General features: G+C 41.6%; 3 protein-coding genes across 4 annotated transcripts; 1 reads left to right on the top strand and 2 right to left on the bottom strand.

Moving 5' to 3' along the window:
• Positions 1 to 8063: 8063 nt before the first annotated feature.
• On the bottom strand, positions 8064 to 57495 carry LOC147313621 (arf-GAP with coiled-coil, ANK repeat and PH domain-containing protein 2-like). Of its 2 annotated transcripts, XM_086263299.1 has the most exons (24): positions 57067 to 57495; positions 42241 to 42298; positions 38842 to 38961; positions 38118 to 38171; positions 36365 to 36423; positions 35128 to 35311; positions 32700 to 32744; positions 31672 to 31767; positions 28233 to 28307; positions 22442 to 22554; positions 21915 to 21966; positions 20850 to 20950; positions 20584 to 20689; positions 20129 to 20337; positions 19261 to 19330; positions 18992 to 19086; positions 18632 to 18834; positions 17887 to 17988; positions 17245 to 17337; positions 16833 to 17065; positions 16064 to 16173; positions 15861 to 15971; positions 15711 to 15772; positions 8064 to 11236 (listed from the first exon to the last, which is right to left on the bottom strand). In XM_086263299.1, the coding sequence occupies exons 1-24, from the start codon at positions 57117 to 57119 to the stop codon at positions 11157 to 11159; spliced, it is 2484 nt and encodes an 827-aa protein (XP_086119425.1). In that variant the 5' UTR covers positions 57120 to 57495; the 3' UTR covers positions 8064 to 11156. The 2 variants fall into 2 exon arrangements, with proteins under 2 accessions (XP_086119425.1, XP_086119424.1); XM_086263298.1 differs by lacking the exon at positions 8064 to 11236 and having other exon boundaries at positions 13187 to 15772.
• Positions 57496 to 63925: 6430 nt separating this feature from the next.
• On the bottom strand, positions 63926 to 80896 carry ppp1r2 (protein phosphatase 1, regulatory (inhibitor) subunit 2). Its single transcript, XM_086263300.1, has 6 exons — positions 80518 to 80896; positions 69358 to 69465; positions 69130 to 69213; positions 67008 to 67102; positions 64930 to 65097; positions 63926 to 64589 (listed from the first exon to the last, which is right to left on the bottom strand). Exons 1-6 carry the CDS (start codon positions 80643 to 80645, stop codon positions 64570 to 64572), a joined length of 603 nt encoding a protein of 200 aa, XP_086119426.1. The 5' UTR covers positions 80646 to 80896; the 3' UTR covers positions 63926 to 64569.
• A 7653-nt stretch (positions 80897 to 88549) lies between these two features.
• rnf13 (ring finger protein 13) lies at positions 88550 to 128435 on the top strand. Its single transcript, XM_086263297.1, has 10 exons — positions 88550 to 88763; positions 93999 to 94238; positions 94381 to 94461; positions 100828 to 100950; positions 116655 to 116742; positions 118469 to 118559; positions 119283 to 119388; positions 120193 to 120286; positions 126890 to 126970; positions 127162 to 128435. The coding sequence occupies exons 2-10, from the start codon at positions 94125 to 94127 to the stop codon at positions 127527 to 127529; spliced, it is 1146 nt and encodes a 381-aa protein (XP_086119423.1). The 5' UTR covers positions 88550 to 88763; positions 93999 to 94124; the 3' UTR covers positions 127530 to 128435.
• Positions 128436 to 129346: the final 911 nt, after the last annotated feature.

Genomic DNA, 129346 nt, shown 5'->3' with positions numbered 1-129346 from the left:
AGAATCAACAGGCCTCGACCCTTTTTCATGGATTGGTCTTTAATCTAATGGATTAAACAATAAATGTACTGTGATGTTGCTCTCCAATGGCTCGGGATTTACTGCAAAGACAGTACAAGAAGCATGGATTCATTAAGGTCCTGATTTTGGATTTTTCTTGCAGTGAATCTTGTTTAAATATCCGCACCAGTACCTGTTTACTGGGAAGAGCTTGGTTACTTTGCTCCCAGCTGCTTTTGGGAATTCAATGAGTATCTGGCCTCTTTCCTCCCACTGCCTAAACACTCACAGGCTGAGCACCCTTGCACCCCTGAGTTCCCTGCAGCTGTCCTCTGGGTGTCAGAACAGCTGGATACCAGACCTGACGGTGATGGTGGTGCTGCGCTAGCAGCAGCAGGCGGCTCGTATTCCCCAGCTGCTGGAAAGCCCGACTGCTCACTGTGCCGTCTCTGGGGAAGCTTCACTCAGGATAAAAAAGAAAACTGAACTGAACATAATAGGAAGGAAAAAAATCGAGCGGAGGCAGCCGGGTCAGCTCACTCTGGGAACGCAGGCTGTGGAGACATAACCTAAACAAGCACAAGCTCTGGAGAGTGGAGCGCAGACCTGCAGGCCGGTGAGGGTGGTGCATGGTACAGCACATCACTGCACACACCTCAGACACCACCACCTCCTCCTCACCCATCCACCCCCTGCCCCCCTTTGGTCATTCAGAAGCGGTGGAGGATTTCGCGGTATGACCATGTGCTTATAACACTGAGCCTATTCATGCCATCTGCCCATTCATCATCAGCATTTAGGGAATACAGGCAGGACTGTTTGGATTCTCAGCACAAGGCCGCTCCAAAATATGAAACCTGAACCCCCCGTCTGTTCAGTGTGAGCACGGGTGGAGTAAACATTTAGTGCTCATGCCTGAGGATTTGGAGACCATAATTGTTCTGTGCAGCACTGAAGTATTTCTGGCGGAACGATGGCTTTCCTTCATCCTACTTCAGTTTGAGAAGCTTTCTTTTCTCAGAGGCTGCCAAGACGCATCTCTCAAACATTTTATCCTTCCAGGCAGCTTCACTGTTCAGAAACACAAAAGAATAAATGCGATCTACGTGACTTTTCCAGCCTCATGCTTCTTATTTTTCTGGTCTGTTTCCCAGAGATTTTATAAACCAGAGGTGGAGCCGAAGTGTTGCAACAGTCACCGCAGACTGAAATCAAGTCACTAGAAAAACTTAAGTAGAACAATTTCTTTGTGTGCATTGTTTCCACTGGGACGTCCCAGTGGAAACAATGCACACAAAGAAATTGTTATAATTTAAGAGCGCAACAAGACATTAAACATCTGAAGACTTGATCCCAGTGTCCACACTCACAGATCTGTCTGTTGCACATTGGATACTTTATCAGGTACACCTTGATGCTGTGTATTTGTAGCATAGATTCAACAAGGTGCTGCAGACATTTCTCAGAGATTTTGCTCCAAAGCATCACACAGTCGCTGCAGATTTCAGATCATGCACCAGAAGCCTTTGATACAAGGCAAGATAGATCCATACTGTACTTTAAAGTTGTTTGCACCACGTTCTGAAACTACCATCTAAATATCACAGCAGAAATCTTCTAACATTCTACTTTAGTTAGTCTGTGTAAATTTTAGCCACAGATTCCCATCCTTAGCTAACAGGAGTACCACCAGGCGTGGTCTTCTGCTGCTGTAGACCATTTCTGTGCATTTGGAGATGCTCTTCTGCAGATCTCAGCTGATTTGAGTGGATACGTTACAGTTGCCTTCCTGTCAGCTTGAAGCAATCTGGTCATTCTCCTCAGACCTCTGGTATCAACAAGGCATTCTCACTCAGAGAACAGGATGTTTTCTCTTTTTCAGACTGTGCTCTGTAAACCCTGGAGATGGTTGTGTGTAAAAATCCCATCAGACGAGCAAGCCTTTCCCATTCGGATGCTCAGTTTAAACTTCAGGAGCTCATCTTAACCATGCCTAAATGCACCGTGTTGCTACCATGTGACTGAGCGATCAGATATTTGAGCACCCTGATGATGCTGCTGCTTCTTTCCTGTTCATCGTCCTCTTGTTCCACAGCAAAAGCTCAAAAGTGATGTGATGGAAAGGAAAAACAGCTCAAAGAAGCAGCCTCAATAGTCAGTTGTTATTTTCATTAAAGTGTCAGATAGAAGAGAAGCAATCACAGCCTATTGCTTAATTCAACACTTTGGGGGATTTTTTGCATTGGAACTGAATGACTCACTCTACAGGCGTTTTCCACTTGTTTCAACAAAACAAGTCTTCAGTCACCACTGGTCCTGGTGACTTGTTAACATGAATATCTTCACAGGTTCAGTCCCTGGCAGCGTTGATGGCTCTTGGCCTTCTTAGCGTTTGTTCACATGGTGTTTTTATAGAGGGTAACGTCTCCAGCGGCGGCTCTTCATTTCCCCACAGGCGAGCAGACCGCAGACTTCCTGGAAAAGGCTCAGTGGCACGTTTGCAGATCAGTGAGCCTTGCACATAGGCAGGCATTAGGTGACCTTTAAAATCAAGTCATGTTTGTTAACTGCAACAAGTAGATGGATTAAGCATCTCTTGACGGCTTAATGGGAAAACACACAATGCTAAAATCTCCATCCACATAGCTGTGAGCTAGTATATTAGAGGTAAGGCCCTATGATCCCCTATGACAGACCTTCCCAAAGTGGGGGGCGCAGAGCCATTGAAGGGGGGGGCATGAAAAGGAGAAAAGGAAAAGGAGTAGCCAGCACGGGGCTCCCACACAAATGCAAAGCAGGAGATGAAGCATCGCTGAATATGTTTCCAAACCAACTTCATTCTAAGCCAAAGACTAGAAAATCTGGTGAAGCAAATCTGCCCTTTGGCTTCACCTTCACAAGTGCTGAGGTAGGTCTCCCTGCAGGATTGGTTTTCCCTGTGTAGGGAGCAGCGCTGGGCTGTTTAAATCACGGGCAAACAGTATCCCACATTCTTGATTTTCTACTCCTGACATTTTGGAGATGTTAGCGCTTTATACAGTAAAGTTACAGCGGGATAATATCAGGCTGATCCTGCCAGGATTTGTTCCCTCGGTTCAAATCACGGACAAACAGGATCCCACAGCTGTTTATGTTTTTAAACCCATTTTGGACAGAGAGATATTTTTGAAAAATGTATTGACAGCAATGTTGAATATTATTACACAGGAACAAAACAACTACACGTAAAATAATCACACGTGACGCCTCTGCCTTTCTAAATGAAGGGACAGTAACTGCATGTGTGTGTAAGCATGTAAACACTGCAGACAGAGACAAAATACTGTTAATCTGACTATCTGCCATTCTGCAATTCATCTCATGTAAACAATAACGTGGCGCACAGCGTGACGTGAAAAAGGGCACATACCTTTGACGTTGCATGACGAACTCTGTATTCCTCGTCCACACATAAACCCAAAAAAGGGGTTTTTAAAAATCTCCGTTTTCGGTGATTCGAAACGCCGTTTACGTGTGAACGAAACAGCTGCGTTTTCAAAATCACCCGTGTAGGTGCGGACGCAGCGTAAAAGAGTTAGTAGTTTATTTTCTTACTACCTGTAATTTATCGCAGGTTACTTGTATTTGCTTAATTGTTTACTAAATGTTTGAGGTGTGAAAAAAACGCAATGGAGCAAAATATGGGCGTGTGTGGTTGGAGGATGTGTTTGTGCGTGTGCATGCGCGGGGGGGATATTTTTCTTGTAAAACAAAGGGGGGCCCAGCAAAAAAAAGTTTGGGAACCACTGCCCTATGAGCACTCTCAGCTGGAAAGAAAAACTCCCTTTCCAGAGGAAAAAACCTCCAGCACAACCAGGCTCGCGGAGGAGCAGCCGCTGGGGGTTGAAGGGAAAGAGAAGAGGGTGAAAAAAGATAAGATAGAGACAAAACCCACAGTATGAGAGAGAGGATAGAGTTTAATGACATGCAGCAGGGATTTATAAATATACAGGAAGCTATCAACTGGGATTTTCCCACACTACCATCTCTGGGGTTTATCATCTAACCAAGCAGCAGTTCTCTGGGTGAAAATGCATCGCTGGCGCCAGAGGCCAAAGGAGGGTGGCCGGACTGCTTTGAGCTGACTCAAATAAGTCCTATTTTCCTTTAGTTTGCTGTGGTGGTGTGTTTATACCAGGACATTGTGGGTTTACAGAGACAGAGAGTGGGTGTGGGTAGGTAAACCAATTCAGAGCCACCTAAAAGAATGTTGTCTATACAAGAGATGAGTGGGAGGGGTGCTAATAAGAGGTGAGATGCAAAAGGGTCTGGTCAGTGATTATGGGGTACCAGGCTACAAGCTGACTATCTCCATCCCTTTATGTCCCAACTTCCCGCCCTCATCCCAAACCGGTCACAGCAGATGGCCCCGCCCCTCCCTGAGCCTGGTTCTTCCAGAGGTTTCTTCCTGTTAAAAGGGAGTTTTTCCTTTCCCCTGCCACCAAGAGCTTTCTCCCAGGGGCTCGTCTGATTGTTGGGTTTTCTCTGTATTATTGTAGGGTCTCTACTTTACAATATAAAGCGCTTTGAGATGACTGTTGTTGTGATTTGGCTTTATATCAGTTGAATCAATTGCAATTGAATCAAATCTATTGATGGCTGCTTCCAGCAGGATAACGTGCCATGTCACCAATCTCATTAATCACAAACTGCTTTCTTGAACAACACAGTGAGTTTGTACTCAAATGGCCTCCACAGTCACCAGATCTCAGACCAGTAGAGCCCCTTTAAAATGTGGCAGAACAGGAGATTCACATCATGGATGTGGAGCCAAGAAATCTGCAGCCACTGTGTGATGCCATCATGTTAATGCACCCTACTGAATCTTTACTGTAAATACTTGTCTTTACTGAGTGCACCTGTGCTATAGCTGTGCAGTGGTAGATTTTAATCCTGAAGAAGCTGCATAAAAAAAAAAAATTACAGCTTGGAAACAACAGAAATGTCACCTGTAGCACAGAGTTACAGCCACTATCCACATCCACCTAGTCTAGCATGACTTCCAGGTAGGAATAAGAGTTTTCTGAGGCTTCTACTCCTTTCTGAAAATTAACAGCAAAGTTCACAATGCCCACTTTGGGAATATGATTCACAAATAAAGCCTGCTGCAGTCTCCTCCTACTCCGCAGCGACAGCCGAACAGCATATTTCTATCATTCACCACCGTTTCACCCTGCGTTATAAAAGGTGTAGGAGTTTCTCTGCACAGCAGGCTGATGATTTAGAAGAGGCAGGACAGCTGAAGCGAGGTGAACCTGGGTCAGCGGCAATATTGAAAGGGACTCGTGCACTTTGTTCCTCAGAGATGTTTAACCGAAGAGTGTCTGGTACAGTGGAGTTAAATGATGGTGGTGGAGACATTACTGAAGAAGCAGGAACATTAGTTTGCAGCAGACTAAACACATAGGTTTCCCTATCTCTCTCACACACACACACACACGGGTACGCCTATAAATCATCTGAAGTGTTGGGCATGACTGGCCTGCACGCCTTTCATTTAAAGCAGCTGCAGAAATAAACGTGCCGTAATTATTAAAGGTGGACCGAGACGCATGGTAATGGACTTGTGTTGAGATTGGCACCCGGATGGATTTATGACTTCACTGAAAAGGCAACTGACAGCATGAAGTCTTTATGCGCTCTGAATTTAGGTGATAAAGTAACCAAACACACAGACTCGTGTGAGGATTAAAGCCTTCAAATCTGGTGCAAATTAATAAAGTTAATAAACTAAGAAACTCAGACCTGCACAAAGACCATCTGAGCTGCTTTTTCAGGTCAAGTGTTTAACCTCTGAGTAAACACCCAGAGCAGCCCTCCCTCTGCTGGACAGACAGATTAGACCCTTTATTTTGATTTTCCAGGGAAAACCAAATCAACTCGGTTTTTCAGTTAAGAGACTGAAGAGAGAAGAGAAATCACGATAGCTGCGTCTCTTACCATCAAAGGAACATCGACAGATGTTTATTAACAAGCTGTGTCATAAACAGAGAAAATTATTTTAGGATTTTTGCCGTTTTCAACATATTCGTCGTCTTTTGAAATTCTTGTTTCTTTGACACTTGTTTTTTGTAAAAAAATAAATAAATAAGCGAAATCCAGCATTTGAAAATCAGAAAATTAGCATGTGTGATTATTTTTGTCATTGACTGGCACCCGCATTCAGCGTGAAGTACAAAGCAGCTGCAAATAAGCTGAAATTATACATCAGAAGACAAACAAGTCAAAGCCTCAGGGCCTCAGCTCTCCAAAATCAGTTTTAGACCCCCTTCATTATCTTGTAATCAAGCTGTCTCAAATCACAGATTATCCTCTTTACAGGAAGCAAAGTATAATAGGCCAAAGCAAAGACAGCGTCACGATAACGAGCGTACAACAGCCGAGAGGAGCGTCTCTGTCGTGCTCTTTAAGAGTCCCTGAGAAAGAAGAAAAGTCCTTTGGGCTTGAAGTATTGTTGTTATTTATTACATTTGTCTGTTTAAACTTTTTAAGGACATCTTCAATCACTTTATAGGTCCCTTACTAGTACTGGTTTGGACCTGCTTCTGTTTCTGAGCTGCTGCAATTCGTCATGGCAGAGATTTGACAAGGTGCTGGAAACATCCCTCTCAGGTTTTGATCGATGTTGACATGATAGCTTCACACAGTTGCTGTAAAGGAGAATCTCCGGTTCATTTGAAATCACCGTAATGTTATGGGGTGGTGTGTTATCCAGCCAGAAGGAGCCATGGGACACGCGGTCTTAACAGCTGGACGTGTTTAGCAACAACACTGAGGAAGGATGTAGGATTTAAACGATTCTCAGCTGGTACTCAGAAGCCCAGTGTGCTAAAACTACTTGTTGTTCCTAGAGTATTTAAAAGTAGAATGGGAGGGAGAGCCTTCAGTTTTCAGGCCCCTCTTCTGTGGAACCAGCTTCCAGTTTGGATTCAGGAGACAGACACTATCTCTACTTTCAAGATTAGGCTTCAAACTTTCCTTTTTGCTAAAGCATATAGTTAGGGCTGGATCAGGTGACCCTGAATCCTCCCTTAGTTATGCTGCAATAGACATAGGCTGCCGGGGATTCCCATGATGCATTGAGTGTTTCCTTTCCAGTCACCTTTCTCACTCACTATGTGTTAACAGACCTCTCTGCATTGAATCATATCTTTTATTAACCTCTGTCTCTCTTCCACAGCATGTCTTTATCCTGTCTTCCTTCTCTCACCCCAACCGGTCGCAGCAGTTGGCCCCGCCCCTCCCTAAGCCTGGTTCTGCCGGAGGTTTCTTCCTGTTAAAAGGGAGTTTTTCCTTCCCACTGTCGCCAAAGTGCTGCTCATAGGGGGTCATATGATTGTTGGGTTTTTCTCTGTATCTATGAAGCGCCTTGAGGCGACTTTTGTTGTGATTTGGCGCTATATAAATAAAATTGAATTGAATTAAAAAAAAAAAAAATACCCCACAGTACTAACACCACGAGCAGGGGCCTGAACTGACGACACGAGTAGGATGGATCAGTGCTTTTCATGACCCTACCATATGAATATTGTGTAAATGGTAGCCTCACTCTCCTCTTGTTAGCCGACAGGAGCGGCATCTGGTGTGGTCTTCTGCTGCTTAAGCCCATCGGCTTCACAGTTTAACCATATTGCGTTCAGAGATGCTCTTCTGCATATCTTAAATGTAAGAAGTGGCTATTGAGATTGCTGTTGCCTTTCTAGAGCCATCTACTACCACTGACTGGATACTTTTTCAGACCGTCCCCTGTAAAACCCCAGAGATGGTTGTGCAGAAAAATCCCAGCAGATCAGCAGTTTCTGACACACTTGGACCAGCCCCCCCGTCACCAACAACCGTGAGTGGAATTTAGGATTGTTGTCTAGTTTGATTTTAAAAGGAAAGTTTTTTCTTTCTTCATGAGCAGGCTGTGAGTTAAGAAAACCTCTCTGTCGTACAATAACCTGTTAACAGTGTCAAACGGCTGTTTGATGATTTTAATGAAGTCAAATGAAGAACTCAAAGTAAAAGAACCAACACTGAGCTGAATCCTCAAGTCTGTATGTATTGAAATCCTTCCATATTACAGGTATAACGTACAGTACATGTATATTGGTGTACAGACAGGCAATTTAAAAAAGGGGGCTAAAATTATTGAACGATACAAAGAACAGCATATACAAAAGCTTATTTAATGATTCAAGTACCTTTAACTTTATACTTCAGTCCTCTGGAGAATTCAAAAGCATCTGTACAAAATGTACAAGAATTGTATCCCAAGTTTCATCAGCCCCAGGTTTCCTCTGCGATTAACATCTGACTGTATGTCGTGTAACTTTCAAAGTGAAGTGCAGGAGAAGCGAGGAACACAGAAACTCACAGTACAAAACTTCCATCAGTGAAGTTGCAGAAGTCGAATTTGAAGATTTCACTGAACTCACCCGGAGGCGTCTAAACTGGATCCATCGGGTTAATGTCTCAGCTCAACACACGAGAGGACGGAAACAACAAATGTCTCACAGCAGGTGCATTACTCACTAACACATCCGGTTACTCTGCATCGCTCTGAGTTTACAGGTCTGTCATTTTCAAAACATTCCCAAAAACCTGCTAACAAATTTCATTGAAGGGTCGGTGTAGTTTGCTCCTAATTAGCTATGAGAGACTGTGTGCACCATTTACATGTCTGAGTAAACCTCGGCCTCTGTGCTTCAGCGACAGCCGTTCAGTGGATCTATATTTAATCTCGTCTTCTGTATAGTTAGAGGCAGGAAACAGCACAGTGCTGAATTCAGCTGGTCTGAACACGCACACAGCAGATTAATTGGACAGAAAAGCACTGATATTGCTTATAGATTCATCCATGAAATAAGATGATGCTCATTTTCAGAATTTTTAGTTTTCTGCTGCTTTTTAGTTACGCTGTCAGGGGCAAATGTGTACTTCCCAATGAGTTGCCGAGCGGTTTCTGGCAGTTGTGAGTTGAAATTGACCACAAATGCGTATTATATAAAGTTGCTTTGGTTGCTAGCGGATTGCCACAGTTGTGGAAGTCTGCACAGCAGATGCTAAGTACTTTTGAAGTGGTAGTAAATCTTGAAAAAAGTCTGACCAAAATAATGAAACGATGATAAGTCAGTGGTAAGGCACAACTTCCATATCTAGTTTGTGTCGCACTTTTTCGAGCTTCACTAAAACTCAGCGGTGTTTGCGGATGACTGTACATCGCCCATGCAAACTATAGGCGACAACTGCAATCTACTAGCAACCAAAGCAACTGCAAGGAGCTATCTGATGCCTTTGCGACCGCCAACAGCGACTCATCAGCCGGTCAGAGAACTCACATTTTTCAGTAACGACCAAACCGAACAGCAACCTTGCACAGAGGAAAAAACAAAGCCAACAGTTGTGCGTTGATTGCACTGAATTTTTTGGTGTCAAAGACCAAGCGTGCAATACCCTCAACCTTTAGGTGACCACGTGGGAGGGAGCGTGTCTCCAAAGAAAGCCGGGACACGGACTGACTGCATTCGCTCTCAGACAGATTGCTGAGAGTTTGCAGATAACTGTTGATACAGTCAGTCTGCAGCGGTGAGGGCGACTCATCTGTGATGCACATCTTTACAATAGGAAACTTGACTCACCTGGTCTAAACCGGTTGTACCGTGGTTATATTCCTACATCAAAGCAAGGCTGATGAGCACCTGCGTCATTTTGCAGTTAAATTGCCGTCCTGCAGCAACTACATCGTTATTTATGGAAGAATTACTGCTTCAAATTTAAGCGATTTCATGCAACTGCCAACGTGACCTCATTCAATCACAAACTGATATCAGACTGACTCCAGCATCTTCTTCCCGTCCTCAAAGCTACACCTATTTCAAAGGCAACAAGTTTATTGCACAGTCGCAGCAACGTTTTTGGTACAGCCACTGTATTTTGTGTGACTGCAGCATTAGATACGTTACAGACAACTGCTAAGCTATAAAACACATTTTACCGCGCGCTGCTGTCGTCTTATTAAAGGGCTTGTATAACGATCGATAGCCGACTGGTTTACAACAGCAGGAGGATGTTTTGTTTTTCTGACGAGCTGCTGTGAATGTCGAGCCACTCGACTATGGCAGGATTGACCAGCATTAACTGTTTTCTTTTAGTTTTTCATGGATCTACTCTGGGAAAATGCCATTATGATAAAAACAGCGTTACACTGTCACACCGACAAACACCTGGAAAATTATTGACCCATAAAATAAAGCGTTGCCTGTATCTACACAGTGAAATCATCCCAATAATGACCGATGGTTTTTCAAACCACTGCAGGTACTTGTGAGAAATTACATTTCTAAAAAAGAAAAGCATTTAAAAATCAAGTCAAATCAACTATTTAACCTTACATGTGAATTCATTCTGGGTTTGCTGCTGTCAGAGATCACTGTACACTTCAAAGCCACCATCCAAACTGGTAGACGTCTGTGGTGATTTAACATAAAAGCATACGGACACTTATACACTTACTGATGATTCTCTAAAGAAAAACTTACATTAAAAAAAATGCTGCAGCTCATTAAAAGAGTCCCAATGAAAAGCAGAAGCAGTTAACAAAAAGCATGAAACAGAGCCTTTAAAAGTCTGCCGTGGGCTTACTTCTCTGTGCAGCTCTGATGCACCACAACTTTAACTTTATTAAAAAAAAACAATAAGTGTCCTTCACCGTCACAAAGTGTGACAGCAAACATTTAACTCAGTCAAAGTAAGCGACAGCCTTGACGGCATCTTTACATTCAGTCTGAGTGTAATTATCATTGGATTTAAGACTATGTGAATCCTTCCAAAGGCGTTAACACTGTACCATTTACTTACTGTTATACATCCTATTAACATGCACAGTTTAAAAATAAAAAAAATCCACTGTTGAAGCTCCCCTTCAATTGAACGAAGCACTCGCCTTGGTGAAAACGAACTGATGAAAGGGAGCTTTGGCTACATTAGATACGGTCGCTGGCTTTGATGGGCCGTTTCTGAATGAGTGTGAATGCGAAGTGGACATCATTCCAACTTTTGTTTTTGTGAAAACAGCCCTTCTGACCGCGGGTGGACGGCGCTCTGCAGCGTCACGGCCGCTGCGAGTCGTACTGCTAGTAGCGGTTCAGCTTGTCTGGGTCATTGGAGGCCATGTGGGTGAAATCCTGGAAAATGTCCTGGTACGTTTCATCTCCTGTAAAAACACGGGGGAGAAAAGATGTGAGTAACAAAACTTTTTTTATTTTCTTAGGAAACAGTGTAAGACCATAGACTGTATATCAAAGATGGACATTTTGACCTTTAAAAAAACAAAAACAAAAACTAGATAAACAAACAAAAGGATTATAATTTACAAAAATACATCATTTTGTAATTAATAAGATTTAAAACTAGCGACTGGTCACTTCTGTACAGTAGTATTTTTTGCAACCAGAAGGGTCGCCCCCTGCTGGTCATTAGAAAGAATGTCGGTTTAAGGTACTTCCACAAAGCAGTGAATTTATGCTTCAGAGTTAAATCTGCACCGCCTTAAGATACGGCTGTGAAGTAATGAATCCTTCTTTGAAGACCACTTTAAGTCCACTCCCTGGGGGGGCGCACGTGCAGCTGGTGCACTGTAAAGTCCCCGTTGGTGAGTCTGTGTGGTCACAAAAAACAGAAACGTGGCATCCCCACAGACCCTTGCGGTCCAATCTATATCGCTCAACGTCTGTGTTAAATCTAGCCGTCAGTAACCTGAAGAAATGCATCTGTACATCGTGTTAAAGCAGCTGCAACGATATTTATTGGCCTGTTCAGTACAGTAAATTCCTTCTGTGCATTTGCTTCCACTTTTTCCACCAGAGTTTCTTTTTTTTTTTTTTTTATTCATCAGTGAGAGAAAAACAATTATTGCCTCAATATAACTCGCAGATTTCAGTAAATCCCTGGAGGGAGACTCAGAAACTATTGCAATGTGAATGAGGAACAAAAAGTCAAAAACGTAAGGAACAAATATGTTTGCCTCTGAATGGTGCCAGGATTTTATTTGTTTCTATTGTAGCTGGCACCGTATCTAAAAACACAGAGTTACTGTAAAGTAATCACAACATAATCCCCGAGCACAGGTCTGAATACTGGCAATCATGCCGGCCACTTGGTAGGCTTTACAACGATTCACCAAAGTCGTCTAAATCAACCACGAAACCCTACACTGTAACCTGACGTGCCTCTCCCTAGAAATGCACTGTGATTGGCCCGTTTAGTACCATCCTTCCCTCCTATTCACATCCAGCTATTTCTTCTGTCGTTGTATCGCAAATCAAATGAAAGAGAAACGATCAATTCAGCAAGAGAATCTTAATTGCCAACGTAGTGGCAACAATGTTACCCCGAACACAGGTGCCACTTAAGTGGTTTTTGTAATTTGCAGTTCCACTTTCAGCCTCATCATCGGACAGTTATCGCAAAGGTACAGCCAGACGTCTGCGAGCCTGCCTGTTTTTGTGACTCCAGCTGCACAGACTCTACATAGGACTCAGACAGAATTATGGGAATTATGTACATCTTTTATATACAGTCTATGACAAAAACACTTCATTGTAGATACGTTTAAGAAGGAAAAAAAACTGTTTACTGGACTGCTCATAACTTATGTTCACTACAAACTAAAGTATTGACGGAGCTGCATGAAATAATAAATCCTCCATCTCGTATCTTCTGCTGTAGCACAAATGTTTTGTTTCCTGCGTAGAGGCAGGTGTTTAAACAATGTTCACAAATAGCTGAACCTTTCCCCATATTCCCCTTCATATTCTGCCAAAGTCTTCAAGTTGTCAAGACTACAGTGATCATAAACCCCAATGCCCTCATTGTGCAGATGTAAAGCAGGTAAAACATGCACAGAGTTTCATGCAAAGTGGGGAGGGGGCTCATGCAGCGACAGTGTCATCAGTGTCAACAAGAGTGAAAAAGAAAAAATAATTAGCCATACCTGTTAAGAGTGCTGGCGTGGTTGCGAAATATGAAACAGAACAATGTAGAGGGGAGAAAAGAGGCGAAGGACAGAAGAAGCAAAAGGCAAATGTTTGAGGAAACAGTCAGCGAGGCCCTCGTTAGCAACGGGACACGGACTCGGAGAGAAAAGACAGCCCACAGACAGCAAGTTTGTTTCATCAACAACTGTATTGTGTTTAAAGTGCAGGAGTTTATGTACAAAAATACAGTTGTGTTGGCCTCAGCACCCCAAAGAAAGAGAGAAAAGAAGAAAGGCACAAACTCTGGGGAGGAGAGTGAGAAAAGCAAAATACAAAAAGTGACAGAACAGATTTACATAAAAGAGAACGTGAGAGTGTGTTAGGAGGAAGAGAAGAAAATTCCACCTTAATCAGATCAGTGGTTCTCAGTCGGTTTTAAGGGTAAATTTCTTGTTTTGGGGGGTTTTAAGAACACGACATGATGTTGTAAAAGAATAGTATTTAAAAACATCGTAAAATTATTTTAAAAAATCATTTAAATGCCAAGAAATATTAAACCGAGAACCACGGCTCTGCACTTCAAACACTCGAGTCAAGAGAACTTCTTTTAAAGAGAAAAGAAAAGGAACAGAGGACTGATGAGGTCACCTCTCCCTCACATTCATTAACCCTGAATATCCCTCATCACTCTCAGCACTCATCAGCTGATTGGAGGGTGCTGATGAAGAGGCGCTGGAGTACCAAACATGTTTTTAAATCTCCTTTTCTGCTCAACACAAACATCCTCTTACAATCACTGCTAACAAACCTGCTGCTGACCTGTTCGGCATCAGCAGCAGTTTCTAAATCAGTCTCTATCAATAACCATTAAATAAACAACAACAAGACAAAAGAACTTCTAGTTATTTGTTGTAAGGTCCAAACAGCTACTAACAGTGCATCTTCCTCCAGCTGTGCATTTCGCCCTTAGTGTAAACGCTCCGTTCTTCGAGAAGAAATGAGCTCAGCCCTCCTCTTCCTGTGTGTCAGCACACACAAATGAATAAATCCTTTTGCTCCACAATCGCACACAAACATTTCATAGAGAACTACTAAACACCAGATCTCTAACATCCAGGGACATCCACACAAATCAGCGATTAGAAACGTTGCATTGACGCTCTGCCTGCAGCAGGGGGCGCTGCTCTTTCAGTGACCGTTTCATCAAAGTGCTTTGGCGCCCTCCGAGCAGTCGGGGCAACATGAGAGAGACGATGTGGGATGAAACTGGGGTACAGTTCAATCATTCATTGCCTGTCAGCAAACCTCACCCTCCTCTCCGTCTACATTCATTTTGAAAACCTAGATTGTTTTACAGTTTCTTTGCTTGTTTTTTTTTTTAAATAATAAAGCTCCCATAATGATTAACGTGAATATAAGCCAGGACAAGCAGGCGATCAAAACCTATACATGGTTACATGTGGATACGTTTCTAGACTATTGCACTATTGCTGCTTGAAATGTACCACCTTCAAATCCACTAACATTCAGGACGATTAGTGCAAGGGCTCTAAAAGTCCTTTTGTCTTACAATTCTGGATTTCCCATGATTATGGGCAATGAGCAAGCACACTACAACCAAGACACTCAAAAGAAAAGTATGCGAACACAAGAGTCCTCATGGCACTTACTGCTGTGCAACCAGAGTCACTCTAAAAACATCATTTACAGCATGTACAGTAAGAATACCTAGACTTACTAGAGTCATCTCTATAAAAGAAAACTGCTCTAAAAACATCTGTCATGTAACACCAGAAAGATGCGTCATTAAATAAGTAAACAGGACTTGACAAGCAGTTAAGACTTCAAATAAGAACCATACAGTCATGGGAAAAGGTACAGCAGTTGCATAACCATTAACAGGAAGGTGCATAAATGACTTCTGAAAGGTCAGTTGGAAAGGAAAAAAGATTACAGACACGCCTCTCACGACCATTTTAAAAAGCATCATTCAAAAAGTCTTGATTATTGCCAGATACTGTAGTAGAAACTGCCCTCCCTCTGAGGTCTGAGTGTCACTGGATACTGGTGGCAGTTACTGGGCAGATTTATTTATTTTTTTATTTATATATATATATATACTTTTTTTTTTTTTGCAAAGATACTGTGACTGCTGGCAGAAACACAACAGGAATTTAAAAATAACAATTACTTTAATCAAAACAAAACAAAAACCTACCTTCTAATCACCTCTAAAACCGAGGAAAAATATTTTTGTGCTATCAGTAACTTGACATGAGTAACAGTCACTTAAATGGAAAAGGTGGATGTTCCAGTTTGGAACAAAAACTAATACTGCCCAGAGTCGATGGCTTTAACCCTGCCGCTGAGGGACAAGGTGCAGAGCTGGTGGAGCACCTGGCAGGAAGTTGTAACAGCAGGACACACGAGCACAGCTGGCAGAGTTAGGCTCAGCTCACTTAAAGGCCAGTGGATTAAATTCCTCTCAATAAAGAAATCGCCCAAATTTTTAACAATACCCCTGAGAATGGATGATTGGGGGTGGTGCTCTTTTAAGTCAGCTGACCCCAACTCCGACACTTTATGTTTCCTAGGCGTCGTTGGCTCAACACGCAGCGGCTGGTTATTCAGATTCATCCAGCTGCAAACTAATAAACTCCTGCATGCACTTCCTGTACTGCATCTCGGTGGGGCTGTTGGAGTTATATTGACCTGACTGGCTGTAGGGCCCCTCCGCCTCCCGCATCTCCTCGTTCATCTTGGCTAGTCGCAACCTGGGGAGCGAATAAAGAAACAGGGAATTAAAGGTAACAGCACATCTCAATCCACTCTGTAATCTAAGATTAGTACCACGACACTCACAGGGTGACAATGTCTGCGTTGGCCGCCTCCACCGCTATGGACAGCGGTGTTTTCTCCTCAATGTCTGTAGCGTTTTGATTCGCTCCTCGTTTCAAGAATAAACACACTTGCCTGCAACGGAAATGCAAGTTGTTTTTTTTGAGTGTAAAACATAATCCGCGTTGCATTTGTAGTAATAAAGGTGGGGAGAAGTGGAAACAAACCCCGTGTGTCCCAGCATGGTGGCATGATGGAGGGGTCCTCGGCCCTGAGCGTCCTGTTGGTTCACATTCGCTGCATTTTGGAGCAGAAACTCACAGGTGACCAGAGACCCCTGAAATTTACAGGTGTTTATAATGACACATGCCTTTCTTTCAAGAAGCACAACACATTAGGTCTAGATTTGTTTTAATTCACACACTATGCTTTTAACAGGTAAACATGGAGGAGTATAGATATTAGTATCTGCAAATGTCTCAAACCCAAACTAAAGGAAAGCTGGATTAAACTAAACAGGTGTGATATCGTTTCCATGAAGTCAAATGCTCGAGTAAATAAGAACGTCTCTGTAATTTTTAGATAATACTGGCGTTCATCACTGCTACCCTGCAGGCTCCTAGTCGATGCATGTATGGCATTAATATCCAATTTCTAGGTGACTTCCTTCTTGAGTTATCGTACAAGATATTCATAAAGCTTGACCTTAAGATCGATGTTCAGTGAGATTCTAACTCCTCACAGATTATTAAGTAGATATTTAGTAAATCGCAACCCCCAATCCCGCCCACTCTGCAGGCAGAGGAGCCTTTTACGACCGAGAGGAAAAAGCTACGAGTTTATTATTTGGCTGAAACTTGACGCAGACATCGAAGACAGGCAACACTTTATTTCATCCACCTGTGTGACATAAAACTGGTGAAAAGGTTTTAAATCTGCCGACCACTGAGTTTAGCGATGTATCGTACCAAGCTGAATTACTGTAGCCATACTGACCCCCTGCACTGCCATGATCAGCGGGGTCCTCTTTTCCTCCTCCGTATTGACCCAGTTGACCTCGGCTCCGTGGGCTAGCGCCTCTGCCATGTCCGGCAGGCTGCGGGCGCAGGACGCCCAGTAGAGCTGAAGACCCGGGCTGTACTCCTTGGGTTCATAGAAAACCATCTCCTTACAGGGTGACGGAGGAGGCAGTGTGGCGGGCATGGGCATGGGTGGAGTCTCAGCGGGTTCTGAAAATGAGAAGATGGGTGTGAGCGAAGTCAAAGAAATTTTCCTTCTAACTGAAAAATACTATACCTTCTACAACACGCCTTACAACACAAAGCATGTATGATTGCATAATGCCCTATTTCTCTCTCAGAATCTCAGCGTCTCAGCACAGAAGAAAGCAGAGGTGAGTGCGTCTTACCTGCATCTGCCAGGCTGTCATTGGAGGGGGTGGTGGCCAGCATCTCCCTGCTCCCATCAGCACTGTTCTGGATGCCGCTGTCTGCACTTTTTACTGTAAAACAGAGTCTGAGTCACTGCTTGTAGAAGAACGTGAAGATATTTGCTGAGCGTATGAAATAAAAGGAGCACTCTGCTACTGCTGCTTGTTTCTGGCAGTGGAAAGTAACTCTTATCAGAGCTTGTTTGTAGCCAATCAATGTGTTCGGCCTCTCAAACTTATTTCAGCCTGATTAACAGAAACAGCAGGTGTTCCTAATATTTTTTACTCAAGGTGCCGACAGTGTGGGAAGAGAAAGAGAACCGGATGACAGATCCCCGCCTTCACCTTAAATTCCAGGTCCCTAAAAACCAAAAATATGACACAGATATATGCGAAAATACCAACACACTAAACAAAACCATGTGTGAGAAACACTCCCCACCCCTCAGTCCAAAAGAAAAAATGCAATACGGAAAACGTGACTGGATGGCTCATTAGCACGGTCCGTATGAAGAAGGAAATGAGGAGGATGAAGAGTTGTTAGTCCTCAGCCCAACGCCGTGACTTCAAATGGACACAGGGGATGGAAAGCAAGCGAAACACTAAGCATTCAGTACTTACTGCTCCTGAGCTTGGAGGAGGTGTCAAAGTAGGAGAAGAGCGAGTCAAGCTCGTCAGGACAGAAGAGAGAGTCCCGGCGGGCCTCGGCACCACTGGCAGCAGCTACGCAAGGGATGATGGGAGTTTGGAGAGCGAAGGGTGTAAATTGAGTGGCAGGGTGGGGTTATAGGGAGAGGCAGTCAGGGCAGGGGTTAGTTCGGAAGCACAGAACAGCCAGAGGGGGAGGAAAGGACAGAGAGATTTAGGGAAAGGGGAAAAGCAGGGTGGAAGCACAGACAGTTAGACTACTGGCTCGGCTGACGCTGGAAGAGACAGACTCTACGGAAAGCAATGGGAGGCAAAGAGAGCCGAGACATACGCTATTCACAAAGAACATGCAGTATGCCGATGGGTGGACACTTCTTCATGGTAGGAAGCGTCGCACGAGCAAATCCTTCTTCGTGTGATGTATTTATTTAGTTTGTTTTTACTGGAGAAAGTTCTGATTCTGAGGGAGAAACAACCAAACTCTGAAATCAGATTAATTAATTTTGTTTGGGTGCTATAAAAAGAAACAAATTAAAAGATAAAGATACATTTAAATGAAAAAGAAAACAACAACATGTTAAAAAAAAAAAAAAAAGTATAAAAAAATATTACAAAATATGTTTTGGAGGCAATGATCCACTAACAGTTCGAATCCCGAGGCTTGCAGCGAAGCTAACTGTCGGTTTAAAGCTGTGTTTCTCATTTACTTTGAACTGACCTGACTGCCCTGAAGCATTCGAACCAGGTCGAAGTTTTGGTGTGGGTGGAGGCGCTTTTGGTGGCATGTGCTCAGAGTTGCCGCTCAGCCTCTTCTCCTGTTTGCTCAGAGAGACCACTTTGCTGCGAAGCTCCTCGTCTGACGGCCGGCGTACAAATCGACGATCCACATACTTGGCTTTGATGTAGGCCTCGACCTCGTGCCTGTGAGCGAACCAGAAAAACATTTCATTTATGAATGAAGTGAAAATGAAAGTTGGCCGTCAGTGAGTCATAAGTACAATTTACTAGGAAACAAAATAGGTTACAAAAGCAATTTTTTGGTCTGAAATTACAAGCATGCTCTCTTGTAACTCGGTACCTCGGATCTCCCGGCTGTGGTTTTCTTGCTCCAAGCTCCTCTCGCCGAGCTTCATAGATCTGGTTGATTACTTTGTTGCCCAGTTCACACATTAACTGGAAAACATGTAGATTAACATCAGTGGACTAATGTTACTCCAGCCATATGTTACTCTTCCTGATCCTTAATGGATTTTATTAAAAGGCAGAGTGATAACAAAATAAAAACTGTGTGTGTAACCAAGGCAGACCATTCATGTGCATTTGTTTGTAAACCTTCTTCTTACTCACCTTTAGCAGTTCTGGTTCCCAAGTGTCCAAAGTCAAAGAACGAACCTTGGAGAAATGCACTCCCAGACTCCTGTAGGTGGCAGAAGCAGGAAAAAAAGCAAGACAGTGTCAGCTCTGTGTACTTTAAATTGTGAAAGCGATAAAATGTTTTTGTTTTAGCTTTGTGGTGAAAACTGTGGTCTCACATGTTCACTCACAAAAACCCATGCACAGTATGGAGAGAACAGATTTACAGACAACACAGTCCCACTGTCTGTGAAATATACAAATGCACGTAGTGGGAAAGGAAAAAATTGTTTTTGATGTGTCCTCTAACAATCTTACTAAATTCACACAAATCAGGAAAATTGCAAAAAGGCCCAGTGTATTTTTGGGTTGGTATCCTTGATGATCAATGCTGTACCGTGAAAGCGTGGGAAGCGACCTGACGCTTTTTATCTATATTAAACTTTAATTACATTTACCCAGGAAAATAATTAAAGGTTATCACAACATCTCAGTTCACGCACCAGTGAGTTTACAGTTCAGAAACCCCTGAAGACATCTGTGATCCCGACGGAGGATTTTATATACTGGAGCCAACATACTTTGCATAACTTCTAGTTTTCACAGACCTAACATGAACTCTTAATGAACTGCATTCCTGCAGTGTGGTAGACAAATAAATAAAATGTTCCAGAAATGTCCAGGTTTTCTTCTTTTTTAACTTCTTTAAATTTTCTAAGCAATTAAAAGTTGGTTACTTAAGAATTTGATATTTTCCTTTAATCCTTTGTTATGTTTTGCTTCATCTTTATGTAAGAAGTTGCTCACAGCAATAATCAAAGAGCTGTTATAAGGATTTGCTTATGAAAATATAGCATTGTACCTGTGGATGCCAGAGCACTGTATACACAGGGTGATGCCCAGGTTGATGCTGGCCCAGCGGGGCTCCGGCTGCCCACAGTCGCAGCAGCAAACATTGCCTGGGATGGCCAGGACTTTCTGCAGGGCACTCTCTCCTTTCAGTGATCTCTCCTTTGGCTCCCCTCCAGAGTCCAGGCTCCCTGTTGATGTGGACGACTTCCTATCCAGCTTCTGACAGGAAAGAAACGGGGAAGGCGCACAGACAAAAATAAAGGACAAAGCAGACGTATTAAAATGAGTAAATAAAAATTGATCTTCAGGGGAAAAAATGCAAGAAGCAAACAGTCAATGAAAAACTCTGTTATTTGCATAAATCTACACAAATAAGTGTTGCAAAATTAATAGAAATCCTGCCACATTAGTTTTGAGTCAAAAGACTTTGTATCTTGGCTTTCTGGTGTATGTGTGGGTTTTTACCTCACTGTCATCTCCCTTGTCGCGGAAGGCGGTGGCGATGCTGTTCTGGACAGCTTTGATCCAAGCCTGTCGCAGCTTCTCGGAGTCTGCCTGCATCATACAGCTCCTGTGGGGGCAGACAAGCGTCACACAGCTGCTGTCGGCTCAGAGCAGGAGTGTCGGCACCAGAAGGCGGGTAGGCTGGTGCTCCACCTTGCCACCTTTTTAAAAATACTCATGTGCTCATTAAGCTGACAGAGGGCGTAACGTCACTGACTCAAACCTACTTGGTGGGTGACACGACTTCAAAACAGAAGCGACGCTCTATGTCCTCGCAGTGCTTGACTGTGCATAGCCTCAGGTCTTCTACCACCACTGTAGGGTTGTCCTGCAGGCACAGCAGAGGGACTTACATCCAGCAACAGGCGCCCACTTCTTTTACCACAAAGGTTATTGTTCGCAGAACTATATTGTCCAGTTTCCTTAACATTTTTATTAAGTTGGTAGTGACAAGTTCTGTCGCACTAATAATAATTACAGTTGGGGTTATTTTGTTGTAGCATGATGCAAAGCGCAGAGTATGTAACAAAGCCCCAACTGCTCTTGCTCTTTTGACTTTGGTACTATAATCTGGGACAAAACTAAATGTTAGGCCTCTGTGACACAAGCCTCGAGGCCGGTCGGCAAACACCTGGCAACCACAGGCTGCTAAGGACAAATTTGCTGATTGGAGAGTGGTTGCTGGCAGTCACCAGGTGAAAACAGCTGCATGGAGGTATATGGTGCTGCGCTGAAACCTTCCTTGCAATTGCCTTGGTAGCTAGCACACTGACCTGTCTGCACACATGCACCAACTCTTCACTGAGCAGCAGTGAAACTTTGAGACTGTAAGCCTTCAAAATAAAAGTTGTGTCTCACAGCTGCACCCAGCATGTTTACAGAAGCACGACTCTTCCTCGGTTTGCTAAAGCTCAGTGACTAGTTTTTGGTGCAGCACCCTCTTTCTGATCAATTTCATTAGCAACATCCAGCAACCGCTCTCCAACTGGTCATTGAAAAGATTTTTTTCCCTAGCAACCTGTGGTTGCAGACTTGTCTCTAAACCTGTGTGGTTGGAGAGTTTTCATATTCTGACAAGGATAAATGTACATAAAGTAGAGATTCATTTAAAAAAAACAACTAAACTTTTCCAGTATATAAGAGGACTTTATTGTGAGCTCTTTCTATCAAACACACAGAAACCAGGCGCACAGCTGTGCCGTCCAGTTAAAAATACACAGAGAGATGTTTGTGCTGGAAGTCAAACGCGTGCATGACTGTCATGGTGACAGGATGAAAGTCACTTGACATACCTTAAATTTCTTCTGGTAAACCAGCTGATTGTTTTGGATGGTGAACCAGCGCCTGAAAGAAGATCACAAGTTTATTAGAAGATAAAGTCACATGCAAGTGATGCTCCTAAAATAAGACGCTTTGATATCTTCTGATGTGGATGAGAGAGAGTAATCCTAAGGCATGTGAACACAACACACACAAAGACAAACTATGGTATTCTGCAAAAGTATATGTTGGTTTGATTCATAACATGTTTATATCCACTTGGGGAAAAAATGGTCAAGAGGAAGCAAAAACTTGAGTCTGTATGTTCTCGATTTCATTTGTGTTGATTTACAGGAATTAAAACACAAAGATGACAAGATGAATGGAAATTCTTCCAAATTATTAACACTTCCTGTGAATCTTAGCTAGCTTTACTCTGCGTCTGTGATTAATAATCATTCTTAAAATGCACTTGAAGCTTTTCCTAGGATATCAAAGTATATAAAACTCTGCAATCAGTCCAAAGGAACCACTTCAAAATAAACTCTATACATTATACCTATTCCATGTCTTGAAGGCATTGCTGGCCCTCTTAAACAGATAACCCTCCATGGCGATGCCGTTGTCTGTATCCACATTGTACTCCAGCTTTGTGTCGTCATTCGAGAAATCCTGAAAAATAATAAGGAAGGAAGAGAGGAAAGCAAACAACTGAATTAAAACAGGAAAAAACACATTAAATCTTCTGATGCTGGTGAGTTCCTCTTGTTTATCTATATCAGGGTTTATCTGTATAAGCTAAGTGAGTGTCACGGCCCCGCTGACCTGACTGACGATTCGCGAACCAGGAAAGACAAACAGCAGCCACAGCGTCTATAATCTATAGCTACCAATGCAATGTAATGTAATGCTTGAGAAAGAAACCTAAGTGAAAAAAAAGTGTGTCGAGATACACCGTATTTGTTAACAATTAACAAAAATCCAGCAACAAGGCAAACCAACATTTGTTATTTAAAATACTGGAGACACGCAGAAGTATACAAAGCAATAAACGTGGTGTTATGAAGCTTTTATTGCATAGCTTCTTACAGCAGTAGTGACGCACTGCTCTTCAACGTGTAACGCAGGAAAAAAAAAACAACCTGTCATGCATCCCATCTCTGATTGACTCTCAGTCGTACGTGTTGTCATGTGACTGCCCTCTCAGTCTGGCTTTAACTACCAGAGCAGCTGCCACACTCCTAACACCCTCCCAGCTTTCTCAGCTTCAGGTGACACCGGACACCAGAAGCATGCGCGTGCGTGTGTGTGTGTGTGTGTGTGGACTCATTTTACATCAGGTGTCACCGTCTCCAAAATCAATTACAGCTCGATACATCAAGATCTGTTACTGTGGCGAGCTGGGGACTCATCCTCTCTGTTGTCCTTCTAGAAAGATCCACAGTCTTTTTTGTAACTCAGACTTAACTCATTCAACCTGCATTAGAAAAGCAGTCATCGGCTCTCAAGCTAGTTGAAGCTTAGTTGAAGTCTTTCTTATCTGTTTTGAAAGTAAGTGTGTGTGTGTGTGTGTGTGTGTGTGTGTGTGTGTGTGTGTGTGTGTGTGTGTGTGTGTGTGTGTGTGTGTGTGTATATATATATATATATATTTCTGTACGAGTTGTTAAGCAACTTTAAAATGTTTTTTTTTTCCCCTTACATACCTAAATCTGGGTTTGGGGTTGTGACAAAACATTACATTACAAAAATACAGCACAAAGCTACAGCACCATGATAATGCTGGAAAGTGTTGACACAGTGGGTCATTTCAGCAGTTATCAAATGTCACCTGACCATCGCAGATGTGTCAGATGCATTTCCAGAGAAACACTTCTTTATAGGAATTATTTAACATTTCAGTTTCCTAATATCATTAGTTAATTAGTCTCATTAAAAAAACAAAAACAAACAACAAAGGGATGAACGTCGGGGTGCCAAACATACACAAGTAAATTTATACTGGAGAAAATAAAAGTAAAGACCATGAAAACTTGTGAGTGTAGTAATCTGTTTTTTTTCTAAAAAATACCCATTTTTGCTTCCATATTCCAGCTTTAATAAAATAAAAATAATATAATATAACCCTTTAGTTCACACAGGGTACAATCAGGTGTTTTCTGTTATTTTGTTTTGCTTTGTTTTATTATATTTCCTCTTTTCATTGTCTTAAGCCATTCTAAGCATACACAGGTTCACCTCATTTAGTTGTCATGTAATTAAATAAGTAAAATTGCTATAGCCATTAATATCTGTGAAACCATTTACCTGATTTGGAATGTTTAAAGAATATTATGAATATTATAAAATTATGTAAAGCTATCAACAAAATATCTATGCCTGACCTGCAAGATTGTGGTTTCTACAGGGCTTCAAATCTGCTGTCAGAGACTTCATTCTACATTAACTTTTGGTAAACTCCTGAGAGTCCATATTCATAGATTCACAGTATCAGATATTACTCTAAAATATCTGAAGCACCTAGCTCAAGCAGTTTTCTAAATAAGGGAATTTTGGCTCCTCAAAAAATTGCTGCAGGAAAAACATCTAAAATCTGCCGTTATTCCTTCCTCTGAAACATTTATATGATTAAACTAATGACAGCAGGGACCAGAAAATTAAAAAAAAAAAAAATCCTACTAAATCTGATTCATTCCTCTGGATTTTTTTCAAGGAACATCTGGGATTTTCAGGAGCAAACACTGAATGATCCACGAGTCTCTCATGGTAACTTCCTGAATGTACAACCCCTGTTACAGCCCAGAGATGTAGATGTAACCCATGAAAAATATGTCCTATTCCATGTTGTACCGAAAGGATATGCACACATGCACACACACAAACACACTGGCAAGCACAATTTTCCAGCACGACATACACTGGAATGAGTCGAGTTATTTTTGTGCACAAGGGGAACAAAACGTGTCTGCGTTTAGTTTCTGATTAGGGACACAATGGAAAGTCCAGGCATTAATAAATCCCCGTCTTCCTGAAGGTGGGACAAAATTTAAGTCCCATAACTTTTAACAATTATTCTTTAAACTTCAAACACTAGAAACAGCGGCCCCTAATTTCAGCTTGATGTGTGGTGGCCGTCACCCACACATCAAACAAATGCTACAAATGTTACTATTAAAGAATGACAGAGTTTCAGCTGCTGCTGTCACGTGAAAAACTTTCCAGTTCTTGGTTTCAACTACTGGTTGAGAAACCTGACGTGACCACTTCAGCTTGGGAAAGTATCGTCAAACCCATGACATAAACCTAAAAACAGGTAGTGGCTGAAACAAAGCTCATAGGCGCTTGTTCTTAGTTCCTGATTTTAAATATATTATCTAAGAAGTAAAGAAAAAAAAGTTATGAAAAACCGCAAAACAAAACAAATATGTAGAAAAGAAAAAACCCCGGCATTAAACCAGAAGACTTCAGTGACGCAGACACTGACAATAACGATGACACATCAGAATGAAACGAGCTGCATTAGCAACACTAATGCATGTGCTGCACTTCAGAGTAAGAAAACAGACAGAGATGCAGATAAACACTGTAATGAGGTCCTGCAACGCATGCAGGGGAGGAGATGAAAGGCCGAGAATCGATGCATTGACTCTACGTACAGAGGTCGACCTCCAAGCGCAAAAGTTGCTGTAGTCTGGTAAAAAGTGGAGCTCTGTCACCTCCTAAAACACCACACACAAACACACAGCGAGAGAACGACACACAGAGAGAAGAACATTGCTTTTGCTAATGCTAACACAGAAGAATCGGTCACGGATGTAAGTGTAAGAAGCCACAGACACAAACACATGCTTTACAAGTTCTTATCGGATGCACTCACCAGATACCAAACGTAGTGAAAGCGACTGAAAATCCTCATTTTCCCCAGATTATTGCACACAAATCAATTTGAATGTGTGTTTGCTTACGCGCGTCTCTGTGCAGCATCCCAACAACAGAAGCTACCTGAAGCAGTGTGGCCTGTCTCGTCAACAAACCCTCGCCACCTCCTCTCCTGTGGCTGTGCGTCTATCAAAACCTCCGTCACAGCCTCTGCTGCTCCTCCTTTAAGTGAAGGTCACCTGTGTGTCTGTGTGTGTGGCTCTTGTGACTGCTGGGTTAGAATAATCAAGTGGACCACGCAGAGGAGTTCGAGCATCAAACATTTATAGTGACTACAGTTTAACACTCAGTGCGCTCAGCTTTTCCCCTCGCTCTTTCATCTCCCTTGGGTGTGTGTAAATAAAGTAGCCAGTCTTTCAGGCAAACTGAATATCTGTAGCATTTGACCCTTTAACATGAACTGCAACCAATAAATAAATAAACGTCTTCTGTAAATGCCGGCTGCAGTCACTTGTTATTTGCTCACTCTATGAGATAAAACAGACATCTTCAGCCCATCTCAAGCTTTCATGTAGCTACTGAAACATGCACTGAGGTGTCAGTGCTTCGAGTTATGCACACATTAGCAGAAAGGAAGTATCATAAGCACAACCTCAGGACCCCCCTGAGGACTGAAGCCTCCTTCCACACATAATGATGGGAAAGGATTTCAACTGAGATAAAAGGCAGTTACCAGTAGCAACGACTCATTTTCTTTGGCAGACATCAAACACATAATTCAATTCACCAAAAAAAAACTATTTTAACTCCTGAGTAAATGTCTGGTTTTAACAAAGTTGGGGAGCAAAAAGTGAAGCGCGGGTGTGAAAGTCAGAACTACTACTCAACTTCTTAATCCCATAGATGTGACTCCTGCAACAGCAGATCAACAAGCGTCAAGTCAGGCCTATATTTGATTTAAGTACAGTGGCCTATCTTATCAGACTAATGTCATGTTAGGGATATTTAATAAAGAAATACCAGCTCTAGAGGTTCTCTAAAGATATAGTGGCTTTTATCAGTGCGCTTTACTTCATACAAGTGTACTACACTCTGCAAATAACAGAACCTTATTCAGGATGACAAAATCATGTGCATGTTGTCAAAAAAAGCTATTTTCACTAAAACGATGTGAGCTGAAGATTACAAAAACGCACAGTGCAGGAAAAATGAAGAGAAACACTGCTTACCTGCAGTGCAGCCTGGAGGGAGTAGAAGAAGAGAAGAGGAGGAAAAAAGAGCAGAAGCACAAGAAAAGAAGAGACAGTTGGTTAGGAGTGTCCACGTACAGCCAGACAAGAGAGCAGGGTGGGAGCCAGACCGCATAAAAATAGCATCTAGATAAATTGAGGGAGGTGAAGTGGGGGATAGGTGCTCAAGGACAGGCAGGAGCTGGCACACGTACCATCAGTGACTGGGTAAAACAGGAAACAAGGATAAATAATGAGACTGAGGGGACAAAAGGAAAGATGGAAAAAAAAGGATGTCAAATGAAAGACGGGGCAGAAGAAGCTTCGCACATGCAGAGACTGAAACGAAGGTCACTGACAGGCAGACAAATGAACAGAAGCCCAGCAAACAACAGCTGGGTAAGGACACAGGCAGTCTGGAGTTAATGATGCTGTGGGATGTTCAATTAAAGTTAAGAGCAAATTTACTGCCACCACATAATGTAATATAACAACCCACATCCTGTCGAGGTTTTTGTCTGCTGTGGGTTTGTACTCTGCTATCGGAAATGCTTTCAAATAACAAGAAAAATACTAGGATTAAAAGCTAAAGAGTTTAAAAATAAAAAAAGATCTCATTTGAGAAGCTTATCTTTACTTTTGCCAAATTAACAAATTATAGGAGAAATATGAAAAGCATGACTCTGGACAGAGACGCCGAAACCAAACCTTGTTTGTTTGGAAATGGGTTTCCGTAAGCTATCAATATTGCACGGGTGTGTGGCTTAGATGCTCCACAGGGATCACCTTACACCTGAGGGTGGAGTCCTACCTCCATTCATTCAAATGATAAACATGTTTCTATAAATAAACCAGCATATTAAAGTTGTTTTGGGAAGAATTCACTTTTTTTAAATTGACTCCAACTCCAATTATAAATCCAATCTAACCATTTTACTGACCAAGATTCGCAGCAGGCCTGTTAGAGCTGTAAAGGGCAAGAGGTAAGTGTAACCGCTCGATCACAGGGCTCTACCTCAAAGTGTTTTGATACATTTCCCCCAAATGTTCATATTTGTACATAAGTTACCCTGAGAATAAGCCTGGACGCCTTCACTTGTCATTCGTGCTTTTCATTCACATTAGTGCAGCTAATTATGGTGTTCTGTGGATTGAAGGTTATTTTCGTGAGCAAGTGCTGCAAACATTTTTGCACAAAATTGAGGGAACAAAATAAATAACACCAGATTTTGAGTGTGTTCGCACCTTTTGTTGGATGGTGGAGTGCTTCTGCTCCATGTCCCTCTTCTCTTTGGCAGCATCCACCACCAGCTGGTCCAACTGCAAGAGACAGAACAACCAGTAAGCCAAGCACACCGAGCCGACCGGTGACAAGCGTTTCATTCAAAATGACAAAACTAAACACTAATTAAGAAAAATATCTATTTATTTCGAGTTAAGGAATGAATGATCCAGTGCCACCACATCTTTAAACTGCACCTAAAAGGTCGCGTGAGCATGCGTGCGTTGATGATGCTAACGCCACTTTCCACGGGCCAGACCGAGAGAAACATGCTTTTTCTCCTCTAACCAAAATGTACTCCTCTGAGGAGAAATTAGACGGGAGATGATTAATTCTCTTTGTCCCTGTGAGCAACCGACACATGTGGAGAGGAAAACAAAAAATCTTTTGAGCTGTGAAGGAAGAAACATTTTTTTCTTTTTCTTAAAGGCTTCAGTGAAGCTCTGGAGGTCACTGGGTGATGCCGAAAATATGCCAGTTTGCCTTGCAGCACTGAAATTCTGCTCTGTGCGTCTTTATAGTCTGTCGCCGCAACGTGACCTAAATTGGCATCACCAGCCTCAAAAACAAAAGATTCAGTATGTGATTGCAGGGCACCGATTTAAGGGCGAGCGGGGTTCAAAGTTTCATCAAGCAAATTTTGCAGCAATTTTCTGCTTTGTATCAATAAACTAGATGGAAATTCATACATTTGTTTCCTTTCTTAAAGCAGAGTATAATAAACGTGTGGTTTCTTTTACAAAATACACACAAACGTGTTACTATCACACAGTTTCAGAGACGCTTTGAGGGAGCTGCGTGTTTTGTTGTGCTCAGAGAGGAAATGGGTGGATGGCTGAGCAGCAGGCTGATAACACAGATGGGAAATGTTTTCCCTGTTGCCTCTGCAACAACTAGTCCGGTCCGCCTGGAGCTCATGCCATCTATCGAGGCCTGTCTTTATTTTCAAAGATGCTTCTGTGCGTAGCTCTCCTCACATTTTGTGACAGTGACTCATATTGCCTTTAACATCTTATCTTCTCAGGCCGAGACAAACGTTTGTCTCTACTAACATCAGTTCGTCATTTACGGACCACAGCCGTCAGATTAAATCACTCCTGACATGTAGCTGCAATGACAACGTCTGTGATTCATGGAAAAGATATGAAACATCTTTCTGAATGAGCATTAAGCTCACGTGTGTTTGATCCTGAGGCTCTGTGTCACGGAAACATGAAGTCAGCAGTACATTTATGTCTAGAAGCAGCATTACGGTTTCAACTAGCGGTGGAAAAGCGGCATGTTTGACACGAATCACTGTGAGCTGTCAACCGAAGCCAACAAAAAGAGAACATCAGCAATATCAATTCAAACTCTAAGTCATGTGATCTTGATTTCACCTCCCTGTGAAGCTACTGTCTACACACCAGCTCACATTTTCAATAAGTATTTAAGTCTTTGGTTTTCATCCTCCTCTGTTGTTCCATTTTTCATTTTTTTAAGTTTCTAAACGTTTCCAGGTATCAACGCCCCCCCGCAGCTGCTTTTACTCCAGCTCAGGGTTTATTCATCTTTCTAATAATTTACTCGCACTCTTGATGACTTTCTCATAGTTTAGAAGCATCGCGTCATATTATCAGACCTGTTGGCAGCTCCTCCACACCTCCCTGCACAGCCTCTCCACCTTCTTCAGCTTCATGATGGAGGTATAATGCACCGTCCACGGCCGCTGCTTTCTTTAGCACGGCCTTTGATCTTCCTCTCCTTCTGGTTTGTGCTGCCCCAAATTCAGCACGACAGGCTTGTAATCCACAGCACAGTTAAGCTCTTACTTGTTCATCCACTTGAAAACAAACCCTCTGTCTCTTTCCCCCCTCCCTCTTCAGGGTCTTTTTCAGTTCTGTCCTTTTTTCCCCTTTTCCTCACACAACACTCTCTTCTCTCTCCGTCGGTCTTTCGAGTCCATGCCTTTCTGTGCTTCTTCAGTCACATTTAGCTTCAAGAAGATTACACTCTGCCTCTTATCCTTTCCTAAAATCTGCTTTTCAAAGAGGTCCAGCCTTCCTTCGCTTCTCTCTCTTCTTTTTTTCTGTCAATGAGAATTTTCCAACTTCAGAACACAAGGGTAAGAAACCACACGCTTCTCTCCAACCCAATTAAGAGCTGCTGAATGGGCTCCTCAGATCTGGCTGTCAAAAAAGTCCCCCAAAAAATCCACACTGCATTTCCTTCTTTCACAGTTTGGCTATACGTTCAACAAGCTCCTCTTTTCTCTACTGCTCTGCCTCTTGTAACTGCACTCCTTTCTCCTTGGTCCTGGTCCTGGTCTGCTGCTTCAGCCTCTGAGCAAACAGCCTATATATTCCACAGCCCTGCTTCTTTCACTCAGCTGACTGTCAACCCTCCGAGTCCAACTGTGGGAAAACCCATTCCAGCTCACAACCTTCTTCCTCATTCCCGCTAAATGTAAAAGCTTCACTGTGATTACAATCTTCAAGTAACATTCAGGCTCAGAGGAAGGGCTTTGTTTATGAGAGGATGCACACAGACACACACGAGGGTGGAAACTGAGTTGACGAAAGTACTGCAGTACACACAAACCCACACATATACACGGACGAGATAGAAACACAAACACAGAGGGAGAAGAGTGGCGACCTCAATTTGCAGCTGAACTTATGGTTGGGCAGATGCCAGCATTTTCGCATTGTCATTACCAGAAATACTAGTTTAAAAATACACACACACACAAGTTAAAATGAGAGGTGACAACAAAGCAGATGAGCATGACAACAATGTGAAGAGATGAGTTTCAGAGTAAAGTGTTGCAACATCTCCAGAGGCTTGGTAATGAACTAATCATTTGATTCAGGTGTGTTGATCTAAAACCTGGAAGACACCGGCCCTCGAGGCCTGGAGTTCCCCACACCTGCTCTAATGGAAAAAGAAAGACAAGCAAACCTGTTTCTTTAGAAAAAAAAATAATGTAAATATTAGTCTTTCCCTCATAATATAAAGCGTTTACTCTTTACAGTGCACTGTTATGTAAACTTGGAAAGCAATTATTCTGCTGCTCTTCTAAAAATAACATCACGAGTTTACGATATCTTCCAATTAATCAACAGGCGTGGCTGAGCGACGAGCACTGCAGTGGATTCGTTTTATGCAGAGCATCAAACTAGAAAGAATAAAACCAAAATAGCAGCGAGCTGTACGTACGCTGCGCAAGCCGAAGGAACAAAAGGGAACAACGGCAGATAGATATATTTATGTACAAATATGAGCGCCTTTTTAACTGTGGCTGTGTGTTTGGATCCATCAGTGTCTGAAAGTCCTGGAAGATTTTTATATTTGGATACAGGTAACGTAGGAACACACCAACCCTAATTATGGGTGCATGTGTGTGCAGAGTGTAGCCTGTACCTGCCCTCCCAGCTGTTTCATAAGAGGCTGCAGTTCACTGAAGAGGTCATAACCTTGGTGGAAAAACGTCAGATGGGCGTACATGAAGGACAGCATCTATAAAAAAAACAACAACAACGTGTTTATTAAAACACTTAAGAGGAAGAAGGGTCTTTCCATCTCCATTCATCAAATTTAAACAGAAAAAAACCCCAAGTGACCATCACAGGTTTGTCTTTCTACTGGAAAAAGCTCATTCTTAATAGGAAGCATGCAAAATTTCCCTACTGTAAAAGGTCCCTTAAAATCCTTTGTCTAAAAACACCCGTGTCACATCCTACAGCTTTCCAGCATCATTTTTTAACTCTCCCTTGAACACCAAGTAGGAGTAATCATGGTTTCTCTTTTCTGAACTGAGCAGTTTCTGTTTCAAGCCTGCTTCAAAACACAACGACTGGCTGTGATTTCTCTCTACAGCTTACCAGGGCTACCCTTGGAAAAACCCGGACTCTATACTAATAGTCATCAAACACCAGCTTTATTGATATATCTCGAGGCGTTAAATCTCATCGTTAAGAGTGCAGGAGAGGTCCTCAAATAATGGAGGGAAAGAGCTAAAGGAGGCATTTTAAATTTTCATTATCTAGAAAACTATCTGAGCTCAGTCCTTCGAAATCATTTAGGCCGAATATCTCATCTTATGGCTCTAAGAACTAAGGACTATAATGAGTTAACACAGGAATATTTGGATGTATTTGTCTGATCTCTGACAGCAGATTAGGAGGCCTGAAAAAACCAAAAGTGTACAGTCAGGGGACTGAGAGTTTATTTAATGATAATGAAGCTTACACATGAAAACACATTTTCATCTGTCTTGCTCCTTTCACTCAGAGCAGGTTTTGGGATTTTGATGAGTCATTTTCCCAACATGAATCTTCCTATTTGAATTTTTCCAGGCAAATCTGGTCATGTGGGAGGCAGTTGATGAACTGAGAGTGAACGACCCAGAACAGAAAGCTCATTTCATTTGAGAGAACGAGTAAACTTACTGATTTTAGGATCTCCGACCTTCTCTTGGACTGTAGCACGTTTATCTGAAAGTTCATAAAAACCAAAACAGTGAGAAGTAGGGATTATTATGAGAAAATATCTGGGACAATGCGGTATCTGACAGAAAAATGCAGAGAGAGAGTAAAAAGTGGAGTGGAGATGGGGGGGAAAGACTTAAAGAGCGTGAGACAGAACAGAAAATGAGACGAGCTGGTGGAGATGAAACAAAAAGAAGTGCCTGAGAAAAATCAAAGAAAGCTGACAGGCGTGAAATGACTACTACTGAGGCTGGATAAAATCGCACCATCTCCCTCAGCATTAATAGGCAGCGTTTCATTATGCCAGCACCAGGGGGAGCCCTCTGCCTCATGTTTAGGGATGTGGGTTGAAGCCTGTCTCACTTTTCATCTTTGCCTCATCGCCTCCTGTCTCTCCGTCTCCTTCTGTGTGTGAATGTTTGTGAAGAAGGCTCTGCCATTCGTCCAGACTAATTACCGCCGTCCTCCTCTGGCCTTGGATTTTCTCATAGCTTAATGCTGCAGAGCAGGGATGTGTTGTGGTGGAAGGCCAGCTTCAGAAGTAATCCCACACTTCGCTTCATACTTCTGAATTAACCTAAGTCCAGCGGCCCCTTTTTGTTTGTGTAGTGAAAACAGGGTCACCATGCTTCAATACCCCGGAGAATAAAAGTAAAGGAAATGTCTTTTATGGTCAGCAGTAATTTCATGGCTGCAGGTTTTAAGGCAATTTTCTCAAGCGACTCTAACCACACTTGTGTTTATACACAGATGTTAACTCCCATCCTGGGGAGGAAGCTTATTTTTTTCCATCCCCAAACCACAACAGTTGACGCATCGCGACTTTTACAAGCCCCCCTCCTTCTCGATTACAGTCAATTAGTAGCTTTGACCAAAGCAGCACCTCTAAACGATGGTTATTTAACTCTCAGTGTGCAATATAGTGTCAACACTACAGCCGCAAGCAAACTATCAGAGCAGTTATTTGGAAATTGGTTTGTAAAGCTGCAGCAATTGCAAACTTGTGGGAATGTAACATTTCAATTTGTCACGTTTGGTTTGTCAAGTTTTTACGCACAAACAACTTTCACTTATCTCTAATAGTGGTGAAAACAATAGAAGTGGTAACATTCACGGGTTACTGAGAGAGATGCTTTTCCATTTTTCCAGACTAGCAGCACACTTCACCATCAGTGAGCCAGGAAATCCCTGAAGTTTAATATTTTATGCTGCAGCTCTACGTGGCACAGCATAGTAAAAGAGACATGCTTCACTCTTAAAACGCCGTGAATGCGAGTCTGGCTTACAACCTCACTCATATATTTTCCTCTCCCGCTACCATCTTGCATGTCACTATAAACTGCGTACTGTATAATCAAGCACAAATGCCACAAAGATGAAAAAAATAAACTAAAAAGCACAAAAAATAAAATAAAGTTAAAGTCTGTCTCAAATGTTTCCTGCAAGCACCGCTGCAGAAGTTAGTTTTTAAAGTGCTGACAGCACTGTCCAAATGTGAAACTTTAATGGAGACCCATTTAAAAATCAGCTGAGCTAGCTGCTAGCTTATAGATTTCCTATAAGCACACTAAAAAGCGAGATAAAAACCAGACTCGTTTCTCACAGCCAGGACTCTTTTTTTTATGAGATGGTGATTATAGAGTGGGCCACTGGAGCAGACTGCCAAACCTATATTAAAACCTCCAGTTTGGTTTCAATTCACCATCTCATTTGCTCAAGGAGTGAAGGGTGCCCATACAGCATTGTCTGTTCTTTTGGGAGGGAGATTCAATAACAGGGCCGCCAGCTGCCTTATCAGAAACCACAAAGCATTCATCAGCACTGCTGTGGCTGAGAGCAGAGCTGATGCATTCAATGGCACAAAAGCACTGAGTAAGGTTACAGCAGAAAATATCTAAGTGGCTTTGACAGAGAAAATGAGAAAGAAAACGAGCAAAAGGAGACGAACAACATTAATTCAAAAACTGATTTTGGAAACTGAAGAAACTTTTCCGACTAACCAGGTTATTAAACCTCTTTCTGAGTACTTTTTTTGTTCACTTTGGATAAAACAGAATCAAACGCAGCATTCCTGTGCAAAAATAGCATTTTTTAATTAAATGCTGAATAATAAGTTCTCATCCAAATTCTGAACATGACAGCGTGCACCTCAGCTTTTTTGAGATCCATACTTAAAAGCTGAATGTCAGCAATCTGTTGCTATATATAAATATAGTCTGACTGAAAACTGCCTCAGTTTCAAGTCAAAATCTCCCTGAAATAGCACCGCATTTCTTTTTTTAGATCATCCTACGTGTAAGCATAAAACCCTGTTACTGCTATTTAAAATGCACAGTAGGCCACATGTCAGTGCATCCCTTGCTGTCATTCAACATCCAGCGGGCTGTACCTGTAAGACGTAGTCGAGGACAATGTGCCGGAAGCACTTGCGCGTGGCAGTGAGGATGTTGGTGGCCTCCTCCACCTCGTGCTGCTTGTTACGGGGAGCTTGGGCATTCTTGATCAGCGCCGTCTCCTTTTCCTCGCTCACTTTGTCAAATTGCTTCTTGGCTTCTTTGAACTTACGCAGGTCACTTCAAAGGAAGAGAGGTTTATTAGTATAAACATGACAGCAGATCCTGGGTTTTTGTGCGTCTCTCAGGGTACTCCGGCTTCCTCCCACAGTCCAAAGTGATGCAAAGCTTTGGGTAAACTGGTGAATCTAAAGTGACCATAGAAGTGAATGTGAGGTTATAGCCTGCACGGACGGACAATAACTTATAGCCTTATGACAAAGCCACTTTCAATTGTGTCCAATTAATCTTATAAAAAGGATGTGGGCTTTTCAGCAGTTTGAGCAATCATATATGATCGTTTATACTAATCGTGATGCGTTTTACAACAACCACAAACTTTGGTGGCCGAGTAGGGCTGAACTGTACGAGCATAAAGCCAAAGGAGCTCAACATTTAGTGTCAGAACTCAAGAGACACGACAGCTAATGTCACATTTTAGACTATAAACATGTGAAAGACGAAAGCTTGCACTGAAAGACTGAATTCTTACCCTAATTTAGGACAAACTTTAATGAGTTTCCACGAAGAGTGGGACTTCAATAATCTAAGACGTTAAAGTTTAAAGGGAAAGGTCCATAGTTACAGGAATCTCTGAATATGAATGAGCACGAGAATGGTCAGGCAACAGGAACATGTCAATTTAAAACAAAGGCAAACTCCTTGACCTGCTTCTTGTTAACCACATGCCCCACACTTATCATTTGCAGCCATTTTCCTGAGTGAGATTAAGTCACATTTGAGCACCACAAGATACTGAGTAAAGTATAAGTGCTGCTGATGTGGGTGTTTAGTCCTGATGTGCCAGAGGCAAAAACTGCTAATCCTTATAATGAAATAAACCAGAGAAGCAACTCCTTCCTGTAATTATACAAGCTGCCCAAATCTCTGAGCTAAATTAGGAGAACTGAGGAGGATGTTATGAAGCCTACATAGAAATAAAAATATTCTCTTATGCAATTTAATGACAATGCTGTCCGCATCATCCTGTAGTGTATTTACTCCTGAATATTTTGTGTTTGAAGCTGTGAAAGGTAAGTTAACCAGTTTTTACTGTGGTTAATTAATACTCACTCTTTGACAAAGGTTTGAAGCTGCGTCTTGATTGATCTCTGGGCCTGATCGAATAATATCTGTGAAACAAAAACAGACAGAAAGACTGAGTGACTGCTCCTTCCCATTTGAAGAAAAGGTTTCTCTCTAAACATGTCGAGGAACTTAAGAAACAAAAACCTGACAATTTTATTCTCTTTCTAAGCCCCCGTGTGATTTCTAAGTTAGTTGTCAGCATCTGCTTAGGAGGACGTTTGTTAACATCACAGGGTGCAATTAAGCAGCTAAATTTACTCAAACGCGCTGACTTTGTAAACTCCCCTCATAAAGACACAAACACGAGAAATGACGTGATTCGTTTATTCTCGCTCATGAGTCATACCCTCATTAACCTGCATCCTTCCTTAAAAATGAGCTGAACCAAGCAAAAGGAAAAAAAAGCCAGACGAATGCATTAAATAAGGCTTCGGCGCATATCTGTAGTCAAAAACAGACAATATGAGCAGTGTGGTGCGGAGAGGCCTTCACTGACAAACAGATTGAGCACTGTGAGGAGATCACGTGCTGAAAGATCGCTGAGCAGCAAAATCCTATCTGACAATCAGCTGATGTGACCGCAGTCTCCACCAATGAGTAACAGTCTCAGGCTGTTAGGGAACAAGGCAGCTAAGTTAATATCTCTACTAACTAGTACTAAATATCCTGGAATTGCAGTCTGACCTAAACATAGAACTAAAACTGTGCAGAAGCCAGTTTAACCAAACCTGAAAGGCAACAAACATCTCACTGAGGTGACAACATCTACATTATGTTGCCTCACCTAAAATTTAAAGCCTTTAGAAACTACAGTATGTAACCATGTTACTTCTATTCAACTGTAAATTTTGTATTTCAACTAGCAGTAACGATCACAGTGCAACGCTAACGCCTGGAGGCTCAATCAGGACATGTTAGGCAGAGGTAGTGGAGATAATTCCTGACAAGGGGAATCTCTAAATTCACTGTAGAGAAAGAGGCTCTAGCTCAAGTCCTAATGAGAAGCCCAACAGAGGAAAGTTTCAAGCGCCACCTTAATGCCGACCAGAGACTGACAAGTAGGGAGTTTAAGAAGGAAAGGAATAATCACATAATTAGATCTCTCCTACTGGGCTCCTTGAAGAGTGGGGAAAAGGCATCATGTTGGCTTATTTTAAATGATCTAGCATGCAACACATCTGTTATGGTCAACATTATACTAAAGCTCTTCACCTGTCTGCGGGATGAACTAAACACACAAACACTTTACACCAGTTATGGATGATTTATTCCAACAGATGGATTTCAACCCACACCCACAACCAGATCTGCTTATGACATCATGGACCGTTTTACTCCAGGAATTATTTTTATTTTGTAACAAAAGACAAGAAATCCCAAAGCGTTTGTGACTAATGATGGCTGACAATGAATAAAAAAGGAATTTATTGCAGCTGACCCAAGGAGCTTTTTTTAAAACCACTGTTTACAATAGGCATTGTTTCCTGTGTGTTTTTAGCAACACCCTGCTTCACATATTTTACAGCAATATGAAATCTTCCCCCAGGAAGATGCTTATTATAGCCACTTTCTTCACATTCAGCCACCATAGTTCAGTTCTGTGCTAAGCTTTTAAAACATGTTCACTGGACATTTTCTGCTTCTCTTTCTCAGCACAAGGATTTTTTTTTTAAAAACGATCTGGATTTTATAGTCACTTGGGGGGGAAAAAACATGCATCCGGTTTTGGTCAGCGTACCGTGTGATAGTTGATCATCTCCTGCAGACTCTCGGCAAACTTTGTGAGACTGGACTGTGAAGAGAAGGAAGAGGACAGCCATGAAGGCAGGCAAAGAGACAAAGCAAGAATAAAACACAAAACAGCACAAGGTCAAATATAATTAAAACCAGTGGTTCAAAATGCCTGCTAAGCCACAGCTGCAGGGACAAATGCTCCTCAGGTATGAGAGAAAGGAAACCCTGGTGTTTTTGAAGCAACAATAGCACTTTGGGAAAGAATTCTTTTGGCTAAGTTACACTTTTCAGATACACGCAGTGGCTCAGCTTCAAACCTAAAGGGAGAGGCGGTGAACAAAATACACAAAGGCAGCCAGGAAGTGCTTGCCTCGGCATGCAAAATTTATAAGAGAGAACAAAACAAAACATCTGACCTCTGCGAGACCCAGCGGACAGTGCGAGGTTCTGCTAGCCCTCAGTTTTCAAACTTGGATAAATCTCACCATGGATGCAGAGTGAAACCCATTTAGAGTGATCAAACAAAGAGCTAAAGGCTTCTTCACATCTCATGAAGTCAGTAATGCTTTTACACCATCTGTGATGTTTATTTTACTGAGATGTAGAGTTTTCAAAGTTTTACTGGATATTACAGGAGGACTGTCACAACACAAGCTGGAGAAGAAGCAAAAAAATACTTCAAAGCATTTTGTGCAGATAAGATGGAGCAAAATTATATTTTTGTTTACCTCAATGACCTCATCTTTGGTGGACTGCTGTGCAAGCTCCCGGATCCCATTAACAAACTGTTTGTTAGCTGCGTTGTAGGCTTTTCCAGCATCAATCATCCCGATACACAATTTCACCAACTAGAAAGGAAAGAGGCAGACGTCAGTGTTCGAGGGGGTAACGGAGAAATGAAGAAATGCATTAACAATAGAAACACTTCAGTGAACATAAACTAGAAACAGTGCTAGAGATTTCTTCAGGGCATTGTCTCTTATTAATAACAGTGGAGTTCTGCTGCTGAAAATAGATTTGGGATTTTTTGTGGAAACTGGAAACGCAGAGAAAAGGACTAAAATATAAGATACTCAGTGCTTACTCAGTTTATTGGTAATTAACAACAGCCACTTCTTTCCCTTCTGACTCATTGAGGGCAAAGATAATTCCAGGTTATGTAAACTGCCAACAAATTCTGGCCACTCTCCATCTACTCCCACACAGCTGATGACACAGAGGCTGAATGTGCATCTACAGCCAAAGCAGCTAAATGACACGCTAAGAAAATGCCAATTTTAAGCAGCTTCCTTCAACAATTACTAAATGTTAATGAACACCTAAAAGCTGATCAAACGCAGACTGACCCTGCTTCACGACTAATTATGAGTGAAGTTTGAGTCGGAAAGAGAATAAGCAATGCTGTCACTCAAAATGAAGCATTTTGCTCAATATTTAACCTCCTAAGACCCGAACTCTTTCACAGCAGCATTTTTAATTTCTCTTTGATATTTGGGCTGATTGGGACACGATGAATGTAAAAACAAAGAATTACCAGATTTTTTTTTTACCTGATTTTTGTTTCTAAGAAAAATGAGAGCCACAAATGAGGATATTCGTTTAAAATTTTGATAGAACAGTAGCAGTATAATGTCCTCGTAAGTGGATATCAGGCTCTTGTAGAGCAAAATTGAGTATTTTGGCCTAAATAACCCAAAATGTGACGTCCACATATGTGGACGCCAGGTCCTAGGAGGTTAAAAAATGCTCTTTTCCCCCAATCATATAACCGTCTCAGCAGTGAGGATACAAAAGAAAAAGACAGGCTCAAAGTGGAAAAAAGTGAAAGTGCTACAAAACATTAGAAGCACAAGACAAGTGGGTCAACACCTTACTCTCACACACATTTACACACATTTCCAGCATGCACACGTGTCATTTCCTTTCCATTTGAACAAAACACTTATCTTTAAATATGATTACACTACAGCTGCCTCAGCCCTGCTGCATGTTGTTAGGGTGTTTTCACACTTGTGGTGTTTAGTCTGTTTAAATCCATTGTGCAGATGTTCATTTGCGCAGATGTAAACGAGGTAACCGCACACCGAGACCCTTTGGAGGAGGTGGTCTCACTCTGGTTTAAAAAACACCCATAGATCTAGAGATGTATTCGCTTTCTGTTGTTGCTCTGTAAATAATTTCTTGTAGCACTTCAGGAATGCTTCAGGTAGACATGCTTTTTCATTGTTCTCTTGGTTCATTTCCAGAACATAAAAAGAGACTTAACACTGATGAGGGAAGCAACAGTTTCACAGAAACAGAACCACAGTGACACCATTCAGAAGACACCAGTATGTGAAAGGTTTCTACTCCATTGTTTGGAAACAGGATGTATGAGAGCAGATGTAATGTGTACACTGTCTCTGTTGATTTACTTCTGATCCAACATGGCTGTGCACGTTATGGTCACACAGGTAAGCAAGCTTGAAGGAAAAGCTGAACTCTGGTATCTGAAGACAACTTCACTTCACCCAAGTCAACACATACACACTCAGACACACACACACACTATCACAGCCATACTCACGCAAACACACCCACTCTCTGGCAGATCCTTCCTCTCCACAGCAAGAGGGGAAGTGAGGCTGAGTCACGGAGGTGGAGTGAGGAGGAGGGTGTAAGAGTAACGCTGTAAGACTAAGTCGAGGAATAAAGAACTGGATTCTTCTACGGTCTCACTCTAAGCAAGAGAACAATTCTGTGGGCTCTGTGGCATCAAGACGGTACAACCGTTGATAAACATGACTCTGTTTGGTTGGATTAATGTCAGTTACACAGGAAAAAACCCAAAAGGCATGAATTGATTGTTGGGGGGGGGAAAAGAAATCTGCATGAAAGCTGGGAAAAGTACCAAAGGCACTCTTCAGGACTCAGGACTATAAATAACACTCCCGAAATATCTCTGCACACAGAAAGTTATTGAGCCAATTATTTTTTAATTTTAATAAGTAATCAAGTGTGAAACAATTCTGTAGCTTTAATATGGATTTCATCAAGTGCTTAACAGTCTGTACTAGGGTTGGGCGGCATGTAAAAATTTTATGTTAACGTGTTAACACTGACAGCACATAAATATATATATAAAGTCGCCAATTTGGGATGAAAGAGGTCAATTCAAGGATGTAACCAAAGCAGTGTCCCGCCTGTGCAGACCTATAGTGCGAGCAAACTACTCAAACACAGCTAACTTGCATGAGCATGCACGTGGCCACCATCCGGCTGAGTATGCTAGGCTATCACCAGCTTCTGCAGCTCCATCAACAAGCATTTGATGGAGCTTTTTTTTTTTCCCCCCTTTCTGTTGACTGGTTCTATTAGCTCCATCTTTATTAGCAAACTTACTCATGGACGAATAATTAAATTGCCCCTTGTAAAAATGATGGCCGATGGGCTCAGCCTATCATTGATAGTCGATATATTCGTCCAGTCGTCCAACCCAAGTCTGTACCACTAAATACGATTGTAAATACCATCCTACGCATGAGTATTTCCTATTAAAAATAAGCAAAACAATAAAAAGCTTTGATAAAAGAATAAATATGCTGAATGGTGAGTAAATGCTGAGCCAGGCAGTAGAGTGGGTCGTCTACCAATCAACAGGCGATGCATGCATCAGTGTGAGTGTGTGAATAACCCTGATTTTGTTTGTATACTACTTTGCATTACTTCATCCAGACCTATTACAAAAACTGGAAACTCTTCTTAAAACATTAACCTCGTCTTTTATCATGAATTCATTTGGCCCCTCCATGAAATCCATTTTTCAAATCCCTAATAATAGGCACACATCCCTTTTCGTGATTTTACAAACGTATGATTTTGATCAACAAAATGCCACAGTTACAATAAAAGACTTGGCATATAGATAGATATTTAATCTGGTCCAAGTAAACCATCACATTGCTGGAAGGGTAACGAGTGCGTTTACTCGTCTGCTTTCATTCAGTCTTGCTCGAAATGCCAAGGAATACAGCGAGGACAAGTCCGAGGACAAACCTGACCTGTTACAGGATGGCTTATGTTGCTGCTGGCTCACACGGTGGAGAAAACGAACAATTAAACAATGTTTTTTCATGGGCGGTACTCACTTTGTCAAGCTTGGATTCCAACTCGCACACATCCCCCTCCACTTCCTCTATGGTGGCTCTGTGAGGACAGAAAATGCAAAGGTTTGAAGTGAAGCGCAACCATGACTCAATACTTCATTGACATTCGGATGCATGAACTGTGAAACAGAGAAAGAAGGTGTACTCAGAGGCATTCTGCTGGAAAGCATGCATACCCTTCATCTTCATCCCATTATCACAGTTCTCCTTATAACCCTCCTGTGTCTACAGAGCAGTTAGGTTAATCTCTGTTCCGCATTATGGCACTTATGTTGATCATAAGTAAAAAGGAAGCAATATACTGCATGCCAATATAAGCAACATAATTTATAGCCACACAGCTTCATCTTTGTCACGTATGCAACTGAAACTGGGTCAAATATTTGTCTTTTATTCAACATCTTGATCATTTTCAGACAGAGAAGAAGAACTTAATTTAATTATAGCAGTTCGGTTCCCCCAACATTCCCGTATTCCACAATTATAGTTTCTGAAAGCGGCAGCTGCAGTAAATGACAATATCCTCCCGTTCGAGCACGTGAGACACACAGACAGACGTCTAGAAGCAGACAAACTGAGAGCTGCCATTTTGGGCCTGAAGTCAGGTCTGGCGTCCTGCCCTCTAAAATGTGACAGAGACACAGCTCGCCTCTCCACAAGATCGACAGCCTACGAGCTTCAGGATACCACAACAGAGGGAGAAGAATAACAAATACATCATCCCAGCAAAGGATCTGTGGATTAATCTCCCCTTGATGTTAATTATCGCATTACTAAGGCTTTTTTAATGCAGGATAGACAAAGAGTATTTTTTCTAAAACTGCATTTATTTATGCTTAATCTGGAGTAAAGAAATAATAAGAAATAACATGGCAAATGCCAACACTTGATAATGATATATGGATTTATTAGACACAGATGTATCTGCAGAAAAGCAACAAGGTCTTTAAGGTGCATCTAAAACATACAACACAACAGCGCCTTTAGCATTAAAACACCAATTTAAGGAGTGCACTGCAACGATATAAGCCCACATATCCTAGAAAAACACATTTAAAATAGGAGAAAAGCTCTGAAATGATGGTGCTAGTGGTGGCACATTATGAAAACTTAATGAATGCGCTGCTGTTAAGTCATGTATCATTAGTTATGCAGTGCAGCTCAGATGTGGCCTTTAGATAATGCATGCTTCACATTTATAACCATTTAGCAGCAGTAATCAACACTGAGGCAAGTTTATTCTTAAGACAATAGCAGCATTAAAACTGTTTACATCTACTAATACAACAGTATCTGTTTCTTATCACGGCGATTCTCTCCATTTCAGGCCTATCAGCCAATCGCCCTTAGCATAAACTCACTGAAGATAAGAACAACAGTTTTACATTTCAAATACAATTTATTCTACTGCAGGAAAAAATGTGTCCAACATCATGCAGTGCAGTGCATGAGTGCCATGTGTCAGTGTAAAGCAGAGGGATTAAGAACGTCACCCTGCAGTAGCAGCGGACGGCTTTCTCCAAACCCCCTGTAGCTGTTTGTTCTCCCATATGGCATCAAACTAAGTCGTGGACATCTGGTCAGTGCCGGGGATCCCTCAACAGGAGAGGCTTGGATGTATGCGCATAGTGAACAGCAGATACTGTGAAGTGCAACTGTATGACTTAATTTTATTGTTATTTACATGTCCTCGTCTTTCTTCTGTATGTGAAAGGGATTTTGTTGTTGTTGTTGTTTTTTAATGCAGGATGCACAGATGCAGCAGTCACAATCGTTAAAACTATAAACTAGAATTAGCTTGAGTTGCTGGCTATGCTACAAGGCGCATAGGATAAACCTGGTGGTAAGGCTAATCTGAATATCATGCATGAACAGCAAATCCATCACTCAGTAAGTTCAACTGTGGGAATGCCAAAATCAAACTGCTGAGCTTTCAGAAACTGATATATGCCTTATTCAGCTAAATGCTTGAAGAACCTGCCACATAGAGAAGTCCTTTGCTTTGCAACATGTACTTTATTGCACAAGTAATCTCATGTACTTTGATTAATACATGTTAACATAAAATTACATTAGCTGAATAGATCTTTTTTTGTCTTCTGTGCTTCATAATAAGTATAGGAGGAAGACAGCAAAGTGCTTCTTTTTATGAGTCTTAAATAGCAGTCCAAGTAAAGTCTGTGAACTGAGGTCTTAAGTAGTCCAACAGGGCAGAAACAGGGTCAAAGGCAATAGATGACTGTGCCTCTCTCACACAGATATTAACCGTGGTCAAAAGAACATGCTACAAGCCCCGTTTGTCTTTCTCTGCTGCCACGGGCAAAGGACATTTCTCCAGTGATTCACACAGAATCACCACTGCTCTGCCGACCGTGTCGAGCGTCCGACTTCAGGAGGATTTGACTTTTGCTTGGTGATGTAGTTAGTACAAACGTAAGGAGTACAAACATTTGCCAACACTAAAAACAGAGGGAAGGAAGAGTTAGTTAAAACATGTTTAAGGAAAGCTTTAGTTGTACACTTTACAAAAAAGTGAATTGAATTATTACAATAAAATTACCCAATAACAGACTGTGTTTGTCAAGTCAGTCAAATTACTATCTGATTATGTGTTATCTAACATCTTGTCAGGCCAGTTCTTGCTTGATAAAAGTCACTTGATTTCTCTGCCCAGGGGCAAACAACAACATTTAGTATCCAGGTCACAAGTATGAACTATAATAAACATCACTGAAATGAAAGAAGACTGGAAAACTCAGATACAATCTCAGGAACAGACCTAGAAACAATTGTTTTAATTGTCAGTCAGTCAGTCACTGTCATGCTTTCCAAGTAACCGCAAGAAGAAGACCATTTCCTTCTAATCTGAAAAGCTGAGCCTGCAAGCTAAACTTGCAAAAGTGCTGACAGGATAAGAAAAGGAGGGGCTTTGGCAAAACGAACATTTGGGCTATTGCCTCATAGCTCTGAACTTGGAGCATATCCAGGCTGAAACTGGATAATGAGCAAAAGAGGAGAAAGCAGAGGAAAGAAGAGCCACAAAGCTTTGGAAACACCAAGATCGACACTGAAGAGTCATAAAATGTGGTCCCTACTAGACTAAAGTCACCAAAATAGACAAAGAAAACTCTCTCTAAAAGATACCTGAATGCAGGCATTTAAATTAATGAGCAAACTCTAAGTGTGGGTTGTACAAGTGCTGCTCTACATAAACAAAGTGATACAAAATCCACTAAGTGACAAAGCCCTCTTTTCTGTACAAAGTCAGGACAGTGTGAACCACGGTTTTATCACAGCCTCATAAGACTCCTTTCAATAGAGTTGTCACCAGGTTAGTTTCATGAATTGTGATGAGTGGTATGACAGTCAAATTTCACACTGCTTTACATCATAAATCAGCAGGAAACAGGGAAAAAAATGTCAAAACAGGTCATCTGGGGGGAAAAGGCCAACAACAAAAACAAAACATCATCCTAATTATGAAGCACAGTGGTGGGATCATCATCATGGGGCTACTTTGAAATCTCTCAGAGAACCAACTGGTTTTAAAGTGTATCAAAAACAATGTTTATAGGTGAACGTCAGAACAGAAGTTCATGGCCCGAAGCTGGGGAGAGGTTAGATGGCTCAATAAGATTATGTGCTTATCAAACAAATCAACAACAGAAATATTGAAAAATCAAGTAAAATTCAGAACCAGCCCTTAAACCAAGAAATATTGGAGCATGACTTCAAAAGGGCAACACTAATGAACTGAAGCAGCAGAAGTTGAAAAGCAGTAACATGAAAGGCAGCATTTTCAGCTGGTTTGGATATACTGACTGCTGACAACTCTGTTTCCACTCCTGGAGTGAGCCAAGCTGAACAGCTGGTTCTAGCAAATGAGACTGAAAGTATACTTGTTGCAGGGGAGTCTGAATACATTTACAGGAGAAAGAAATCCATTTGAAATGTGCTTTGTAGATAGTTGTTTTCTTCTTTTTCTTAAAAACAATATACATTCATATACATATCCACACATGGTATATGCTGTCCTATCAATCATCTGGAACCTGATAAACTAAAGGTGGCAGTGTACGGCCTTCACTCTGGATTAAGTGTACAAAGAGCAAGTAGATATGACAGTCATGAGAAATGCCACATATGCACAAAGTTAACTACACTGGATTTATTATTCTGATCCATTTGATCAGACAAAGTTAAGATATCTATATGGCTTACTTTTATCTGTCATTCTTCTTAAATCCTGTTTATTATAGCTCTTTCTATATTGACTTGTTTCTCTCTTACGTATTTTGGTAAAATGCTTTGTTGCTTGAGACCATGTCTGCTCAGTCTGGTTTCAAGCATTTTACGTTTTATCCTGATTGTTGACTTAAAACTGTTAAATTAGCATCTGAGCAGGTGACACACTGACATTCTTCTTCAGCACTTGATATGGATAATACAAAAAAGCAAAAGCAAAAAGAAAACAAAAATCTCACGCTGTCTTTCACAAGTATGAAAACATGGCAAGTAAGAAGTATATACAAGTTGTTTAAGTGTTTGTATTTATTTTTCCTGGTATTCTGATACAGAAGATACTGCACAAATATGACGACCAGCTGACTTTTGGGTGTAAAAGACTATCCGAGAAGAGAGATTTAAATCATCGTACATCAAACAACTACAAGGATAATTACATAATAATAATAACAACATATCTTGTGTTTATTCACAGCCCTCATTTTTAAATGTCATAGGGATGATATTTGAACAATTTGTCCCATTTAGGATGCATTACCATGGACTGGTGAGAAAAAAAGGGGGTTGGTGTTTATGAGCTTTATACCAACTCTTTGCTGATGTTTTTTTCCATATCTACTCAGGAAGTTGGAACACCTTGAAAAGTAAAATGTACAGTTTGTAATTGGGCAGACCAATAGTACAATTTCAAATTTGGGAACTGCAGCCCTCCTCTGTCATAGGGTAGATATCTGAGTCTTTTTCTGGGCTTTGTATTGTTCCAAATACTGAATGAATCATGTTAAAAAATGATTTCAATAACGGCAAAGGGATCAACTGAAATAAGAAATTTTGCCAATAGAATTAAATAGTCATTTTTATCATATTGACACATCCATTAAAGAGATGGGTATCGTCATCCCCCTATCCAAAGTTCTTCTTATATACAAGTTAACATTTACAATTGCTTTTATATCTGTAGTAATTTTGACTCCTAAATACATGAATCCTTCTTTTGCATTTATAAACAGTGATTTGATTATTGGAGATTCTCTTTCTCTTGATTTAAATAAAGCACTGATGGTATCGTATAACTTATTTAATAACCTGAAAACTGTCTGAATTTATCAATTTGTTTAATGAGATTTACCTGCCAAATTTGACAAAAAGAGGAGAATATCATTAGTAAAGAGATATAAAATGTTCTTGCCCACCAATTTGGATCACTAAGAATCTACATTCTTAGTCTAAAAGGATTCTGGTCTCCAAAAACAGAACAAGAGAGGTAGTTTGTGCAAAAACAGCATTCACAGAGTGTAACCAGTAGATAAAACAAAATGCAAACTCTCTGAACTATGGTATCATTCAACAACAGAAAACTGTGCAAACTATTTGGAAGGGTCACGATGCATAGAGATACCAAATCCCTGCTGGTCCATAGCTGGTGCTGCTCATTCAAGATCTAAAGAAAACATATCCATATTCCAAACCATTAAAGCTTTAAAAAAAGCACTCTCTTCCTCCCTCTGTGACAAGGCATCCAAGAATAAATTCCAGGAAATATCCATATGACTACTAGCTTTTTTATTACATGAAACAATAAAAATTAGGGAACTAAGCCTGGTTTAAGTGCGGAGTGGGTGTGAGGATCAAGCCAGAGCTAAATAGGGAGAGACGTGTGGTATAAGACAGACTACAGGCCATGAAGAAGTAAAACGGGGAGAGAAAAAAAGTCTGCTTTGTAAACCACATCAGAGGCAATTTCAGCTTCAGCGAGGCCATGTTTATGTCCTGCTTCCCTTTATGTTGACCCAAAAAGGCACTGATCCAAAAGCTTATGTCAGATAGGACTCCACACCACTGTACATCAAAACAGAAGCCTCCTGCTTGGAATATAAATGCCAATATTACAATATTCTTATATTACTCTACATATCTTATAACACGATCCATCTTCCATTTTGTAAGCCAGCAATCTAACAACAGTAGACAGTAAACAATAGCTTGCTTCCATACTTTAGGAAATTAATTCAAGTCATTTGAATCAGTTCTAGTTAGTCGCCTGACATTCTGCCTCTTAAAGCTTTTGAGTAAACATCCACATAAAAAGGTTATTTTAGCAGGGGGTGACTAAGATTCTAACACTGCCAACAACACTAACAGCAGCTCCGGACTTTTACTGTGCTAGTCTACAAGCACTAGAGTCAATGATTTGTCTGGATAGTAAAATACTGTATAAAAAGAAAAGGAGACACCTAATTCTTTAGCAGCGATTCAGTGACCACACTCCAAAAAGCAAATAATTCCACCCCTGGAGCTCTGTGAGGCAGCTGGCATCTGCCCAGCTGCTTGTGTCTACTCTACATAAAGAAGTCAGGCGGCCGAACAGGTTTGTCATTCATGTTGCTACCGAGTCTTCTTCAGGCCTGCGGTACGGACCTCAACACTTCAAAGACAAAAGGAGACATCAAAGAATATACTTTACACGTATTCCTGTCTCACTGGAGAATATTGTGTAATGCAGAAGCACCGGTTTGGTTGAAAATCTGTTCCCCCGTTGCACAATATCGGAAAAACTATTTATCATGTAATGGTCATACAGAAGTAAAACGACTTCTCGGTTCACCAATTATCTGATTTCAGGAAGTTAATATGCACTGTTGACACAGAAATACCGAGCTCCTCTACCTCCAGTGACAATAACCCGTTTAAAGCCATATTCAAGAGAATACAGGGAAGTTTCCCTAGTTGTTAACAATACTATTTTCCAAATAAAATAGCTCAAACTTCATAGTTAGCCCCAAGCAGGCTTACTTCTAAATTACTATTACTAATCCAATTTAGATGTGTCAGCCTGGCATTACATCTTTACTTTGATGTCTTCCAAATATATCTAGCGTACTGTCAGCCTCCCTCGTCTTGTCTTACTTCTGCCAAGAACTTCTTAAAATACAGGAGGAAGATTATTTTACACAGTCTGCTTTTTTTTTTTTTTTACTTCATTACTTCTCGCAGAAAAGCTGACCACTTTGCATGAAAACGGTTTATTCCACTGGACTGAAATAACAGTGGTGGTAGAGGCAAACAGTTGGAAACATGAAGAATAGGGTGAGATTCAGTCCCGTGACGTAGATCCTGTAATTGTTAGAGAGTGGAGCAGTGCTGTCACAGAAGGGGGTCCTCCAGTGGTAAAAACCCACCATTAGACACATACACACAAACACGTGTCGGCATCGTCAACAAGATGAAGTCATTATTTAAAGATAAACGCTTACTAGCTTTTGGAAATTCTGGTGTGGGATTGACTAAACATCAAGGCCAGCTTCACATTTGGTCTTCCTATGTCACAAGGAAGTAGCAGGAAGGAAACGCACTGATGAGAAAGAGTGGAAACTCCAGCATTTTCACTAGACGGTGGCGTTAATGTGATCCACAGATTAATGTGCTCACACACAGTTAGGTCAGTAGGTTTTTTGGATAATGACTAGTGGTGCAACGGATCACGGTTGATCCGAAATCCGAACCCACTCCACGGTTCGGTACGCATGTGATCCGAAGAGTCGAGAAAAAAAAAAAAAAAGTATGTGTATGGTGCGCGTGTTGGGTCTGTCAAGCGATAGTTATGGCCAGCGCTAGCGATCCAAGTGGCGGAGCAGAGGAGTTTGCTGCATTTAAGCAGCCCTTTGCTGCCCAATCCGACCGGGCTAAAGCTATTACAAAAGCTATCGGGGTGTTTAGCTGCAGACGGGAGGCCGTATTCCGTTGTGCAAAACAAGGGGTTTAAACTGTGATGAACGTGCTTGAGCCACGCTATGATATCCCGTTGCTTGTCCACTTCAGTGTGACAAGATCGTTCCAAGCATGTATGAGCAGGAGAAGTTTAAAGCTATGGCTGAACTGTCCCAGCCATCTTCTGTTGATCAAACTACAAATGGGTCTAGCTCCAGGGCAACGGAAAGCCACGTGACTGGGACCGCTCGTTGTATCACAGCGGAGTGGTAGATACAAAGCCCTGTACTGCCCTATAGATTACATTAGATTAAATGAAACTTTATTTATCCCTCGGGTGGGTTCCTCCGAGAAATTCAGTTTCCAGTAGCACAGCACCGACAGAAGTTGCAGAATGTGAGCAGAAATACACACATATATAAATACAGAGTATACAAAAGGGATAAATAGAATAAATAGGAATAAGAATACAAGGGAACGGCACATTTCAAGTATTGTGAGTCTATTACACCGTTGGATATTAACAGAAACTATTGCACAGTGAAAAGGCACTACAGCTTACTTGTTCCCCCCTCCTTTGTCCCCGTTTCCCCTCCCTCTCCCCTCCAGCAAGGAGTTAAACAGATTAATGGCGTGTGGGACAAAGGACTTTTTAAGTCTGCAGGTCCTTGACTTTGGGAGAAGCAACCTGTCACTGAACAGACTTCCTCTGGTTGTTTATGGCCGTGTGCAGAGGATGCAGAGGATGCCCAGCATGGTCCATAATGTCCATATTGCACCTTAATTTGTTTTTATATAAGTGCGTGGAATGAGTCTTCAGTTGAATGTTTTTTAATAGGCAAAAAATACTTAAATAAGTAAATGGTGAGTCGAATTTGTCTTTTTTTTTTCTTCTATTTTTGCTGATCCAAAAATTGATCCGATCCGTGACTTGAAACCGTGATCTGATCCGAACCGTGAGATTTTTGATCCGTTGCACCACTAATAATGACACATGTTCAGGAATTAAAGTCAATCCCCATTTACATTTTCAGTAACTAACATAATTGTTGATCTAATGATTATTTTTTAATACTTAGATAAAAAAAACAAAACGTTGCAGTCAGCAACTGCCGGAGGTGTAGAAACCATGGACATTATCCCTATGACTGTGAAGTGATGTACAATCAGCTTTTACAGCATTTGGCTGAATCTGAGTAGAGAGTATAAACCTGTACACTTCAAAGTTAATCCTGCTAATTCTATCAGCAGTCACATCTCCAATAAACACTAGTGACCTGGTTCCACTAGCAGCCGTACATGCCCATGCCACAGCATTACTCTCATGATGTTTGACAGACCACTACTTTGGCTCCTTCTCCATACTTTTTTCTTTCCATCATTCTGGTGCAAGTTAACCTTCATTTTTTTCAGGCTCTTTTAGATGTTTTCTGCCAATGTCTAAACTGGTCTTGTTGATCTCGAGTGTACCCAGAGGTTTGCACCTTAATGTAAACTCTGAAAGTCACAGATCACCCACAATAGTTGTCTCACAGCTGGCCAGTGCATTCATTCTTTTAAAGAATGAAATAGATTGTTAATGTGGCCACTCCTTAATTATTTACTTTATTTTTAGTTTGGATTTCAGCCTAAAGAATACTAAAAGCCTCCTGTGAAGATCCCCTTTACTTGCATTAACAGCTCACTGAGCCGTGAATTAATTATCCAATCAGTTTTGAGCCACTGAAAATAGGTGACTGTGTATAAAACTAGCTGTGAACCCCTAAACAATTATTACAATACTAACTCTCTAATATTAACTGACTATTTTGCATAATCATATGTTGATTGTTTGAATTAAAATCTACTTTAATGATGTAAAGATGGCAACACTACAAAAATTGTGCCCATGTCCACAAAGTTACAGGTTTAACTGTATTTGCTGTAGACGAGGGGAAAACGATATCATCAACAATCATTGTTCAACAATATTATGTATTTGGAGAGCTATAAATAATAATTATAACAAAAGTATTTTCTTAAGGACTTACAGAATATTCTCTCATTTAACAGATCAATCACTTATAGACAGTGAAAAGCCTGCCTCATAAAAAAATCCAGAGTTAATAATTATATACCGAAGGCAACGTGTAAAATCCACAAAATCTGAGGTTTTGAAAAAGCATTTTTAGAGAGATAAATTAACAACAGCTTCTCTCTGCTTCATCCTCTCTGATAAAATAATTGTATACTTGAAAGTTAAAGTATTTACACGGATATTTATGTGATATAAAGAGCAGCCTCAGTCCTCACATTTCATTCATTTTAATTGGCTTTTAATAACCATTAAAAGGAAATGGACCAGAGCTTAATTAAATCAAACTGCAAATAGCCCAGCATGATAACAAGCCCACAGGTGGACTCCCATGGGAAGCTAATCAGGATGTATTGCACTGCATGGTCACACACCCAATCAGAAGCACGTACTCGCGTAATAATGATTAAAAGGGACGCAACAACAAGGAGAACTTTTCTGCCACTTACAGAAATTACCTCACCGACAACTAGTCTGAAAACATTTCCATCATACTATAATTTTCTTGATGGGATAATTTCTTGTGTGTCCTATGTAAAAAAACTGGAAACATTTCAGTTTTACAGATGTTATGATCAGTTTAATAAATGGAGCCTATAGTATCCATAACTTTCGAGGTCCTTAAGCTACCCCCACATTGCTTATTTCATATAAAAAGACACTACAGATAATTGCTTTTGTTGGGGACATTGCAGAGTGGAACAGCATATAAAATATGTAAAACATCTGTTCCTATACTTGTGGAGAGAAAAGCTGCTGCACTCTGGAGGGAATTTTTAACTATCATACTTGAAGAGGAGCCAGGAAGCTCTCGAGTCCAACATCTATTCTCAAGTGGAAAACTAGGCTACTAGGGTTTACTGCCAAAAATACATAACTTTTTTGCACTAGTGAACCTCTCATGCAGCCCGAACACATGGTTTACAACCAAAGACAGTTTCTCCAACAAAAATGAGGATGAAAAAAAAAAACAAACAAAAAAAAGTAAGTGGGGTGTGCCAAAATACCACTTAAAAACAACCCTCTCTACATTTGGGGGCTCCATATTCTCCAGCACCAAGTTGAAAGCAAACACCAAACTGGAAACAGATGTTGAGCAAGTGAGAGCTAATTCACGCTGGTGCGTATTACATGTTTTTATCCATACTCTGTGTCTCCTGCGTCGTCGTCGTCTTCCCTGGCCAAACACAACGAGAGGGGGGTTGGATAAACGGCAGCAGAGCTGCGGTGGTCGAAGTGGAAAACTATGGTGCAGTAATCTCTAATAACTATGGAGCAATGATGAACCTACAGCAGTGTTTAAGTCAGGAAATGCTAACTGATGACTCATCCAAAAGGGGGGCAAAGGTCACAAAAAAGCACAAACAGAGACAGGGCTATATTGTTACCTTGCTCAGACAATCATGGGAAGTGGATGTGAATTAGATTAACAGAATAAAACACAAACTGGAGTTTTTAGACAAAAAGTAACGACAACATTTGTCGAGTTCTATGTGTTGTATCACATCTGCCCATACAGTGGTGTTTCCTACTCATAGATTTTACCTCATCACATACATTTGGTGACACATTTAAAAACAGTCCTCTTGCTCTCATTCTGAAAGTTCAGTTGCTGCTAGCCAACTAACACCGACCATTCCTGTCTCATGTTACCAGCTGACTCACGGGCCAGGTTGCCGTGGCGGCCCTCAATATGATTCAGCTTTTTCTACTGCAAGTCTCTCATCCCACAGCCTCCAGCCCCGCCAGTCTGAGCTGCAGCTCAGCTCTGGAGATCCACTGTCAGCTGGATGCATGGGCGTTTCCATAAGTTTATAAACCAGGGTGGGACAGAGCGGGCTAAGAACAAAATAGAGGTGCCAAAAGGAAATCAGAATATTTGATGAGAAATACAATCAGTGTAAAAAAATTGGGATAGAAATTGTCCAACTGAAAGTGGTGCTGCACGAAAGTTTAAACATAACTTTATATTTGATAACTGTTTGTTTGTTTGTTTGTTTGTTTTGCAAAGTGGAAAAAAAGTATGCTGGCTTTTTACTTAAGTAAAAGTTAGAATCCTGCTTAAGCAGCTTAACAGTGCACAGGCTGTAATATCAAAACACACTGCCCTGACCAAAAACAACCCCCCACAATCTCTAATATTTCATTGGATCACCTTCAGCATTTGGTGTGCTTATGTCAAATGCCTGAGTGTGTCAATGTACCATTTCCACCAGGGAAGAAAAAAACTGGTCACTCAATATATTCAGCTATTCAACTGACCTCAATTTTTGGGTGGTACATGATGATGCTGATCCCACACCTAGACCAAAAGTAACAGTATCCTAGACCAATGTAAAGCTCTTACACTTTGCTAAGTAAAATCCAGGTGTTGACCCAAACTAAATGTGTTTACCATTTAGAATGGCACTTGTCCAAATCATTATGACTTTAATGTTGCAGCTGTTGACTTATTATATTTCATAGTTTGATCCATAGTAATGCAATGCTTTGGTTTTAGTGTGGATTATAAAGCTGGCATCCAAAATGTAGAACAGTAGAAGCACCAAGCAGCATAACATAGAAATAACTGGAGAAAAAAAACCTGCTAGAAAACTACTACGAGAAAAAGTACTATAGTGAAATCATTGAGTTAAGCACTAAGTTACGTTCCTACAGGTTCTATCCATGATGTCCTTCAGTGGTGCAAGATTACATGTACTCTGGTCAAACAGCACCGACATCGGTGGCACCGGCAAGTTCAGTGCAACCGATGGCAAGTTCAGAAGTCCTGGAGGAGAAACTCACTGCTTGTTGTTTATTTGTCACAAACTAGGCCAAGTACTTTGCCTGCTGCATCCAAACCCCTCCAAGAATTCCCTCAATAAAAGTGATAACTTTTATACTTTTGATAGGGACAGGCAGAGAAGCAGAGTTATTTACATTTAAACAGACAGAACGAGAACTACTGTAAAGTCTAATGATTAATTTTGACTTTAGGTTAATGTTTTACAGGATTAATCAACAGATTCTTTGGTCTCCAGAAGTCAGAAAAAGAGCACCTTTTTAAAGCCCAAGGTGACCCCAAACGAGTATATATTCATCAAACATCATCTAACTGATCAACAGATTACCACTTTCCACATCTTTTGTGCATTTGTTTTTGGAATAAAGCAAGGACAAGGTAATGGTGTCATTTAGGTGCTGTAACAGGTGCCGCAGCAAAGTTACAGGTCAGAGAAAGGTCAATCACACACCGCCTCAGTGCCGGGAAAAGCAAAGCTCTAATTAAGAAAAATAAGTGCCAAGCCTTTTTATACTGCTGCAGCCTTGCAATGAATTACCTTAAAAGATGCTCGGACCTGGCTCATGATGATGACTGTTCTTATTTACTAACATAAATAAAAAAAAGTCAGGCAAGTCTTGTATACAAATGAGTGACTTTCAGTATTTCAGATTCTGCTGGATATACATCGCAAACAAAGCCTCTGCACTCCCACTGAACAGTTTCCTTTCTTTGTTTGAAAAACTGCCTCGCTGACATAGAAAACTTCAAACTGTATGCAGTGACTCAGCGCTCTGTTATCCACAATCAATGAAAGCAAACGTAAGTGTGATGACGCAAAGAGGTGAGGGCTTCAAAGCCTGTGGCAGCATGCAGCACCTCGAACACCTCAAATACCAATGAGCTGACACACTAAGCAGCACACCAGTTAGAGCGCTTTAATAGTAATAATGTGTCCAATTTAAAACAGTGAGTAAAAGGGAGCAATCGTGGTCACACAGCCTTAAACCAGGCAACAACGACCGACTGGGACATTTCCCCTTTGTTCAGCCCTATGAATACAATCCTAAAGGAAATGCTCAGTCTCAGAAAAACAACAACTGCAACAACAACTTTCGAACATCTGTTCCTCGTTTTTGTGAGAGAGGATGTTGCAGCAGCAGCAAGGGAGCGCGAGGGGCTGTGCAGGGAGGAAGAGGGAGGAAGAGGGGAAGATGCTTTTTGTCTCAAAACACTGGACAGTTCAAGGCCACTGTTAGAGGAGGGAGGTGAGAGCCATTTTTACACAAATTTCAGAAGAAGTGTGTGTGTGTGTGGGGGGGGGGGGTGATTTCAGAAATGACCACACAGAGAACACGTCACATGGACGGTAACACTATTTTTAAAGTCACCAGTGATTTGTCTTTTTTTCACTGATCAGCTCGTAACTGAAGGAGGAAAGAAGCTTACTGCTTACGCTACTAATATGTCTTTATATGGAAACGATCATGAATGTGTCAGGTTACTTTAAAAGCAAGATAATGAGCGGACAGTGAAAATAGACATTGGGTCTAATTAGAAATATAAGTGTGATCAAACAGAAAAGTGAATTACAGATGCAGTGCTGCGCACAGTAAACACAAAGCTGGCTGTCATGAAAAAATACACTATTAAGCAGGGTCATGCCAGTCAAGGATCCTGGGACAGACTCTAATCTCTGCGTTCATATTTAATGTATTTTACTATGTTTACATAATTTATATTGGGGGTAAAAACAGGCGCTGGAGCAGCTTTCCACTGCACCACGACTCTCAGCGAGTCTCTGTTTGGTTTCCTCGTCCCAGCAGCAGCCTCCCAGACTGGCCCCAGCTCTCTTAGGGACAAAAATAGAAAAGTAGCAGGCGACGAACAGCTAGCTACTTACTGCTGATTGGCGTGAGGGTTTAGCAGGCGGCTAGCCGTATACTTTTACCCCTGAGATAAATAAATAAAAAAGCAGCGGACGGGACAATAAAAAAGCCTGGCTGTCATCACTCACCTGAACCTTGGGGAGTCCTTCAAACACTCCTCGAAATCCACAGTTATCTTCATTTTTGCTGCAGTGGGTGAAGCCGCAGACCTATGCTCTCTTTTGATTAAAGGCAATAATCCAGGCTGAGTCTTTCTCGCTAATTAGCTTGTTTGCTAACGCTGCCGATTCTCAGTCCGACCAGCTGGCTCCACTCCGTCACCCCCTCTCTGCTAGCCAGCTAGCCCCGGAGGCCAGCAGCTACGATGAAAAAGTGGCGGTAATGCGACCATAAACGACCGTAACGTTGAGTGTGGGGACTGCAGTTTGAGGCGGAAGGGTCAGCGTGGAAAAACGGAAAGTGTCGTCCGGTAGCTAGGTCATAGCAGCCAGCGGGAGTGGAGCGCACACACTACACACACACAACTCCGAAGATCGTCTGTCGTGGTCAGAGAGGGATCCACCGGCCAGTGCGCATGTGCCCCATTGCTGAGGACGTATTGAAATGTAATTCACAAAATAACGCGCAAGGCAGGAATATGACAACTATATAACAACTAATAACTACTCATGAAAGTTCATTACTGACTTTTTTAATAAGGTTTGACCCAACAATCCTTGCTATTTCTACATAAGCGGTAAATGAATAAACTAATTCACAAATAGATCCAGTAATAACTAAGAATATAGGATATTATTGCATCCTTCAAAGTATCTATAATATTCACTGCTGTGGAAAAAGTATTTATCTCCTTTTTACTTTCTTATGTTAATTTATTTAATTTATTTATTATTATTTATTTTGCATATTTGTCAGACTTTCGTGTTTCAGATCGTCAAACACGTTTTAATATTAGACAAAGATAACCCAGGAAAACAAAAAAAATGCAGTTTTCAAATGATTATGTCATTTGTTAAGGGGGTTAAAAAAACTACCTGGCCTTGTCTGACAAAGTAAAACAAAATAAAAGATCTCAAAAAGCAGCACATCGTGCCAAAATCCAAAGAAACTCCAGAACAAATGAGAAACTGGCATTTATCAGTCTGGAAATGGTTATAAAGTCGTTCCTAAGGCTTTGGGGCTTTAGCAAACCATGGTGAGAGTCATTATCCACAAATTAAGAAAACTCTGTCAGTTTTCTTAACCGCAGTCAGGACTTAAATGCAATTGAGATGCTTTAGCATGACCTTAAAGTGTGGACTAAAAAATCCTCATCGTGAGTTGTTGTAAATGCTTGTTTGCAGTTCTTGCTGCCCGGGGTGGCACAAATAGTTATTAGGTAACAGGGAGAGGTAGGTTTGGATAACTTTATTCCTCTTGATAAATAAAATGATTATTTAAAGACAATTACTCAGGTTTGTTTAATATAAAATCAGATTATCTGAAACATGAGAAAAAAGTGGGAAATATGCAAAATAAGAAGAAGAGGGAAAATACTTTTCACTGCATTATATATACATTACTCTATAAAACATATAAAGACACAGTTCGAGAGAAACAATGTGGGACACATTAGTGATGCTGGGAGGTGGTCTGACATTTTCAAATAAACAGTAACTTATAAATAAAAAAAAACAATAAACTGTGCAGATGGCAGGCTTGGTATTTAGGATGTGAATAGCAAATATATTTTAATTTAAATACAACATTTCCAAGGATAAAAGCTTAAATATATTTCAAAATTTATTATTAATCTTTTTAACACATACATGTGCTTTATATTTCATCCTGTGAGAAAGTGAAAATAAATCTTTCTCACTTTCCTTTCCTTCAGTTTTCTTGTACTCTGCACTCAAAACATTCTGTGCAGGACATTTGGAAATGAAGAGATATTTTCCCCTGATTATTACCAAAGTCCTTCTCATTTAAAGTCTCTGATATTGCCCTGCTTCATACTGTCACGTGCAATGGTCCCAAAGAGCTTTTCCTTTTGATTTTCTTTTAGGAAACCACCACAAGACGTAGCCATCAGCCCACAAATGATAAGCTGACTTTAGTATCTTTAGTAACTTTTAATTTAACTGCTTTTATGTCAGCAAAATTAAACATAATTGAAGGTTTTTTCAATATGTTTAGACCCATTTATCAGTGCACCCCTAATGAAGAGGTAATGTAATGACACAAATCAGTGATGTGGATTTAAAACACACTTTAACTGGAATATAACAGAAGTACAAACTGTTCTGATAACACGTGGAAATCACTGTGACTTATAAAGCATCTGCATGTTTTTATTTGACAAAATAACATAAACAAATTTGGCTAATGTAGCATAAATCATTATGATTCTCTAGTCTGCTCACATATACTTTATTTTTTTTGTTTGTAAAACAGAAAAAAAAAATCCTTTTATGGGCAAACTGGGCTTCAGTGGTTGTTTACAGTACAGCTCCAGATCAATGTCCAGCTGCAGGCTTTACTCACTTTGAATTATGCTATGAACTGATATGGATCCGTTTATATCTTTTATTCACTGTAACATTTAACTTTTGGGTGACGGCATAAAGACAGAGAAAGAGCAAAATAAACCGGAAGTGTGGACATGTAGTCAAATTCACCAAAAATTATAAAGCTGTAGCTTTTGTTTTACCCAGATTCATTGACGATGATTTCACTAAGCACTGGGCTGTACTGTAATCGGTTTTGGCTTTGCAACCTGCTCTTCTAGGGTTAGCCTCGGGTTTGATATCTAAACCTAAGCTAAAAAAAAAAAAAAAAAAAGCTCAAACCCAAAATAGGTTAAACCAGGTGGATTAGGTCTGATTATTCACTCTGAATTATTCTCAGACATTACAATAGGTCATCCAACTGCTTAGATTGCTTTTGAAGGTGACACTGTAATGTGTATCCAACTGAACTGAGTTGTGCAAATGCAAAAAGGGCTGATTATATTTGCAAACAGCATATTCCATTAATTTTATTTACAAGGCACTGCTGGCATCATGAATGAGAGCTGAGCTCCCCTAAACGTTTAAACTTAGAATCGCCACTGGTTCACATTTCCCGCACCTGCAATGTGCACAGAAGGTGTTGCATTAAATGTGTCCATGATTTCCCTACAGCTGTGACTGATACAGCTGACTAACTCTTGCCAGTATCGTGTTTTATGTTGGAAACCAGGCGTGTGAATGATAAAGTTATATTAAAATTGACGTTGAAGCTTTCAGACTGTTTTAATAGAAAATATTTTTATATAAATGAATTTATATGTAAAGAAAATATGCTCTGCTCAAAACAGACTCCCTGTTTTTTCTAGTTTGGCATAAAATATGAATCTTTATTATTATAATTATAAAGCAATTATAATCTTGCTGGTCCATAACCTCGAAAACAGGCAGGAGTGATGGCTCTTTCATCGCCGACACGATCTCTGAGGTGGACGGGATGTTCCCCACTGTGCTTTACACTTCAAGTACACGAGCACTCCTCCACGAGAAACAGTGAGTGGAATAATGAGCACTTTTCCCCGGGAATGAAAACAAGTTCGCCTGCCTCGATTACAGTACAGCGACACTTTGAGGCTGAATAGGACCTCAGATGATGCATTTCTTTTCTTTTTTCCTTGCCGGAAACACACACACCAGACGAAACACGCAGAATAATCCTTTGCACGGAGAATGTCAAGCTTTATCCTCTGAGAATGACTAGAAATCCTCCGGGAAGATGAGATGTTTTGTGCGACAGCGCCATCTGGTGGCAGCCTACTGTTAAGAGGGTTTGTTTTTTGTTGGTTTTTGTTGGTTTTTTTTGCTTATTTAAAGAAAATCTGTATGGCACTAACTTTAAATATGCTTGAAATAATTTCATTGTTGATATATTTTATGTGCTTTTTTACTTTTAATTTGTTTACGCACCATTAGCTCAGTCATTATATAGTGAAAGTCAACTGTGATGGGACTGTAACATGGTTAATGTAAAGTAGATCACCTGGAATCAGGCAGAATATCTGCTTCAGCTTAATGGAAAAACAGATTTTTATCTGTGCTATAATGCAGTGCAGACTTCTGAAATAAATCTGGGGTTGTTGGGCAGCAATAAAGTACCTTAACGTTAAAAAGCAGACCTGAAGATTTTTTGAATATTGCATATACGCACTAGTGTTAGGTACACCTGTTTGGCTGCTTGTTTTCTAATGTCTAATGTGCTAATCGCTTAGTAGCAGCTTAGTCCATTTATCCATGCACGCCTGAGCATCACATTTGGGGAAAAAGGCAATGTTAAGTGCAACGTCGTTGTTGGTACTCCAGAAGCTGGTCTGAATGCTTAAGAAACTGGGAATTTCCCCATACAACCATCTCTATGGTTAACAGAGATGAATTGCTCAATAAAAGACTGGAAAAAACTTTGCCTGGTCTGATGAGTCTGGTCATTGCTGACACATTCAAATGGTGGTGCCAAAATTTCATGAAAGCATGGATTCATTCTGCCGCGTATCACTACAGGTAGTAGTGGCATCATAAATGGCTTCTTCCAGCAGGATAATGCAGCAGGTCAAAATAGCTCAAATCATCCCAAACAGGTGCGTTAAACTAATAACAATAAGTTCCCTCCACTCAAACAGCTTCCACAGTCACCAGATTTCAATCCAATCTAGCATCTTGGTGATGTGGTGAAAAGGATTCACACCACAGATGTGCAGCCAACAAATCTTCAGTATCTGTGTGACGTGATCGTGTCCATGTGGACCAAAATCTCCAATGTTTCCAGCACCTGATTGAATGTACGAGGGGGAAAAAGCAACTGTGTATTGCTAATAAAAAGTCCAGTTAGGTTAGAAGCTTCAAATATCTGCGAAGTCATTGTTAAGTATTATAACTGAGTTCAAGAGACTTTTTTTTTTTTTTTTAAATGGGTACTTTTATTTCTGCCAACTTATATGAGGACTACTTGGGGGAAAGTATGTTAATGGAATGGACACATTTATTTCTTAAAATATGGATTTTTCTACAGCTTTTTCTTTTAAAAAAAACAAAAAAAAACTAGAAAAAAATCTTAAAAAAAAATTGAATGATGACCTAAAATGGCTTCTCTCTCTCTCTTCACACTCATGTCAAGAGAAAAAGTTTAAACACCCAAAAACTAGAGGACCAAACAGTTGTGTGAGCTGCAGTTAAGAAAAGCTGTGTAATTTGTGGCTTTAATCAGACAGACACACGTTTAGTTCAGATTTTCTTGCTCCAAAACAAACCACACGACAGGAATTCCTAACAACGTGTGTTTAATGGTCAGAGACAAAAAAAAGAAAGGAAAAAAATATATAGACAATCTGATGATGCAAAGAACATGCAGTCTGGTAGTTTAAAAAAAACAAAACAAAGTACAAACACAGATTCAACATCCATGTCACTCTGAGACAGTGCAAAGTCGTGGGGCTGCTTAACAGTCTATCATCCTTAGAAAGCAAACCGGGGGGGAAACAAGCAACGGGGCATATCATGTTCATTTTACACACATGTACAAAGATACATGAGAGGCACGTTTTCTTTTGATGGGTAATAACCACCTACGGGGTCATCGTGTCAGATTTTAATCTTGTCCTTTTTATCTAAGTGAGAAGATGAAGTCCTCTGAACTCTTCTATCAGTCTATGGATTCAGTCATCGAAGAAGAAGAGCTTCTAGAGAACATCGACTTCCTGTTTCCTGATGAGAACCCTTTGATAATTAGCTGCTCACTTTACAGAGTTTCTCTTAGAAGGTGTTTTTATATAAGACTTTAAAATAAATCCAGAAGTCCAAATGTTTCAATGATTTTCCGCATTCCCACAATATAAAGCTCAATACTTTCAATCACAGTGAGGAATTAAAGGGTCAGAGGGAAATGAAAGCTCCAAACACGAGACGGTCAAGGCTCCTGCACGCTTTTCATTTCAAACACCTCCTCTTTGTTTACTAGACTCAAGTCGTACAGTGTGTAGTCGGGATCGGGACCTTTGCTTTCTTTCCTCTGTTACTCGAGTCAGACTACGTTGCAACTTCCTCGGCGCTTGCAGGAACACCAAACATTACAAAAAACCATCGAAAGCCACTTCCGACGTCTCCATTAAGGTCAGTAGCATCAGCATCTCCTTCTACAGAGATCCCAAACTGCATCACACCAAGATACTCGACAAGTCCGACAACTGGTGTGTGATGAAGCTTAAAACACAAACTAAATAACATAATCACAGATTCTGTCAAAGCTCTAATGCAGTAGGCAAATTACGCAAGAGCAGAGCCAGCGCTCCAGTGGATGTTTTACCTCAGCAGCAAGACTTCAATACAGCCCCCAAAACACTGTTTAAATTACCGTCACTGCTCTGCCGAGGAAAATAAGAGAACACTCATACCGTTGATCTTCCCTCATATCCCAACATGCACCAGCAAAACAAACCGATTTTAGTTTAGTCTGATTTAAAAAAAGAAAAAGAAAAAAAGTGCCTCAGTAGACGTCACACAGGCCGAATTTCTCAGTGGATTCGATCAGGTGCTGATGAGGCACGCACGTTTGTAAAACCGAAATGATGAAACTGAGAAATACCAGGGGAAAAACAAATCAATGTGCTGATGTAAATACAGTTAATGTGTAGCCATATGGGAGAGTATCGAGGTGAGGCACTGCAAGTAGTGGCTTATAAACCAAAAAGCCCAACAGCCCCACGGTCAAGACGCCGTCTCAGCACAGCCCTCAATCTGAGATGCACTGCTCTACATATTACAAATGTCAGGAGTTTAATCAATGTAAGGCATCAAATTTTGATTATTATTATTATTTTGGTGGCAAAATTTAAACTTTGTGGGCTACATACAGAATCCCCAACTTACTTTAATACCATTACACTAATGAGAAGTCTTCAGCATAACTGTTAAGAAACGTGAGTGTGGATGAAAGCAAACAAACAAACTGGTCATCATTTGGACCAACTTTTATCACAGACAGTACTGAAGGGGGAAGGACAACACAACAGAGCAGCGGGTTATAAAGCAAAACAAAAACATACCCAAAAAAAATAAAATATTCACAGCCATCGGTGAAGGAGCCGTCGTCATGTCTCGGATACGCCTTTGAAGAGGTCGTGGGGTTTCCCCAGGCTTCCTCCAGGGCTGATGTGCTGGCTCTGTGGCCGACAGAGGAGCCGTGTGGAGCGCCCAGAAGGGAGTCCTGGTACTTTTTTTTTTTTTAAAGGCCTTGATCCTCCATTCAGGGTCAGAATCACACCCTTCACTGCGACGCCAGTTCAGAAGAGGCGGGAGGAAGAAATTCTTGGCAACAGGAGAGGGAAGAGGAGGGAGCAACAGTCTTCTTTTGTGTGTTGTACAGACTGTGGAGGCTGAAAAAACCAGTGTGTCATATTGCACAGTTGGAAGGAAAAGTAGAGCCAGACGTGTGACCGGGAGTTTAATGGCTGCTGAGAGTTGTTATATGGGTGTTGAAGCGGTGTTTTGCTGTGTTGCTCAGTGTTAAAAACATCAGCAGCGTTGTCTTTCTGATTCTTGAGTCGACAAATACACGCACACACAAACACACGCAGGGCTGAAGGTCGGAGACGGCATCTATGAGTCCAGAGAATCAGCTGGAGAAAGAAAGAAACAAAGACATGAGAAAAGACTTGATTTTATTCAGCTTTTTCATCCTCTAATCAAGTAATGTATTCCCTTGAAAACTTTATTCAAAAAACATAAACACAGGCTGTTGGCTATAAATTGCTACCTGGGCATATGCAAAGAGTTGAGGCATAAACAATAAGAATAATGAATAATATCACAAACTAACCACTTCCTACTACCAATTTGAATTCACTTTTTATACAAATAAAAAGTGAATTCAAAGTGCCCACCAGGGGGCCCCAGCTCACACTTTGGGAATCACTGCTCTAACAAATACCCAACAGGCCGCAGTCTCCCTCCCCTCACCTTCCTGTGGCGGGTCAACACTGATCTCCTCCGTCTCCTCCGTGTCATCTCTCATCTCCTCGTCTTCGTCAGCTTCTAGCTCGCTGGCGATGAGCTGGCGGGCTAGCTTGATGTTTAGGCCCTCATTGTAGTGCATCTTCCTCATCATCTGAAACTGTTTCTTTTTGGCTACAGGGGACAGAGACATTTGAAATCACTTTAATTTGCCAAAAGCAGCGAGTTCAATGCTGGCATGTTATAACTATAATGATAAAACAGAGCTTTACTTGTGACTCATGGAAAGGTTGATGCACTGTAAAAGCATGCAACAATACATCTGCATCTGGCATCAGTAAACAATCTGCAATAGACAATATAGTAACTATAGACAACAATTTAAGTGTCTGCAGTTTTTTATTTGGTCTAAAATAATGAATAAGAGGGAAACACATGTGCCTGTTTAAAAAAAAAAAAAAAATCTCAAGCATGGCATGACCTGCAGTCTGGACATTGCAGCGAGGGTCGCTATAGCAACTAAAAGAAGAAAGCCAACATCTTCACACAAAAACCTCAGCAATCATATGGATCGGTTTCACTGACATCCAAGAGAAATGTTCCAGTTACACTTCCAGACTCAAACACTATCCTTCCTCCATCAACAACTAAACACAGAAATTTTCATTCCTTCCCTAATGCCATGTACTCCTGTGGTCATGGAAACGCTCCGATTGACTTTGATTAGCCCACACCGCATCCTCGAGGACACTGATAACCTTCACCGGTGAGTCAGAGTGGATGTTGTGAATGTTTACGCGACTCCTGCATTTCTGCTGTTTGATCCAGCTGGCCTTTGTGTAATGTAAGCAGTTTTGTGTGGAGCCTGTTTGAGACCTAACAGAGGCGCTGCTGGCCTGTGTTTACGCCTCACAGTGTCAGTGATGCGGCACTGGCCAACTCAGCATTTAATGCACACATCTGAGACAGTAAAGGTTACAACGAGGTTTGGCCAAGCAGAAGCAGAGTTTCTAATGTGTGAAACAGTGGGCTAATTAAACCATTTCAGACACTGCATGTACGCAGAAATACAGAGCAAATAAAAACATTTAGTGTCAGTACTTGTTGATGTAAGACTATTTAATAATTTAAAAAAATAAATAACTTTGTGGCTGCATAATAAAACTGTATGAATATTGTCGAGGATGAACGCTGCTACTTTTGCACGCTGGCATGTCCCACTGAGATGAAACCCCGGGATAGTTTACTTCTAATTTAATTAGATTTTCAGATTATTATACTGCAAAAAAACCCATCCAATCCCATCTTTGGGCTTGTCCATTACATAAATAAATTAACTTAATTAACAACAGATAATCTGTGGTAGAAAATTCAGTGTTAGAGTACTTTAATGACAATCCTATTAACATGCACTAACACACATCTGTTGTTATTGCTTTTAACAAATCTTATCATCCTGTTGTGTCACATGATTAAACTGCACGTCCAAAAACTGCTGATGATGCTCTTGCAGTTGGGAGGATATTGACCGGATTTGTGACTTTCCAGACTGTTCTCCCGCTGTTGCCTGCACGGGCCAGATATAAATATAAAAGCCAGCAACAGTAATACATTCTGTGTGTGTGTGTGTGTGTGTGTGTGTGTGTGTGTCTGTCTCCTAATACAGCTCTGCATCTGAGAGCGGAGTGTGCCGAGAGTGTGCACAGAAGGGCAAGGTGGGAGAACAGTTAAACGCATGCTGACAGAGAGAGTCACTCTGTGTGTGTGTGTGTGTGTGTGTGTGTGTGTGTGTGTGTGTGTGTGTGTGTGTGTGTGTGTGTGTGTAGGAAGTCAGCAGAAGGTCAAGAGCACACCGAACACTTGAGCTCTTTCTCAGTCTGTCCCCTCTCTGCCAGCACTTGGCTGTGGAGTGTCACTCTGCATTTAGTCACCCTCACAGCTGTGTAGGACACTTTGTGTTGAGGTGGAAGGAATACATAAACAGGTGAACTGCAGGACGCACACGCCAAAATAGGCTGCAAGCCCATGACCGCTTCAGAGAAAAAAAATTGCAGTGTTCCACTGAAATCTGAGTGGATGTCTACCTTGTTCTTCGGGAGTGAGCTCCTCTTCCTCCTCCTCGCTGCTCTCCTCCTCTTCTTTCATGAAGCGAGGCTCTGAGCCCTCTGCTGCCACCAGCCTTAAGAGAGAAACAGAAAGGGCATACATTAGGAGATTCACAATCCAATTTTACTTGTCTTAATTTCGGTTTCACTCCATTACACAAGTGTGAAACCAAACGCAAACAGGCAATGACTGATAGAGCCTCAAAGTCACTGTGAGTGGTTAAAACAAACAAATAAACTGAAGAGAAACAAAGCAGGAGAGGCATTAGGGGAGGTGGAAAAACGAGTAGGCAGAGTGAAAAGTGCAGGGATGAGAGTGTGCGAGTACTCAAGCATGAGATAAAAATAACAAAGAGCTTTAACAGAGGTGGACAAAATGAATAACGAGTCATGGCTGAGTGGATGGTAGTGAAAATGTGAAAGTGCCCACGGGGAAGCTCCCATTTACTGTGCAACTGCTCTCCAACCAACCAGCTCGAGAGCTGTTTCTATGTGCTGAAACAATGCTGGCGAAGCATTGTGAAGACAAGAGGAAGAGAGATGGCACGTGAGATACAGTTAAGAAGCAAAGGTAGCACAGGAAAAGCACAGTTGGATAACTGATGGATGACGGGAGCGAGAGAGAGAGTGGATGCTGAGGATCTAAACGAGGAAGAGCGCAGAGGAAGAGAGCAGCTGCTGCACTATCTGGAGGGTTTAGTGTAAAACAATGGCTGGCACTCATTGCACAAGCAAACAAAGGAGGCTAATTGACTTCCAAGCCTGAAGCTAATCGCTACACTCTGGAGCACACACACTCGAACGAGCTCATCCCCAACTGCGCCGATACGCTTATGTAAGCACAGTAACTCGCAGCGGACACGCTTCTCGAGCTTCCCGTTAGCGTCCGCATCACGGCTCGGAGTGGCTTCTGAACACAGACCTTTTGGATCGCAATAGCAGGAGACAATAAGATGTTATCCGCCCTCCTGCTTTCCATTTGTGTCCATGAATTATGACACAAATCACTTGTTTTGTAAAAGCACCTATCTTCAGTATGCCCTCAAGCTTCAGCTCCTAATTCAGTATTTTCACTCCAAGAGATTACATGTGGAGTGCATTCAAACTGGATTTGATAACACACATACTGTAAAATTCTCAGATTTCAAATACAGACCCATAGTGGCTTTAGCAAGCGTGTTACAGTATAGAAGAAATTTGTTGGCAGACCAAAAACAGGGTTTAGCCCCAGCCTGAGGACAGCAGAAGAACCTGCAATGTTAGCTGGGGGTTTGTTAGCATAAGCAGTAATAAGATGTCCATGAAAGAAAGCACCTCAAACTCATTGATAAGCAAATCGTGTTTACATCTGTTGTCATCACCAAATACTTATAAGCCCAATACAACCCTGAAAAAAAGAAGCTTATTTCCGTTCCTACTCTTATTTGACTTCATCATCCGTGATAACCTCACAAATCTGAAGCTAATTCCTTTACAAATAGTGACACTGTTGCTGCAGCATGGCAGATAACTACAAGGTGACACAGGCACTCAATAGCCTTGCTTTTATACATGAATATACCCAGGTGGCAACAAGTTGAGTCAACTCTCATTGCAAAGCATCGTAGACAAGTTGCACTCGGTGGCTCTGATTGACGATCAGATGGCAATTATTTGCCAACCTTGGTTGGAGACAGGTTGCTTCCCACCTGATGTGCGATTGATTCCCTTGCAATTCAAAGTGGTCACCGAAACTACTTGCAATAGGTCACATATTTAAAAACGAATCAGCAGGATGTGACTATATGCTGGCATTATAGTCCTTCCAACTTCCAGCAAAAACACTTATTCATCGGAGTATATTTGAAGTCATACTTTAACTGAATGGAACAGCTGTTAAGAAAAACACACAGACTGCTTCATATGTTTGTGGATCAGAATATTACTACAAGTTCTGTCATTGGGACTAATTGTGCAGTAACATGGCGCTCAGTGTCTGAAAGCCATCGGAGTCATTTTTATGCACATTCCCGTTGAAGGACAACAATGATAGCGTCTACAATCAGCTGCACCCTCGCTTTTCATTTGCATTTGTCTCCCAGCGCTCAAGTTCAATTCTTACTTTGATGCCAGGTCATCGACTGCAAGTCCACTTTGGCCGTCTGAGTCACTCAGTGCCCCTTCATCTTCGTCATCCCCAATCATCCTGAAAGAGAAGTTTATAAAGTGGATAATGAAAGCAGGGCAAGAAAAAGTCCTGAACAGTCAGGCACCTCTATAGAAAAAGAAACGAATGATAAACTGCCCTGTAGAGTGCTGTTTTAGTAATATTTAAAATGATATTTTGAACCTGTTGTAAGGTGTGCTGGGTTCATCGATCTTCATCAGGCCGTAATCTTTGTCAGGTGGATGGTATGTGGCCAGGATGTTCATCTCATCCCATTTCTGGGACTTCTTCCTGTAAAATGGATGGAAGAAGAAGGGTTAAACAGATAGTCACTCAATGTGGACCACTGCGCACCCAGCTACCATCCCATCCCAGTTTCCTCCAGGGAGACGAGTGAACAGATTTAATCTAGGACTGAATGTGCCCCAGTTTTCACTCAGACCGCATTATTTTGGGAACACACACACACAAACACACACACACGGCCCAGAAATGTCCTCCGCACCAGTTTGTCCCAGCAACTACCAGGAAGTTCCACGGCCTTTGCTTTTGTGTCAAGGTAACACATTGCAGATGAGGGTGTGGGTTTAAGTGGGTGGTGAGGCTTATCAGCTGTGAGTGAATGAGGCCAAAAGTCCAACAACTGACTCATTTGAAACAATCGCATCAAGAGTTGATTCTGGTTCCATCTCTCTTTAGCACGTCTGCTTCTAATCCCTCAAATGGTTTTATTCTCATCTGGGGAATAAGGTTTTCACCTCGGCTTTGTTTTGTTCAAAAATTACACTAATCCGTGCTACCCTTTCAAATCCTTAGAGGAAATGAACTGAGACAAAGACAGCAAATCAGTGCTGAATTTGAATTTTTGCTCAGGAGGATAAAGAGAACACCTGCCACCTGCCAAGAGGAGTGATGCTGGAACTGTTTCTTTTAACTCACAGAAGAAGATGTTTTTGCACTGCCAAGAGTTTGGCAGATTTCTGTAGACTTACTTGTAATAATTTCCATTTTATATTCACATTTCTTTCTCCTTTCAGTTTATTCCAAGCCAAGGAAACTTTCTACTTTTCACACATTTAAAACTTCTAATTCCAGACATGTTCAGCCAAACAGCCTCAATTCAAGGTTATCAGGGTCTGGTTAACCCAGCTCTGCTTTCTTCTGCTAAGGTACCACATCTTGACTTTGTTCATGGAACAAAAGGTCAAGTATCACGGGAGACAGGAAGGAGTGGGAGGCAGGAGATGCTTAATCCACCGCCTCCTGCGACAAGCCAAAAAAGCTCCACAGACTTGAGCGCTACAACTGCTTGATGTGAATGAACTGGTTCATTAAACTGTTTACATGAAAGCTTCAAACACAAGAGCTGCGTTTATGTCAATTTCTAAACAGTTGGACTCATGCTGAACTCAGACTACACGAGATGTTTGCCTGTCATGATGGGGACTGCCTCAGATTAAGTGATTATAGGATGACAAACTCTCTCCTTTTCATGCGTGAGAGGCATGACAGACAGCACGCATCTCCCTGGTCAATCCGGCGCGCTGCCTTTCCTGACGACATTAGGAAAGAGGGCATAGTCAGTGTTTTTTTAATGTAAACAGATCAGATACATGTGCAACATTGTCCCTATTATGTCACCATGCTAACAGTGGTACACAGCTGGGCGGTGGAGAAAAGATTCTCATCAGCTGCCAAAATGCTTGGTGCTCACCAACCTCACAGAAGTGCCACCGCCCAACCCTCCAACGTAACAGCTTATTTTTACTGTCAGGATGTTGCGATGCATTCCAAGGCAACTTTAATTTTTGTGCATTATGACAAAAGAATCAACTGTTGGAGGACTTCACCCACTGCTGTTCCCAAACCAAAGCAAAGGCCCTGTGATGTCCGGGCTGGGCCAGGCTGATGTAGCTTTCCCATACATGGATTACGGCTAATCTCAGACTTACAAGACAAATTCAAAAAGGAACTCCACTGGAAGAACAGGTAGATCTCCTGGCTTGTCACAATGACACATCAAAACAGAGGATTGGAACAGAGGATTAGTAGATCTCAATACTGATATAAACCTTCCAATCGCCAAGTTTGGCTAAAACTTGAGCACCAAATGGGACAATGCTGCTGGCCTGAACTGTGGCTCACAAAGTGGCCTAGCAGTGGAAGAAAATACTCTAAATAAGCTGCTTTTGGAATGAATGCACAGAATCAATGTGCACTTTTTACAAATATATCAACCACAAAGCTTTCATCTGCATCAAAGTATTCATGACCTGAGATTGCTGTGGCTCCTTTCTTCCTACTTGACAAGTTGGGGAAAATTTCAGCTGCAAGAGTCAAATCAGACAAGACTAAAGACAAGCAGAGCTTCAGCAACATAACAGCAGACTAGGGTCTTGGAAATAAACAGGATTTTGCACATTAGTGTTTTGTTTACTTCACTCTAGTGTTTCATTTATATTTATAAAAAAAAGAAAAGAAAACAGAAGCAGACCCCTCTGTTTCATTCCCACCAAACATCTTCACTAAGTCATTAAGAGCATCGTGAAAATTGTAGTGCAAAGATGAAGCACCTGCCTCTGCACGCGAAGAAAAAACAGGACACAACCAACTACTAGTACACACTAAATATAGAGCTCTATCTCTTATGTGATGATGACTTCCTCTCGAAGGTGGTCAACAGCTGGCGACATAACGCTTCAGGAAAACTCATTAAATAGAGTGAGTCATCACTGCGAGCTGAGCCGTGCTATCAGGTGGCATAGGCAGAGGGCGGTGAGGAAAGGTCCAGCCCCTGTGCCCTCTACCGCAGCATCAGCCCGCCAGCAGTAACAGCAGCGGGCACAGTTTATAAACAGAGGTCAGTATAAATTCACAAAATATACTGCTTCCTGAGTACTCTAAGCGAGTGCCATGACCTGGCTCACGGGGAAACAACATAAAAAGGAAGCGTGCCAAAGGGAACGCTTAATTAAACCAAATGAAAGTGCCAAATTAAATATTTACAACAGGGAGCGTGGAAAATTAGCATTAAAGCAGTAGCAGCCAGGGAAGGAAATGAATACCAGCCACAGGGAAGAGCTAATCAGTTTTTACAGGTGTCCCAGTTTAACTTTGAATTTCACCAAATATCAGCTCTGATCAAGACCACACAACAGGCAGACGGCCTGAAAAGAAGGCCATGAGCCACCTCCTCAGTTACTGCTGTGCAGACTGTGGTGGTGTGAGAGGAGAAAAAACAAAGCAAGCCAATACCAGGTTTGTGTGAGCAAATAAGGATAACTCATGGTTAAGATAACCTCCTATTAAATCCATCTGCTGACTGCAAACTGTTGAGCAAGCAATAGAAAAGATAACGTAGACAACCATTTGAACATTTATGTAGTCGTTATCATTTTCCCTTTGTCCCCTCCAACTGATCTACTGTAAACCACACTGGTAAAAGTGGCCTATATCTGCTTGCATTTACAGATGGTCACAGCCAAATAGTCTCACAATTATTAGACAACACAGCAACTTTTTGATTACTCATTTGGCAGGTCAGTGATAATACAGTGAGAATTATTAAGATATATACTTAACAAGTGTGCGCACCCTTGGGTACAGCACAGAAAAAGATTACACAAAGTTTGAGAGACGGCCAGCTAGAATTAGGACGAAAACTATTCCTTAAGCTCCTCTGATCTGCTCAGACTGTAGAGGAAAATGTTCAGGGGAGAAGCGGAGCAGGGTGGAACACAAATTAAATGCACTGGCAATCACAATGACGTCACGAATCCTAAACTTCAAAGGTCAAATGTTTCATTTTATCTGAACAAAACTACACCCGCAGGTGGTATAACACTAAATTACGACCCACTCCTGGGCCATGTGCCACAAAAGAGTAAGATATCTGCACATTTTACTGCTTCTTAAAAAAGCTGTGGTCACACTTTAACCTGGTAGACAAGAGGCTGTTAGACACCTGTTGATCTTTCCTCGATAAAAAAGCTGGCTGGTCAACTGTGTTTCCAGTTTCAACTGGAAACACAGTTGACCCCATCTGACCTGTACAGAGGAGTGTAAAATGACAGCCAGAGGTTAACAAAGTTTTGTCTACTATCCATGTTATGGAAAATCAGAGATTCACTGCCTACCAGTCTGACACTACATCATACAGCCATGATGAGGCCTGCGAGACAGTTAGGGAAAGGTTGGATTTCATGGAGGCATCAATGAATTATATATGACTGGGTGTGAGACTCAGACATTACTGTTAACTAAATAGCAGTGGGTGATTAAAGGGACAAGGAACAGTGCTTGTTTTTTAGCCTTGAATGCAGAAGGAATATAATCCCCGCTTCTAATGAACCCTATTACTTTATTTTCTTCTAAGATTTATCTTTGCTTTTTCAAATCCAAAGCAATCTCGTGGCAGTTTGTAAAGCTGTCACACCTGCTGCTCTGCAAACTCATGTCTGTGGACATGTGTTTTGTTTTCTTGAATTGAATCTGCTCTGTCGTGTTTGTAATGATCTTGGTCCACGTACAACACAAGATCAACATTTTCTGCTTTAAAAAAAAGCAAAACAAAAAAAAGACAACTTCACCCACATTTAGGGGTGGCTGGTAGGGCTGCTCAATTAATCGAATTTTAATCACGATTACGATCTGGGCTTTCAACGATCATTAAAAATGACTGAGCCGATTATTAGCCCCTCCCTCATTTATCCGCGACACCTTAAAGGCCGGTCCGTGAAAATATTGTCGGGCATAAACTTTCCGTGGCGCAAAAAAGGGTGGAGACCGCTGATTAAGAGGACCCGAGGGAAGCTCAGAAAGCTAAGCAGAAGTTATTTGGACTGCCGTTGGTTGAAAAGAGTTAAAAAAAACAAAAAAAAACTTCAGTGGTGTTGCACACCATTTTATATTATTTTTTTAAAGTTATTGTTAACCCTTTAAAGCCGGTCAGAGCAGCACCCTCCGTTTTGTGTAACTATTTTTAAATCCCTGTAGAACCTGAACCGTGTAAGCTAGCGCAATAATTTGTTTTGCATATGAAACCGGAGGAGTTGTACTTACATCTTATGCCATCAGCTTGTCCTCGGTCACGGTTTCGTTCCACATATAGCTTTGCAAAAACTGCATAAAAAGCGCTTGCAGGAACAAAAACATAATATTCCAGAAACACGCTTTGCCGTTCCTATCAGCTGTTCGTAACACTTCCCACAGTGAAATGATGCACATGCTGTTTTCTTTGCAAATTTGCAGCATAGGATTGTTTTTTGTTTTTCCTGCAGTATATAAAAATTGCTGTATCTCCAAAATAAAACTATGAAGACACTCAAAATAAATTTCCTGTGGTGGGAAACTATTTTTTGCAACTTTATTGTATTTAAAGTTTTGAGGGATAAACCTCTTAAATTTCTCCAAGTAGAAATATATGTAAACAAAACAAAAGCGATTTTCAATTTTTTTTGTAGTTTATTGCACTTTTTTGCAATTTATGTAATTACTATGGACTTAATGCATACATATTATTAAAATATGGGCTATAACAGTTGTATTGATGTATAGCAACTTGAAATGCTCCCACAAATGGCACTACAGCATGTAAAAAAAATAAATAAAAATAATATAAGCTCTGGTGGACTTGGTTCTATAGTAGGTCTTAAAGGGTTAAATAAATATCGTCAAATAATCGTGATCTCAATTTCAGTGAAAATAATCGTGATTATCATTTTTGCCATAATCGAGCAGCCCTAGTGGCTGGGGGTTGTTGACGGAGCGACTCCTTTTTCCGCTCACATCAGAGCCATATAGGAGTCACATACCATTCACACTTTTGCATTATTTATTAACACATAATATGTGATTAATTCAAAATACATAACTTGGTTAGGTTTGGAAAAAGAAAATCACAGCTTGGGCTAAAAATGCAATGGCTGCTAGTTATTTTAGAACTGTTTTCATGGTCACCATGGTAACGTGTCCAAGATTCTTGTGAACAACAGCTCATTCAGACATGCCAATCTTTCTACTGAAACACAAAACTTTGTATTTGTGCCAAAGGTCATGATAAAAAGGCCCCAATTCATGTCCATGAACACAAATTGCTGGAATAGCGGATCTTGTTTGTTTCATCTAAGAGATGATAAAGAAAAAAAATTCTAAAAGGTGCATCGCACTGACTGTAAACCACAGAGTCAGACTGAGAGTGCATGAAGCGCGTAAACACGGACAGGTGGTCACATAAATGAATGGTGGGTTTTTGTAAAGCTACTTCAGGATATCCTGCTGGCAGAGCGAGCTGGTGGAGGGAATGGGATGTTTTATACAATTGAAGATGATAAGAAGGAGAACATGTTTGTGCTGTTGCTCTTTGTTAGTGCTGCCAACTTAAAATCATGGCAGAAATTAGCCTTACCAACTCTTTTGTGAATGACACTCAACAGGGCAAATCATTCGGTATATAAACTGCCTGTATTCTACAATAAAACCTTCAGATAATAAGCCTTTAAATACATTCATGCACACACTGACTATTGGGATGTTTAAAAAAAAAAAAAAACCTGCTTTGTAACGCTGTGCTGGTACCTATGAAGGAGATTTTGACCTCCAAATACAGGACACTCATTAGGACAGAGATAAAAATACAAGCATTTAAAAAACAAAACAAATCCTGGATCCTGGACTACCTCACCGACCGACCACAGTATGTGAGGACTCAGGGCTGTGTGTCGGACAGGGTCGTCTGCAGTACGGGGGCCCCACAGGGAACGGTTCTGGCTCCGTTCCTCTTCACCATCTACACTGCAGACTTCTCCCACAATTCCACCCAGTGCTTCCTGCAGAAGTTCTCTGATGACTCTGCAATAGTCGGCCTCATCACTGATGGGGACGACAAGGAGTACAGAGGTCTGACCCAAGACTTTGTGGACTGGTGCCAGCTGAACTACCTCCAGATCAACGCCAGTAAAACCAAGGAACTGGTGGTAGACTTCCGCAGGCACAAGCATTCTCCACTGCAACCACTGAACATCCAAGGTATGGACATTGAGGCTGTGGACAGCTACAGGTACCTTGGTGTTCATCTGAACAATAGACTGGACTGGACTCATAACTCAGACGCCCTCTACAGGAAAGGGCAGAGCAGGCTGTACCTGCTGCGGAGACTCAGGTCGTTTGGAGTGGAGGGCCCACTCCTGAAGAAATTCTATGACTCTGTTGTGGCTTCTGCTATCTTTTATGGCGTGGTCTGCTGGGGCGGCAGCATCTCTGCTGGGGACAGGAAGAGACTGAACAGGGTGATCCGCAGGGCCAGCTTTGTTCTAGGATGCCCTCTGGACCCAGTGGAGGTGGTGAGTGACAGGAGAACGGCGGCTAAGCTGTCATCCCTGATGGACAACATCTCCCACCCCATGCAGCAGACTGTGACAGCACTGAGCAGCTCCTTCAGTGGGAGACTGCGGCACCCACGGTGTGGGACGGAGAGATTTCGCAGGTCTTTCCTCCCCACTGCTGTCAGACTCCATAATAAAGACTTTAACTGATCAAGCACACACATCCATACATATGCAATAATACTAAGTGCAATAATCCTTTCTGTCATCGTTGTATTTTTACTCAGTTGTATATAGTATTTGTATTCTATTTTTATCTTATTGTATATTTATTTTATTTTATTCTACTGTATATAGTATTTTATTTTATTCTATTCTGTACAGTTGTGTACTGTATTTATTCTTATTGTATTCTAATTTTTGCCTCATAACTTTTGCACTGTCCACTTCCTGCTGTGACAAAACAAATTTCCCACGTGTGGGACTAATAAAGGTTATCTTATCTTATCTTATCTTAAAAACACTGATATTTAACAAATGGCCAAAAATAACAAGACCATCTCTGTTGAGTAAGGTAATACAGAGTCATTGCTTTAACTATACGCAAACCAGTGATGTACATGTGTAACCGCCCCCCCCCCAAAAAAAGTCCCATTTAGAGATAGAAACCCTGGACTGATAAGGCTTTAAAACTCTAGATGATTCTGAAATCAGCTTTATTGTGCATTACATCTTCCTGTGTTGCTTAACCATTTGATTCTCAACAATATCTATCAGACTAAATAAACAACTTGATTATTATATCTTGTGGCTTTTTTGTTTTGATTTATTTTGTTGTTTATTTGTTTTGGGGGGAGGGGATGACGAGCATTTACCCAAGGTTTTGAAAATTATGAAAAATGTTTGAAGACAAAACATTAACATCTATATTGGTACAATATGAGAGCATGGATGCTCTGCATGCAGACAGTGTTGACACGGTCCAGCTCGAGTTCTCCATGGATTTGGTGCTTGGCTGCACACGGGATCCATCCAGAAAACTCTTTTTCCTCCACTTCCTCGTCAGTCAAAGAGAGGCTATTTTTAGAACAGTACAGAAAAAGCTTGATTCACTGTTGAATTAGGAATTCACTATTAACTGCCATCCTGGTATGGCCTAATTTCTCATGCTGCAGCTCAGAGAGAGCTCCTCCTGTCTAGACGTGATGGCACAGGATAAACAGCAGGCACAGTGGATGGTAAATCACAGTTAGCCTCTGCCAAGTAAAAAGAACTGGATGGTTACCCTTTGAAAGTAACCAGTAAGACATGTGGAGGGTTTATTCATGAACATGATAAATGCTGTTATTGATAGAGTCCAGTGAGCTCCCAAAAATGTAGCAGCATTTGGCAGGTGGGTGGTGTTAATAAATGTCCATGACTATAAAGCACACAGAACTCATTTCATGTAGTGCCTCAAAAGCCCTCATATGTTGTGTACATTCATTTTATTGACTTCATCACATCAACATATGTAAAGCTGTATCCTGTAAGCAGGGTTCATTTTTTTAAAAGTTTAGCCCATACAGCAAATGTGCTTTGCAGTGACTCAAACTTGCTCAAGGGTTCACTAATGAGGGATCTGAACCTCTCTGCATTAACCTTGATAACTTCCTGTGCAAACGTTATTCTTTTTTGCTTCAAGTATTCCTCCTGTCACAAATACCCGACTAAGTCACCATTTTTGATCTTATTAGGATTTGTGTCCACTCCTCGATCACACTATGCCACGTCTCCTAATGTCACACATTACCGGGATAATCAAAAAACAGCAGAGCCAAATGGAACCACCTTGCTTACTTATATATGGTCCCTTTGTTAAAATTTGACCTTGTTGGCACTAATACAACCTAATTCAACAGCTTCAAAAGTTTGCTTACGCACAGCTGCCTGAGGCCAGAGAGAAAACAGAAAGTTGGCTGTGGAAATGACCTAACTGGATTCGGTCATTTGGTTCATGTTCCCTGCCACAGTCAAATGCATATGAGAAGGTGAGGCTCCAGACAGAGAGAAGATAACCTGCAGCTCTTGTCAACTCAATCCTCAGCACAAGTACCTAACAGGCAACAGGATGGCTGATTAAGCAGTTCTCTGCACCGGTTTCTGCATATCAGCATTTCATTAGGTACCCTAGTCACGTCCCTGTGAGACTATTGGCCCACTCTGATTTATTTGCCCTGCAATGGTCCCGAATCTGAAGCAACCCCACCCCCATCCTTGATATCCTTTACTACTAGTGGTTATGTGAGCAGTCGCGCTGGCCAACATGAAGTTGGATGTTAAGCCAAATAACGTGAGGTGCCCATAAAATCTGATAGGCAGCTGGAAATAAAGGTCAAATTAGATGTGTTCAGAAAGCAGAGGTTATACCGAGCCTCATGAATATTCAACAGCAGTGTTATGAGATGTGAGTGTGTCCCCCCTCATATCTGATAAGAATCCCACATTATTGCTGTTCATATCAATCTGAGTTCAGTGAGGCAGGAGCGCATCTACACCCTTTTTATTTGACTAGGTGGGATACTGTCACCTGTTCTCTTCAACTTATATAAGGATAGTCTTTCTAAAACACTAAATCAGGGAGAGCCTTATTAACCATTTGATATATGCTGATGATTTGGATGTCCTGTCTCCTGGCTTGCAGCAGCTGTTTCAGGTCTGTTGAAGGTATGGTTTACAGTATGGTACTGAATTCAACCCTTGAAAGAGCAGAATAATAATCACCTTGACTAAAGTGAATCAGAATCCTTGATTTTCCCCCCACAGCAGATTTGTGGTGCTCTGGCAGTGTATCAAAAATGCAAAAGCTTGAGGTAGCATAAAGTGATGCATTCAGGATCTTACTCAAAGTAACATGATGTTTGTGACTGCTAATGTCCTGTCCTTTCATGCTTTGCTGAGCAATTCTATATGCCGATGAACTGCTTCAGAAAATATGATCGTTTCTAGTTTGTTTTTTAAGGTTTGTTTTTCTTAAGTGATACAACATATTTCTTTTGCTTTTCGAAACATGCATGAGGACGACCATGTTTACCACAGACAGTTGTTTCAGTGATAATGTCAGTGTCAGACATAAATATCAGAGGAAAATGAAAGAGGACACAAATCTGAAGTCTGGCAGACTAATCAAATCTTTGGCAACACGTAGTATTTAGTATAAAGTTTAAGCCGTAGGGATAGTGTGGTCTAGTAACAGGGTGTTGATTGTAGCTGTGCTGTAAATGTCGTAGATATCGATCACTCTAATATATCCTTTAACAGGCAAAGTGTTACACGGTGCTTGCATTAGACATGCATCGCATGCAGTGTATTTCTTTAACATGCAGAGGTTTTTTTCCTTATCCAAATCTTGATCCATAACCATAAAACAAACCACTTGCTGCTTAAAATCACTGGCAGAGAAGGTTGATGAAATTAATGGCCTTAGATTAGGTCATGAAAATCCTCGATCCTCTCGCAATACATTAGTCTACACATCCATGCGTAAACGCGCCACTTTTTGCCCAACTTCACGTTATTATGCCTATTATGATAATGGTCATCTGAGAGCTGTCACTATCGCGGTAACAGCTCCACACCTTCTTTTACTAGTGCTGATTCATGCTACTACACAGTGATGGGCACTGAAACCTCTAACAGAATAACCGTTTGTTAGCAGGCGTTACAGTCACACTGCATGTGGTGATTGTTTATTACAGGCTAACCTGCTTCGAAGGGGGTGTAATTTACACTAATTTACACCGTGTAAACGTTAGCGCTCGGTCATACCTCCCATCAAGGTTTAAATCAGAGACAAGACATCACTGTCTGATAGTTACAGAAACACCCAGAAAGTTCTCAATTCGGCACCACACATTGCCGACAAACATTAACAGCCAATGGGGTGACAGCGGGGTAACGTTAGAAAGGCTAACAAGTGTTTAGCCATCGTTAGCTAACGTTACTCGGCTACCAGCCTCAGCACAGCTCAGGCAAAACTTACTGTTGGTCATCCTCCGAGAGCCCCGGGACTTGTTCTGTAATCTCTTTTGGCTCATCGTCGGGCAGCGACTTGTTTGTAGCGCTGTTCTTGTTTTTCAGGATGCCTTTTATCGGCCGGGGAGCTGCCATTCCCACACGCTGACTGTCAGACCGGTGCTGGCTTTCAACTATTTCTCCTGCGCTGGTTTTCTTATTCTGTGATTTATACGATTCAGTTACAAAACACAGACCCTGGTTTAATGGTGCACTCCGTCATAACTCAGTGCTCGTCCTCAAACTCCGGAGAAATCTAGTCAGGATCCTGCATGTCTACTCTCTCCCCGGTTGTACACTGACTGGTTGGGCGGCGGGGTAACAGCGCTACTAGCGGGTCTGGTCGACGCGACATATCGCGGGATTTCTAAACGAGATTTCATTTTTTTCATCTGGTGCTGCGTTTTTGCGCTCGGAAAGGACAGATTTTTACAAAGACAAGCCATTTAAAAAAAACTTACAAAAGACAAAACCCCATAACAATAACAAGATTATAATTATCTAAAAATAACGTAGGCTGTCACCTTTAATTGATAGGGTCAATTCTACATAAACGTGCTAAAATGTATTTATTTTTCACATTTTTAAACACTACAACAATATTACAATATAACTTTTTGACTTCACATATTCTCAAAAATGACAGCTTAATGATTTTAATGATTTAATGATTTTTTAAATAATTTTTGTACATTTACCTTACTCCTTCGGCAACTCTGATCAATTGCTTGCTTTATTTAAAAAAGAGAAAGAAATAAAGAAAGCAAAAAGCAACAAAAGTGTCTTGAAAACAGTTAAATAAGAAAAAATGACACTTCACTTTCACCAACAACACTTTCTACATAATTTACATGCTTCAACAGGAGTACGATGAAAGGCATTTAAAACCTCAGGAAATATTACTTCTTCAATCTCTCAGCACATTTAGTCACAGAAGAAGAGGAACGCAACAAATCCGGATGAGATTACCATTTTCAATCAGCTTTGTTAAAAGTGTGACATTTATTTGCTACAACAATGAAATTATTAGAATAAGAGTTAAAAATGAGTAATGATGGACTCCTTTTGATCTTAACCCTGAAGTCTAAAAAAAATTGATAGATGTAAAATTATCAATTTATTGTGTTTAATGTGCCGGGGGGAAAACACACAGTAACACCAGTGACACACATCTGGGGACACATATGGCACACAGCTGCGGTATACAGTACTTTAAGAACCATTGATGCTTGAAAGAACTGCATGAACAGCTTTTGATCAAGTTTATTTGCACAGTCAAATAAAGTCACTGGTGTTACCAAGATCCAGTTATTAAGTAAGGGCTCTAGTGTTATGTAAGGGAACATGCCAGTGACAATTTTCATGAAAAATGCCTTTTACAAAATGGCTGCTACAGGGCATCAAACCACATGGTGTCAGTCATATTTATTTAAAAAAATATTGCATTTTAAATGGTAAAAAAAATATTTTTAACATAAAAGCAAAGCTGTGGCCACAAGCACTCATATTGTGCTTGAATTGATGTATAACTGATTTAATAACCAATACTGTCAAAGTGATGGAAGGTGTACTTGTTCAAATAACATTGTTTCATTTTAGGAAATAAATAATTTGTAACTTTGAAGCATTTGTGAATGTGTGTGTGAATGGGTGGATGACTGGATATGTAAAGCGCTTTGGGGTCCTTAGGGACTAGTAAAGCGCTATATAAATACAGGCCATTTACCATTTACCATTTTTTTTAAGTGTAATATTTCTTTAAGGGACAGAAAAACAGACATTTCCATTGAATGACCTCATAGTGGATACTTTTTAATTCTAACAGTGCGTGTTTCACAAGAGACATGCAGCCAGAGATATAAATGTCACACCACTTTAGCAGAATGATCTACGTATTTGCACTCTACCTGTGTGCCCCTCTTTTGTGGGTAAGTGTATCAACTGGTACTCAGCTCATCAATGACAACACGGAGCTCCTGCAGCTGAGCCTGTGGTGGTTTGTGAAGCACCCATCTTCAGCTGCTCAGTTTTACAAAACATTTACTTTTTTCCCCCAAAATCAAGGTGTTTTTATATTCCCATTTAAAATCCTCTTTTTTTTAATGACCAGAACTACACTTTAGCTATAACCTTTGAAAATATGATTTCAATTCTGTATCCTTGATCAAAAAGTGTGGTTTTTTTTGTCTTTGAGTGTGTTTCACTTTCATTAAAAGAAATGAAATCAAACAGACTACATTCTTAAATTTCATTGTGACTCAGAAGACACCCAGTAGTTGTTTTTCTTAGTTGATTTATGTGAACAGCGATATGCTAAATTTGCTCTTAATAGAAACCCTGTGACAGCCATATCAATGCAGTCTCCAGCCTTAAAGTAAAGTACTGATGGGTTGTCCAACTGCAGTTATATACAGCACCTTCAGTTACATAGCCTTGTTGCCTAAAACTATTTTACAGCTGCTTCCTTTAAAAAAAAAAGGCAACTACTGTCTTTAACCGTTACTGTAAGTGTGTTACAAAACTGTGCAATGGTGACATGTTGAGTTGTGTCATCCCTGATTCAAGGCCAGTCCTGACTTGGACTTTTGTCTCATAATATGTTGCATTCACAAACACATTTTCAGCTCTACAGGATAACTTTATATCCGTGACTTCAATCTTTCTGTCCTTCTTTTTAATAAAAGGCAGAGACACAGGGTGGCAGCCTCACTAAGCCTGGGGGTAAAGTCTCTGTTTCAGTTCTTAGTTTGGTCTTAGGCTCCCTGGGTGGTTGAAGCCATCTACCAATAATTTACTCCCTAGCATGGCTCTGCAGGCAGCAGCAGTGTGCTGGGATCGATTGCAGGCTGCTTTGTTTTGCCCCAACTGCAGCAAGTGTTTGGATGCGATGGGAAGGCACATATTTCTAAGAAATACAAGTGAGCCCAGCTTGTCAGCTGCAAAGAGCGCACAGTCCTTGTGACCATGCTGAACTGCAATTTTCAAAGGTTTACAGCCTCCAGGGTCCCGAGAAGCCAAGCTCAAAATGCTTTTGGTGATAAAGAGTTCAAGGCTGAGGGTTTGGCTGCTCTCTGCAGCTGCTTGGATGAGACACTTTCCGGTGTCTTGGTGTGCTGTTGATTGGCACCACAGTCAGTAGGGACGAAGTCCCACTGGTTTCCCAGGATGTGTCCCCTTCTCAAGCAACCAACCCAGCAGATTCAGGTGGCTGGAAGTGGTGGCAACATACAGCGCCACCCACAGCTAAAACTAAAACTAATTACCTCTACAGCACTCACCATAAAACCACATACTTTACAGAGAAGCACAGAAGAAAAGCCTGACATACCTGTTTCAGTGCCATAGTCCAGCCAGTTGCATGGGTACAGTTGGACACCAGCAGGTGTGCAGAGTCTGCACAGATACCATTGTTTGCAGTTTGGTCACAGACGTACAAAGTCCTGCGACTGGTAACAATCCTCCTGTCACAGTATTGAAAAGGCACATCATAGGCCTTTGTTCACTCGGAAACAATGGCACAAAGACGTGGAAGTTGAGGCAAAAGCACAACAGCAGTCATAATCCTCGTCCTTCTATTAGTGGAAACGTTGCAATCTGTAATAGAAATGTCGACTAAACTAGCACAGATTGTAGTCAACGCCTTAAAGTGGCATGTTTTTTTGTTTGTTTTTTTTTAAAGGTTATGTAAAAACTGAACACAGGGAGGACACAAAGTATCATTATAAAATGATTCAAGAGTTTGGTGCCACACAGTGGTTGTAATTATACAGTAACATGGAGAAAAGCGCCACCTTTTTTTGACTAAATGGACTGGATTATACTGAATGTACCTGAAAGGGTAAAGAACTGCTTTACTTAAAATGAATGCTTTTTATTTACTTACATTATAAACAGAGCTCTAATGTGGATGTTTGTTTGTTTTTTTCATATACTAAATGAGTTGTTAGATGTAAAACAACACGACAAAGTGAGCCGGACCGAGGCCGACACTATAAGATGCACACAGGTGTGTGTGTGTGTGTGTCACCTACTAAAAATAATGAGGACAAACTAGAGATTTTACACAGCTGTAACTGATTTTTCACTCACATTGTAACATCTTGATTTTTCTGTATTAGCGTATGTCGGACATAAGATCTACTAATTTCAGCACCTGCATTTAAGTGAGATGATTAATGATAGTGTGCAGTGCAGGATCCTTCAATAAAGCTTCTGTGGTAGAAAGCATTAGACCATTAACAAGTTTTAAATCCTTTCCATCTTCTCCACACCAGCATACGTCATACCTTATCATCTGCAATCTGTTGGACACACCCAGCAGTCTATAGCACCACCCTACCTTTTAATTAACCAATTACCACACAGTGTAAAGGGATAGTTCATCACTTGAAATTCTATTTTATGTTACATTAAATCCTTGAATTGTTACCTATAAAGAATATGGAAATACTAAGAATATATAACATTCTAGACTGGTTACATTGAGATTACAATGTTAAGATTACATTGTGTACATTATAAAGTCTGGTGCAGTAGAAATCTGGGCTGCACGTGACAGTCCAAACTGGAATTTGATTGATGTCACCTACACAGCTGACCTGCTTCTGTTTTCACAGTGATGTCACCACATGTGACTCTTGGTCACAAAGTTCAGATGGAGTTAAATATTTGTTGTCTGACACTGCAGTATGAGCACAGTGTGGTCTACATCAGCATGTTGCTGTTCTAATTCTTGATTTTCTTTAACTTTAGGTCAGCAGTAAGCCTGACTTCATCACTCAGCCATTCTTTTGTTTTCAGCTAAAGTGCACAAGCGAACCAAGAAGGGGACGGCCGCGAGACAAAAGGTTCGTTTGGAAACACGTCCCCGACCCCCAGCACTCTGATGTCAGCTCTTTGCTCTGCTATTTATTGAGAAACTAAAGAACAGCCCAAGTGTGTTCAAGGTTGGAGTAATGTGAAACGTTTTCTGGATTTTATAGTTCTGTGAGGTTTAACAAGAGGCCGCCCATTTACATTTGACCTTTCAAAGTCTAAAGGAGATCCTGGTTTTCCTTTTGTTCACTGCTGACCCAAATGAAACAGTTTAACGAGATTCTCGACCTACATTTTATAAATATTCCTGTTTATAGACACAAATCAGGACACACACATACTGTCTGAATGTGGAGACATACATATATCAAACAAAGAAAGCCACAGGATTGTAAAGGTGGATGCTTTTATGGACCACACATGCTCCTCTTAAATTTTTTTTAAAAGTCCATTTGTATTTCTTTTTAATTAAACCATGAAAACTTCAACCATTGCAGGTTTCAGTTTTTTCTTATGCGTTTTTAAAAATTACTTATTTAATAAATACTCTTATATTTCTAAGATATCCCCCAAAATATTTTAATTATATATTAATCCTTCCGTGCTGGTTGATAAAATGAGAAGGGAGCACTGTAGTTCCCCTATTTTACTGAGGAATAACTTAGATCTTAAAAAATATGTAAAAGCTGTTTTAACTGTTTTGTAATAAATACTTTTTACTTGCCGATTAAATTGTGACGTTAAGTAGACAAAAAAAAGAAATGAAAAGTGTTCATTAGGAAAAGTATACCCTTTACTGGTGTGATACTTTAGGCCTGGGTAGTAATTTTGGAGGTGGTATTTGAGATGACAGGCTGAAGTTTCAGCTTGTTCGTGGCTTGGGGGGAAATTTTTCTACATGCTGGTGTTTGTGTGGATGGATTTCTGCGTATTGCTGTGAGCAGTTCTTGTATGCACCTCAGATGGAATTCATTTCCTAATGTTTATGATGCATGACACATACAAGCTATTACTAAATGATGCACACACTTTGCCTGTCCTATTGTTGCTTTAGACAAAGGCACATAATTGGCACATGGAAGAGGGCATCATTTTTTATTATCCTGGTTATAAAACAAAATTAAAACGCGTAACACAAACTTGAAACAGGCTTTGTTATTTAGTCATTAACATTTTCAAAGGGTCAGCAGGGAGCTCCATTTTTGATTTAGCAGAACTACACACTGGATGCCATTCATTTTGCATCCCCAAAGGTATTTGTGCACTAACTGGAGATCTTTTGCTTGTTAGCCAACTGTGTGAACCACTACATTATGGAGCCATTTACTAATATACTGACTTCATGTGATTCTATTCCTGTCAATAAACAGATTAACCTCTATTTAACAATTAATTGCACAATGGATTTTATGGAAGAATATGCCACCTGTAAAGATGCTGGTAGCAGAACTTCTTTGAGTAATGTGCCCCATCACTTACCCTGAAGATTCACTAAGATAAAAAACTGAAACAGGCATGCCTCCTTCAGTGCATCTATCAACACATGACTCTAACCTGTCCTTTATGGTTGGGCTTAGCTTGAGGCAGAAAGGAAACAATAACATAACTGTAGGTTTGGAAAGGCAAATAGGTGTAGAAAATGAAAGAGCAGTTTAAGATCTAGGTAATTACAATTTGGAGTCATGGTGCCCTCCTCCCTCTAGGTGCAGAACCACTGTCTTTCTTTTTTACAACTCTTTATATTCTACTCGTCTCTACCTCTCTCTCTCTCTCTTTCTCTGTGTGTGTGTGTGTGTGTGTGTTGTGACTTTTCCAGGACTAGGGTGTGGTCCCATCTCCACTTACTGCCCTCTGCACTTATTGGAAGACTGTTGTTCTGCTCCATGTGGCAGTATACCTCAGGGCCACGTTCTACTTTAAAACACTTACCTGTCAACTTGCTGACCTTGATCTTGGGACTTACTTGCTTGTTTTCTTCCTCCTTCCTGCCTGTTTAGAAACTTTCCTGAATATCTGCGTGACCCACTCTCTCTCAGTCTCAATTGGAGACTCACCTGTTCACTCTGGAACCACAACACTCCAGAAAAGATGCAGAATACTTACCTGAGTGAAGTCCTGGTCTTTGGAAAACCACCTTTGATTATTCTCTTGAAACTGATCATTTAAACCTGTTGAATCATTCACCTGTGTCCTGTCATTGCGTCCCCAGCAATCTTCCATCATGGTATGAAGAGTGACGAAGTTTGGCCACATAAAACAAAGTTGTGAACATGTAGTAAACGCTTTACCCCCAATATTAGGTTAAGGTAAAAGCATATTTCTGTGCCTCTGTTTTGACATCTGTGTCTAATATTTTTTTGATCTCTGTAACCATCCTAAAGCCCAATTAGCCCAATTAATGAGCTTCTCAGTCAGGAATGATTGCCTTCAAATTGTTTGGAAATACCTTTATAAATCCTTTCTAAGCTGATGGGCAGCAGCAATTGTTTCTTTCAGATCACTGTTCTTCTTTGGCATTGTGTTATCTGGATGAGAAAACAGCCAAAACATCTGCTTTACTAGAGGTGCTTGCCCTCGTTGACGATCAGTCTAATGAGATGGTGTAATTAATATGTCATGTGTTGTAGCTGTGGTTTATCAGAAGCGAGATAAGGTAAATAGAAAATATTACTTAAAGTGGCATTTCTCATTATAAATCGTTTATTGTTTTAGTCAGTGATGTATACAGTACTTTACTTTTAGTGACAACTATTTTCTATTTCACAACTATTTTCTGGCATGTGTATAAAAACGTACAAATAGATAAAAACTACAACCAATGATCCTTTGAAAAAAGAAAAGATGCACCCCTTTTTCTTTAGAGGGTGCTAGAGTTTTAAAAGTGAGTCCATTGTATTCTGAGGGGCGGATGCTAACTTCTGTGGCGATAAGAAGAACCGTTTGTTTCCCCGGTTTAAAATATATGGTTTCTTCCAATTTTGACTTCTGTTAGCAGGAAATCTTCTAAAATCTCTGAAGCCACTGCAGTGCAACTCTAAATGTAGCCTGGCAAGCCCCCCTCATCCGAACAAGGCTGTTAACGGCAAATGATTGTACCGTCACGTGGATCTGTTTACGTCTTGAGTCACTTCCGGAAAAACTGACGATTGACAGGTGCTTTATCCAATCAGAAGCTGGAAGTAGAGTAGCGGAAGTGTGCGCTATCGCTTGAAAGAAGAAGCTAGCTGAGGGATTAAACTGTTTACGGTCGGGTTTTTTAACCCTCCGCTCTAACGGAATGTAGTATATCAAAACCTTGAACTTGCATATGTATCTTTACACAGCTTACAGTAGAGGAAAGCTATGTCGCTGTCAGCAGCTCAGTTCCTGGACGAGATAAACGCGCAAGCAGAAATAAAGGTAAACACCCGGGAGAAGCGGACTAGCCACCCATGCTAATCTAATGCTAAGCATTGTAGAGGGACGCTCTGTTTTTGTAGCTAGCTGCACACCTTTTAGGGTGTCCTCCCTGATTTATTTATGTACACAGCTACATCCGCAAAAAGCGTTTCTATTTTAAAGTGCTTGACATTACCGCTGTCATTATCGTGGGAGGAACTGTCTTGTGTGTAAAGGGTATAATTATTCCCTGGGGGTTGGTTAAACTGTTTTCTGATGTGTCGCTGAAAAAATTGGGGAGTGTGTTTCCTCATGTCACTCATGTCAGGCACACTAATAATTAAATATGTCCACCTTGCCGTCATTGCACGAGGTTTTTCCGTAAAATGCTGCTGTCATTTGATGTTTAGTCATCATGTGCAGGTCCCCGCGATGTTGCTTTCACTTCCCCTTTGAGCTTTTTTTAGTTATTAAGAAAGAAAACTACTATTTTACTCCAGTTTAGTCTTTTTTTTTCTGGCTATGCTGCCACAGTTTTCACCTTACTTGCTAATAATTTGTTGGATTTGGATCTAATAGTTGTAAGCAGCTGTTGTCGTTGAGAATGCAGACTGGTAAGAAAGCATGTTTGAACATTTTTTTCTTTGGATTAATCGATAGCTCTATCACGTTGTGCAAATAAACCTTAGTGTTGGGTTACAAGTTTATGTTGTACTGTATGTACCGCCATAGCTCATCTTTTCTATGCATCACTGAGATAGGCGGCTTTAAGTCTGTATGTCATGGATCATTAAATAATAATGCATAAAATTATTTACCTTGTGAATTCATTAGGTGTAATGGCTAATTTTGAAACACATCGTGTTGGGTGGAGTCCTCAGAGATCCAGGACTAGACCCAGGACCAGGGCACAGTGTGATGACAGTAAAAATATGTCATATTTTTATTTCATCTTGATGGATGAAATTCTTGGAGTGGATTTAAGCGACTTTTCTTCTGGCCAGCGAAAGCTGGCCACAAAGTTATGAGGCTTAGTATCTCTCTGCATCACACCACTTTATTGATAGAATATCCTCCACAAACCATGCTCTCAGTTATACCTAATACAGGTGACGGAAGTAGGATTTGACTTCAGTGTGCAGCTGTGGGTGTGTTTGGTCTTCACACATTCAACCTTGATTGCCATCTCCTCACCGTTGGCATGTTGGTGCGGATTCCCAACTCTCAACTCCATGGCTTCACCTTTGTCACCTGTGTTAGGTTTGTGTGAGAGCTCAGTTTGTGGAGGTTTCTCATGGGATGGTTGTCAGTCAGAATGATGGAAGCGGATTCTGGCAGCTCTTGTAACCCCAGCTCTTAGCTCAGTCTTTAGTTGCATTCCTTGTTAATCCTTTAACACCCAAGTATCACACATGCTGCCTGGAGTTATTTTGTAAGTTTGGCTGTAAAATGAAAAAGTAATTCTCATCATTCAGGAACCATTTGAATTTCCTCTCTAGCCCAATGTGGTTGAGGGGTTATGATAGTGTGAAGTACACACGGTAAACTGCTGCAGAGCTGATTTTTCTGTGTGTAGACAGCAGTACCATGTGAATGCTTTGTGCTACCGTGACACAACGTAAACTAGTCTTCTCTTCACAAATGTTAACAGAGTTAAGTTACTTAAAGAGTGCTTGTAAATAGGGCTGTTCGATATAACAATATATATTGGATGACGATATAAAAAAGTCTATCATTTCATTTTACGCTATGGCAATATTTTTTTCATCGTTTTGATGGTCACTGTAGTGGCTATATTAATTTCTTAAAGTTCTCTCTTTCTCTTATATTTAATAATATACCACACTACAGACAGACAAGCGCTTGTTTCTATGTGTTTAGCAACAACAACGGTAACACCATCGCGTGTCCGCTTGTTTATGTTTCACGTAAACCTTTCACAATAAAGCTCAAGATCCTGTTGAGACTTTTCAAAATAAACTGAATCACTTGAAAGAGCAGATTATTTACGGATGAGAAGTAAAAAAGAGCCGCCAGGTGCTAAAAAATAAACCTTAGACTCAAACGTTAGAATAGGCTTTCTAACGTTTGAGAAAGAAAACGGCAGCCGTTAAAACTTATGTCTAAAAATGTATCGTTTCATGCATCGGTTAAAAAACTCGACTCCAGCTACATGACGCACAGCTGGAAACACTTCCCGCAAGTCGAGCTGCCCGAGATTCACAGAATTTACAGAAAATGTTACATTTTTGTGATTTATATCGTTATCGGACGATAGAATTCTTATATCGGGATATGAGATTTTGGTCATATCGCACAGCCCTACTTGTAAAGTGGGCTCACTGGTGGACCCACTGGTCCTGGGTGGCAGAGCAGAATATCTACCGAATGAAAGTCAGTGGATCGATCCCTGACTTCTTCAGTCCACATGCTGAAGTAACCTTGGGCGAGATGCTGAATCTCATGTTGCATCCACTGGAGCGTATGTGAATGTTAGAAAGCTCTTAGGCATAGATGTAAGTGGTGTATGAATGTGTGTGTGATTGGGTGAATGACAATTGTAGTAGAAACCTCTTTAGGTCCTCAGCTGGGTAGAAAGATGCTATGCAAGTACAGGTACATTCCTGATTTAATATTAAGTGGATAGAAGAAACTGAATTTTTAATTAATGTAAAATTTTAAATAGTTTTTTGCTTTTTTTGTGTGAACAAAAGAATCTATTCTTTTCAAGACTTGCATAGTAAAGGGGATTTATTATGCCTCTTTCTAGCTCTATATACACATTTCATGGACTCCACTAGAGGAGCTCTGCAAGTCATCGTAAACTAGGTTTTCATGCAGGCTTTGAGTATTCAGAGCTTGCGCCTCACGGGGATTACTTTACTTATGCTAACCTCATTATTTGAAATAGTCTTTAAAGAAAACATCTCATATTATATCTGTCTATCTAGCTCTCTAAAAGAGAACAAGACAAACTCGTAATGAGTCCTGATTGGCTGGAAACAGTTACTTAAGTAAAGGCGAAGCCATAGAGAAAGTACCTAAAGTTTCAGATCTCTCTGATTAAAAGTACTTTTGTTTTGAGATTGTTTGACTTGGCTGAGGGCATCAGGCTCTGCCCTCACAAAGCAACATGCTGTACTTGAGGTGCTCAGTAAAACCTTGTTTTGTGGGAAACGGCAGCAGCATTAGCAGGACAGTAGGGAAAGTTACATAACAGCACTTTTGTTTCACACAGATGTGATCAGAGCTCAGAAGTAAACAATTTAAAGTGACTGTGCAGATTGGACGGCTAAGATGGGCGTGATTCATGATTAAATCCACAATAGTTTGTTTGTAGCTCAGATTGAAAGAAGATTCGCCTGTTATTTGTACAAGCAGATATTTTTATGTACATTTAAATCACTAATTTTAGGAAACGAAAAAGAGAACGTTGTTATTATTATTAAACTCACTTTGTATTTCCAGATTATAATGATTAAAAGAAGTTTACTTCGAGGCAAAAATGCTACAAGTCTCAAGTTTACATATAGTACCTTAATAATAAGTGAGAACTGGTGTTGCTAAAGCTGTTAGTGCCCATCTGTACCCAGCATCGCTACTACAGTAATCTAGATAAACTAGACATGTGGCATTAGTCTGTCAGTGCGTTACATCTTAAGCATACACGTAAGATCAAAAGTTCACATCGCATACACATCCTTCTGACTCACACGCTCTTCCTGTATTAATCTGATTAGAAAACATTTTCTCTGAAAGGCTCACAGTAAACTCGAAACTCCTCATGAACTGCTCTTCCAATTTGGCAATAACACCTAAGCTTGGAAGGCCTTCAGCTCTTAGTTTCTCCTGACCAAATCACATGCTCCCCTCCACTTTGCGACCTTGATCCCTTTTAGCTCTGATGTTTGGGATGAAGCTCACTAAAAGAAAACAACATGATATTCTAATATTGACTTGCAGCGATAATCTAATGAAAATTTGCTCCAGCAGCAACCTGAAAGTCATGCTTTTTGTCTTTGTTTGCCCCCCAATAAGGGTCCCTCCCAGCATCCAAAAGAAAAAAAAAAAGATTTTCTGATACTAAACCTGGGATTTATACCCTGCTCACACTTGTCTGTAAAGTTTATTAATAAGAGCAATGAAAGGAGACACAGGGGAGGTGCTACAGTTGATAAGTTGTCTTTTTTTCCTTGACAAAAACATTAAGTGTATGATTCTTCAAAATTAACAGATATTACACAAAATTACACTCAGATTCAAAATGAATGCTTTGTGTTTACCGGATGTACTAGAAATGGAGTAAGGCTACACTCAGGCAGAGGCTTATACATTATGCTTATGCATTGCTGCAGCAATCTCGAAGCATTAGAAAGCGTCATCAAACAGTCTAATATGTCGATGGATGAAACCTGACAGGCACTGTAGCTCATGTGTTTGACAAACCTGATACTTGGCCACTTTGAACTCTGCTGTGGACTAAATTATGGGGGGGAAAAAAGCATTTTGAAGTTAAGAAAGCAGCGTCTGGTTTAGTTGTTGGCTTTCAGTGTTATTAAAGGATTGACTTGTGAACATATATCAAAGACTTGTCTGCTGATCTGTCAGTTCTCTTCTAAGAGAACAACCTGATTCCTAGAAGGTCTTTGGACATTAAGAGGGTCTAGTTTCTACGAACTGTCTAAACCCTGGAATAAACTTTATTCCCTGCTTTATTTATTTATTTTGTCTTCTGGCTGTAAGCATTTTCAGATCCATATTTTTGTTCTATAGGCCTCTATAGACCTAGAGGCCTTTTATAAAGCTTCCTGTTGACCTAATAGAAGATTTCATCGTATTGGGGGAAGGGTGTAAAATTCAGAGAGATATAATAATCAACCAGCAATATTCTTACATCAGTCCACTGTGCTGTAGTTCATACAAAGGCTATCACCTCATTCAAATCATTACTTCTGAGTAGACCCGATTCACAAAGTTTCTTTAAAGACTGGGTGCTTATGATAATGTGGTGATACTGAGCTAAAATCACAAATATTTTTTGCTAAGTCCATTTAAAAAGTATAATTTAATTAGGTCATCTAATATTGGCATGGTGGACAGTAAACCTTATGTGTGAAGCGCTGAGTTTCCTTGACAAAAAAATGCCATTTTCCGAGTTATTCCTGGCAAATTTGCCATTTTTCTGAAATTTGCTATGAAGCTGTTGGTGTTTAGGCTTTTAAAATGGGTCTAAGTGTACACCAATGTCGTTTCCAGGTGTGACCACAACAGTTGGCGTTTCGGGGTCCAGCTACAGGCCAGCGTGCGTGGTCATTTGTGTGCCTGCTTCGTGTTGTTATAAGTGAGTGGCTTAGCAGCTGGGGGTTGCAAAGTGATGCCAAGATGCTGCTGTCCCTGGGAATGCTGATGCTGTCGGCCACACAGATTTACACCATCTTCACCGTTCAGCTCTTCGCCTTCCTCAACCTGCTGCCCGTGGAAGCCGACATCACTGCTGTAAGTAATCCTTTACACAAATGCATTTAGAAGACCAGTTATGCTTCTTAAAGGAAAACGTTAGATTAAGAAACTAAACCTGCCTCTTTATGTTTTCATAAGTGTCTTGAACTGCTGGTGAATTAGTTTTCCTTTCTTTCAGTTCTCATTTGACAACAAAACGGACACCTTTGATGATTTGCCCGCAAGGTTTGGCTACCGGCTCCCCAGCGATGGACTTAAGGTGAGTGCAAAGAGGCACCAGGTTTGTTTTTATGACTTCTGGCTTAGATGTTTGCTGGGAATTTTTCACTTTACAGCTCCATTGGATTAAAGTTTAAACAGCTAAGATGCAAAGTTCCCAAACTCGAGGAAAACTATTTTACATGTCCTGAAATCTGAGCAAAGTAAAGATTGTTACATGTACAGTCAGAACAAAACCTGGTTGTACAAAACGTGTTGATGCATGTGACAGAAAAAACCTTTTAAATGCGTGTAATCTTTAATGCTTCTAAAATTGCATTAACATGACTAAGTTTATGAAAACAGTGGAAATATCAATAGAAAACAAAATAGTTGCCAACATGAAAGGCTGATTTTTATAAAACGTGCAACTCTGCTACAGAGACGTACAGATCACATCCCAGATGGGCTCAAATGAAGAGCTGTTAAGATTTAATTATATGTGGTGAAGGTGCTGTTAACCATTGTTGCTTAGTGTTGTTGTGAGGCTTCTGTATGACACTGTGCAACCAGCAGTCCTCTCAGTGGCTCTCCTACCAAGCTCACAAACAGAAGGGGTGATTCATGTCTGCTGCCTAAGCGGGTTATTGTGGTGCTTCCCACAGTGAAGAGCTCGCTTGTTGTTATCGTACAAAGGCTTTTCACACCAGACCAAGCTGATATTGACATGCTTTGTGCCTTGTTTCGTATTTTCTGTTTAATGCCCGAGTTAAATGATCTCTACTCAGTCGTATGTATTGATCACACTTATCTGAATTTAAGAGCACCATAACATGAAATGATTCTTGTAGGATTGCAACAACTTGAATATGAACTTGGCTAGTTGGGCGAGGCATACAGCCACGTGTTTGTAATTTGGCTTTCTTTTACCACCACATCCTTCCTTTTAACACGCATACAGTGCACCTTTGCACTTGGTGTTTGGTGTAAAACTGTTAGAGCCATTTATATACAAGCCTGACCTGTATTAAGCAACTGGAAATTATTACTTATTAAAATTCTTGCAAAGGGGTCGTAGACTGCAGTGTCACCTCCAAAGTTCCTTCTGAATGCATACTGCCGTTACTTGCAGTGTTTGTTAAGAACTTGTTAGACCGTAAGACTCTTGCTCCTCTGCAATGCCAATAAAAACCTTTGGCATCACAAGGCAACAGAAGCTTGTTTCCAGAGGATTCCCCCTTGGGGCTGGACGAGGCTTCAAACAGAGCCTTCGCTGTTTCCACTTGCACAGCGTGGGCTGTTTACAGTCTCGATGCAAAGCTACTGCAAACATAGCTGTACCCACCGTGCAGGGTGACATAGAGGTGGGGTTAATGTGCAGCACGACAGAAAAGTTCTGTGAGATTTGAGGATGCAGAAACTGGTGAAGGTTTGATTTTTTCCTTTTAATGCTAGTGGAGTCAAAACATTTCATTCAATAATTCAATTCAATAAAACTTTATTGAGGGGTTTGAACAGCCGGTTCCGCTTCCTTAATTCTTCGATAAGCCAGGGCCAAGCCAGCTCGATCAGCAAGAACCTGTTATCATGGTTCTGAATAGGTAGATATCTTCAGCACTCAGGCTCACCCGAGCCCAGACTTCTCGTTGAGAAGGGGTGTCAATTGCATTCAGAGACCAGTTGATCAAATCCATAATTGTCTTTTAGGTTTTAGAGAACAGACTGTGAGAGAGTGTTCCAGGGAACAGTAATACAACAAACATGAGACAAGACAAGGACATTAGAGGCTAAGCAGGGAAGCTAAGGGAGAGGAGGAGGAGAGGAGAAAAGTGCAACCGCCTTCGTCAAGAGCAAGAGCAGAGCACGTGTATACATTCAAAGGTAAATGTATACATGTTTTGCACAAATACTTTTTTACTTGGTGATTTTAAGTTGTTTTTATGCCTTTTCTGCTGTAGACAGTCGTCGGCAGAGGTTTATGTTGTCTGATTCTCCATCCGTCCCATACCAGTGAATATTATACATCGGGATCACTCTGAGGGAATTTTTTGAAATTTGGTTATATTGATTACACTGGTTAGATTTCAAGTTTAAGTTCATTCTGACACAATGAAACATGTTTTGTTTTGTTAGCAAAACTCAAATTTTTAAGTGAATTTGACAAAGTTTTCACAGATTAAAGAATTTTACACCGGGTACCTTGCTGATGCAACCGCCAAGAGCTTTATGTCTCCTCCTGGAATGTGTAAACACTCCACTGTCTGATTGGTTAAAATGATGGCAGACATTGTATAGAAGAACACCCACTGAAACAATTTTAGTTTTAAATCTTTGGGAGAACTTTGCAACAGCAGAAATGGAAATGAAAGAATTACTTCGAGGAACAGGAAGCTCGACAAACTTCTTCTTTTTTTTTTTTTTCATCGGGTTTTGACACATTTGATTGAAGATTCTATATTTCCTCTTTTTTAATGTCCCGTGACAACAGAAAGTGCCCGAAGGCGTTTGGAAATTGCAGCTGGATGTTGAGATTTGATTCTGTCCGGTCTTTGGTGATGACATTTTATATCTGAGAGATCAACGTTCACGTCTGGTCAGACCTGGATTAGAAGTGCAAGGTGACTGGTTGGCAGCAGCTTACGATTAGTTGTGATATTATTGCCGACACGAGCAATTACAATACCATTTGGCAACTTCATGTGATGTGAAGTGAAGTATTATACAAAGTTCACCATCATGGAAAGTTTTAGTCTTTATCAGCTCTGCAGGTGATTCTGGAAGGAATCATCTGGGTACTGCGACCTCCTATTTATTTATTTATTTATTTATTTTTTAAGACAACAATAAATCCAACTTGAAATAACTGCCCCCCCTCCTCCCCCCTTTTTCCTTTATGCAGTTGAGTTATTTGCATACCACCGCAGTTTCAGATGTTTTGTTTTCATTCCTTTTTTCATTTTATTTTATTTTTTTTCACCCACTTTCATTTCCCCAATCCGAGCCTGGTCAGTAGTCACAGTTTCACCTCGCTAAAGTTTACTCTGGAAAGTCCGCGGTTTGGCTCATGCAGCAGCAGATGGTGACCGACTACAACTACGCCTGGCGTTGTTGTTGCTAAATGATCCTCAGGCACCCGTTTAAAAATAAACAGCTTTCTATTATTTAAATGGGTCTAATGCTGCATTCAAAGACTAATTGGAAAAAAAAATAGTCAAAAACCTAAAAAAAACTTATCGGTATTTGTTTAGATTTCTTTTTTTAAACTACAAATACAGCGCAATATATCATTACTGTAGTACATGTAGCACATAGTGATTACTGTACTATAGCTCAGTTTGCTTGTTAAACCACAGTAGAGAGAAGGCAGGAAAGCCGAGAGGACGACCAGGGAATGATCTCAGGTCAGATTCAGACCTGAGCCTTACAGCACATGGGTTGCACCAGATAGTTCTAATTATTGTTTGTGTCTGGATGACTTAATCAAGCTTTATACTCTTTCTGTGTGTGATGAGTAACTTTGTGCCTATTGCCTAACCAGGCCATAAATGGATCTGACCAGTCAGACCACTGCGTTTGACAACAAGTGCGCTCATAGCTCAAAATACAGCCTGGTACTGAATATACAATGATATGGAAATAGGGTTATTTTACTATTTTACCTCAGTCGCAGCTAGAAGCTGCTCTGGGTTGATTTCTCTGCCTCCTCAGATGTGATCCCAACAAGATCTCAAGAAGTTAATGAACCCAGAATCTCTTCTGTTCTGTCTAATTCTGGGACATACACATTTCCTCAGTAAAATGTGACCCAGAAACATACCACTTTTTTTTTTTTTTAAACATATGTACACTGCAGCTGCACTGCGTCAGCGTTATTTCTGTACAGGATGAGTGCAATAAGTTTCAGTAAGATTGTCCCAAAACCAAAATGTAACACTAAACAGGGTGAAGTCAGTGTCTGTCTGAATAAAAGCAAGCTCTCACTCAGACAGCATGACAAGCTCGCTGGCCATGCATGAGGTCGGGTTTTGAAGTGCTTTATGCAGGTGAACTAATAATAATCATCATATCTGAGAGTGGAATCACACAGGTTTTAATCTGCTTACAGAAAGCCTCGGTCGAGCGAGTTATTAATTGCTTTGTTTCTATCTCTCTCAACCCCGAGCAAAGCTGCAAACAAGCCCTGTGGTGAGATTTACACTGACGGGATTAAGTGTAATCACTGTGCAATCATTTGAAAGAGTTGGCTTGGCTCTTGAATTCTGCAACAACACAAAGTCCCACAGTTTGTTGGCACTTAGGCACTCTGTTAGCACTCTCTGCAGTTGTTTGTACTCTAGTCAGTAGGAGAAGAAATTAAATCGTTTTCTGATCCTATTTAACGCTGACTCTCTTTAAATGTAATTATCAGTTTTATTTTGGAGAGCGCTACTCCACTAACAGGTTTTATTAATTATTAGCCTTTATTTGAAGCGAGATTTAAAGAAAATGCTTTGCTGGGTTAATTGCTACTACCGCAGCAGCTCTGCAGTCCCACCTCTTCTTTGTGTTCTTTGTGACATTCGCAGCTGGTTAGTTGTGCAAAAGTGCTTGTAAGAATATTTGAACCACTGCATTCTTTCCATCATAATCATGTTAAATGAGTTGTCCTCAGATGGTGCTTCTTCCACATGTGGTTTTCTTGCTATGATGAGCTAAAAAAAACTGTTACGGAATAAATTAGTGCTTTTTAAGAGTTACTTTTAAAATTTCTTTTATCTATAATGTGTTTACCCTTTTTTCACATCTCTGGAAGCATCACAGCTGAGGTGCACTGTCTTTATTATTATTATTTTAAAAAAATGCCTAGATGTTGATTTAGTTAGACTTTAAGGTGATATCGTCTACTGGTTAAGTGCGGTCTTGTTGCACAAGCTGAACATTTGTGTCATCTCGGTTTGTATTTTCAGGATCCACCCCCAGGTATTTCCTGTTTCCTCCCCGGCTCCTGTCTCTGCATTCTGCAGTACTTGCAGATGTTTTGGGGGTCTTTTTTAAATTGCTTTTTATGTACAACAGAGGGCGCTCTTGCCACTGGTTTCAGGAGTCAGGAGGAATGTGAGGCAGTAGCACAGTGATGTCATTTAACAGCAAGGCTGGGCTGCGCTGGAGGCACCCAGAGGTGACGACAATGTGGGAAGCGGGTGATTCCTCACGTTCCTCCGGTCTGTGATATATCAGAGAGCTCCCTGGTCTTTGAATTTGATCTTCCCATTAATGTTAAACTAAAACCAGACACTGCCTTTAGTCAGCATCTTTCTCTTCCGTGCTGTCGTTAACTTCCAGCTGATTTGTTGGCATTTCCCGTGTTGAGTTCAGCCGGTGTTCTGGAGGCACAGAGGTGTGGCAGCCGGCAAGATGTGCACAAAGAATATCAGTTTCCTGCTGGTTGAAACTGGCCTTATGTGTGTGGTAGAAAGTGCTGACTCTCTTTGATATACTGGGCTGGCTTTGTATATGTGAGAGAGAGAAACACAGAGCGATGGAAGTGAAGGCAGAGTCCCAAAGTCCCACAGCAGCTCACACTTCCTGTCTACCACCCTGCCTTAGACACACACACACACACACACACACACACACACACACACACACACACACACACACACACACTGGTGTTAGTTACACTTCCATTAAAGCGGCAGAGGTTTTTGAAATAGCTCTCCTCGTGTTGATTTCTTCTCCGTGCATCTCATCTGGTTCTTTGCTTAGTCACTTCTATTTTTGTCTCCATTCAAATTTTTTTTCTGGTTTTCCTATTTTGTCCGCAGCTATCTTTTGTGTCTTTTGCTGTCTGTGCTTTTGTACATCTTTTATCACTCCCAGGCTTTCTCTTTCTTCTCACTATCTTCTTCTCGTCCATCACTTCAAAGCTGTTGTTGGCTATGTTACTAAGGCAGGAAGCAGCAGCAGAGAAGAAGAAAGAGGATCAGATTTTTGAGACAGTCTGAGAACAACAGCATCCTTGATATGTAGCTGACTGTAATATGTATGTGTCTTCATTCCAGTGGAAAGTTCTGCATTCATTATACATGCATCACAATGTCACATGAATATGGTGCATGTAGGGGTTGCGAACCAATGTTGCAAACCAGCAATTTATTTTCTCCAGCTTTCTTGATGGATGCTGCTTATCTAGGAGGACAAAGGTTTAAAGCTTTAGATTAAGGAACGAAACTCCTGTTGTTGACGCATGTTAACCACACGCAGGCTCACGCAGATCCCAGAAATCTCGCCTACAATGTAAATCTTGGAAAGAACTGAAAAAAGGCACCTCAGATATGTTTGAAGTTTGAAAACGTGATCTAATTCTTGTTTAACTTGTGATATAAGTGAACCAAATAAAGATAAATTTGGATGGAAGTCACATTACCCCTTCATAATATCCCCACAGGGCTTCCTGATTGGCGCTCGACCAGAAAATGCCTGCGAGCCCATCGAACCCCCGCCGAAGGAAAACTTGACGGGCAACTTCATCGTCCTCATCAAGCGGTTTGAATGCAACTTTGACATCAAGGTACCATATTCACACCAACGATCACACACAGTATATTACCCCAGTTATTGTGTTTGAGTCCTTGTCTGAACATCTCTAGTCCTGTTGTTAAGGTGCATACCCGAGCAGATCCTGTGATATTCTAATTGCACTGAATGATTTTGACTGCTTCCTGTGTGAATGCTCATTTAAAGCACTGAGAGCAACAGAAAACGCACGCTATTTCAGCAGCTGTAGACTGGTCAGGGCCCTGCCACTGTGTGCTTCACAGCGCATTCGTGTCAGCAGGTGGTGTTTCTGAGTGGATTCTTACCAAAACTCCTAGATCAGCTCATCGGGGCAGAAAAACAGGAAGAGGCCATTTCCCTAAACACAGTTTCCTGCCTCTTTCTTTTCCTCCTGCAGCTTTGTGATACCTGATGTGTGGAGTTGAAAAATGTTGGTTCCCAAATGAGTTTCCCAAAAGAGGCCTGAGAGCCGATCCTCATCAGTCAAGTCAAGTGTGTTGGGAGCATAGTTGTTTCCCTCGAATGGTAAAGCAGAGTTAGAGTAATGTCAATCATGTTGTAATCCTGACCTGTTAGTTTAAAGAGGAGATGGAGCTTCTAAACTCGGATAAATCCAGACTAATCTATGTAATAAAGCTGCCCCCCTGGAGTTTTCTAGTTGACTAGTAGCTGCTAATTCAATGGATTAGACTACGAGTCGATTAAATACATTTCTGGGGTTAAAGAGAATGTGATTAAGCTTCATGTCGCTGCACCGAGCATCCAACTGGCTATTTCATGTGGCCAGCTTTGGGATAATTTATTGTTTTTAAGCTCAAATTGGCTTGAGGGGGCTCTATGTCATCTTTTAGCTTTTTAAAAACCCACATTTGGGGTTTCCTGTCATGTGTAACTAGGAGCTGCTGATAACGTCGCTCTGCGACTGACTGGCTTGAGTGTCCATCAGTGAGGTCACTGTTCGTCCTGTGACCAACCGACCAATCAAAAGTCCCTCTGTCCTCATTGACTGTTTGGGTGACTGTCAGGGGGAAGAGTGGCCTACAGTGACTTTGGTTTTAAGCTGCTTTTAAATGGCTCAGGTTTCGAACACATTTTATTGATTTGCGCAGATGTGGAAAAGTATTCACCAGACTTTATTCCCTCCCACATAAAATCCATCTGTAAGATGAGAGCCAAATACAAATCACAAACATTATGTGCCCTTTTTTTCCCCAGAGGTCTTGAGGACACATTTTTGCTATATGAGTTTCCATAAAGACGTTCGTCAGGAACAGCATCTATCCTGAATCTCTGCCAAAAACTTTACGGTTCCTCTCTGAATAAAAAAAAACATCAACCTTGACATTAGAATAGCCAAGAGTAGTCATTAGAATAATTTGGCATTTTACTATTGATGGGGAACCCTGACCTGACTATTTTGGATGATCTGTGCCCAAATTAAGTTTTTAAGTGTTAACTCTGATATGCCTCACACTGCCTGTTGCTCACAGATTTGGAGTAGCAGAGAGGAGAGAAAAGAGATGCAGCATTAAGATGAGTAATGGGCTAAAGGAGAGGAAGGCATGCAGCCTCTTGGCCTCTTGTTCCATTTATCTGTCTCATTTTCTTTTTTTCTTGTACTGTTACCTTTTCCATTCCCCCCTCCTCACCCTCCCCGCTCTGCCTTATACCGTCTGGGTTGTGCCTTTTTATTCATTCAGTCTCACATTTCCTGTTTTCTCCCCCCTCCCCCCCCTTTTTAAACTCGTTTTATTTTCATTTGCCATCTCTCTCACTTTTTCTCGCCTGCTATTGAAACTGTTGAGCAGCCATCAGCCATGTAGCCTTATAAGGTCTTACTGCTACACACACACACACACACACACACACACACACACACACACATAGAAACATGTTGACAGACAGGGCAGTGAGGTGTTTCCTGAGCTGGATTGTAACCAGACTCCACATAGTTGTGTGTCAGACACACACACACACACACACGATATATACACAATGCACATATTCTGCTCCATCATAAGCTGCCATTTAACCCTCTGTGACCCTCCTATGGAGCAGCTGAGATTTTTAAATTAATTATGTTTTTTTTTAACCGTGTGTGTTTCTTGAGAGACTGAATCATCAGCCATTAGTCATAATTAATTTTTTTTTAATTTTTTTGGAGCTGCTGATATTTCACAGCTTCTTCTGATTAAAGTGAAATTATTATTGTGTTAAAGCTTCACTAATTCTTGCCATCTTACTTTAAGCCAGAATTTCCCTTGTCCTTCCTAGCTGCCAACTGTGCATCCCACCACGCTTGTGATGTCAAACAGCATCACAAACAAAAAAAAAAAAAACCCAGTGATGAGTACAAATACTAAAGCTGCTGTACTTGGTGTCCCTGATAACATAATAATAATGAGTATGCCACCAAAACACGTATGATTTGACTCATGCACATGTTGTAATCATGTTTGTTGACATCTGTTCCATAAAAAGGACAAAAATATACATATATGAAAAATATTCATAAGGAAAGCTGTGGATGGATGGAGGAAAGGAGTTCTGATTCTTGTTGCTATAACCACATACTTACTATTTATAATAGTTTTAAACTTTACAGCAACACCATAAAGATAAAGGCTAAAACTAGTGAAAACTAATAAAGCCCAATTTGATAATTATGAGAGTAAACAGACATTTGTCAGTAATCTCTGGGTGTGGGTGTCGGGGGAGGTCGTCTTTATGTCTCCTACTCTTTCTTTATCACCTCTCCAATCTCCTTTCCCCCCCTCAGTCTCGCTCTCCCTCTTTCTGTGAGGTCTCAATTCGACCTTAATGATTGGTCATCTACACCATCATCACTTGGAGACACACACAGACATGTGGCTTGCCCCCTCCCCTTAGCACTCTCTCAATCACCCTCCCAGTTGTTTCTCTTTCTTGCATCCCTCCCTCCCTCCCTATCTCTCTCACACACACACACACACACACACACACAACCTTCCACCCTTCCTCCCTCTTAGCCGGGCTCAGTTCCCTCCAGAAGCTGCAGGGAAACAAAGGAATAATAGATTCCATCTTGACTGAAACCAGGCGCTCATCTGTGGGGGTGTGTGTCTGCATGTGTGGGGTGCAGGGGTGTCACCCCTGCATGCCTGCAGTTTCGTCCTATTGCCCTCTATTTCTTTGTCCTTCTGCAGCCTCCTGCAGCTATTACACCTAGCCATTAGCATCCAGTGATCAACAGCGCAGAGTTGTAATGGATCCTGTGGCAGTAATGCCAATAAAACAGACACTCGAACACTTAACCCTTCGTCAAGCGTTAGCACCGTGTGTGTGTGTGTGTGTGTGTGTGTGTGTGTGTGTGTGTGTGTGTGTGTGTGTGTGTGTGTGAGTGAGAGAGAAAGGGAAGGTCGTAGGAGTCTGTATTGAAGCAGGATCGGAGATAGGGAGGGGTGAAGGGATGTTAACAGGCATGCTTGCTCATCGTGTGTGTGTAAGAGCAAAGCATTCCTCCATGGCCTTTTTTTTTTCTCTTTCTTTTTTGTAAATAAATCTCCAGAGAGCGAGGGTTTGCACTTCCTGTGGACTGGGATTCTTTGAGGTGGTGTGGAGCCCCTCATTGGTGACCTTTCTGGGAGGAGGAGAGAGAACGGGACAGGAAACTCTATACCCTTTTCCTCCCCCTCTCATCCATGAGCATCCCCTCCTTTTTTCCCCCATTTCATCCTTTGCTGAATGACCATCCATCCCCCCCCCATTTCCCCTTCAGTAACACACACACACAACAAGTCTGTATATGTTGCGATATAATATTCTAGTTATGTAATACAGACTCTTCTTTTACTCCTATAAGCTGTCCTTTTGAACAGTCAGTCCCTCTGCTGCCCTCTGTGTGATTGTTTTCTGGTTTAAACGGTTCCTACTGATCCAGTCTGTGAATGTTTTCGCTCTTATCTGGTTTTGGGTAATGTTTGTGCAACAACTGTGGCAGGTAGAGCTGACAGCTTTCTGTCTGGTGGAAAATTCCCAATCATTGACCTAAGTCGTGCTATGATTCATTCGAAAACTTACCGCTCAAAGTCAACCATTCAGTCTGGTGCAAAAGCTCTTTGTTCTGTCAGGAAGCTGCTAAATCCAGGCGATAAGATTACACATCAAACATTAAAAAGCCTCTTGCTACCAGAGTTTAGTTAAACATAGCCTGTAACCCTGTACTGATGTGATTCAAGAGCATGGTTGGAGAAAACTGGCATATAATTAGGGCTCACATTGTTACTTTACTAATTGTAACTTTGGTTTGTTGTTCATGAACTCAAAAGTCATTAAAGAGTATTTTTAAGAAATAAAGGAAATTGGCACTAAAGGTTTCCTCTGAACATATTACATCTTCCTGAATCAGGATGAGTTCCCAGAGCATGTTTTTGTTTTAACCCATATCCATGTAATTCTACTTTTCAATTTCTTACATGGTTACTTTTTTAACTAATGCAAAGTTTTTTTTCTTACTAGTCTGAATAGAAAACTCAAAATCAAAGCCAAAGTTGAGTCTAACAATCTTGTAACTCTCAACAGTGAAGTACTGTTTTGAATTCGGGCATGTTTACGCTATTAATCCCTATAATAAAAACATTTGTAATGGATTTGTCTTCCTGTTCACTGTCACATTAAAAGCTTACACTGATTTTGAGTGGAAATGGGTTGTACAGAGTAAATTCGGCAGATGTTTTTATGTGATCTGTGTCGATGAGAAGTTACAAAGTGCTTATTCACCAAGTCAAAATGTTGCTGCAGAAATCCAGTGAAGGAAAAGCGCGATAAACGGGTGACCGGTTAAACTTCATCGCTTTAGGCACAGTCAGATCATCCTAAAGATGCTGACGGGCGACCCCCGGTACCACGATTGGTTTCTAGGGAAAAATGTGTATTCCCCAACAGTTTGGTGAATGGTTTCTGTAACGACTTTCCAATAAGCTGGCACATTGGTGTCACATCACCTAAGCAGTTTCTGGTGCGTGCCCCACATCTGTACGCAAGTCCAAACATCTTTGTGTCTGCTAGTCTTTTTTTAAATTCTGTAACAGTCATAACACAGCTCTCATTCGACTTATGCACCCCAACTCCAGATTGTCACTGCCGGCATACCTGCTGCAGAAAACGCGGTCAAAAACTGTTGCGCTTCACTGAATGCATGAACCTCTTCCTGTATAACTGCAGTAACTCGAAAGATAACGGCTTCCTCCTGTCCAAATGCACAACAATAGAAACAAACAATTAAATGGCTCTTACACTTGCTGAAGGTTGCTGTCTGTTATTAGGTGAAAGTCAGTCGTAAAGATGGACTGGGGAACCTCCTTGCGATTTCTTTGGTTGATTGTTGCCATGGCTGCCCGTAGTTTGATTACAGATATTAAAGAGGCAAACTTTTCTGAAAACACTTGCTAGCTAACCATCGAGCTGCAATGACTTGGAAACATAAATGGAGAATGTTTGCCTTCAATAGGCACAACTTCCATACCGCCTCTTCTGTACAAACTACATCAGTCACAGGGAGGGTTTTAATGCAACACTGTATCCATGTGCCAGTCTCCATGTGACAAATCTCACCTTGTAACAGCAACCCATCTGCCAGCAGGTGAAGTCTCTCCTTAAAGACCCTCCCACTTGGTTACCAGGGGATTGCTGACTGATCTTTAGCCCTGTGTGGCTGTGTGTGGAATAACACAGTCCATGTATTCCTGGATATGAGTACAAATATAAATACATTGAAAAGTCACAGTTCCTGACTTTTCCTTCAACGCCACAGTCAAAGTTGGTTAGCACTGGTTCTGGTGGCTAGTAATTCCCCTCCTAACCTTGCTTCCCACATCTGCCTTACAGTAAATACTTTTCAGTGCACAGCCTGTTTGTGTTGCAGTGACCTCACAGCCCCCAAGCCCCCCCCCCCCCCCCCCCCACACACACACACACACACACACACACACACACACACACACACACACACACACACACACACACACACACACACACACACACACACACAGAGTCTTCAGTCTTTATTTAAACAATGATCTAGCTTCCTGCACACACTCACTCAGTCTTATGACAGGGCATGACTATGGCTGACTGGATGTATGACTAGCTCGTGTGTGTGTGAGAGGGTCCTGGTTTTTTTTGTTTTTTGGAGCTTGTTTTATATCCATTGCAGTTTGTTGCGGCAGGAAGCTGCTTAAGCTGCAGATCTAGACACACATCCATTTATATTCACATATAAAGGAACTGTAATGCACTTAATTGCACACAAATGGACTAATTTAGAGAGCTGATTTGGCTCCATGTTTCAGTCATTGACCTTTGTTCTCCTTTTCCACCTTTCTAGTTACAGGTAAAACTCTACACACATTTATACATATCTGTATTAATACAAGCAGCTATTTAAAAAAACAACAACAACAACAACATCCAAACATACGTGTAGTTACAGACAAACACACTTCAATACCTTCAGTTCAAACATAGTCTCTTTCAAACCCAGGCTTGGATTGCACAAATTAAAGCTGTAATGTGTTATCAGCGAAAACATGGCCCCACCCTGCAGTTTGCAGATTTATTGAACTCTTTATCTAATCGCTAGTCTGGACCTTGAAACTAAAACCCAGCTCTGCCCAGCATTCCTCTGAAAACCCGAGGGGAGGGAGGGAGAGTGAGATGAAGGAAACCTGAGGAGTTGAATGAGATGAGGGCAGGGAGGTATAATAAAGGCATGAGAGTGGAAATATCAGCAAAGGGGCTGGGCATTTCTGAAGAAGCTGGCCATCGGGGTGATATAACAAGGGTAATGAGGGGGGAGAGGAGGAGGTTAAATTTAGAGAAGAGAAAGTGATGGAAATGAAAAATGTGGTGTTTTGTAGGGAAGGGATGGGTGGGAGGAGAAAACAAGGAGCAGGAGGGGAGAAAATGGGAGAGAGGCAGTTAAGAGCAGAGAGGAAGAAGGCAGTTAAGACCTGATTTGGAGCTGCAGTAATGGGAAGCTCACATTTGCAAAAAACTTGCATTGTCCAGCTTTTAAAATCATTTAAGGCAAGAAATGTGAACAAGATGTCCTGTGCTGCTCAAACTCATTTACACAGAGCTGAGGTCAAGACTGCTCCATGCAAATTTAGCGGCTCCGAACAAGCTCCACGCTGTCGTTGACTGCACGAGACACGAGAGTGGAAGTCAAATAGATAAAGAGGCAAAAAGCATGTCTTCAGTATAAGAGGAAAGACAAGTCAGTGTTGTTGCTGCAGGACCGCATGCAGTGCTGGCAGCAGATAGATAAGAGTGAAGATGCAGTAATTCTTCACACGCACACGCAGTGGTGATGCAGCAGTAGTTAGTGATGCTATCAGCAGTCTCTTTCCACACTACTGTGTTAGAGATCCCAGTATGTGAGCAGAAAGAAGGCTGGTGTAACTGCAGCACAGCGGTATATACTTGGCTGTATTTTCTTTTCTTGAATCCTGCAAAAAATATGAATAATTTTTTTAAATTCATTTTTTTGTGTATTCTGTGACATGCATGTAACAGAACACATTCCTGATAGCTTTGTAAGGCAGCACAGTTTGGTGTACTGTGTCTCTCTTAGTGTCCAAACAAGTCAAGTCCAGCTCTGGCCAGTGTTTGTGCACCTTCAGTCAGCTGAGAGCTAGAAGAGAGTGAGTGTGTGCTTTTACACACACTCTCTCTCTTCCGCAGTAATCGAAGGTGCAGTGACCTGTAGTAGCAAGCTACTTTGAAATACCTTTTCCACCATTTTACGGTTGACTGGAAACACGTTTCTTTTCCTTCCCTCACATTCACACAGTCGGATTCATTCACAGGAAGCAGCTCGATACGAGAGCAGAATTCGGCTGCTGTTGGCCTCCAGGTGGCTTCAGCCTTCCTGCTTGAAGGTCAAATAAACTCTTAAAGCTGATGAGTCCGGAAGAAAGAAGACATTTGCAGGGAAATTTAAATTGTTCAGCTTTATTTGCATTCATCTGCGTCATTTGTTTTGATTGCAATCATTGATTGGATAAACACTCAAACAATTAGGCGATCTATTAATTTATTCAGCAGTGTTGATGAGAGGAAAATACCAGTCATTTGCTGGTTTCAGGTCCTCAGCTTCGAGGATTTGTTGCTTTTCTCTCTTGGAGATATTTTTCAGTGACATCTTTGGACGGTAGTTGGTTGGACAAAAGGACCAGTCGAATCTTCTTATGGTCAGAATCTTATTAGATCTACTTTTAGAAAAGATTAAAGAAATAATGAAGGCCAATATAAAAACTTCAGTAATGATGAGAAATAAAGATGGGAATTCATTAGAATTTGGTGGTTCCATTGTGAATATCTCTTATTGATTCGATTCCTTATCGATTCTCAGTGGGTTCTCATCGGCTCTGCTCGCAGAAACACTACCATCGCTAAGAATCATATAAAAGACATTACATTTGTACAAATTCATTACACGCTGTGGGTCAAATGTTTGTGCATGTTGGAGGTATCTGGAGCGTCTGGCTGCTGGGCTGGGGTTAGCAGTCAGTCAGCTAACGTCACTCTGGGTTCTTGGCTAGTTTAGCGTTAGCATGCTGTTTGTCCAGGTACTTGCAAAGACTCAAAGTTGTGTTAGCAACAAAATGCAGCTGTTTCTGTCGTGGATGCAGTTTCCACGTTACCATTGTGCTCCTGTCCTTTATAAATTTCATTTATAAAGACAAGACTAAAGATTCCAAGGAATTAAACTACTAGAAATCAGTTCTCTACAAGAATCGGTTCTTAATTCCCTAATGCTCAATATATTGCTTTGTCTTTGATCTAATTATATTAGAATCCATCATCAGTTCATGTGCATGTTTCACATCTGTATTCATTTTAATACAAATTTCTGCCTTCACTGTGCGCTCGTATGCCACATTGTATTTTAACCTCCTGGATCTTGTTAAGTTCACTCGCAGCGCTCCAAAAACAGCAGCCTCTTAAGTCGAGTTTAATCAGCCTTTTTTTTTTTAAAAAGCCATAATTAGTCAGTTTTACAAATAAACCTTCACCGTCTGCACTGCTGCCCAGTTTAGAATTGGTTCGATGTGCACCACGGGGTGCCGAGAAGAGAAAACATGCCGCGCTGCGCTTTGTTTGGAATCCAAAGTGTGCTGGTACAAGAAAAGAAAATGATGTGAAGGTTTTGGAAAGCAGAACCGGGGGAAAAAATGACCAGAGCTAGAAGTTTCTAGAGCCAAGTCATGCCGTCACATGACGACAAAAAAATGAAGCGATACCCTTCAGAATCTACACTTGCCCTCTCTCTGTTTAAGTTTGCAACTTTTCCTACATTCTAACCAAATTGGATGTTTTTTGGAGTGATTTGATGCTTAAGTATCATCGCACGAGGATACCTGCTGTTATGATCACCGTGATCCTCCACAGACGTTTGAAAAAGAACAGAAATCATCATTTATCTCTGTTTCTCATCACATTGACTTTTACTACGAATTTCTGTTTTTCTATTATTCCTAGAGGCTTCTTATTTTCTGCCTCCTGTCGTCACCTCGTCACACACACACACACACACACACACACACACACACACACCTCCCTGTTTCTCTCCTTCCTCTCTGGAATGCACTGAATGTCCTTATCTTTGCCCATGCAAACACAAGGGTGAGCCAGCAGCAGAGGTTGAATTCCTCTGCAGATCCCAGGCTGACTGGCTGCACCACAAACTGGCATCTAGACAGCCTACAAGTTAAATGACTCCCTACACGCACTGAAGAATGCTCCGTAAAGACGAGACGTAAAGCATGACCTACTTGTTTATCTTTTGGCCATATTTTTGGCGTCTGGCAGCTGTTGCACTTTCCCATTTATGCAACTTCATTTCCAGCAACCTTAACTTAACAACTGAACCAGAGACATCCTCATAATTTCTATCCTGCACATTAGTCTGCCCTGTTAAAACCCAGCGCTTTCATTATACATGATGCATCTTTGGCCCCACACAGTTTGGTTGGGAGATTCAGAAGTGTTATGCTGCTAACTGCTAATGTGGCATTAGAGCTGCTGGCCTCAAGTGAAGATGACGAACAAGCTACAGAAATCACTTCTTTCAGGCTAAACATATTTTTATGAGCACTTTGAGTGTAATGGTGGCTTTCAGTGATGTTTCCTGTTGATAAATTGGTCTTAAACGTGTCCAGAAGAAGTTAATCCATCACATAAGACTGAAAATCACAGCTTTGTGATATGAACCAAAGTCACACACACACCTAGATGCAGTGTCTTGTATTCCGCTTCTCCAGACAGCTTTCCTCCAGACGCTCGCACACAGGAGCCATTGATACCTCCACACAATGCAGCCTCAGAGGCAAACACATGGAATCACAATGCGGCGGCTGCCATACACGCAGCTTTTACGTATGCTTGTGCATAAAATTACTATGACAAGGAACACACAAAAGACAGAGCTGCTCAGTGTTGGTGTCCATGCAGGCCACAATAACACACACACACACACACACACACACACACACACACACACACACACACACACACACACACAGGTCTTAATGGATTTGCTTGCATCATAGCGGAGTACAATGCTTGTCTAAAGAGCCCTACTTGAACAGCGCAGCTGGCACAAATACTCATGACCAATCATCGCTCAGATTAGTATGAGCGGCCCACCCCACCCCTTACCCCACTCCAGACGACTTTCAGATATTTTACACTGTGGCCCAAAGTCCTCTCTTTCTGTTCTCCTTCATGTTTCAGGTCACATGCTCTGACTCATTATTCACATCAGCAGTTCTTCAGTGGCTTCAGGTTGCGAATCGTATTTAAGAAAAATAAACCTGCGTTCTTTGCTTTGCCAAATATATTGTCTCTGCTTAGGCTCCATCATCTGCCAAATCCTTAAGAATACTGAGGGGTGAGCTGGATAGCAGGGACTATTACTTTGTCCCACAGAGAAACTTTCTGTCTTGCCAGTCATCCTCTCACCCACCTAAATATTGCAAACCAAACCCCACCCTCCCCACACCACCATGGTAGTTGTGACTGCCCCCAGCAGGACAGCACAACCAAGAATTGCAGATAGATTTAGTTTTGTTCCACTCTGCTAAATGAGATTATAAATGTATTTCTTGAGGAGCGGCAGCGCTGTGGCTGCTTTAGCTTCCATGACTCCCTCAGGATGTTACGTCATCTGACGCATGTTTTTTCCCCTCTAACTTTCAGAGGAAGCATCTACTGTCCCACTATCTCTGACCGTGTCAGAATACCTAATGATTCACTCTAAGATTATATCGTCACATCCCGTTTCCTTCACCACATCAGCCACAACAATGGCCGTACAGGATACTGTAGCCCATAAAAGCTGCCTCACAGACGAAAGATCGCATTACATCAGTTTTCCCCACATCCCCTAATGCAGCACACATGACTGCTGCAGGAAGGTTCCCTATTTTACTCTGTCTATTCATGTTTTGAGTGTGTGTGTGTGTGTGTGTGCGCCTCACACCTGTTGCATCTAGCAACCAGAGGCATTATGCCTGCTCTTTCCAACCATGAAGCTGTGCTGATTGTTAAGATGTTCTGCTGTATTGAAAGCGTGCGGTTTTCAGAAAATTATTTGTCCGTGTTTGAAATGTTGTCTGCTGTGTAGACTCACAAGTTTGTTTTATCAGAATCGGCTTGTTTGGCCCAACGTAAGTCTGTCTTTTTACCTTTTGACCTTTTAATTAAATTCAAAGTCTTGACCAAATAATATAAGAGTCTGGACAGACATCATAGTGATAATCTACAGGAGGTTCTCATGTGGTTTGTATTTCTGATTTCACCAGACAATTAAAGTCTAGTTTACTTTCTCTTTTTTTCTTGTTTTAAGCTGATGTCTCATTTATAATTGTTAAACCATCTAAATAAGTAACCCTTTAGAGTTCTGGATTGTCAGACGGGAGACAACCCAGAGTTTTTGGGGTCGGCCTAAACGATGGAGACTATCTATTCTGTGTGTTTGACTAAATGCTAAAAATCTTTGTCCAAAGTAACTGCGCAAAGCTGGCAAGTTTTTGGAAAAACCCTGGCCTGGGACATTTCTAGATTATGAAGAGGGGAAAAAAAGGTTTCAGAGCATAGCTGCTGCACTGACCTACGCAGAAAACACGTTACACACTAGTGCAGGCGTCTGTTTTGTAGAAGAGGTGGGCGGGTACACATCTATGATTAATAAGAGTGTGATGAGGGTGGGATGTTTATGCAACACTTTAAAAAACATACAAACGCATGATAATAGTCTTTGGCTAAAGGAAATGGCCAGTACTGTCTCAGCCTGGCTTAAATTAAAGAATTGCATGATAACGAATATCTGTTTTCAAACTCACAATATTTTCAGGATATTTGTGACGATGCAGGAAAAATCTGAGTGACCTTTTATTGCAGTTTGCAGAGCTTTTTTTTTTTTCTTCTTTTTTTTGTTTTTAATTTAAAAAAAAAAGGTGCCAGCAGCAGGATTATAGTGTAGTAGGTAATAGCTAGTGTTTTCCCTGGAAACTTAAAGTAAAAGTATAAAACACCTGTTTTATTTGAACAAAATAAAACTTGGGAAAAAAAAAAGCCACCCGTGGGTGGCACTTTCTAACCAGCTGGTTAAAGCCCTGCGTTTCCTCCATATTACTGCATCAGTGATTTCCATGCACTGTTTGCTTTTCCCGTCATGGATTCTAACTTCTGAATGATGCAGTCATGCTTGGTTGAGTCATTTGTGTACGTTTGCATCGCACATCAGCAGCTGCTAGCTGCCCGCCTGCATAGGCTGATTGTACTCAACTGTGTTTTTTGCCTCATGGTTTCCACCTTCAGCAGGAAAACCTTTCAAGTCCTGTGTTTTGATGGAGACTGTTGAAGTCGCTTCCCTTGTAGGGGGAAAAATAATCATCATTTGACGCTGAAACGCAGCTCTTACTGTCAGACATGCCCGGGTTTGACTCGTCGTTGCTCACACAATATCGCGACATGACAGTTTTGCATCATGTAAGTTTATATTGGTATTAACGCGGATTAGACGATATAGATAAGATAAGATAAGATAACTCTTTATTGTCATTGCACAGTCATACATAGTACAGTAGTACAATGAAATTGGAAAAACTGTCCTACGTCGGCACCACATATAACACAACACGACACGATATGACACATCACAACATAACAAACAACACAACACAGTATATTAACTTAGTATAAAAAAGAAGAGTATGTGTATTGCACACTGTTATTATTGCACATTAATTATTATTGCACCTTGTTATAAATATAAATATTATTGTTATCGTTTTAAACATTGTTACCGCCCCCTAAAAAGTCCAGGGAGGTATCCAGTCAGGTCAGCTATTTGCATTGATCAGGGCTATTGCCCTGTTGTAAAAGCTGTCCTTGAGTCTATTTGTTCGGGACCTCAGCAGCCTGAACCTCCTGCCAGACGGCAGCAGCTTAAACACCCGGTGTCCTGGGTGTGTGCAGTCCCGTAGGATGCTGCGTGCCCTCTTGAGACAGCGAGTGCTGTATAGGTCCTTCAGGGAGGGAAGAGGATGTCCAATGATTTTTTGGGCCATGTTGATGACCCTCTGGAGTGCCTTTCTGTGTGCTGTGGTGCAGCTGGAGAACCACACACCGATGCAATATGTCAGCACACTTTCAATGGAGCAGCGGTAGAAGACGGTCAGCAGCTCCTTCTTCAGGTCCATTTTTCTGAGGATTCTCAGAAAGTGGAGACGCTGTTGGGCCTTCTTTAAGACCGCAGAGGTGTTAGAGCTCCATTGGAGGTCTGTGTCTATGTGCACACCCAGAAACTTGAAACTGGAGACCCTTTCCACGCACTCCCCGTTGATGCTGACAGGCTGCAGCTCGGACTTCCTCCTTCTGAAGTCAACTACCAGTTCTTTTGTTTTGGTGGTATTGAGGTCCAGGTTGTTGTCTGCACACCAATCTGACAGCCTCTGAACTTCAGCTCTGTATGCAGTCTCATCTCCCCCTGAGATGAGCCCCACCACAGTGGTATCATCTGCAAACTTGATGACTGTGTTGTCTGGGTGGGAACTAACACAGTCATGTGTGTACAGAGTGTACAGTAGGGGACTCAGTACACAGCCTTGTGGAGAGCCGGTGTTGAGGCTGAGGGCTGAGGAAAGATGAGGCCCCACTCTAACTCTCTGTACACGGTCTGAGAGGAAGTCTCTGATCCAGCGGCAGGTGGTGGAAGGAAGTCCAATTTCCAGCAGTTTATCTATTAGTCTGTCTGGGAGTATCGTATTGAAAGCAGAGCTAAAGTCAACAAAGAGCAGCCTGGCGTAACGGCCCTGCACTTCCAGGTGAGAGATGGTGGTGTGGAGCGTTGTAGCAATGGCATCTTCAGTTGATCTGTTAGCTCTGTATGCAAACTGGAGCGGGTCGAGTGTGGGTGGCAGGCAGGACATGATGTGACGTCGGACCAGTTTCTCAAAGCACTTCATTATAACAGGTGTTAGAGCAACTGGTCGGTAGTCGTTGAGGCTGCTAATGTTAGTACGCTTTGGCAGTGGGACAATTGTGGCTGACTTTAGGCACGGCGGGATGCAGGACTGGGACAGTGAAGTGTTGAAGATCTTAGTGAAGACCCCAGCCAGCTGGTCTGCACACTCTTTTAGGACCTTTGCGGTTACCCCATCTGGTCCGGTGGCCTTCCTGGGGTTCACTGCCCTCAGTGTGCGCCTCACCTCATATTCCTGCACTATGAGGCTTGGGCTGCTGCTGTCCGATGTTTTTGCTGCTGCTGCCTCTGGTCATGTACATGCCTCTGGTCATAGTACATGCCTAATGCAAATAGTTTTTAAAGATTTACATTGCAAAGTATTAATAATTGTCCAATTAGAATTGAAATGCAAAGCTTGTGTTTGTTACTACATGTTGTGTTCTTACTTATTCTTGATGCCTGATAGTCATGGCTTGTTTTTGTTGTAGAGCACAGAAAAGCACCTGTAGGGTATCAGATTGAACCATGTTGGCTGTTTGTTATAAATAAAATAAGAAATTGTAGCACATTTGAAGCAGACCAGGCATCAGGACACAAAGCAATTCCAGTCTAAATATCTTTTCTTTTCTTTTTTTATTCGTGCTGTTCATCTGAGCCTTGGTTGAGAGGGCCGCAGGCAGAGCATTGAAGCCCAGACTCCTCTCTCTCCCTGTCCACTTACTCCTTCTCATCAATTCCTACCAAGACTTTCCCAAGCCAACTGAGAGATGCAATCTCTACTAATATATGTAATATGTTTTTGTAATTACTATTATGGGTATCTTCACATCATTGGACTCTCATATGGTCTTTAACCTGTAGCCATTACAAATACTTTGTGGCTTTCTCTGTGCCCCGTTTCCCATCGTTTCCTTGGAAGCTTCCTATTTTGTATCTTCAGTTAAAGCTCATTCAGTGTTTATGCTGCTTGTCTTTCTAGAGAGTGAGCCACAAAAATGTTGAGCGGTACCACATGCTTCATGCTGCTCTGTTAAATAATGAAAATCTAATTTGGTCACAGTATATGACAGAAACTGCTGTTATCACATATACTGCTGTCACTTTTATCCACCTGACCCCCACCACAAATTTTTTCAGATTGACAATCGGATGAAAACGGTTTTGCCTTTTGTTTGTTTGTTTGTTTGTTTGTTTGTTTGTTTCAGGTCCTCAATGCCCAAAAAGCCGGCTACAAGGCAGCCATTGTTCACAATGTGGAGTCGGATGACTTAATCGGCATGGGATCCAACGATGGTAAGATGCTCCTGTTATCTAGTTCAGTGCTTTAATGGGTGCTTGTTGGGTGGCCAAACAGTCTGAACCTCCTTTCCTTTTTGGATGTCTGTCCTGTGAAGCTAACAGCTCAGTAATGCTAAAATTTGGGATTAAGTGTCGAAGATCAAGGTCACGCAGATCGCTTTTGTATTACAATATCATAACATGTTACACAAATGTGTGATAGGACAGAAATAATGAATGGGTGAATTTTCATAGCAAGAAGATCAGCTTCATTCTGCACAAACACTTCTCTGGTCTTTGTTCAGCAGCATAACTCAGCAGCTGGTGAACCTTTAAAATCTTTCCTCACCACACTCCCCGCCGGTGGCTGATGCCCTCAGACGTCGGTGCGTTGGTGGTTCTTGGTGTCTGGGGCTGGGTGCTCATGTATGTACCGGCTCACTCCTGGTGGCCGTTTGGCGGGGCCTGGCGCCTGTGGCCCAGCTGGGCCCCGCCAAGCGGCCACCAGGGGCGTGGGGCGCCCTCTGGGCCTGGGGCCCGGTCCTCTCTGGCACAGCTGGCTGCCGGCAGAGCCCGCGGGCACATCACTGCAACCCCCTCTGGCCTCGGCTCCGTGGCTGCTGGGTGACCTCTCGTTTGGGGCTCTCCTCAGTTCTTCCCAGGAGGGTGGCACAGTTGCCCCCCTGGTGGTCCTCCTTGGGTCCTCGTACTCTGGGGCCTCTGGATTTCTGGGGCCTGGATCTCCTCCATACCTACTTCATGCCCTCGGGGACGGGGCTATGGCTCCCCACACTCCCTAGCAGATCATTACATGGAGAAACCTTTTGAATACAAGCGTGCTGATGCACACAGGTGTACACACAGGTGTTCACAGACACAAACTACACCTTTCTTGGCTGCTACCTCAAAGCACATTGTGCGCTGTCGATCTTGCGTGCTGCACAATAACATTTAAAATTTAGTATCTACTGTCAGCTAGTTTATTGTGATGGTGTTGTATTTATTATGTTGCTCTTTGTTGTTTGTTTTCTCCTGTTTTTTCTTCTTCTCTTGACAGGTGATCCAGGTGTTTTTTTTCTTTTTTGTTTGTTTGCTTTTCTTTCTTTTTTTCCTTCCCTCCTTTCTCACCATCTCTTCTCCCCCCTAATTTGTATTTCTCTCCCTCTCTTTCTTTCATTCTTTCTTTCTCCCTGTCCTATCGTCCAGTCATGTCTGTCCCGTTTGCAACAACTGAAAATAAAATAAATACATAAGTATAATAATGGTCAATCAAATGGACCAATATGGCAGGGCCATGATGATCCACTTGGTAAAGTAAATCCACTGGGCATCTTTTTTTGGCCTTCAGACAACAATTCTGACGGCTAAAGATCCAAATGGGACAGGCAGAAAAAAAAAATCTTTCAAAAGGATGCATCGATGTTTGCAAACGCTCAGGTGTAAAGTATTTGACTTATTGGGGAAGTTGTTTTCTAATCAGAAGGACAGTGGTTCAAACCCTGGCTCCGCCAACCTGCTTGTCTCAGTATCTTTGTGCAAAATGCCGATCACCACACGTGCCTTAGATGCATCTATCAGCGTGTGTGAACATGTGAAATGTGTGTGAATGGGTGAATGAGACTTGCAGTAAAAACGCACTTTGAGTGCTCAGAAAGGAGCTTTAAAAGCTGCAACTGAAAGTAACTGAGTAATTCTAGATGTATGTAACTTATCCATTTTGTTTGTTTTGGGTTTTTTTTAGTGGATATCATGAAGCAGTTGGTTATCCCGTCTGTGTTTGTGGGCGAGGAGACTGCCAACACTCTGAAAGAGGACTACATGTATGACAAGGGGTAAGCTCAAACCCAAATCTCTCCATTTTCTTCTTCTTGTTTTTTTCTTTTCCTGCCCATCAGTATAAATAGAAGCAGCTTCCTGCTCGGCTCCTCTCACACTCCACTATGAACAATTCTTACTTTCAACACGTAGAGGAGAGCTGGCTGCTTTATAAAGCTGGATCACTCACCGGCCATTCTTTGCTTTCCAGCCAGGAGTTTAATTTGTTGTTACTGTAAAACAAAATGCGCAGCGTGAACTGTAATATATCAAGGGGAGGACTTGTCGCTGCCGATCACATGAGCTCAGAGGTCACAACATTAACGTTTCATTTCTCCACCTTAACTCGGTTGGTGTTTGTGTCAGATACACCCTAATACGTGAGGGTTATTCCCACATGCTGCGCAGCCAGGGAACGAACACCAAACATGGTATTGGCATATTTGCATCAGCGTGGGCCAGTTTGGTTGTTACATATTTGCCTGAAGCACAGATAGTCTGCTGCAGAGAGACTTCTGACTGAAATAAAATGTCATTATGTTGATAAGGGGACCTTTATGTGACTGTCACACAGCTGAAAAGCACTAAAGGGAATCTCCTTAATGTGGCAGCTCACAGCAATGAGCTATAACAGAGTGCTGTTGGTGTAGGTCACAGTCAGCAGCATAATGCGTGTCTGTGAAAAGGAAAGGTTAATGTTTACCTGTCCTGCACCTGACAGCGCTCTGCTTTTCTTTTAGCGGCCACGTGGTCCTCCTGCCAGACTTCAGTCTGCCTCTGGAATACTACCTGATCCCCTTCCTCATCATCGTGGGAATCTGCCTCATCCTCATTGTGGTCTTTATGGTTGGTAAATTTAAGATGTCTTCATTTTAACTCAGGGTTAAAGCATTTTACAAAGGAACAACTAAACTTGTGTAAAGATGGATAGTAATTTGTTGTTTTACTGCCATCGATTTGATGATTAAGAAGTAAAAACAGTCAAATCCACACTGGTCTGATACTGAAAGGGCTTTTTTCCTCGTAAGGACTCTTACTTGCTGTAAAAATAATTCTAAATTATTTTAGGAAAACCAAGTTTTAATCCCAAAACGTTGTTCTTCATCAGGCACCAGACTTCAGCCCAGGTTGAAGTCGTTCCATTTTTTATGTTCCTGTAATAATTAATCCACCAGTATTTGCAAGCTGTTTCATTGAAATGTTAGTTTTAATGCTGAATTGTAAATATTGTTGTTAATCATGAATTTTTGAATTGACAGTTTTACAGAAAAGCAGAAAAAATAGTAAAGTGCATTATTAATTTTAATTAAAATGCCAAATCACATTAATTTACTTCCATCCCTGAACAGAAAGACATTGTTTTCATGGTTGAATGTTATGCTTGATTCATTTTTTTGGCTTCTCAAAAATGTCCAGCGTGTTAGCTCAAATTTTGGTACGAAAATAATAATTCAGTTTATTTGCTTAATAAATAGCAATAACATTAAAAAGTTTTAAACGTGTTTTTGAGCAGTTTCTTGTCTTTATGACAGGTGGTCTAATAAATTTCTTATGCACTGTAAATTTAAGCTTCTTTGACTTTACTTGCACAAGATCTGTGTGTGGTTTGCGCTCATTTTGACAGTTTTGCTCTATTTGTGCTTCGACTAGATCACCAAGTTTGTCCAGGATCGACACAGAGCTCGGAGGAGCCGCCTGCGCAAAGATCAGCTGAAGAAGCTTCCCATCCACAAGTACAAGAAAGGTAGGAAAAGATCAGTGGTTAGCATCGAGGCTTCACAGGAAAATCTCAATAATTTCACTTCCTGGCTCAATAAAGGTTAATTTAAGAGTTCTAGGTGGCTCAGTTTTTTGCTAAAGCTACTGTGTAGCACAACATTATCATTATGCCCATTATGTGGAACAGTGCTACATGTCTGTTAGCAAGGTTTCATTAAGTTTGTTTTCCTTTAGCAAAAAATATTCCAGCATTGTGTTGACTCCCTGAAGCAACCAGGCGTTTACACATCTTTTAGTCTGACCTCTGACCTTCGCGATCTGTAGAGATGCTATCTTTGCTCTTTCGCTCCTTTCTCTCACATGATTCGGCCAAGAACAGAGATGTCATCGATGCATTGCGACACACCACCGCTCCCTGGAGCTCTGCACCTAATCGGATTAATATGGACTTGATTTTTTTCCACAAAGGCAGATTAGAGCTCCTCTCTGTTGAAACTGGACACATGACTGATGGTTTGGAATGTAATCTCAGTCATGCTGGGGGCCGGCTGGGTCGAAAGCTAAGTGTAATTTGGATTTTACCTGTCAGGCAGATGTACAGTAGAGCATGTACCGCTTGTTTGTAATAGGAGAGAAAATGTGATGAAGTAAAAATAGATCTCTGCTTTTATTTTTGTGTAAATATTTGAGTGTTTCATCAAAAACCTCTGAAAGCTTTTTAAGTAAAACTCTGTGGCTTCTCCTTCTTTCTAAGTATAGGTGTCAGGCTGACTATAGCATTGTTTTGAAAGGCAAATCCTCGTTGTGTGTTGGGTAAATAAGTTTGTCTGTGTATTTAGATGTTTGCCGGCTGTGTTACCTCCAGCAGATGTATTTTGCGGGCTGGAAAGCCCCGGACTGCAGTCGTCTGTGCAGGGAAACACCGGGGAGCTTTTGTAGAGAATGGGTGGTGCATAATAAGTATCCCCCTTGCAAAGCTGCTAATTGAGGGGGGGTTGAGCTGCAGAGCTGCTCCTCCCTGCCTGGCAGTAATGGAAGCACGTGCAGCAGACCAGCTAAAAGCAGCATGTGCTGCTCTGGTCACTGTTTCTGTCACGTTAGGCTCTGTGGTTTGTGCGCTGTCACGGATGCGTCTGCGAGCAGTGCCCACTCTGACTCAGGGTTTCCACCAAGCACCGCTGCAGTCACACTTTACTGCTCAGGCGAGTTCGGACGTTCAGGAAACAGCCTCCGGGGCGGCGTCTGCACGCCTGTCAGCTGAGTCAGAGCGTTTAACAACATGGGAAGGGGACACCAAATCTCCACCTAATCACCTTTTGAGCTCTGCTCTTTGGAGCAATGCTAACCTGGCAAGAAACAAAGTGTCAGGTTTGAGGATGGGAGGGCTGTCGCAGTGGGACAGCACCCCTGTTGTCTGATTTTGTGTTGTTAGGCGGTGCTTACCTCAGGTAAGAGGAAGGCCTCAAGCAGGATTTGGCCTCTGGATTTGGAATGACTGCAGCACTATTTCTGATGTTTGTGTCACGTAAAGGGAAATGGGCTGTTTTTGTAAGTGTTGTGAGTTAGTGATATACTAAGTACATACACCAGTGAACCTCTATGGCTATATGGTTTCCACACAAACCCTCATCTAGAATGCAAAAGCTTGTCATTTATTGATCATTGTTTACAGCAGCTGGTTGTATGTGTGTGTGGGAGGGGTTTAAGCGCCACATTGTGACTTGTATTATTTTTAGCTGTAGCCTTGCTTTGGGACAACTCGACTCCACACAATTCAATGTGATGCTAAGAAAACTTGCATCCTGCACCGTTGCTGAAGTTTTTGGCACCGTGCCTGAACTTCATCGCTGCAACGGTGCAGCTTCAGACTGGGAAAAATGTCTAATGTTGCCCTTCTTGGCCCAAGTTGCAGCGGATAATGCTGAGCTCGGACTCCGGGGTGCTTTGATCAGATGCAGCTTTAGTGAGTGGGAGTACTCTGATGCTGTGTGGCTGTTGATCTTGAAGCTGCAAATCTGAAACCCTGAACGGTTTTGCAGAATATTACATGTTCAGGTGCTTATTTTGAAATGCAGTGGAAGTTGCAGTGCAGAACGTTTTTTCTGCAAAGGTTCAGTGGGCATGTTCTCGTGTTAAAGGTCTCGTAAAACATTTAATTCACTGATACCTTTTTGTACTTTGTTTAAAGTGCAGTTACCTCGATCATTTCAAAGCTATTAAGGTTTTCGTCTCTTGGCTGATGTATCATTTAGTGCTTCCCTGTCTCAGCTTGGCTACAATAATCACACCAATGTGGAAGCAGCCAGCAAGCCCAAATCGATAGCTTACCATTTACTTCAGGAGGCTTGTTAGTGGCAGTCTTGGTATACATCTAAATCTGTAATGGCTTTGCTGTGTGTTACTGTGAGTCATAGGTCAGGGGAGCTAAGAAATGTAGCATGGTGTGGAGTCACTTTGGGAAGTGGAAAGATGCTTGCCAGCTAATAATCATCACCGCAGCCTGAGCTGCTGCTGTGCTGGCAGGATGTCTTTCTGCTGATGAGAGTATCTGCTCCCCATCTGACAGAGGAGCTCGCATCGGCAGATATCTGTCCATCACTTCAGCAAATACTTTAGTAGAAATTGATTTGCAGGTTGTAATTTATTTTCTTTACACCTTTGATGGCTACTAAGGGGGCCAGAGTGTGCCAAGAAAATATCCTCCCCACCGTTACACCACCACAGCCAGCCTGAAGTGTTGATGCAGGATTGGATCAATGCTTCAAATTCTGACCCGGCCATCCGAATGTCATCAGACAAGGCAACATTTTTCCAGTTTTCTATTTGTCCAGTTTTGTTGAGCCTGTGCAAACTGCTAACAGGAGCGGACCCTGGTGCGGTCTTATGCTTTAAGGCTTGATATGTAGGTGATCTTCTGCATAGCTTGGTAGTAACGAGTGGTTATTTGAGTTACTGTTGCCTTCCTACCAGCTTGAAGAGGCCATTCTCTTCTGACATCAAGAAGGAATTTTCTCCCATTTTTTTCCAGCATCCGTTGTGTGGGGAAAATCCCAGTAGGTCAGCAGTTTCTGAAGTACTCGGACCAGCCCGTCTGGCACTAACAACCACATTTAGAGTCACTTAAATCACCTTTCTTTCCCATTCCCATGCTCAGTTTGAACTTCATATAACTGGCATATAATTGGTTGATTAGATACTTGCATTAAGAAACAGTTGAACAGTTACTCTTAATAAAGTGGCTGTCGAATGTATTTAGACAAAATTGAATATTACAGAGTTTGTCTGAGTGACTGTGACAGTGATTTCTTCTAGGATGCCCATTAAGAAGGCACAATGGTCTCGCTTGATGGTTCAAGCATGAAAATTATGTGAATGTCACTCTGTGGTTTCACAGTCACTCAGTGGAACATTTTGGACCAACACACAAAATGCCAATTTACCAAAACATCAAATTTACGAAGACAGAACTCCATTAGAGTTCCAGACAGTCGGTGAACTGATGCCATGGCACATTGAAGCTGTGATAGCAGCAGGTGGTTGTCGTGCCGAGAGATAAAATGATAACATGGTAACCTAAATAGCATTTTTTTTTCTCATACCCAGCAGAGGACGACTTCTCTAGTTGCAAAAAAAGTCTGAGGAAGTGACCCGAGCAAGCGCCAAACACTTTCCTGATGAGTTTATGGTCTCATTGAAGCTGGTTACTATGTAGCTCCTTCCTCCATAAAGACAACATTTGATGATTTCCTGTGTACCCTTCAGTGTATATATATATATATATATATCAATAAAGACGTAGTTTGATGACCATTAGAATGGTTGGTGTGTGCATAGGCAGGGACCACCCTCACTAACTTCTAATACAAACCCAGTCATTTTATTCTATAGGCAGGTCTGAAATATATGACCGAAACCGCTCAGTTCAGAAAAGAGCTTTAAGGGGTAAAGAGTGAGGGCAGGTCATGTGGTGTTACCACGTGAGCGTGCAGCGTCGTTCGCTTGCTCAGTCACATCCGCTGCTTATTCATCACTTCAAGGCACTGACACGGTACAACCTAAAATCTACAGCTCAAGGCTTTAAGACGGGCGGGGCCTCACTGACCGGTGTGTGATGTCACGCTGTTTGTCCATCTTGCACATACAGTCTGTGGGCCCGGCACCTTATTGAGACACATGATGTTTTCTTTTTGTAGTCTGCTGTCATGCAGGTCGTTCGGTTAGATAAGTTCGACTGTTGCAGTTGGCCAGCAGACAGTGCTCGTAAAGATATGGGTCAGAGGGGGTGATGGTGGATAACGTCACTTGTGTGCATGGAAATGGGATTCCTCAGACTGAAATGAATAGTAAGCGAGACAAGGAGTGTCTGCACAATGCCTTAATGAAAGCCACAATACCCGTGCAATCAGCGCACAATGCCAGTATGTAACATAAGACCTGTGCCGGCATACAGCATTATGTAATTGCAGCTGTGCGACTGCCGGCTAAGCACCACACTGCCATTAACATGACATATGCTCCAGTTTGCTTACAGAACCTTGCATCAGCTCCACTGACAGCCTGACATTTGAAAGCGAGCTTTGACGCCAGTTTTTGTCAGGAGCCGGCGTCTGACAGTTGTATGAGTCAGAAAGTGTGAATGCACACGTGCAGCAAACTGACTGGAAAAAACAATAAATGAAGGGATTGATTTTGACCCTTGGTTTTACTCCTCCTGTGATCTTTGACCTGCAGTCTGTTCCTCCCTGTGTATGATGAGTCACCCCACCCCTCCCTGCAGCTTTGCACATTCAAACCAAGGCGAGCACGCATGCACATGCGCACACACACACACACACACACACACACACACACACACACACACACACACACACACACACACACACTGACTGGACTGAGCAGCTGCAGTGTCTCAGCCGTCGGTGTGTGAAGCATGTTGATGTCAGTATAGAGGAGCCCTCTCTGTCTCTGAGCTCAGTGGCCTCCTTGCCAGCTGTCCTTGTCTGGTCGGCGGTGACAAACTGTAGATGCTTCCCCCCCCCCCTCGTCCTTTTACCCAGTTTCTGTCAGCCTCTCTTTCATTCGCCTGCCCGCTCCAGCTCTGCTGCTTGTCTGAAGTTCAGTAGGACAGCGTGATTCCCTTGAGAGCCAGGAATGCTGGCAGGCTGGCCGATTAATGGGGAAAAATGGAGGGGAGAGGAGCTGCACCAGCTCTCAGAGCTTTTTAACGTATGCTACTAGCCCCGAAACGTAATTGCGAGGGATTCCCAGCATCTGAAAAGTTGCCAGATGTGGCCTAGATGTTTTTCCAGGGTCCAACAGCCCAACTTTTAAACTAGGATGAGGAGAAACCACCATCCTGATGAAAACCACGCTACTCTAGATATGTTATGTACCCCACGTAGCCTGAATCTCAGCTCACAGAAATTGCGTTATTGTGGTGGAATATTCGAGAAACGTCCCCAGCAGTTTCTTTGATCAGCTCATGGGGGTAATTTGTTCTGTGACGGGTGTCGACTCGGTTAGACTGTGTTCTGCTGCAGTGCTGTGCAGAGCCCTGGGCCTTCCTGGAGGAATCTCTTAAGTTTTCGAGTGAACAGGCCATATTTGGCCGTTCTGAGCAGCCTTAATAAAGTGATAACAGCTTTTGAAGTGTAGCAGAAAGCGATCCTCGATGGCATTTTTATTTATTTATTTTTAAATGTTATCTCCCCAGTGCGAGGCCTCAGAGTTCACAGAACAGAGTTCAGAAAGCCACTGAACGTTTTCTCTGCTCCTCAGAATAGCTCAGTTATTGCCACAGTTCAGCATTTCCTGAGTGGATACTGGATCCTGGATCTGTGCCTGCACAAACTCTCCCTCACCCTGCGACTGTTCAGCACTGGCAGCGAGGAGAGGAAAGGATGGAGGCCGCCCTGGAGTCGTGTCAGAGGAGTGTTGGGCGAAAAGAAAATTCGCGATGATTGTGGTTGTGTTGGTGTTTTGAGTTAAAAACAAAGCTGAAAGTGAAACGGCCGAGGCAGAGCCGCAGTCGGACACGCTGCCTCGAGTTGGAAGTCGATGATGGAGGGAAAGGAAGGAGGGGCGGTTGATGTGACTCCCCGTCCTTATACGGTCACATGCGGCTCTGGCGCGGACACAGAGAGCTCAGTCAGGGAAAACATGCTCATTTAGAGCTTACATAAACACACCGACCCACAGCCCCCTGCTCTCCCGGCCTCCCTCCAGCTCAGGCAAGGAAAGAGGAAGGGAAGGAAAAGGAGAAGAACGCTGTGGAATTTGAGAGGGAGTGCGCTGATGAATTCCTGAGCTTTCAGTGCGCACAGGGAATGAGATGCTGCTCTGCCCTGCAGGCTGAGGATGGGATGGGTGGTGCAGGGACAAAGAATCGAAGGAAATCGGACTCGCGAGGCAGCCGGACTTTGTGAACCTGCTCGACCTCAGTGACCTTCAGAAACATTAGCACTGTCAGAGATCACAGTGCATTCATTCTCTACTATTAAGCATGCGGCATCTTTATCAATGAGTCCCATCCCTATTAGAAATTATGACTCTCAGGTGCTCAGAAAGCCACTTTCTTTCAAATGTGTTCAGTTAAAGGGAGAATATGGTTTCTTTCTCCCCCCCCCAGGTGATAACTACGATGTGTGTGCCATCTGCCTGGATGAATATGAAGAGGGAGATAAACTCAGAGTCCTGCCGTGCTCTCATGGTGAGTGACTACAAAATACCCACAGTTACACTGACAGAAGCCAGTTACTCTGATTTATTCCGTTTGGATCGTTATCATTTTATTAAGTAGATAACGAGGCTCCATCGTGATCTTATTCTCGTACTTTAACCTTTGCTGTGACAGCCATCAAAGGCTGGGTTGCATAAACAGGATGCCCTTTGTGTTCTCAGCCTACCACAGCAAGTGCGTGGACCCGTGGCTGACCAAGACTAAGAAGACGTGTCCGGTGTGCAAGCAGAAGGTGGTGCCCTCGCAGGGCGACTCGGACTCTGACTCTGAGGAGGGGGAGAGCGGCCCCGAGAACGAGGAGGTGTCTGAGAGCACCCCGCTGCTGCGCTCCCTGGCCTCCACCAGCGCCCACTCCTTCGGCACCATGTCCGGGGCGTCGCGCTCCGAGCACGACCAGGAAACCTCGGAGTACGAGGACGACGAGCTGGACAGCAGCGACACCGAGGAGGAGGTCACCGTGGAGACCGTGGTGGTGCAGATGCAGCAGCCGTGCTCCGAAGGCCACGAGCACGACCTGCCCCGAGCTTGACCGACGTGTCGCTTAGAAGCTCCTCGGCCTGCCCGACCTCACAGCTGCAGAGACTTTTGTTGTGGGCACAATGCGGAGTCATCCCAGTTCTTCTCTCACTGCTTACAAATCCATTGTAATTTCCTTCTCACAAAATACAAATCTTAAGTTTTTGTTTTTTATCATGATTATGGACAAAGCTCCAGTCTGCATACCTTTGGCATCGCTTTGGCCAGACTGATGCGTACAGTACACTGCCATACTGTACTCTTTATTTAGTCGTAAAAAGATGACACACAAGCAGACGAGTCCAAAGGTCCCGGACACACGATCAGTAAATGTACTGTGTATATAAATATAGATCACAATAAAGGACATCTTGCATTTATTGTATATACATGTTCATGCTACAGTGACACAGGTTGGACCACTATGCACCATTGGTTTTATAAAATTAACACTTTGAGCCACAGTGATGTGGTTTGCCAATTTATTTCTATCATTAACCTTTGTTTTGTTTAAGGAGCTCTTGTGTTTTGTGCCACAGTTTGTTACAGTGATTCACACCAAGAGAAGCTCTAGTTAAACTGGTCTGAGTGACACACTGGAAGAAGAGGGTGTGCTCTCCGTGTGGTGTCACATGAAGCTGTGGGTTACACCAGTTCAGATTGTGAGAACTGTCCGTCGCCTGTGGTGAACTTCATTTCGTTAAACTCGAGCAGTTGCTGTTCGGTAGGCCTCATGGTGCACGCTCAACTGACCCGATGTATTTTTAAGACTGTTTGTAGTAAATAATCAAATTTTTTTTTTCATAACACAGCTTGATTTTTTTCGTTCGTGAATCCTGTTGCCTTCTCATTTCATGTATTTTTTGTTTTCCTGCTCAAACATCTCTGTAAAACTTCAATAAAACGCCTGACGAAGAAACTTGACTGAGCTTCATTACTTGAGCTGAAAAACATCCTGCAATTATAGGTTTCTTGGTAACATTCAATAGTCGTCCAAAACGGCCTAAAACGTGGCAGATCTGGTCTTGGTTCTTCAACGCTTCCTCGTTTCCAGTGGAAGGGGGAAAAGAGCTTGGTTTTTTCTTCAAAAATAGTCTAATCTCAGCTGTTCTGTAGCCTTCTAATCATCTTTTCTTTTTTAATTCATATTGAAGTTTAATGTGCTTGTATAGACAGTAAATTTACAACATTTACAAAGAAATAAAATGCTTTGTTTGGTATCAAGCAATGCCACAATATTTTTTTTTTTTTTTCGAAGAAAAGAAAATACTTCCCAAAACTTTATTTTTTTTAAGAAAGAGGGAAAAGAAAAACAGCGGGGAAGAGGGACGAGGATAAAGGAGAAAAAAAACAAAAAAGCAGACAAAATACATATCAATCACCTGTTGAGAAAGAAAGAGAGAGAAAACAAGCAGAAGAGCAACATAATAAATAACATCATGATCTATGGGAATATAACAGTAAATATTAAACATTATGCAGCACGTAAGATCGATGGCGCACAGTGTGCTTTGAGGTAGGAGCCAAAAAGGGTGTAGTTTGAGTGTGTGAGCACCCGTGTGTACACCTGTGAGCGAGAACGCGCTTGTAATGATCTGCTAGAGGGTGTGGGGGGCCACAGCCCCGTCCTCCAGGGCATGAAGCAGGTATGGAGGAGATCAAGACTCCAGACATCCAGAGGCCCCCAGAACACAAGAGACCAAGGAAGAAAAAGCCACGCCACTATCCCAGAAAGAGCTGAGGAGAGTCCCAGATGAGGGGTCACCCAGCAGCCGCGGAGCAGAAGCCAGGGGGAGTTGCAGTGACGTGTCCGTGAGCTCCGCCGGCAGG

This window comes from Aulonocara sp. 'chitande type north' Nkhata Bay, linkage group LG15, assembly GCF_057382095.1.
Source record: "Aulonocara sp. 'chitande type north' Nkhata Bay isolate Kocher_YH1m ecotype deep benthic linkage group LG15, A_spYH_male_GT1.1, whole genome shotgun sequence".
NCBI lineage: Eukaryota > Metazoa > Chordata > Actinopteri > Cichliformes > Cichlidae > Aulonocara > Aulonocara sp. 'chitande type north' Nkhata Bay.
The sequence above is the reverse complement of the archived record's forward strand: the minus strand, read 5'-3'. Positions and strand labels throughout refer to the sequence as shown.

What these genes read in the sequence shown, in the direction of transcription:
- LOC147313621 (XM_086263298.1), bottom strand. Translation starts at nt 57,119, where the DNA reads ATGAAGATAACTGTGGATTTCGAGGAGTGTTTGAAGGACTCCCCAAGG. An exon ending in TGAAACAGCTGGGAGGGCAG is followed by an intron (nt 28,308 to 31,671) that starts GTACAGGCTACA and finishes TGTCTCTTGCAG; the next exon opens with TTGGACCAGCTGGTGGTGGA. An exon ending in TGATCATGGCAGTGCAGGGG is followed by an intron (nt 16,174 to 16,832) that starts GTCAGTATGGCT and finishes TGTAAATTTCAG; the next exon opens with GGGTCTCTGGTCACCTGTGA.
- ppp1r2 (XM_086263300.1), bottom strand. Translation starts at nt 80,645, where the DNA reads ATGGCAGCTCCCCGGCCGATAAAAGGCATCCTGAAAAACAAGAACAGC. An exon ending in GCTCACTCCCGAAGAACAAG is followed by an intron (nt 65,098 to 67,007) that starts GTAGACATCCAC and finishes TGTCCCCTGTAG; the next exon opens with CCAAAAAGAAACAGTTTCAG. An exon ending in TGTTGACCCGCCACAGGAAG is followed by an intron (nt 64,590 to 64,929) that starts GTGAGGGGAGGG and finishes TTCTTTCTCCAG; the next exon opens with CTGATTCTCTGGACTCATAG.
- rnf13 (XM_086263297.1), top strand. Translation starts at nt 94,125, where the DNA reads ATGCTGCTGTCCCTGGGAATGCTGATGCTGTCGGCCACACAGATTTAC. An exon ending in TCCCCAGCGATGGACTTAAG is followed by an intron (nt 94,462 to 100,827) that starts GTGAGTGCAAAG and finishes ATATCCCCACAG; the next exon opens with GGCTTCCTGATTGGCGCTCG. An exon ending in GACTACATGTATGACAAGGG is followed by an intron (nt 118,560 to 119,282) that starts GTAAGCTCAAAC and finishes CTTTTCTTTTAG; the next exon opens with CGGCCACGTGGTCCTCCTGC.